A 141,844-nucleotide genomic window follows, 5' to 3' on the forward strand; every position below is an offset into this window, starting at 1 on the left:
CGGGAGGCCACGCCACCTACAAGCGGAGTCAGGCGAGGCCCTGAATGTCCAGAAGCATGAGTATTTATTGTGTATAGGTTAGTGGGCAGGGCAGTGAGTGAAATCATCTTTAAGGATAGTGATAGGGTCATGAGCAATAAAACATGGGGTCCACCCCCATTCGGTCACCTAGGCCAGGAGGTGGACAGTGAGCAGCAAGAGGCCCGTTCCCATGAAGGCAAGGGCCATGTGCAGTAAGGGGTCCACCGCCATGAGGGCACCAAGGCTTGAAGGTGGGCCATGCACAGTGAAGACGGTGCAGTGTGCAATACTTCTATCTATGGGCAAACTACTTCTAAGAAGATTTATAGGAGGATGGCTTAAGTCACATAGCAGTGACAGAGCTGTCAGAGTTACCGCCACCTTCTGGAAGCTTCCAATGGGTTCTATGAAAAGATGCTTTTCAAGCAGCACAGTAGCAAGAGCTGATAAAGTTCACAGTCACCAAGGTGGATTGCCGTTCTGAAGGCAGCCTCCCACAAGAACTGGAGCAAGGTCCTACAACTCCTCTATCAGGAGGGGTGGCTCTCACCCCAAGCCTGCCATACAGCAGGTAACTTTATGATACTGAATGCTGCCGCCTGGGCCATGGATTCTTGTCCTGGTATAACTGTTTTTCCCTTAAATCATGCTCTGCACTGTGTCTTCTCTAGGCATTCCTCCGATTATGAGCTGCTTATTCCTTAATTCATGCTCTGTACTGTGTCCACTCTAGGCATTCCTCTGATTATGAACGAAGATATAATTATAGGTATATATGTAGGGAAATATTCTTTAGGCACTCATGCTCTATTATATATAGAGGATTATATAAAGGGATTCTTCAAGCCCTATTTCTATAAATTAACATATGACTATGTAAAGGATTATTTAAAAGGAAATAGCTGAGTAGTAACACTATAAAGTGAGATATTCCTCAAGCCCTAACTGTGCCAGGGTCCTGCTTAGCTCTCATTCCTCGGTGCCTATATGGGGGGTTACCCACATGTTGATAGTAGCATTATTCATAATAGACAAAAGATGGAGAAAAGCCAAATGTCTGTCAATTGACGAATGAATAAAATGGATATATGCAAACACACATTATTATATTATTCAGCCATAAGAAGAAATAAAGCCTGATAAATGCTACCTTAAACCATCAAGAATGAACCTTTAAAACACTATGCCAAGTAAAAGAAGCAGTCATGAAAGATCATGTATTGTATGATCAATTTTCCATGAAACCCCCAAAATAGGGAAATCCAGAGACAGAAAATGAATCCGTGGTTTCCATGGATTGGGGGGAGGAGGAAGTGGAGAACGGCTCTTAGCAGATATCACAGTTCCTTTTAGGGTGATGAAAACCTTCTGGAGTTAGCAGTGATAGCTGGATAGCTTTGTCAATGTACTAAGAACCACTGAATTGCATGCAGATGAATATTATACTATGTGAATGTATTTTAATAAAGGTGTTATTTTGTTTATATATATTTATTTATTTTTATTTTTTTGAGACGGAGTCTAACCCTGTCACCCAGGTTGGAGTGCAATGGTGCAATCTCGGCTCCCCGCAACCTTCACCTCCAGGTTAAATCTATTCTCCTGCCTCAGCCTCCTGAGTAGCTGGGATTACAGGTGCCCACCATGCCCAGATAATTTTTGTATTTTTAGTAGAGATGGGGTTTCACTGTGTTGGTGTATTTCAAATTGGTGTCAGCTAATCAGGAGGCTGAGGCAGGAATTGCTTGATCCTGGGAGGCAGAGGTTGCAGTGAGCCGAGATCATGCCACTCTACTTCAGCCTGAGCAATAGAGCAAAATTCTATCTCAAAAAACAAACAAACAATCGAAAACAAAAAACGACTTTCACAGATGAGGAGTCACTGTCACCTCTTATGGATGAGTAAAGGAAGTGGTTTTTTTGAGATGGAATCTACCTCTGGTGAAGACGCTGTGAACATTGTTGAAAGGACAACAAAAGATTTAGGATGCAACATAAACTAAGTTGATAAAGGAGTGGCAGGATTTGAGAAAATTGACACCAATTTGAAATAAGTTCTACTGTGTATAAAAGGCTATCAAACAGCATCACATGCTACAGAGAAATCCTTCATAAAAGGAAGAATCAATTGATGAAGCAAACTTGTCTTATTTTAAGAAATTGCCACAACCACTCCAACCTTCAGCAACCACCATCTTAATTAGTGAGCACCCATCAACATGGAGGCGAGCCATTCCACCAACAAAACGATTATGACTCACTGAGGCTCAGATGGCTGTCATCATTTTTTTTTTTTTGATCTGTGGTTTTCTTTTTAATTATCTTAAGTCTTATGATCACACATCATTTTTAGATTTCTGTATATCTCCTCTGCTTTAGTCCTTTTAAGTTGGCAAAAGCACCATTCCCAATCACAAATACACAGCAGTTGTACAGTTTTTTTTTCTGAATGGCTGTTTAAAGACAATCCTAAATTATAACTTAGTTTGACTTAGATAGTAAAGAATCCGAGAGGGAAGTTTAATTGGCAACTATTTTAAAAGCATGTGACCTTATAGATCATCTATAAAATGTGTGATGTGTTAAATAATTTTTGATATTACACATAAACCACACAAAATGCCTTTCAATAAGTAAAAGGAACCATTTTAAATAAGGGAATTCTAATTAGATTGGCATAGTTAAGGCCAAAAATATAAACTAGCTATTGCTACCCATTTATCTTCAACCCTTGCCTTTAAGAGGCAAATGAACACAAAACACAGGTGAATCTTGCTTGGTTCTGAGACAGTAAAGGAATTCCCCCCATATTTAAATATATTCACATAACCAGTTATATAAATCTAAATATAAAACCAATCTCCAGTAAGTTTTAAGATGGCACTCACCATCTCTGCGAAAAATTTAGCATTACTAAGGAAGTCTAATCATATCTTTAGAAGGGGTAAACAGTGATAGAATTTACTAAATTGGAATTACTATTAAAATCCAAAAACTGAACATACTCATTTAACCACAAGCCAGTCTTAGTTTTAAATCAGGACTGCCCAACAAAATATTCTGTCAGTCATTCATGATGTAAATTCTCGTGTATGAGATCTATTAAAGTATGGTACACATAAAAAAGTCATGAGACATTTGTTTTGTAATAAATAAGGCAGTGGCCAATTATTACTCATTAGTAGCCTTTTTGAGATAAGCTATTAAGTCTTCCCTTTCTCTCTTCTTCTTAATGCCGACAAAGATCATTTTTGTTCCAGGGATATACTTCTTGGGATTCTCCAAATATTCCATCAGTGTATCCTCTCCCCAGATGATGCCTTTGTTCTTATTGGCTTCAGTGTAAGTGAATCCAGCGGCCTGACCTGTCTTCCGCCCAAAGAGACCATGGAGATTAGGTCCAGTCTTGTGCTTGCCTCCCTTTTCCACGGTGTGACATTGGGAACACTTCTGAATAAAAATCCTCTTGCCTTTCTCAACATCACCCATATTTAATTCTTTTTCGTCGTTACCGCAACAAGGGTTACCTCTCAGAAGTCGGACGTCCCGCTCTCTGGCTGTCATCATTTTTTAGTGATAACGTGTTATAATTAGGATACGTATATGTGTGAGACATAATGCACACTTAATACACTGCAGTATAGTACGTAATTATTATATGCACAGGGCTGCTAAAACTTTGTGTAATTTGCGTTATTGTGGTGGTTTGGAACCTACCCCACAATATCTCTGAGGTATGCCTGCATATTGATGGTGGGAATGTAAAATTGCACAGTAGCTTTGCGAAAACAGTTTGGCAGTTCTTTAAAAAAGTTCAATATAGAGTTATACCATATGACCCACCAAGACTACTCATTCGTCCCATGATAAGTTCAAGAAAACATATATATATATTTATACACGTATGTTGTATAGGGCACTTTGGGAGCCAGATGTATGGCTGAGGGCCCCACAGGGTCGTGGGGTCAGCCTTATGCTCTGCTGAGGCGCAGAATCTGAGAAATAAAGAGACAGGACACAGAAGTACAATAAAAATGCAGCTGGGCTCGGGGGGCCACACCACCTACAAGCGGAGTCAGGCGAGGCCCCGAATGTCCAGAAGCATGAATATTTATTGTGTATAGGTTAGTGGGCAGGGCAGTGAGTGAAATCATCTTTAAGGATAGTGATAGGGTCGTGAGCAATAAAACATGGGGTCCACCCCCATTAGGTCACCTAGGCCAGGAGGTGGACAGTGAGCAGCAAGAGGCCCGTTCCCATGAAGGCAAGGGCCATGTGCAGTAAGGGGTCCACCGCCATGAGGTCACTGAGGCTTGAAGGTGGGTCATGCACAGTGAAGAGGGTGCAGCGTGCAATACTTCTATCTATGGGCAAACTACTTCTAAGAAGATTTATAGGAGGATGGCTTAAGTCACATAGCAGTGACAGAGCTGTCAGAGTTACTGCTGCCTTCTGGCAGCTTCCAATGGGTTCTATAAAAAGATGCTTTTCAAGCAGCACAGTAGCAAGAGCTGATAAAGTTCACAGTCACCAAGGTGGATTGCCGTTCTGAGGGCAGCCTTCCACAAGAACTGGAGCAAGGTCCTACAACTCCTCTATCAGGAGGAGTGGCTCTCACCCCAAGCCTGCCATACAGCGAGTATCTTTAGGATACTGAATGCTGCCACCTGGGCCGTTGATTCTTGTCCTGGTATAACTGTTTTTCCCTTAAACCATGCTCTGCACTGTGTCTTCTCTAGGCATTCCTCTGATTATGAGCTGCTTATTCCTTAATTCATGCTCTGTACTGTGTCCACTCTAGGCATTCCTCTGATTATGAACGAAGATATAATTATAGGTACATATGTAGAGAAATATTCTTTAGGCACTCATACTCTATTATATATAGAGGATTATATAAAGGGATTCTTGAAGCCCTATTTCTATAAACTAATATGTGATTATGTAAAGGATTATTTAAAAGGAAATAGCTGAGTAGTAACACTATAAAGTGAGATATTCCTCAAGCCCTAACTGTGCCAGGGTTCTGCTTAGCTCTCATTCCTTGGTACCTATATGGGGGGTTACCCACATGTTGATAGCAGCATTATTCATAATAGACAAAAGATGGAGAAAAGCCAAATGTCTGTCAATTGATGAATGAACAAAATGGATATATGCAAACACATATTATTATATTATTCAGCCATAAGAAGAAATAAAGCCTGATAAATGCTATCTTAAACCATCAAGAATGAACCTTTAAAACATTATGCCAAGTAAAAGAAGCAGTCATGAAAGATCATGTATTGTATGATTAATTTTCCATGAAACCCCCAAAATAGGGAAATCCAGAGACAGAAAATGAATCCGTGGTTTCCATGGATTGGGGGGAGGAGGAAGTGGAGAACCGCTGTTAGCGGATATCACAGTTCCTTTTAGGGTGATGAAAACCTTCTGGAGTTAGCAGTGATAGCTGGATAGCTTTGTCAATGTACTAAGAACCACTGAATTGCATGCAGATGGATATTATGGTATGTGAATGTATTTTAATAAAGGTGTTATTTTATTTATATATATTTATTTTTATTTTTTTGAGACGGAGTCTCACCCTGTCACCCAGGTTGGAGTGCGATGGTGCAATCTCGGCTCACTGCAACCTTCACCTCCAGGTTAAAGCTATTCTCCTGCCTCAGCCTCCTGAGTAGCTGGATTACAGGTGTGCGCCACCATGTATTTTTAGTAGAGACAATGTTTCACCATGTTGGCCAGGCTGGTCTCTAATTCTTGGCACATGATCTGCCCGCCTTGACCTCCCAAAATGCTGGGATTACAGGCATGAGCCACCATGCCCAACCTTAATAAGGGTGTCATTTTAAAAAACAAGCTAGGAACCTACGGTGTAAAATTGAAGGAGGTTCTGATTCTCAGGGCCGCGCAAATACAGGATTGGCCCCTAGGAGTGTGGCCCTCCTGAAATTTTGTGCCTTAGGCACCTGGCTTGCCTCTCCCTAATTCAGGCCCTCAGGAGAAAGCTCTGCTTCTGGTCAATTTGCAATAGGAGGACGCGCTTCTGGGAGACTCTCCCTGGGAGCCATTTGGTCTGTTCTCTTCCTCTGAATGTCACCGTGTCAACACGAAATGCTTCAAATTGCGCCCAGCCTAGGATGTAGGCGGTGGGGGGATATCTGATGACATCACAAACTGCCGCATCAACTCCCCCAAGTCTCTGCCTCTGGACCCCTGATAGAGGATACAGGAGTGTCCTGAGCCCGTGTGACTCAGTGTCTCTTCCCATCACTTTGCGGGAATGGTGGGGCTGCTTAAACCAACCGCAGTCCAAGCAGCTGTGGCAGGGGAAGGGCTCAGGAACTAGGAGTGAAGACGCCTGCTTCTCTATCTGGACTAGCACCAGTTAGTAGTAGTGCCCAGGAGTAGTACTAGTACTAGTACCCAGGACTAGTACTAGTTAGTGGTGGGATCTGGAACACATGCTTTGGTTCTAACTGAATCCCTCAAATTCATTAGACAAGAGGAGTGGACCCATGGGGCCTTTCCACTGAACATCGAGCTTGGCTGTCACCCAACTACTTTCTTAAAGTAGGAAAGCCCAGGGTTCCAGGCTCCGTCTCCTTGCCGCAGACCCCTTGCTTTTTGGCGCGGAGGTCCCGCACACCGCAGGCTACCAACCTACTTCTCTAAGCTGTCCGTTTCGGAACCCTGTCCAAAGCGGCCGCAGCGCTGGGGGTGAGTGAGGCCGAGCGTGCGCCTTGGGCACCTGGCTGGTCTCCGGCTGGCGGAGGCAGTCTTGGACATCGCCCTGGGCGGGGCAAGTTGGGGAACCCTGGCCCTGCCCCTAGCCCTGCCCCGGCCACCTCGCGCGCCGCCCCGCTGGTTCCTGGAACTGCGTGTGATCGGCAAGTCTGCTATATAAAGCTGTCTAGTATAAAAGGCGGTGCTTGCAAAGTCCGGAGTGAAAATCCGAAGCGAGCGCAGTAGTAGGATCCGGTCCTGCGCCTCAGGGATCGGCGACCAGGTTAGGAGCGCGGCACAGAGACGGCGGCAGCGTTGGAAGAGGTGCAGGTGAGGGCATCCCCGCGAAGGGCAGGGCTAGTGGACGGGAGTGGCGAGCTTCAGGTCCCCCAGCTGCCACCGAGAGGTGGGACTCGAGGACAGGAGAGGTCGTTCAGCCAAGAGCCCCGGGGAGGCAGTGCAGTCTCGGTGGGGCCAGCAACGGTCTCTGGGGGTTCCCTCGCAGCGCGCAGCCGGTCTCTGCCTCGGCACCCCGGAGCCAGCGCAGACGCCGCGCAACCCGACGCCTCCTGGCTGCCCTTCCCGGGTGAAAGCCGCCCCCCGCAGCCCCCTCCCCACCTGCCGGCCCTATTTTCCCACTGCTCTTCTCTGCTCTGGGGTCCACGGTATGACAACGTCTGTCCTGCTTCTTATCTTTTATAGTCACCATTCTCCAGTTCCAAATCCGAGCGCTCTTATCCATAGTTCAGCGAAATGGATGGGGCCTTTCCTTCCCCGGAGCACTCCTTCAGGGCCTGAGAATCCTGGCAGCCAGGCGCAGCCCCTCGCAGAGCCTGCGGTCTGCGGGGACCGCCAGCAAGCAGATGCGGAATCACCTTCGGAAGGGTTGTACTAGGGAGGGTCGCGCCGGCGGGTCTAGGAAGCCTCCTCTAGGGAGGGAATCAGAGCCTCCCAGCCGCAGTTTGAGGGTGAGTGGAATTAATCCGTGATTGTCATGGCGCCTCCTAAGGGGGAGCAACAGTGTCTGCCAAGAGGTGACTTTGGGAGGGATTCAGGATGGCCATAGATGGAGGCTGTGACCTGAGTGAGGCTCAATCAGGGGAGGGGCAGGTGGAGAAGAAACCATTTCGACAAGGCGGCTTTGAGGGGACCCTAAGGGCCCCGGGAGATTTAGGAGGAAGGACGAGAGGATGGAGACACCGCTTACCTCTCAGGTTGCTGTGTGGCTGTGGCTGAGGGTCGCTGCGGGGAGCGGGTTGTGTTCATTGTCCAAGGCTCTCCAGTGGTTTGGTTGGCGTTTTGGGAAGCACAGGTGAGGTGTCCTGGAAGCGGTTCTAGGGAAACCAGAGGCTCACGAAGAAGCCTGGGCACTAGGCCAGGCACAGGATCTGAAGTGGAGAGAAATGTGGGCGCAGAGGACAGGCCTTGGGGGTGAGTGTGGGGAGGAGGGAGAGATGGGAAGGAGTCAGGGAGGTCTCCCAGCCTCAGCTGGATGGGTGAGGCTCATTTCCAAGGGCACTGGGAATTGCAGCCTGGGGGTGGGCAGTTCCTTTGGTTTCCGATCTGCGGCCAAGAGACCCAACCACTCATATTCACACTTTGCCTCCACTGGCTTCAGAGGTAGTGCCAGCTATTTGTTCTCTCTGGTTTTACTTTCTCACCTTGGGCAGTTTCTTGCCTTTCCATTCTGGCGTTCTGCAGGGATCAGTTCCTTCCTCCCATGCACAATCTACTCTCATGGCTTTTGCTGGGAGTAATGAGGAAAGCTCCCAAATAGGTGCTTCTGAGTTAGAACACTGAAAACAAAATGAAGCAAAAACAATGCATTTCCAATGTCCCAAGGTCACATGATGTCCAGAGGATAGTGATGGGCATTAACTTTTTGTCTTCCCTCTTAGAATGCAAGCTCCACAAATGGAACAGTGTTGTTGGTTTTTTTTTTTTTTTTTTTTTTTCTTTTCCAGAGTCGTGCTCTGTCACAGGCTGGAGTGGAGTGGCAATGATCTTGGCTCACTGCAACCTCTGCTTCCCTAGGCTCAAGCAATTCTCTCTCCTGCCTCAGCCTCTGGAGTAGCTGGGACTACAGGTGCACGCTATCATGCCTAGCTAATTTTTGTATTTTCAGTAGAGACAGGGTTTTACCATGTTGGCCAGGATGGTCTCAGTCTCTTGACCTTGTGATCTGCCCACCTTGGCCTCCCAAAGTGCTGGAATTACAAGTGTGGCCAGCTTTTTTTTTGTTTTTGATTTTTGTGCAGTGGGTCGATCTCAGCTCACTGCAACCTCCGCCTCCTGGGTTCAAGTGAGTCTCCTGCCTCAGCCTCCAAGAGTACCTGGGACTACAGGCGCATGCCACCACACACGGCTCATTTTTTGTATTTTAGTAGAAACAGGGTTTCACCATGTTGCCCAGGCTGGTCTCCAATCCCTGAACTCAGGCAATCTGCCTGCCTAGGCCTCCCCAGGTGCTGGGATTACAGGCATGAGCCACCCACTACCCACTGGAACACAGATTTCTTTAAATTTTTAATTCACAACTGAGTGTTCAGTGCCTAGAACAGGTGCTCAGTAAATATTTATTAAAAGAATGAATTCCTTTTTTAATCTCTTGTATCTATCACCAGATACTCTTGTATCTAGTACCTGCTTGACATACAGTAGATAGAAAGCTTTGCTGAATGAATAGCTCTGCCTTTTGTCTTTTTTGATATGTATACATCTTTTAAAAAATAATGAATAGACCTTATGTTTTAGATCTGTTTTAGTTTACAGCAAAACTAAGCTGAAAGAAAATATCCCTTCCCACAAACATCCTGGGCCACACAGCCTCCCCTACCACCAACATCCTGAATTACTGTGGAATATCTGTTACAACTGATGAACCAACATATGTACATGGTTATATAGATGAACCAATATGGATAAAACATGGATACGTTATAAGCCAAAGTCCACAGTTAGGTTTTGCTCTTTGTGTTGTATAGTCAAGATACATTTAACAAATGTATAATTGAGATGCAGTCTGATACTGATAATTACAGATGCCGTCTGTAATTATTAGACTGCACTACCCTAAAAATCCCTTGTGCTTCACCTATCCATCCCTCCTTCCCTGCACATCCCCGGCAACCACTTTTTTTTTTTTTTTACCATCTCTATAGTTTTTCCTTTTCCAGAATGTCACATAGTTGGAATTACACATTATGTAGTCTTCTCAGATTGACTTCTTTCACTTAGATTTATACATTTAAGATTGCTCCAGGATTTTTTTGTGGCTTCATAGCCCATTTCTTTTCAGCACTTAACATTTCATTGTATAGATGTACCACCGCTTATCTGTTCACCCATCAAATGACATCATAGATGACTTCAAGTTTTCGTAATTATGAATGAAGCTGCTATAGACAATCTTGTACAGGTGTTTGGGCATAAGTTTTCAACTCGTTTGGGTAAATACCAAGGTGTGGAGTTGCTTAATCTTAAAATAAAAAGAGCTTGGCTAAGAGAGGAACTCTCACTCGTTCCTAATGGGAATGCCTAATGTTAGAGTCACTTTGTCTTCCAAAGTGACTCTAACATTAGGCATTCCCATTAGGAACGAGTGAGAGTTCCTTTTGTTCCAGGTCCTCATCGACATTTGGTGTTGTGTTCTGGATTTTAGCCATTCTAATAAATGTATAATAGTATTTCAGTTTTTTCAAAACATTGTAATTCCTTAATGATCTATAATGTTGAACATCTTTTCATCCACATATACATATGGTGAAGTGTCTGTTCAGAGCTTTTCCCCACTTTTACTCAGGTTGCATATTTCTGTATTATTGCATTTTAAGAGTTTTTTTTTAGGGGGGGTATATTTTGGGTCACAGTCCTTTATCAGGTGTGTCTTTTGTAAATATTTTCTCCCGGTCTGTGGCTTGTGTTCTCATTCTCTTGCCATACATTTTTTGTTTGTTTGTTTGTTTGTTTTTACAGCATATAATCCTGTTGCGCTTTTTTTTTACTTTTGGGACGGAGTCTGGCTCTTATAATCCAGGCTGGAGTGCAGTGGTGCAATCTTGGCTTACTGCAGCCTCCTCCTCCCGGGTTCAAGCGATTCTCCTGCCTCAGCCTCCCCAGTAGCTGGGATCACTGATGCCCACCACCACGCCCAGCTGATTTTTGTATGTTTTAGTAGAGACGGGATTTCACTATGTTGGCCAGGCTGGTCTCGAACTCCTGACTTCAAGTGATCCGCCCGCCTCAGCTTCTCAAAGTGCTGGGATTACAGGCGTAAACCACCGCGCCCGGCCTGCTGTGCATATAATTTTATTACCTGCTTTTTAATATAACACGAATAGCAAGCAGTTCCAATTTCGCTCGAGACTTCACAATTACCATTTTAAAGGCTGCAAAATAATCATCACATTTCCTCCTCGACAGCCTCACTTTACAGAAGGGAGAGGAATGCTAACTTGCCTATGGCCCTAGCGCTGGTAACCCGCAGAGCTCCGAATCCTCCGGATAACGTCCCCGCTGTAATCCACCCAGTGCTTTCCGCCAGGCCCAGCTGCCACTCGGAGGCGCAGGTTTCGGTTTCCTCTTCACTTAGGCCGCCCAACTAGCTTGAAAACAAAGTCCGCGATCCTCCAGCCGGCAAGAGAGCTCCGGGATTCAGACCCTGGGCGCGAGGCTCCGCAAGTGGCGGGGCGGCGCTCTCGCATTCCTCCTCCCGGGCAGGGGCCTGGGCAGGGGGAGGAGGCAGCGCGAGCAGTCCACGCCCTCCTGCCAGGCGCGCTCAACGCGGACGGCGGACAGCGAACCAGCTCCCGGAGCGCTGCAAGGTCCGCGGGCCCACAGCAGGGCTCCGGAGCGCTGCCGGCCAGGCGGGTCCGAGGGAGCGCGGCGGGACTCGGTTGGACGGCGCGGCCACGGAGACGGGCGCGGTAAGCGGGCTGACGCCGCGGCGGGGGGGGGGGAGGGGTCACTCCCTAGGCCGCCGCGCTCAGTCCCAGTGACCCCCTAGTCCGGGCTCGGACGCCCTCTCCTGCACGCCCCGGCGAGGTTGCCGCGGCGACGGAGTAATCCCGAACCTTCCCGCCGCCGCTTCTTCCCTCACCCGGGCCTCTAGACGTTTAGCCGGGAAAATGAAAGTAACTCCCGGGTGTCAGCTCAGAGGCTCGCGGCGGCCACGAGCTTCCTGGAAGGAGCGGGACTGCCCGGCTCGGGGGCGGTGGGCGGAGCCCCGCCGGTGCCGGAAGTCGGGCGGTGGGCGGGGTCGCGGGCGCTCCCGGAAGTCATGGGGCTGCTCGAGGTCCTTCCCCCGCCGACGTCCATCCGCGGCTTCCGCGCCAGGGGTCTGGGCGCTGGCCGGGGGCGGCGCACCCCTACACTCAGGCCGCGGTTACGGCGTGACGGTGGGATAGGCCGTCCCACAAGCCGATAACGTCGTTGTTGTTTTGGTGGAGAGGGTGGGCTCTTACTGCCTAAATCGTTAAGAAAAAAAAATGTGGGCTCTTCCCTTACCAACCCTTTAAAAGAGCCTTTTACTGTTGCACTGGAGGCCGCAGCAGGTTCCAAAAACAAAAGCATTTCTGCGTGATCTGAGACGACTGAGGGGATAAATGTGCTAAACCTAGCAGGGTTCTTTGGTGGTCGCTGGCATGTGCTTTGGTGAAGTGCTGCAGACCCTCTTCAGCGTTGTGAAGAGGATAGGCTGCGTCCTCCTTCTCTAAGCGTTTGACAGAGCCTCACAGGGATGCAGGGTTTGGATGGGAGGAGGCCTGGCGTTGTTCACTTATTTCTCTCTTGCTTACCATTTGGCTCTTCCTTAATTAAAGCTCTTTCTTATCTGGGGCAAAGCATGAGGCTGTTCCAATCATTAATTCTTCCCTGATTTACACTTGAAGAAGCCAAGGCAGGAGGTGAACTTTGAAATGTGCAGTGACGTTCCATTACTGCCAGGAAGATGCATTCAGTAAAGAGGAAATTGTGATTAGTAATGTGGAATACTGGACCGGGCAGGGTGGCTCACGCCTGTAATCCCAGCACTTCAGGATGCCGAGGCAGGAGGATCACCTCAGGTCAGGAGTTCAAGAGCAACCTGGCCAACATGGCAAAACCCCGTCTCTAATAAAAATTAAAAAAAAAATTAGCCAGGTATGGTGTCAGGTTCCTGTGATCCCAGCTACTTCGGAGACTGAGGCAGGAGAACTGCCTGAACCCCGGAGGTGGAAGCTGCAGTGAGCTCGTATCATGCCACTACACTCCAGCCTGGGTAACAGGCTGTCTCAAAAAAAAAAAAAAAAAAAAAAAAAGGTGGAATACTGCAGCTCCTCTATTCGTAAAAAGTGAAGAGAAGGCTAGGCTTATTTAAAATGAAATTTGGAGTGTATCATTATTACTGTAAAATAGCAAAAATGGTAACTTTAATACTCATTTTCCTATATCTGCACTATTCTGAGCCCGAGATATGTTGTATTTTCAGGATTGTGAATATTAATGAGTATTAAGAAAAGTTCTTAAATAACCTCTTTCAAACTGGCAGCTTACTTTTTGGTGCTTATTAATCTATAATGTGTTAACACCCATATGATCTGGGAATTTGAAGAAAATATTTAACTTCCCACGCTTTAGTTGGATATCACACTCTAGCAAAAATGGTTGACTGTATTAACCTGTAGAGCACTGATTCTGAACCATCTGTTTCCTGTATTTTTATTTTTTGAGACAGAGTCTTGCTCCGTCACCCAGGCTGGAGTGCAGTGGCACAATCTCACCTCAATGTAACCTCCGCCTCCTGGGTTCAAGCAGTTCTTCTGCCCCAGCTTCCCAAGAAGCTGGGATTACAGGCATGCACCACCACGCCTGGCTAATTTTTGCATTTTTAGTAAAAACAGGGTTTCACCATGTTGGCCAGTCTGGTCTCAACTCTTGGCCTCAAGCAGTTTGCCCACATCAGCCTCCCAAAGTGCTAGGATTACAGGTGTGAGCCCCTGTACCATGCCTTCTTGTATTTTAAAAGTTTATTCTGTACTTTCCCCATGTTTCTGACTGTAACATATTCATTTACTATAGATGAGTAAGGCTGTAAGATTAGGTCTTTGCAAGTAGGATTTTTCCAAAGACAAATGATCTGATATCTAGAGAAGTAGCATGTATTAGTGAGCCAGTAGTGAAAGTTTGAGTGAAGGGACAAAGATTTCATTCCAGGATTTGCCGCTTTAGGTGAATCATTTAGCTCCAAATCTTAGTTTCTTTATTTGTAAATTGAAATCATGATACAATTTGCTTCAGGGGTCATGATGTGCTAATGCATGATGATACTTGTTTAAACTCTTTTTGAGTTCTTGTCTTTTGCCAGTCCTTTCTTGCTGGTCCTTAGTCTTCCTTGCTCAGAGCTTTTGTTTATCTGGGCAAATCATCAGGCTGCTGTAATCAAGGAAGTTGGAGAAATCTTCTGGTCACTTGGATAACTGAGCAAAATCAGAGTTCTATTAGTGGGAAGAAAGGGGGCAATGGCAGGTGGGCAACTAGCGTTTTGTGCCATACTTGTTATAAGAGGGCATCATAGAAAAATGGGGAAAAAGTTAATTAGAATATTTTGATATGTAGACATACCCTGCCTGAGCAGACAATTTGTGAAATTTCTTGGGATTTCACATTAATTTCAATAGAAAAAAATTCACCCTCCTAAGTCCCTGAATTAATATTTATTGATGCAAAACATTTACAAATTCCATTCAAATGGACATAATTAATTATTAGTTAACATTAGTTGATATAACAGGCCAGCATGTGTTTCTTAGTACATGGCTTTGTAATAACATGATTATGTAACATGGCCACATAAGCTACCTAAATTCAGTGCTTTTGGATATCCTTCATTCAGCTACTCACAAGGCCTTCCTAAGATATTCAGCATTTATAAAGTTGAATCTTTTATGGGGAAAAAAGAGGGGTAGATAGTAAAAACAAAATAAATCACTGGAAACCATGGAAAAGATGCATAAGATTAAGATCAGACTAAACTAGCAAACTCTAAGACTATGAGGAGAACTGATTTGGGTCAGGAGCTAAGTTCCCAAAATCCAGTGGACCCACCTGGAGGCCTTCCCAATCTCAGCTCATGAAGAAGCCCCTGCAGGTCCTAGTGGGTCTTGACAAATTTGAGGAGACATGGCTGAGACTGAAGGAGAGATACCAGAGATTTCTACTTTAGGACTCCTCATAAAGTAGAAATCTTTTACCCAAAAGAGCATTTTTCAGGGCATGTTGTAGTTCCTGCTTGTTTCTCTACTGTCTGTGAGCATTTTTAAATGTTATTAAAATTCTTACACAGCATCACTTTTGCAAACTGCTAGATGTATTTCAGAGTATTGATAGGCATAACTGATTCTCTCCTCTGTGCATGCTAAATGTGTTACCTACTTTTGCTGTTCTTTGTAATGCCACCAGAACAGCTTTGCACATAATCTTTTTTTTATTTCTATTTTTAGTTTTTTGAGACAGAGTCTTGCTCCATCATGCAGGCTGTGCAGTGGTGCAATCTCGGATCACTGCAACCTCCACCTCTTGGGTTCAAGCAATTGTCCTGTCTTAGCCTCCCAAGTAGCTTGGATTACAGGCATATGCCATCACACCTGGCTAATTTTTGCATTTTTAGTAGAGATGGGGTTTCACCTTGTTGGTCAGGCTTATCTCGAACTCCTGACCTCAGGTGATCCACTTGCTTCAGCTTCCCAAAGTGCTGGGATTACAGGTGTGAGCCACCGCGCCCAGCCTGCACATAATCTTTATCACATCTCTGATTTGATTCCTCAGAGTAAAGAAATACTGAGTAAAGGAATTATTTCATTTAAAAAAATAATTTTAATTTTACATTAATTCATGTTTATTGTGGAAAATTTGGAAAACATAGTAAAAGTGTAAAGAAGAAAGTAAAAATCACCCTACCATCAAGATACAATCCTTGTTAACATTTTGGTGTCTTTATGTCTTTTTTTTTTTCCGTACCTATATCTGTGTCTATTTACATACATACACACACACACACACATACACACACACACACAAATGTGAATATAATTTTTACAGATTTATTCTTTAAAAACAATTTTGGATGGCTATACAATTATCTTGGGAGTGTGCTGTAATTCATTTCACAGTATTTCTTATTTCTGGACAATGAAATAGTTCTCTTTTTAAAGTAGTTATTCATTTGATGATGGGCTAGCATATGTTGGGTATACAAGACAAGTTTCCTGCCTTCTTTGAACTCTGTGAGAAATAATTCTCCATTATAGTACTGTCTTAACTATGAAAAGTTCTAATGGGAAGACTTAGGATGGCTTCCTTCACAAAAGGCCAGAGACCTTCTAGCCAGGCAAGAAGTTGGAAGAATGTGGCCTAAGAGGGTGGGAAAGATGACCCTTATGGGATAGGGAAGACTTCACAGTTCTGCATGCCCCAGTGGTCTGCAGTAAATGAAAAAGGAGGCCTAAAATCAATGTTTTCTTTTATGCCTTCTGTCTCCACCTCCTCCTACCTCATTCTCACCAGGATTGGTCAGTAGGGCCCTGCTGACAGTGATCGCAGCTGAGAATGTTGGCGTTCTCATAGCCCAAGGAAACACCATTCGTGTGGATAAACACATGTGGACGGCTGGACCAACCATAGCCAGAGACATAAAGGAGGCAACAAATGTGTTTTCACAAATATATACATATATACATATATATGCATATACAAATATATATCTACATTACAGATATATGTATATATATACATGCAAATATATACAAATTTATTTAGTTTATATATATAATACATACACAAATATATACATATATATTTTTTCTCATCATCCTTTCCACTTCTGTGAGGCAGTCATTATTGTGTTGCAGATGAGGAAATTGAGGCATAAGTAAGTGTCCCAAGGCCACAGGTTGGTGAGTCACAGAGCTAGTGAGTCACAGAGCTAGAGTTCACATTCGTAGTGAACTCCCGTGCTCTTGGAGCTATGGCTCCTGTCTCTTACCTCCAGTGCGTTCCTCACCCCGCCCCTCAGTCTTCAGGCCTTCATCTAGGCAGCCCCCCCACTTCCACCCACTGTCCATGTCCCACTGATGTGTTTGTTTCCTGAAGGCACTTCCTCTCATTTGGTAATGTCTTATGTCCTAGGGAAGAAGGTCTGTGCGAGTTTCCTCTGCTGGACAGAGCTGGTTAGATCACAGTCTTAAATGAGGTGTAAAAGGCTGGTTACTCGAGTCACCTGTAGCTGGCCACTGTACAAGACCATGGGCAGCTATGGGGTTTCGAGAATCCCCTCTCCCAAGGTATTCCTTTTTTCTTTTTCTTTTTCTTTCTTTCTTTTGTTTTTTTTTTTTGAGACAGAGTTTCGCTCTTCTTACCCAGGCTGGAGTGCAGTGGTGCGATCTCGGCTCACCGCAACCTCCGCCTCCTGGGTTCAGGCAATTCTCCTGCCTCAGCCTCCTGAGTAGCTGGGATTACAGGCATGCGCCACCATGCCCAGCTAATTTTTTGTATTTTTAGTAGAGACGGGGTTTCACCATGTTAACCAGGGTGGTCTCGATCTCTTGATCTCTTGGTCTCGACCTCATGATCCACCCGCCTCGGCCTCCCAAAGTGCTGGGATTACAGGCTTGAGCCACCGCGCCCGGCCGAAGGCTACCCCTTTAACACAACACTGCTCCATGTGCTACCCCTTGATGAAAGGATCAACTAGAGAAAAAGCAGCCCGTAGCAAACAAACATATTTGTCTTGGACTGGGCCCAAGGTATTAAAAGAAAAAAAGGTCTGTGCAAATTTATAACCTTGGGACTGTCTTCAAATAGATTTAGACTTTGAATTGAGAGGATCGCTTAAACTATGAACTTTTATAAAGGAAGTGGTCACAGGCTGATGCCATCCTGAAGTTATAGGCTAAAGCAAACAACACCCTCAAGCCAGGCCAGACAGAATTCCCACAGATAGAAATTTAACATGAGCTCCCTTTCCAAAATTATAAAACACAAAAGAAAAATTCACCATGAGATCAATCCTGCAGCTACACCAAATAGCAATAGTGAGTGTACTGATGTGTACTTGGAAATACGTCAAAAAGTCAGATAGACTGATGGACAGATGAAGGGAAAAGGAGATGGAGAGTTACATGATGAAGCAAATAGTGTAAGATGATACTCATGGTGGATGTAACCTTTGCTCTTTGGTGTTTTTCATAATAAAATGTTGGAGGGCAGGGAGTTATAAATAAATAAATAAATAAATAAAGGGGTAGTCTTCATTCCAACCTGCTTTTTTTTCTTGCATTCCCTGACCTCATCTGGGCTTTAAACCTCAACTTCTGGATGGCAAGGTTGGTACTGCCATGTGTGAGCTACTGCCTGCCTCTGGCACCCTATTTATTTTCTGTCCTTAGAGTTCTTTTCCTTTTCACAGAGTTCTGGTATGCATTTGAATGGATGTTTGTATTATGTTGTCCAACATACCTATGTCCTGTATAGCTGGAGTTGTCTTAAAGTTTTCTAATGCTCCATATTGTCAGAAATGAGAAGGCTGAAGAAATAAACATTATAGTCTCCTGTGATTCTTAGAAATATGAAAAATAGCTTATCTTAGAGACTATACGTCTATTCTCAAAAATCCAAGGCACACCAAGCATGTGGTGGAATGCTACAAAAGTTTTAAAAATAATGATCTTTTCTGCCAGGTGCAATGGCTCACACCTGTAATCTCAGAACTTTGGGAGGCTGAGGTGGGAGAGTTTGAGACCAGCCTGGGCAACATAGTGAGACCCCCCCATCTCTACAAATAATTTAAAAATCAGCTGGTCATGGTTAATAATTTTTTAAAAATCCCTGGGACCTCTGGTCCCAGCTACTCAAGGAAACTGAGAGAGGAGGATTATGTGAGCCCAGGAGATCAAAGCTCCAGTGAGCTATGATTAAGCCACTGCACTTCAGCCTAGGCGACAAAGTGAGACCCTGTCTCCAAAGGAAAACAAAACAAACAAATATATATTAATGATCTTTTTGCCCTGAGGTAGTCTCTCTTTTATTTACAGGGTACAGCTCTGACAGGGGGAGAAAAGAGGTACCGCTTTGGGCGTTCTGAGCATTCAGAATGGAACCAGACATATCCTTGAATGCCATTAAGATGAAATCCAGTGACTTCCTGGAGAGGGCAGAACTGGACAGCGGAGGCTTCGGGAAGGTGTCTCTGTGTTTTCACAGAAACCAGGGACTCGTGATCATGAAAACAGTGTACACGGGGCCCAAATGTACCGAGTGAGTGGGGAGCAGGGGTGGTGGGCTAAACTCTGAGTGGGGTGGGGACGTTGGCTGCTGTGGAGCCACTGGTGGATAGGGTGAGACGGAGCCTGCCAAGGTGTCAGTGTGACAATGGTGCTTACGGTTGTTATTGTCACTTAGGGGGACTCTGAGGCTGGGTAGTGAAGGGCTCACAGCTAGTAAGTAATGGAAGAGACATGAACGAGAAAGAAACAGAGAAGGACAAAGAGATAAGTGTGGTGAGGGGGACAAAATGGGAATGGGAGGATGAGTGAAGACCTATTTATATGCTTCAAATTTTCAGTGAAGACCAGCCCTAAGTATGAAATTAAAAAGGCAGTTCATCCCTGAAAGGTTCTGGGAGACTTCCCTTTAAAGCAACCAGTGGCGTGGTTTCACTTCTTTCCCGCCTCGTCAGAGTGATTGTGAGAGAGGCCGATTTTTTTTTTTAATCAGTCTGTCCAGCAAGGTCCTTTTTCAGGTTATCTTGCTGCTGTTCATGTACGTTTCATTCATTGGTTCATTCATTCGTTCATTAACTTACATTTTTTGAGCATACATTGCCAGTCACTGGGCAGGAGAACTGTGAAGAAGCGAGAAACTGCTCTGCCTTCTAACGCTTCTGGCCTGTGCCTGGAAGAGATCAGTACACACCCAAGCATGACCCAAGCACGTGGGGTCGATGTGTTGGAGGTGTGAGCCAGGCTCTTAAGTCGCTAAATCTGCCAACCTCAGCATAGCACTCTTCCTGCCCACAGGCACAATGAGGCCCTCCTGGAGGAGGCGAAGATGATGAACAGACTGAGACACAGCCGGGTGGTGAAGCTCCTAGGCGTCATCATAGAGGAAGGGAACTACTCCCTGGTGATGGAGTACATGGAGAAGGGTAACCTGATGCACGTGCTGAAAGCCGAGGTAGAGAGTGCCCCTCCACATGGGGATCCCCAGCGCTGTGGCCCTAGCCATCTGTTATGGCTGCCTTTGTGGTGTTTGTTTGTAGCTTGCTAGTATAAAATTTGCAAATTGCTCAGTAGTTTGAATTTTCTTTTCCTTTTATTATACAGACAAGGCCCAGGCTGAACCCAAACACCTGGTCTCAAGCGTTCCTCCCACCTTAGCCTCTCAAGTAGCTGGGATCACGGGCCCGATTTCCTGAACTCAGTTTCTCCTTAAAACATCTATGCCTTGATCTGGCGCAGTGGGTCACGCCTGTAATCTCAGCACTTTGGGAGGCTGAGGCAGGAGGATCACTTGAGCCTTGGAGTGCAAGACCAGCCTGGATAACATAGTGAAACCCCATCTCTACAAAAAATAAAAGGTGCATGTGAACAGAGCGAGACCTTGTCTCCGAAAAAAAGAGAAAATCTTCCTTGCCTTTTGCTGCCCTGAGAAAGGTCTCTTCATCCTGTCGATCCTGCGGACAGTCCTCTGTACGACTCAGTCTGTGTCTTAGGAATGTGATTGGCTGTTCACCATACCTGTCCGCTGCTCTGCAATCTGCAGTTCAAAGACAGGCCCTGTCTTCATGATGCAGACATCGTCTGATGTGTAGTATATGCATGATGGGATGACAAATAAACATGGATTGATTGGTGAAAGCATATACACTATAAGTAAGAGCAGATAGAATATTCGTGGTTGCGCTTTGATACCATTCAATGAAGTTTCATTTTAAATCAAATATAGAACCTAAGTGGCAACAACACTAGATAGGATTTAAAACAAAAATAAAAATTGTTTACCAAAACCAAATCATTTGAAAACATTTTTAAAAGCTTATGTGCCTTTTAAGATGAAGGGCTTGTGCTAGTTGCTCATGAATCAATAGCTCATATGATGCAGGCAAGTAAAAGGAGGCAGATCAGTAAATGAGTGGTATGGTGTGGTAATGGTTTTTTTTCTTTTTTAAGAGAACGAGGTTTCACTGTTGCCCAGGCTGGAGTGCAGTGGCATAATCATAGTGCACTGCAGGCTTGAACTCCTGGCCTCAAATGATCCTCTCACCTCAGCCTCCTGAGTAGCTGGGACTATAGGCATGAGCCACTGCACCCAGCTGTTTGACGGTATTTTTTTTTTTTTTTTTTTTTTTTTTTTTTTTGAGAGGAGTCTCACCCTGTCACCCAGGCTGGAGTGCAACGGCGCGTCCTTGACTCATTGCAACCTCAACCTCCTCAGTTCAAGCGAGTCTCCTGCCTCAGCCTCTCGAGTAGCTGGAATTACAGTTGTCTACCACCATGCCTGGCTAATTTTTGTATTTTTAGTAGAGACAAGGTTTCACCATATTGGCCAGACTCAAACTCCTGACCTCATGATCTGACTGCCTCAATGTCCCAAAGTGCTGGGATTACAGGCATGAGCCACTGCTCCCAGCCGATGGTGTTCTGATAGACATACTCATCGTCTGCTGTGGGAGTACATAAGAGGCACCCACTCAGTCTGGGATAGACAGGAAAGGCTTCCAACCTGAAGCACTAGTAGATGTTTAGAAGCAGAGAATTAAGGAATAAGTGTTCCAGGCAGAGAATACTATGTAGAGACTGCCAAATTTGGGCAACTGTAAATTCCTGGGTTTGGCTAGAGCATAGATAGCAGAGGGCATGGGGTGGGGTGGTGGGACGTGGCTGCCTTTTTGCCAAATACTCCCACTTTTCCGCTTTCTTCTCCCACCCCACAATTGCCAAGTCAACAGACATCTCACAAAAATGCCTTTGGGAAGAAGAGGTGATACTTACACGCATGGTATTGTAGTTTGATGAGATTGCTCTCCTCCCCAGAACTCGAAAAGATCAGCTGTTTGAAGTAAACCTTTGATTGGGAAATAAGTCTTTGGTCTCCCATCCAACTACTAACCAGGCCCAGCCCTGCTTAGCTTCTGAGATGAGCAAGAAATCATTTGGGACATGAGGCATTCTGCAGGATCAGGGAAATTCAGGTGCACAGTGTTGGGACTCAGGATATCAACAGGACCTGAGAGAGAAACAGAAAGAGGAGAGAGGGACCAACTTTGCTTGCTCAGAAGTTTTTCCTAAGTTCAAAGGTATAGCAAGGAAGAAGGGAAGACACCTCTTGCTACTTTCTGTATGGTGGTGATCACACTATTTTTTTTTTTTGAGAGAGTCTCGTTCTTGTTGCCCAGGCTGGAGTGCAATGACACGATCTCGGCTCACTGCAGCCTCCGCCTCCCGGGTTCAAGCGATTCTCCTGCCTCAGCCCCGGAGTAGCTGGGATTACAGGCATGCAACCACCATGCCTAATTTTTGTATTTTTAGTAGAGACAGGGTTTCACCATGTTCCCTTGTATTCTTTTTTCTCTTAATGTTATTTTTACCCACATTTCCATGGCATTGTTCATGTTCTTACTGTAAACTTAGTATGACATCATATGAGTATCCCATTAAAAATGCTTGTTTGGATATTTATTCATCCATTCATTCAACAAACATTCCAGGTACAGTCCTAGGTTCTAAAGATACAGTCCCAGCCGGGCGTGGTGGCTCATGCCTGTAATCCCAGCACTTTGGGAGGCTGAGGTGGGTGGATCACCTGAGGTCAGGAGTTTGAGACCAGCCTGACCAATATGGTGAAACCCCATCTTGAAAAAAAAAAAAAGTATACCAAAAAGAAAAAGAAAAAAAAAGAAAGATACAGTCCTAAATAATATATATTTTTGTTCTCAAGGAGCTTAATTTTATAGTATTTTATACATTACCAAATGATTGTGGGATTTTGTTTTTACACGAACAAAATACAACATGAATACCTTTGCCCCCTCTCCCCTGGCATGAAATCTTGTTTCCCAGCAACAGCAGTGCCATGGTGCATCTACTGGAAGGAAACCTGGTAACCCTGTCCTCAGGCTCAGATCCCACCAGCCTTTCATGAAACAGTTGCTTTGGCCTTATTTGATTACCTTTGCATTTCATAGACTTAATATCACCTGTTTTAGGTGAGTACTCCGCTTTCCGTAAAAGGAAGGATAATTGTGGAAATCATTGAAGGAATGTGCTACTTACATGGAAAAGGCGTGATACACAAGGACCTGAAGCCTGAAAATATCCTTGTTGATGATGACTTCCACATTAAGGTAAACCATCATTGGTAGGCTTCCAGAAAGTAGGGTGATTTTAGTTTTGATTCGCCAATGTGAATTCACTCTTATAAATTGTAGAAGCTAAAGGAAGACATAGCTCAGCTTATGACTGGTGATGATGGTGCCGAAAGGCTCTACCAGTGTTTGGAAGGAAAGATGCAGGTTTGTTGGGATCCGGAGATAACTGTCAGGATAACTCATATCTTTTGGGGAAGAGTAGAATTGAATGGGGTAGGTAAGAAGGCCTCTTTCCTAGACTGTTTTTCTCCTCTGTTAGACTTGAGATAGAAACATTCAAAGGTTGCCTTTTTCATCCTGGAATGGGCCACTGGCACCATAATTTTCCCCAGGAAATCTCTTCACCAAGACTCCCCTCCTCTGGAAAAGCAGGCGAATGTGAAGATGTGTGCAGAAAATCCTTAGAGTTCAGATGTGGCCTAAAATTGAGATCAGCAGTGAGTTGATCATTTTGGCATCAAAAACCTCTACTTTGAAATTTTGTTTATATTTTTATTTAATTGTTTACTTCTGCCTGTATTTAGAAAAATCAGTTTCCAGCTAGGCGTGGTGGCTCATGCTTGTAATTTCAGCACTTTGGGAGGCCGAAGTGGGTGGATTACCTGAGGTCAGGAGTTTGAGACCAGCCTGGCCAACACAGTGAAACCCCGTCTCTACCAAATCTACAAAAATTAGCTGGGTGTGGTGGTGGGTACCTGTAATCCCAACTACTCGGGAGGCTGAGGCAGGAGACTCACTTGAACCTGGGAGGTGGAGGTTGCGGTGAGCCAAGGTCATGCCACTGTACTACAGCCTGGGTGACAGAGCTAAACTCCATCTCAAAAAAAAAAACTTTGACCACTTTCTTTCCATTGTAGTAAGGGGAACAAGGGAAAAGGATTTTTCTTTGGTTCATTCAAGGGCAGGACTTAGCTAGGGGGAGCGTCATATCTAATTGGCTTTCGCAGCAGGAGTCCAAGCACTAGCCTCTGAGAGGGGAAGCGGAAGGGGAAGCAGCACTGGCGGGGGTGGGGGGGCACTCAGGATCTGCTGACACACGGGCCTCTCTCCACCAGCAGGTTCTTTGTCTAACACTTTGTCCTAGTCAAGGACAGATTTTTATTCCCATGTCTTTAAAAAAAAGCCATGGGAATAAAAATTACTCATTCATAACCTATCTTGAAATTCATGACTTTCCTCTTATGTCGTGGCTTAGCATCTGTGGATTTTTGGCAATCACATGCTACAGATAATCCCCACGAGCCTGCTTGGATTCCTGGAGGCAGAAGTGGAACTAGCACCCTTGTTCTCTTCTTAATTGAATTGCTCTGTCATTTTGCCCCGCCACCTCTGTTCTTGTTCTGTGTCTGACCTTGGTATTTTTCTCTCGCTTTTTTGTCCATTTTTCTCCTCCTTCCCACCCCATCTTCTCTTAGGTTCAGGCTACGACTCAAAACAAGCAACTCTGCAGTCCTTATCCTCAGTGTGTCTTTGGGATCCCTAGACACTCGCATCCATGGGCCTCTCGACGCCATTTGGGGAAGTAGAAGGTGTAGTACTTAGCCACTGTCTGCCACATAAATGTGCAGAGAAGAAAATAATCATGTTCCCCTAACCCCCAGAAATAGTTGAAAACCATATGCAGAGTCAAGGGGGAATTAGAATAAATATGTTTGCTTGTTACTGTTCTTGCCAGAAATGTCTTCTGCTTTTCCTCTCCCACTTATTGCATAAGGAAATGTGATACCAGAATTTCATCTGAACATTTCTTGGGGGAGATTTTACAAATGGCTGACGAGACACAGTTTCTGTGAGTCTACTGCAAAGTCACTGTTCGTAACCTGCTCAGTGCAACCATTTCTGGAAAATTTACCGTATCTTACGTATATTGAATAAACCCCAAATTTAAAGTCAAATCTGATGCTTGTGGCCTTCACCAAACAGTCTCAGTGGCTCCATCTCTTTTGCAGATCGCAGACCTCGGCCTTGCTTCCTTCAAGACATGGAGCAAACTGTCTAAAGAGGAGCACAATGAGCTGAGGGAGGTGGACAGTACCTCCAAGAAGAACGGTGGCACCCTCTACTACATGGCTCCTGAGCACCTGAACGACGTCAACGCGAGGCCCACAGAGAAGTCGGATGTGTACAGCTTTGCCATAGTACTTTGGGTTATATTTGCAAATAAGGAGCCATATGAAAGTAAGGCATTAGAAGAGTGCGATTTTGATATGAACCAACACTGTTACATGAAATAATGGGCTTCGGTAAAGTCAGTGGTGGTTTATAATTGTTTGTTCTTTCAACGCCAGTCTTACCTGCTCAGCTGTGAGTTCCGTGGGAGCAAGGACCACATTTGATTTATCCACTGCTGTCTCCTCAGCATCTACAGGCACTGTACCTAGAACTAATAGGTGCCCAGTAAATTTTTGTTGAATGAATTAAGTATTCCCATATAGGAATCAGGGATCGCAGGATGAATAGGAACCTTGATAGTGTGTCATTAGCTTGAGAAGTGCTGTGAAATTCCAGGGTTCTTCCTAGAGAGGAAAGTTTGATTGTTTCTGCTTGTGAATACTTAGCCTTTCACACTATAAGGCATACACATCATACTTCCACTCCTTCACTTACTCCGTCATTCAAGAATTATATATATATTATACATAGTTACTTCTGTCTGTATTTTAAAAAATCAGTTTCCCTCATGTTTTCTCCATTGTAGTAAAGGGAACAAGGGAAAGGGATTTTTCTTTGGTTCATTCAAGGGCAGGATTTAGCTAGGGGGAGCATCGTATCTAATTGCCTTTCACAGCAGGAATCTAAGCACAAGCCTCCAAAAGGGGAATTGGAAGGGGAAGCAGCACTGAGGGGGCAGCAATCATATATCATTATTATATTATGTAGATAATATAATAATTGAATGGAGAAAGTGAATTAGTATAAGATATAAATATTATATATTATTCACTTCTTCATTCAAGAATTATTTCTTTAAATTATTTAAAGAATTGTTTTTCAAGAATTATTTCTTTTCGGTCCCAACTGTGGGCACTTTAGTAAGTCATAACCCATATAAGAGAACAGAGACACTCTTCAGTTTGTTACGTGCATAAACTAGTGGATGTTTTCCTACATACTCATCTTGGGCAATCATCAACTCTCCCAGGCTGGAGTGCAGTGGCACGATCTCAGCTCACTGCAACCTGTACCTCCCGGGTTCAAGCAATTCTCCTGCCTTAGCCTCCTGTGTAGCTAGAATTACAGGCGTGCACCACCACACCTGGCCTTTTTTTTTTGTATTTTTAGTAGAGACAGGGTTTCGCCATGTCGGCCAGGCTGGTCTTGAACTCCTGACCTCGTGATCCGCCTGCCTCAGCCTTCCAAAGTGCTGGGATTACAGGCATGTGCCACTGCGCCCAGCCGCGAATGCGTCTTAAATCTGTGTTTCTGGCTCTGGCCTCAATATCCCCTTGTCTTATGGTCAGATCCATCGCAGGTACCAGAGGAGCCTCCAAAGCAGCATCCCCCAAACACACCCATCTTGTCGACGCTGTCCTGCAGCTTGCCCTGCTTCACTCCTCTTCATATGCTCAGAAAGTGGCATCACCACCCTTTTACCAAGGTCCAGGTCCCCAATAAGGAACCTTAGAATCATCCCAGACTTAACCCTTGCCCCTCCTCTCTCACATTCTATCAGATCTCAAAACCTATGAATTCAAGATACGTATATGACTCAAGATATATCTGCAACCCATCTACCTCTCTCCATCCCCACTGGCCTCTGCTTCGTTCAAGCTCTCCTCGTTTCTGCGGCAGGCTTCTCCCACCACTCACCATTCATGTGGCAGCCAAAACGGTCGTCCTAAAAGGCGCATGTGACCCTCTTCCTCACCTATTAAAAATCCTTCCCAGACTCTTTGTGGTCTTCAGGATAAAGTTCTAATTCCTCAGTATGGAATAGAAGGCCTTCATCGTCTGGCCTTTGCTTCCCTACTGACCTCATCCCTAACCCTCCCTTCTTTGTCAATGTATAGTTACACTGAGTGAGGAATTTCTGGGATGTGTCATGATCTCTGTAACTCTAGTCTGTCAATATCCTGCTTCTCTTGTCTGGAGTCCTCCTCCCTAAGTCTCCCTTTCCCATTCTTTACCTGCTGGTTTTCCTGGACTCAACAAAGCCTTTCTAGTCAGGGTTGGGCTACCGGAACCCCTTGTACATCCTTCTTGAATAGCAGTGATCAGTCTGTGTTTTAAGTTACTCTCATTAAAATGAACTCCTAAAGGCAAGGACTGCCCCATATTTACCTTTGCATATGGAGCATGCCATTGGCCTTGCCCACATAATCCCTTCGTTCCACCAATAGGCAACTTTGTTGAGAATTTTGTTTTATCTGCAGACATTAAGATATTGTTTGGTCATCTGTATAGTAGAATATGTCAGCTCCTTGTCATAAGACCATTGCACTCTAGGGAATGAGGCAGCTGTACCACAGGCATACCAGAGGCAGAGAAAAATGAGCATTGTTCAAGTTCTGTCACCTTCCTGCCTGAGAGAGGAGCAAAACCTGAAAGAAAGTCTCAGCCTCAGCTTCTCTTTGCTTTTAGATGCTATCTGTGAGCAGCAATTGATAATGTGCATAAAATCTGGCAACAGGCCAGATGTGGATGACATCATTGAGTACTGCCCAAGGGAAATTATCAGCCTCATGAAGCTCTGCTGGGAAGCGAATCTGGAAGTTCGGCCAACATTTCCTGGTAAGATCATCTTTTCTGACTGTGTAGGTTGCAACCTGTGTGGTGATTTTCCTAGTAGGATGTTGTTAGGAACTTGGTTTCAATCTTCAGAAAACTGAGTTCCACTTTCCTTGTGGTTTTAAACGGATTTCCTAGATTTCAAACATGTTGTTCAATACTAAGAAACCATCTCTCTCAAAAGCATGAAGGCACGTAAGGCCTTCGTGTTCCCTTTTTTGTAGTTAACTTTTTAACTTGGGTTAAAATATATATAACATTAAATTTAACATTGTAACTGTTTTCAAGTGCACTGTTCAGGGGCAGTAAGAACAGTCCCATTGTTGTACACTCACTCTCCATCATCCCTCTCTCCGCCCCTAGCAACCCTCATTCTACTTTCTGTCTCTATGAATTTAACTGTAGTGAGTACCTTATATAAGTGGAACCATACAATATTTGTCCTTTCGTGTTTGGCTTATTCCACTTAGCATGTTGTCCTCGAGGTTCATCTGTGTTGTAGCATATGTCAGAATTTCTTTCCTTTTCAAGGCTGAATAGTATTCCATTGTGTGGATAGACTGCATTTGTTTATCCATTGATCCGTCTATGAGCCCGTAGGTGGCTTTCACCAGCCTTCTTGCTTCTTCACTTCTTTTAGTTCTGTCCCCTCCCTTGTTTAGCTGGCACCTTTAGAAATGTATTTTGCCAGTTAGATTGGCCCTGTCGTAGAGGGAGGATGGAAAGGACCTGGCTGTTTACTGAGCAGTATTCTATGGTGTGGATGTACCACAGTTTGTTTATTCACTCCTTGAAAGACTTGTTTCCAATTCGTAACTGTTCGGGACTAAAGCAGCTGTAAATACATGTTCTTATGTGAATATAAGCCTGAATTTCTCTGGAATAAGACCCAGGAGTGCAATAGCTAGGTTTTATGGTAGTTTCATGTACAGTTTATTTTAAAAATTTCCAAACACTTTCCTAGAGGGGCTGTGCCATTTTATATTCAGTGTCTGAGTGATACGGTTTCTTGCATCTTCACCAGCATTGGGTACTCAGGCTACTTACACGTCTATTCAGCCAACTACAAATTTGAGTATTCCCCCAACCCCCGCTACAGGTTTGGTAATTCATTAGAAAGACTCATAGAACTCAAGAAAACATGTTACTTATGTCTTTTTATTATAATGGGTACAATTCAGAAACAGCCAAAGGGAAGAGACATGTAAGGTGAGGTTTGGTAAGAGGGTGTACAGAGCTTCCATAGCCTTTCAAGACACACCATGTTCCAGTGCTTCTATGTGTTGAGCAACCTAGAAGCTCTCCAAACCTTACCATTTAAGGGGATTTATGGAAGTTCCATTACATAGGCATGATTGATCAAATCATGGTCATTGGTGCTTAAGCTTAATCTCCAGTTCCCTTCCCCTCACTGGAAGTCAAAGGTGGAGCTGGAAGTCCCAACCTGCTAATTATAGCTTAATCTTTCTGGTTGCTAGCCCCCAGTCTGAAGCTCCCTAGTTTTCTGACCCCACCCAAAAGACACTCTTAGAAGACTCCGAAGATTTTAGGTGCTACCTACCATGAACAAAACCAAACCTTCCTGATTCTCCAAGGTGTCTTCTTTCATTGTTTTCTCTCTGTTTAGAGAACTTTCCTTAACCATTCTTTTAGGATATGTCTATTGTCAATAAATTCTCTTTGTTTTCCTCCGAAAATGTCTTGGTCTTTCTTTTGTTCCTGAAGGATATTTTTGCTGGGTATAAGATTCTATGTTGACAGTGCTTTTCTTTCAGGACTTCAGAAATATTGTGCCACTTCTTTCTGACCTCCGTGGTTTCAATTAAGAGATCTTCTGTCATTCTAAATTTTTTTCCTTATAGATAAGGTGTTATTTTTCTCTTGCTGCTTTCAAGACTTTGTCTTTATTTTTCAGAGATTTAGTTATTATTTGTTTTGGTGTGGATTCCTTTGGGTTTATTCTGTTTAGGTTTTGCTCAGCTTCTTGAATCTGTAGTTTAATGCCTCATCATATTTTGGAAGCTTTCAGCCATTATTTCTGTCAGTATTTTTTAAGCCCCACTCTTTGTCTTTTCCTTCTGGAACTCTGACAACATAAAAACTATATCTTTGGTTTAAACTATAAAAACTATAGTCCCACAGGTCCTAAGGCTTTGTATTTTTTTTTTTTCAGATAATTTTCTCTCTTGTTCAGACTGAATAATTTCTATATTCTGTCTTCCAGTACACTGATTTTTCTCTCTCCTCCGTTCCACAGTTGAACCTGTCTACTGAGCTTTTTATTATATTTTGGTCATCAAAGTTTCAACTCTGAAATTTATATTCTCCCCTTTTTTGCTGAGACTTTCTATTTTTCATTTGTTTCAGGCAGGTTCATAACTATTAATTGAATCGTTTTGATCATGGCTATTTTAAAATCCTTGATGGGTAGGTAATTCTAACATTGCCATCATTCAGTGTTGGTATCTATTGATTGTCTTATTTCATTCAGTTTGGGGCCTTTCTGATTCTTAATATAATGAGCAATTTTTCTGTTGAAACTTGTACATGTTCTTACTATGTTATGAGATTCTGTATCCTCTTTAAGCCTTCTGTTTTAGCTGAACTTTTCTGACACTGCTCTGACAAGGGAAGAGTGGTGGCCACCTTAGTAGTGCTGGGTGCAGGTAGAAGTTCAGCCTCTCCACTTAGCCCCATTGATGCTCAAGGTCAGAGGCTCCTCTTCACTGCAGGTCAGGGGTGGGAATTCTGGCAAAGTGCACATAGTCCCCGCTGACAAGGGGTGAAGGCACCTCATTACCACTGGACAATGTTAGAAGTCCTGATTCTCCACTAGACCTCCTCTGACACTTCCCCAGTGGGGAGGGGAAAGGGGGTTTTGTTACTGCCATGTGGGGTAAATCCAGGCTGTCCTTGTGTTCTACTGACATCAAGGGAGTGGAGGGGCGCGTTATTAGCTGGCAGGTAGAACAGCCTGGCTTCCAGCTGGGCCTCATCTGACATTACCCTCGTGGGGGTGTTGGGTTTCCTTGTTACTGTCTAATGAGATTGGATGTCTAGGCTCTCCATTTGGCCTAGCTGCTGTGGGTCGGGGTGGAGCCACAGGGTTTGTTCTGTGGTAATTGGCTGGAACAGAGTGGTTACTGACTAAAGGCTTTCTCCTATCCAAGTACTAACCAGACCTGACCCTGCCTAGCTTCCAAGATCAGACAAGATGGGGTGCATTCAGGATGGTTTGGCTGCCCATGGACTAAAGGTTTTATCTTGGTAGGCTGCCTCTTGCTTAGTTCTCCGGCTAGAAAGAGCAGGCTTTGGTTGGAGATTTTTTTTGTCTGAGGTGTTGATGGTTCGAGGTTGCCACCTTTTCAGCCAAGTCTGAGATATATGAGGAAAAGAGAGAATCTAGTGAACTCACCATTGTGTGTTTCATCGGATCCCAGGGTTTCCTGTGGGTCTGCCTTCTTCTTTTCTCCTTCAGAGTCTCTGTATATTTGTTTTAAAAATAATACCTAGGATTTTTTTTGTTGTTCTTAGAAGAAGGAATAAGAAAAAATTATGTCCACTCCCATTGTCCTAGAAGTTTCTTTTTTCTTTTAAGGCTAACAGCTCTAACACATTTCACTAAATCCTCGCTCTGAGTATCCCATCCTTTCATAAATTCGATGCAGAAGGGACAGAAACACAGAGTTTGCTCATCCCTGTTCAGCTGGAGATGAACTCACATCAGGGAGTGGTTTGTGTTGCAGGCAGAGAAACCATAGCATGAATAAAAGGCACAAACAGCACAGGCTATTTAGGCAGTAACCCCTGGTTCCCAGGGTTAGCCTATCCCTTATTCTGTCTCCATCAGAGTCAGTGATTTGGAGCTTAAATTTTTATTTTACTGCTTTGCCCACAGATTGAGGTAGATAATTCAAAGATAATAGATGGCTAATATTTTTATTTTATGTTAGAAAATAATTATGAAATTTAAAATACTATTTTATTCTTACAGGCATTGAAGAAAAATTTAGGCCTTTTTATTTAAGTCAATTGGAAGAAAGGGTAGAAGAGGACGTGAAGAGTTTAAAGGTAGGCAATATAGCAGATGGTCAAAATACTAACATATCAAAATATAGTCAATCATGAAAACCAAAACAATGTAATTTGTTATTGAGATTTGAGGTAAGCTAGCTTGGTTAACATATAAAACAAAATGAGCAGTTGTCTGCAAATACCATCCTGTTGGCATACTGGACCCATTTCTCCTTCAAAACTCACAAAATGAGAGGAAACATGTATAGCCATATGAAACAAAAGCACAATGTTGCTGGCAAAGAGGGAAAGTACCGCAAGTGGATCAGTCATTTTGAGGACTTCTTGAAAGATAATCCACAGGTGATTCTGCTGAGACATAAAACAGAAAAGGAATATGAACCCAAGACATAACGCTGAGGAAGAAGTACTGGAGGGGCAGTCTTGGGTCAGTGTATAGAAGTAACGGCATGGTCACCTGAGACATTGACAGGAGAGTCATTTGAGAACTTCATTTATGTTCTTTAGGAAAGTTGGCTTCTCTCCCTACTTCCCCTATGCTTAGCAACAGATGGCAGTACCGTCTCCCCAAGACTGAAGCAGGGAGGTGGTATCTGGGGTGAGAAGGGTATGACAAGACCCAGTTAGGAACCAGCCAACTAAGAGGAATGGAGACCACCCTGCCCCACTGCCAACTCTGTAATCAAACTACCGTCATACATCTTCCAGCAACTTACTTCCATAATCATGAACAGGAGACTACAGCAAATAAAACAGGCAAACAGACAGAGATTTTTAAATATAATTTTTTAAAAAGATTAGAATCAGCTAAGATAAACTCAAAGACAAAAAAACATTCCCCCAAACAATCAGGAATATTTCATAATGATAAAAGACTCAATTCATCAGGAAGGTGTAACCACTTTAAATGTGGATCTACCCTCAGTAACATTGTAACCGGGTTTTCTCTTGAGCGCTGGTGAGGCACAGCTCCCCCTAGAGAATGCTGTGAGTTCTTGGCCTCCAACCTCTTAAAGAATAAGCAGTGGGGGCCACTGCAGGTGCACCGTATGCTAGTAAAAATAAATATCAGACCCGAGAAGTGTTGCAGAAAGGTGATTTTATTTAGGTAGAGAAAAGAGAAGGAAAGGAGAAGAAGAGAAGGGCTTACACGAAGAGTGTGGACGGGGATTCCAGAGGGGAAATCCCAGAGGGAGCTCCCACCGTGTGGGAGGGGATTCCAGAGAGCTGGAAATCTGGCCTAGGTGAAGGAGCAGCGGAATTTATCCTGGGAGAAAGTCCCACCTTCCCAAGTTCCTCTGGCCAATGAAATGAGTTCCTTAGAACTTCTGCTGGAGTGACTGACTTTTAGTTTCTTCCCGTGCCTGTGAAATTCAAACATAAACTGTTATATACCCCAGATGGGGAGAGCTGGGAGGGGGGGGCGTGGCGCTGGGAAATTTTTGCCCTTAAAACTACGCCCCCTCATGGACCTGAAAAGAGGACACATTCCCTCAACATGGCCTCAAAATCAACACAGCAAAAAGTGACAGAACTCAAAGAGAGACAAATCCACAACTACAGCTTAAGATTTTAATACACATCTCTCTTCAATTGCTAAAACAAGCAAACAAAACTCAGTAAGGATATAGAAGACAGGAAGAATATGACTAACACACTTGACCTAACGGAAACACATGATATGCTGTACCTAGTAACTGCAGAATACCCACCTTTAAAGGCTTTTCAAGAACATACAGAGCATTTTCAAAAACTGACCATGTGTTAGGAAATCAAACAAGTATCAAACAGTTTAAAAGGATTGTAATCATATAAAAATGTCCTCTGACTGTATTTCAATTATGTTCAAAATTAATTTTGAAAAGGTAATTGGAAAATCCTATGTGGTTAGAAGTAAAGAAAAATACTTTTAAATATCCCTTAAGTTAAAAAAAAAAAAAAAGGAAATCACACTTATTTAGAAAGTATTTTTCACTGAAGGCTAACAAAACACTACATACTAAAATTATAAAATGTACTTTGCAAAAGAGTATTAGTATAACCTTAAATAAGTAAATATTTTTATATGTTTAAGAAAATAAGAGACTGAAAATTAATTAGCTAAACATTTATCTGAAGAAGATAACAAATCTATAGAAAAAAGAAATAAATAATAAGGAAAAGAGCATAAATTAATGACACAGAAAATAATTAATAGAGGGTCAAAAAAGCCAAATATTGGTTATTTGAAAGGCCATTAAAATAGACTAATTAAGACTGATTGAGCTAGGTGTGAGGTATGTGCCTGTAATCCCAGTTACTCGGGAGACTGGGGTGAGAGGCTCATTTAAGGCCAGGACTATCTTAGGCAACATAGTGAGACCCTATCTCTAAAAAAATAAAGTAAAAAATTATTGAGACATGGTGGCATGTGCCAGTAGTCCCAGGAAGGCTGAGATGGAAGGACTGTTTGAGCCCAAGAGTTTGAGGCTGGAGTAAGCTATGATTATGCCACTGCACTCCAACCTGAGTGACAGAGTGGGAATCTACTTCTAAAAAAAAAAAAAAAAAAAAAAGACTGACAAAGGAGACAAGATTGAAATCCATGAATAAAGAGGAATCACTATAGGTCCTATAGACATCAAATGGTATTAGAATATTATGAACAACTCTTTGTTGACTATTTTAAAATTAGATAAAATGTACCAATGTCTTTTATATAAAGTATAATTTAGCAAAGCTAACTCAAATAGAGATAGAAAATTTGAATATTCCTCTATTAAAAGAATCAGGGATTCAAGAAATCTTCCTCTGGAGAAAATCCCACAACTAGATAGCTTTGTCAATGATTTCTACCAAATATTCAATGAAGACATTATGTCAATCTTACACAGCTTTCTCTAGATAATAGAGAAGAGAGAACTCTTCCAGATTCATTTTGTGTAAGCATAACCATGATTCCAAGAACTGGAAGAAGTGCAACAAAGGAAAATTACAGACCAATCTTGTTAACCATATGGATGCAAAAGTTCTAAATAAAATACTGTAAGCAAAAATGAATTTATCAAAGAACAAAAGCAAAATAGATTTATTCCAAGAATGCAAAGTTAGTTTAACTTTACGAAAATATGTCAGTATAATTTATTACATTGTTTTAGTACTTATTTTAACAAAATGTTAACAGCCTTTTTTTTTTTTTTTTTTTTTTTTGAGGCAAGGTCTTACTCTGTTGCCCAGGCTGGAGTGCAGTGGTGCGATCACAGCTTACTGCATCCTTGACCTCCCAGGATAAAGTGATCCTCTCACCTCAGCTCCCACCTAAGTAGTTGGGACCACAGGCATGCACCACCATAGCTAGCTGATTTTTGTATTTTTTATAGAGACAGGATTTTGCTATGTTCCCCAGGCTGGTCTCAAACTCCTGAGCTCAAGCCATCTGCCCTCTTGGGATTATAAGGCGTGAGCCACTTTGCCCAGCCCACCTTTTTTTGAGATAATATGCAAGACCAAGCTACTTACCACCCCCATTAGATAACACACAGTAAGATAATATTATGTGTCTATACATTGGCAAACATGGCAAAGCTTTTCTTTTTTTTTTTTTTTTTTTTTGAAACAGAGTTTCGCTCTTGTTACCCAGGCTGGAGTGCAATGGCGCGATCTCGGCTCACTGCAACCTCCGCCTCCTGGGTTCAGGCAATTCTCCTGCCTCAGCCTCCTGAGTAGCTGGGATTACAGGCATGCGCCACCATGCCCAGCTAATTTTTGTATTTTTAGTAGAGACAGGGTTTCACCACGTTGACCAGGATGGTCTCGATCTCTTGACTTCGTGATCCACCCGCCTCGGCCTCCCAAAGTGCTGGGATAACAGGCTTGAGCCACCGCGCCCGGCCGGCAAAGCTTTTCTAAACAACATGAAATGAATCTAAATAAACAGTGAAATATGTTTATGGATGAAAGACTTGACATACTAACAGCTGTCTATTTTCCCCAATGTCATTTATAAAAGGAGTGCAATCCTAATTAAAAGCACAACAAAATCCTTTATGGAATTCAACAAGCTGACTCTTAAGTTTGTGTGAAAGAAAAAAATGTACAAAGATAGCCAAGAAAATTCTGAAGAAGGAGATCAGAACAGCATAGTACTATAGCAAGGATAATCAAATATATTAATAGAAAAGGTGAGTCTTTGCAGTTGGGTTTCCAGAAGCAGTCACTGAGCTGGAGATTGGGGTGCAAGGAAGGCGTGGGAAGCAAGAATGAGCAGAGGAAAAAGTCAAAGGGCAACAAAGCCTGACCAAGAGCTCTGGCAGTGGGAAGCACTGAGCACAGCCTCTCTGGCTTGTCCCATACCAGACTGAAATGCACAAGACTTTTCTCCCCTCGCCTCACTCAGTCACTGACCATAGCTGCTCAGAAGGGGAGTACTGGGGCAAAGAAGTTCACAGCTGCAGGCTGATTGCTCACTCAACTCCTTGCAGCAGGGCAGTAAATCCCTTCTTGAGAGGGAATCTGAGAGGCCCATCACTGTCTACCACAGAGTCCAAAATCAATCCATGTATGTTTCTTTTATTTTTTATTTTTTTCATTTATTTTTTATTTTTATTTTTTTAAAGACAGGGTTTCACCATGTTGGCCAGGCTGGTCTTGAACTCCTGACCTCAGGTGATCCACCTGCTTCGGGCTCCCAAAGTGCTGAGATTACAGGTGTGAGCCACCACGCCTGGCTGTTTCTTAAGCTGCACATAAAATTCACAAGGTATAAAGAAAAGGATTATTGTATATGACCTCCTAAAAATGGAAAGGTAGTTGGAAAGGAGAAATTGTGTTTAGCAAAGGATTAATATCCAGAATATTTAATAGAGTACCCACAAATAAAAAACAAAAATAACTCAAAAGAAAAATAATAGACAAAAAACATAGACAACTCAAAAAAGAAAGTGAACAACACACTTCAGAAAAGATATTTGGCCTTGCCAACAGAGAAAAGCAAAATGAGTCTGTTACAACTTTTCATCCATTAGATGGAACTTTTTGAAAGATTGGTAATACAATGTTTTGGTGAAAATTCAGAATAACAAGCAGTCTTCTGAAGTATTGGTAAGAATGTAAACTGGTGAAGTTTATTAGAAGGCAAAGCACCCAACAAATTCTACAAGCCCCTAAGTTTGCTGCAATTTACTCTCAGTAATGTATACCACTCACATGTGCACTCAAAGATGTAGCTTCAGTTCTTTGTACCTTAGTTTATAAGAGTGAAAAACTGGAAAAAACCCAAATGTCCATAAGTAAATGCCCTAAATTATGATTCATCTAAACTACAGAATACTGTATAGCCATTTAAAAGAAAGAGGTGGAAACTAACATGTAATAATATAGAAAGATTTCAAGATTAAATGTTAGTGAAAAAATAAGAAACAATATATACAGTGTGATCTTTTTAATGTTTATATGTATATAAACATATATAATGTATATAAACATGTTATATATAAAAAACAAGTATATATAACATTTATATAATATATATAATATAAAGTTTATATAATATAAAGTATATATAACATGTTATATAATATACACATATAAATATATATATGTTTATATATGTTATATTGTAATACATATAAACAATGTTGGCCAGGTGCAGTGGCTCTTGCTTGTAATCCCAGCACTATGGGAGGCCGAGGTAGGCAGATCACTTGAGGTCGGGAGTTGGAGACCAGCTGGCTAACATGGCAAAACCCTGTCTCTATTAATAATACAAAAAAAATTAATCAGGTGTGGTGGTGCACATGCATAATTCCCAGCTACTCAGGAGGCCGAAGCATGAAAATTGTTTAAACCCAGGAGATGGAGGTTGCGGTGAGCCAAGATTATGCCACTACACTCCACCCTGGGCAACAGAGTGAAACTGTGTCTCAAAAAAGAAATTATATATATATATATATATATACACACACACACACACACACACATGCATATATATATACATATTTGTGTGTGTCTGTGTGTGTGTATTTCTAGAATATGTATGCAAATTCCTAGAGAGAGAATAAGAGTGTGATATGCATCACACTCTGGATAAGGCTTACCTCTAGGGAATGGAAGAGTAGGGGCTGAGGGAATGTTCGGGTATTACTCTGTGATTCTGAATTGTTTGAAACTTTGTGGTTTTTTTGTTTGTTTGTTTGCTTTTTTGAGACAGAGTCTCACTCTGCACTCAGGCTGGAGTGCAGTGGCACAGTCTCTGCTCACTACAACCTCCACCTCCCAGGTTCAAGTGATTCTCATGCCTCAGCCTCCCGAGTAGCTGAGATTACAGGCGTGCACCACCATGCCCAGCTGATTTTTTTTGTATTTTTAGTAGAGGCAGGGTTTTGCCATGTTGGCCAGTTTGGTCTCAAACTCCTGACCTCAAGTGATCTGCCTGCCTCAGCCTCCCAGACTGCTGCGATTACAGGCGTGAGCCACCGTGTCCAGCCTGTTTAAATCTTTCAAAAGGAGTTTGTACTTACATATTCATGTAATAAAAGAAACTATAAAAAGAAAATCAATTTTATAAAAATAATATAACAAAAATAATTTTCATATTAGGCCAGGTGTGGTGGCTCATGCCTATAATCTTAGCACTTTGGGAGGTTGAAGTGGGTGGATTTCTTGAGGCCAGGAGTTCAAAACCAGCAACATGGCAAAAACCCATCTCTACAAAAAAATACAAAAATCAGCCAAGTGTGGTGCCACATGCCTGTAGTTCCAGCTACACAGGAGGCTGAGGTAGGAGGCTCTCTTGAGCCTGGGAGGTCGAGGTTGCAGTGAGCCATGATCTCACTACTGCAGTCTAGCCTGGATGACAGAGTGAGACCCTGTCTCAAGAAAACAAACAAACAAACATATATATATATATATATATATATATATATATATATATATATATATAAATTAAAAACAATAAACACACAGCTGGGTGTGGTAGCTCAAGCCTGTAATCCCAGCTCTTTGGGAGGACAAACTGGGAGGATTGCTTGAGCCCAAGAGTTGAAGGCTTCAGTGAGCTATGATTGTGCCACTGCACTCCAGCCTTGGCAACAGAGGGAGATTTGATCTCTAAAAACAAACATATAAAGAGACAAAAACAATATATAGAATGCTGCAAAGTGTGAACATAATACCCTCTGTCATTCACCCCTAGATCATGCATGTATTCATTTAACTAATATTTTTTGACTGCCTATTTATATTGCAAGCATTCTGTTAAGAGCAAAATACAAATAAAACTAGGAAAAAACTTGAAGGAAAAATGCCAACGTGTTGTTTTATCTTTGGGTGAAGAGAAAAGCTATGGATAGGGTTTAAGAATTTATAATTTTCTATATTTTCTATAATGAAGATTATTGCTTCTAAAAGGAAAAAGTTTTTTATTGTAGGAAAATAAACATAACATAAAATTCCCTATTGTAACCATTTTTTTTTTTTTTTTTTTGAGACGGAGTTTCACTCTTGTTACCCAGGCTGGAGTGCAATCTTGGCTCGCCACAACCTCCACCTCCTGGGTTCAGGCAATTCTCCTGCCTCAGCCTCCTGAGTAGCTGGGATTACAGGCACGTGCCACCACGCCCAGCTAATTTTTTGTATTTTTAGTAGAGACGGGGTTTCACCGTGTTGACCAGGATGGTCTCGATCTCTTGACCTCATGATCCACCCACCTCGGCCTCCCAAAGTGCTGGGATTACAAGCTTGAGCCACCGCGCCTGGCCTATTGTAACCATTTTTAAGTGAACAATCCAGTGGCATGAAGTACATTCATAATGTTGTGTGGCCATTACCACTGTCTATATCTAGAAGTTTTTTGTCATCCCAAACTGAAACCCTGTATCCATTAAGCAGTAACTCCCCATTCCTCCCTCTCCCAGCCCCTAGTCATCTGTATTTTGTTTTCTGTCTCTGAATTTGCCTATTCTAGGTAGCCCCTAGCAACAGAATCACACAATATATTTCCTTTGGAGTCTGGCATTTTTCACTTAGCATAACGTGAAAGGTTCATCTGTTTCATAGCATGTGTCAGAATTTCATTCCCTTTTGTGGCTGAATACGATTTCATTGTATGGATGTACAGGTTGAACATCCCAAAACCAAAAATCCAAAATTCAAAATGCTTCAAAAATCTGAAACGTTTTGAGTGCCAGCATGATGCCACAAGTGGAAAATTCCACACCTGACACCTTTGCTTTCTAATATAGTTTAGTATCCTCAAACTTTGTTTTATGCACAAAATAATGTGCATACTAAAATATGGTATGAAGTGATCTTCAGGCTATGTATATAAGTTGTATATGAAACACAAATAAACTTCATGTTTAGACTTAGATCCCGTTCCCATGATTTGTCATTATGTACATGCAAATATTCCAAAACTGGAAACAATCCAAAATCCAAAACACTTCTGATCCCAAGCATTTAATATAAGGGATACTAAACTTGTACCATATTTTGTTTATTCATTCATTTGTTGGTGGATGCTTGGGTTGTTTCTACCTTTTGGCTATTGTGAGTAGGGTACAAGGATGTGTTTGAGTTCCTGCCTCTTCAGTTCTTTGGGGTATATACCTAAGAGTGGAATTGCTAGATCATATGGTAATTCTATGTATAACTTTTTTTTGGAGACAAGAGTCTAACTTTGTCGCCCAGACTAAAGTACAGTGGCACCATCTTGGATCACTGCAACCTCTGCCTCCCAAGTTCAAGCAGTTCGCCTGCCTCAGCCTCCCCAGTAGCTGGGATTACAGGCACACACCACCATTCCTGGCTAGTTTTTGTATTTTTAGTAGAGACGAGGTTTCACCATGTTGGCCAGGCTGTTCTCAAACTCCTGACCTCATGTGATCTGCCCACCTTGGCCTCTCAAGGTGTTTTCTCTCTATTCTGTGGGTTATCTTTTTTACTCTCTTCATAGTATCCTTTGATGCACAGAAGCTTTTAATTTTGATGTATTGTTTTTACTTTTGTTTGCATTTTTGTGTCATAAGCAAGAAATCACTGCTAAGTCTAATGTCATGAAGCTTTTCCCCTGTGTTTTTTTCTAAGAATTTTTGTGGCACTAGCCCTTAAATTAAGTCTTTGATCCATTTTGAGTTAATTTTTCATATGGTATGAAATAAGGGTCCGACGTCATTGTTATATACGTGTATATTCAGTTTTCCCCATTGAATGGTCTTGGCAACCTTGTCAAAATCAATTGGTTTATGGGAGGGTTTATTTCCAGCTTTCCATTTTGCTCCATTGGCACATGTGCCTGTCTTTATGCCAGTACTACACTGTGTTGAATACTGTAGCTTCGTAGTAAGTTTTGAAATCAGGAAGTATGAGTCCTCCAACCCTTGTTCTTTTTAAAGATCATTTAGGCTATTTGGGAAAAACATTAATTTTAAAAAATTACCACTTGTAACATCTATGTGAAATTTCTACCTTCTGAAAATATTAATTCTTCTCATAATTTTCTGGGACTCAGTATTTTCTGCTGTTCACTAAAGTGTGTATTTATGCTCTTAATTATAGAAAGAGTATTCAAATGAAAATGCAGTTGTGAAAAGAATGCAGTCTCTTCAACTTGATTGTGTGGCATTACCTCCTAGCAGGTCAAATTCAGGTAAATTACACTATGGTCAAAACCTATTTATTTATTTATTTGTTTGCTTATTCATTCACTCCACTCTAAAATACTATTCAAGACCATAAGGGAAACAGAAGAAACTATAAAAGTGAACACCTGTCTTAAAGGAATTTATAACAATATTCGAGAGTCTTAAGTTACGTATATTTGAAATATGAAGTAACAGTGTGCTCAGCAGAGTCATAGAGTGTTCTGAGCAAAAGAGGCTTAATATATCTGATGGGGAGAAGTGACGGTTCGGGGAGAAGGAAGGGGACATACATGAGAGCAAAGACCCTAGGGAGGTCGGAATGATTTAGAGCCAGAACACAAGCAGAGAGGCTGGCCTCAGGTCAAGTAGGGATACTTTTTTCACTGTAACAAAAGGGCTGGCATGAGTGTAGGTACTGAAGCTGCTTCGTTATGTGATCTGTGGCTAATTACTTAACCTCTTCTGAACTTCATCCATCAAATCATAATAATTGCTCCTCCTCTCGTAGGGCTCTTCGAGAATGAAAATTCATGGGAAGTACTTAGGACAGAGCTGCTATAGATCTTTCTTTCTTTCTTTTTGATTTAGAGTCTCACTGTCACCCAGGCTGGAGTGCAGTGGCATGATCTTGGCCCACTGCAACCTCTGCCTTTCAGGTTCAAGTGATTATCCTGCCTCAGCCTCCCAAGCATCTGGGATTACAGATGTGCACCACCATGCCCAGCTAATTTTTGTGTTTTCAGTAGAGACGGGGTTTGACCATGTTGGCCAGGCTGGTCTCGAAGTCCTGACCTCAGGTAATCCACCCGCCTCGGCCTCCCAAAGTGCTGGGATTACAGGCCTGAGCCACCGCGCCCGGCCGCAGATCTTATTTTCCACCTGAATTGCTCTAAAGAGACAACTACCTGCTCTGTTCTAAGCCAAGTCCCTTTTTTCCTTGGTCATCCCTGCAACAGCTGCTTTTCTCTTGCTTGGTATAATTTTCCTAGTTCTCTCGCTGCCAGCAAGGAGCTGCTATTATTATTTGTAATGCTTGCGGGCAAAGGACCATCTCCTAAATGCTTTGGACTGGTCTCCTACCTGTTTTCTCTGTGTTACTCTGAAGTACAGATTCACGATGGCACTCAGATTTTATTTTACTTTTTAATGTTTCATGAAACTCATTCCAATGTTGACTATTTCTTCTCAGCCACAGAGCAGCCTGGTTCACTGCACAGTTCCCAGGGATTTGGGGTTGGTCCTGTGGAGGAGTCCTGGTTTGCTCCCTCCCTGGAGCACCAGCAGGAAGAGAATGTGCCCAGCCTGCAGAATAAGCTTCAGGAGGAAACCAACTACCATCTTTATGGCAGCCGCATGGACAGGCAGACGAAACAGCAGCCCAGACAGAATGTGGCTTACAACAGAGAGGAGGAAAGGAGACGAAGGGTCTCCCATGACCCTTTTGCACATCAAAGACCTCGTGAAAATTTTCAGAATACAGAGGGAAAAGGCATTGCTTCTTCTGGTGCAACCAGTCCTGGTAATGCAGTGTACCAGCCCTCAGGGCTCGCTAGCCAAGTTCAAGTACCATATCAGAACAATGCATTATATGGCTTAAGTGGCTTTGGAACAAGACCACTGGATCGAGGAACAGCAGGTCCCAGAGTTTGGTATGGGCCAATTCCAAGTCATCTGCCTAGTCAGTATAAAAGCCCAGTGCCTGAGACCAACTTTCTAGGAAACACACCCACCATGCCCTTCAGCTCCTTGCCACCACCAGGTAAATGGGTCTTTGATAGTCACAGTCTTGTCTTTTTTTTTTTTTTTTTTTTTTTTTTTTCTGAAAATAAAGCAACAAGCAGCTCTGTTGTAGATTGTGGGTTATGATGGGGACAGAGAGCATCAGCCGCCAGACACAACTTGCCACTGTGGAATAGTCTCCGCCAGACCACTTGGTCTGGGAATATTTCATATGGGGCTAGGATTCATCACAGATGCCCACAAGCATTGGGTTACAGGTCCTTGGGACTGCTAGGCATCTTTGACTCTAACCTAGATTGCATATTAGTCCTATTTCACCCAATCTCTGATAAACGGGAAGATACCTGCTTATTTGCTTTTACCTTGCTTGCTGGTTTGAAGGTAGGAAATAAGTCTTGGATATTTTTATTTCTTACCTTATATAGGCCAAAGACTACCATTAGTGATGAAAAATTTTCTTTTAACTCCCATATCTCTATGAGGTGAAGTAAAAGGTAGGTGATAGTAGTTATTGGCAATCTAGAATGGAAGTGATTTAATGTAATATCCAGCATTTTTATCAAATAATACTCACCAACATCACCTTAACTACCTGAACGGCAACTATCAATAATACCCATATGTGTTCTAGAGAGCTTTAAATCAACTCAGGTAGAGGAAGCTTTGAGAACCACAGAGCTTAGTTACATTTTCTTTCAAAAGGCCAAATTCTCCAAAAAAACTATGCAAACATCCTTGATTTTTCCCAAAGGTTTTATTATAAAATCTGTAGAATGCAAAATATTGGATTAGACATTAAGCAGCATCTAAGTCATGTATAATCATATGAGCGAAATGTCCTTTTGTTTCTTTCATGTCTGGGGATAAAGTTTTTCATTATATCATTTTATCCATTCCTGATTAAGTCAATGAAAATTTTGGCTGGGGCCATGGTTGGCCCGGCATGGCGGCTCATGCCTATAATCCCAGCACTTTGGGAGGCCGAGGTGGGTGGATCACTTAAGGCCAGGAGTTCGAGACCAGCCTGGCCAACATGGTGAAACCCCATCTCTACTAAGTAATACAAAAATTAGCTGGGTGTGGTGGCACATACCTTTAGCCCCAGCTACTCAAGAGGCTGAGGCAGGAGAATCACTTGAACCTTGGAGACAGAGGTTGCAGTGAGCCAAGATCATGCCACTGTACTCCAGCCTGGGCAATGGAGTGAGATTGTGTCTCCGGAAAAAAAAAAAATCCAAAGCAATTCCCACTTTGTGCCATGCAGTTCTCCAGGCACTGGCACTACAACAGTCAACAGCCAACCTGGGTCCCTTCCCTCATATAGTTTAAATCCTAGTGGACAAAAGGCAAACCCTAAACCAATATTTAATATGTCATTTTTTTATCTTGTTTCTATGTGATCAACCCAAATACAGTAGTTTAGTGTCAGAAATACCTTTCTGTTTTCACTCTCGCTCTGGCTCCTGGTTCTGCCAATGACGGATGTATAGGGATCCAGCTCCTTCAGGATTCTGGGATGCTTTCAGTGGGGAAGGGGTACTTGGATCTACAATAAATAATAGAATTTTCTGTGTTTCTGCTCCCAAAGATGATTCTGCCAAGTACTGAGCTAGTAAATGAACACACTGAGTTTCTCCCTGCAAATTTAAATCATTCTACTGCTTGCTTTTGTTATCATCAAAAAGTCCTAACTCTGGGCCAGGCGCAGTGGCTCGCACCTGTAATTCCAGAACTTTGGGAGGCCAAGGCAGACAGGTCACCTGAGGTCAGGAGTTCAAGACCAGCCTGGCCAACATGGTGAAACCCGTCTCTACCGAAAATATGAAAATTAGCTGGGTGTGGTGGTACACACCTGTAATCCCAGCTACTAGGGAGGCTGAGGCAGGAGAATCACTTGAACCCAGGAGGTGGAGGTTGTAGTGAGCTGAGATTGTGCTACTGCACTCCAGCCTGGGTGACAAGAGTGAAACTCGGTCTCAAAAAAAAAATGTCCTGGCCAGGCGTGGTGGCTCAAGCCTGTAATCCCAGCACTTTGGGAGGCCGAGGTGGGTGGATCACAAGGTCAAGAGATCGCAACCATCCTGGTCAACATGGTGAAACCCTGTCTCTACTAAAAATACAAAAAATTAGCTGGGCATGGTGGCGTGTGCCTGTAATCCCAGCTACTCAGGAGGCTGAGGCAGGAGAATTGCCTAAACCCAGGAGGTGGAGGTTGCGGTGAGCTGAGATCGTGCCATTGCACTCCAGCCTGGGTAACAAAAGTGAAACTCCGCCTCAAAAAAAAAAAAAGTCTTAACTCTGTACCAAATGTGGGATTTCTAATTTGCCATCCCATAGAAGGAAGGTGTGTGTATACAGTAAAAACAAAAGGAAAATAAATGTCTTCCTTTCAGTGAAAGAGCTCCTAGATCCACTCCTTTTTATTCACTGTGCTGCTTAGAGTGAGGTTAGAAAAGGAAAGCTCACTGGGCTAAGAGTCAGGAGACCCAGCTCTAGTCCTGCTTGTGCCAGTCACTATCTGGGTGACTTTGGGAAAGTCGTTTTCCTCTCCAGAGTTCATTCTTCTCAATTATAAATGAAAATGTTACAACTGAAAATTTATATATTGTAAGCTCTAGTATGTTTCTAATATTGCATTCGTTTCTCCATTTCATAACTTTCATGGTTTTTCCAGTGGCCGGATTTGGGCAGAAAGCACTGACTCAGGAACACAAGTTTCCCAGTAGAGGGGTGCAGGATAAACCTCCCTGCATGTCTGTGGTGAGCGCAGACTGTGACGGACAAACACAGTGTCAGTCTAAGCTGGAGGTGGTGGGCTAGGAGGATTAAACAGGGTAAGGCGGCTTGGCACTGTGCCTGACAGTGCACAGAATAAGTGCTCAGTAAATGGTAGCTGCTGTTATTAGCACTGTTATTATCATAGTTAATATCTTAGCCTTAGTGTTAGTCATTTGTGACCTTAATATCTATACATCTGTATCTTTTAATGATCTGTGTGTACTATCTTTGTGATTATTTTCTTAATGCTTTTTCTTGAAGTCAATTCATTTTTGTTAAAATACATTTATTTAAAGAAAAATATATTAGAAAATGATGTTCACTATAAATAAAAGGTAACTGTACAAAGTAAGTACAATGTTAAAAAAAAAAAAAAGGAAGGCACCTCAGAGATCACAGGGGTTCCTTGCTAGGATTCCAAGGACCCCAGTTTCAGCAGCTTCACACCCAGAATTGCACACAGATGCCATGCATGTGCACATGCTACATTTCTTACACCTTTCAGTAGAGAGGGTCCCTAGTTTCCTTGGCTTCCTCAGAGAAAATGCAACAAATGCGCATGGCATCTGGTCCAGAGGGCAGCCTACCTTAGGGCCAGCTGTGCTGACAGAGGTACCTAGAGCTGAATTTCATTTCCCTCCCTCCTCAGAATTGTCTTCTCGACCACCTTCTCTCTCCTGCAAAGATATGCTAAGTGTTCTTTAGAGACAGTATCAACACTTGACAAATTCAGCTCGGCATGAATGCCATTGAGCCCATGCCCCATACCAAGTCCCAGGCTAGCGAGCATAAGGAATCCAAAAACAGGTGGATATGGTTGCTACCTCTCGGGACTCACATCCTAGTGGAGAAGTCAAACCGACCTAGCGTGAATACAGAGCAGCCCAGGGCAGTGTCCTGAGTCTAGGATTACAGTGCAGGCTCATGGAAGGAGGTGGAATCTGTGCTGGGCCTATGTCGGAAACTCACAAGTAGGGAGAAACACGTGGGGAAGTCAACAGTCCAGCAGAGGCAAGAGCATCATGTCAGTAGATGAGTGGGAAATCTGGTGGGACTGGAGTCTGGCGTGGAGGGAGACAGGAAACAGTGAGAGGAAGATCAGAGAGAAAGGGTAGAGCAGAGCTGTGGCTAGCTCTGAAGACGGAACCTGAGAGGTGTGAGGTGAAGGAGGAGGACCCTTCACAGATGTTGTCGAGTTGTGGGATCCTGTTGGGAAGTGTGGCTGAGCTTTGCTGTGTTGTCACCTGTTTTCTGACGTGGCGTTAGCCACATGTTTTTAATGGTAAAATTCAAAAACATAAAATTGACCATTTTAACCATTTTTACAGTGGCATTACTTACATTCACATTGTTATGCAACCATCACCACCATCCATCTACATAACTGTTTTAATCTTGCAAAACTAAAATTCTGTATCCATTAAACACCAACTCCGCAGTTCCCCTCCCAGCCTCTGACAACCACCATTCTACTTGCTGTTTCTGTGACTCTGACTATTCTAGGTACCTCATGTGGTGGAATCAGGCATTTGTAGCATGTGATGTGATTCCCTTCCTTTTCAAGGCTGACTATTCTATTGTTTGGCTAGACCACAGTTGGGTTATCCACTTATCTGCTTATGGATGCTTGGCTTACTCCCACCTTTTGGCTATTGTGAATAACGCTGCTATGAACACATTGACAGAAATATTTCTTCAAAAACCTGTTTTAGTTCTTTTGGGTATATACCCAGAAATGGAATTGCTGGATCATATGGTAATTCTAGCTTTAATTTTTTTGAAGAACTCAATACTATTTTTTCTTCTTTAGATGGTGTCTTGCTCTGTTGCCCAGGCTGGAGTGCTGTGGCACGATTTCAGCTCATTGCAGCCTCCACCTCCCGGGTTCAAGTGATTCTTCTGACTCAGCCTCCCAAGTAGCTGGGATTACAGGCACCCGCCACCATGCCCGGCTAATTTTTATATTTTTTTTAGAGATAGGGTTTCACCATGTTGGCCAGGCTGGTCTCAAACTCCTGACCTCAAGTGATCCACCTGCCTTGGCCTCCCAAAGTTCTGGGATTACAGGCGTGAGCCACTGCACCTGTCCAGTGATACTCTTTATAGCAGGGCCTGCACCATTTCACATCCCCACCAGCAGTGTGCAAGGGCTCCGTTTTTCCACGTCTTTGTCTATATGTGTTAATTCTTTTTTTTTTTTTTTTTAGTTGTAGACATCCTAATGGGTTCAAGGTGGTTAAGCCACATTTTAAAGAAGAAAAGTTTAAAGGGTGGCATAGAGTAATTAACCCAATGTTTGGAGTAAAGCCATGCTTTTTTGCAGTGCTTGATTTTTTTCTCTTGCTTTCGATCTAGAAGTACTTAACCTGTGTGTTTCTCTCTATTCAGAAGAATCTATAAAATGTACCATATTCAACAGTAGGGGTATTCAGATTGGAGCCTACAATTATATGGAGGTTGGTGGAATGAGTTCATCACTATCAGACAGCACAAATGTGAACTTTAAAGAAGAGCCAGCTTCTAAGTACCAAGATATCTTTGGTAAGATACCCTTGAAGGACCCAATGTCTAGCAACCTTGAACTTTCTTACTTGTGAGAAGGATGTAGTAGAATCTTAAAATTTTTCTGATAATTCTTCCTGAAAGTTTTCTCATGTTACTTCTGCAAAATATCTTTGTGATTTCCATATAATTTATTTGTGATTTATTTATTTTTACTGTGGAGATAATAGTATTTAATTCATGGCTTTGTTGTGAAAATTAAATGAGTTGATATGTATAAAAAGCTTAGAACGCTCCGTGACACATAGTAAGTTCTATAAAAAGTGTTAAACTTTCATCATTATCATCAGTATTACTGCTCAGACCTTGAAGAAATAGCTGTGTCAGGCCCTCATCAAAGGAGATCCTGTAAAAGAGAGAAGACTATGCCCTCTGCAGCACTTCTGCAATAAAATCAAGAGGGCTGTCTCTTATAGGGTTCTACTGTGCGGACCCATAATGCTAATCTCGAAGTATAGTCTGGAAAAAGCAGTCATGAGGCCAAAACAGCTTGATTAAGAACCCAGCTTTCTAATTAACCACCAGATTGGCTTTTTTTTGTTTTGTTTTTTCTTGTAGAGGAACCGATAGTAAATGTTAGGCATTGCTGGCTTTGAGGTCTCTCTTGGAACTACTCAACTCTGTTACTGTAGTACAAAAGCAACCATAGACAATACGTACATGAATGAACATTGCTGTGTCCCAATAAAACTTTATTTACAAATGCTGGCAATTGGCCCACAGGCTGTAGTTGGCCAACCCCTGGTCTAACCCATTTGAAGAACAGCTTTTAAAATACCTGGAACAGAGGTTCTTAACTTTTGATTAGTCAGGGGCACCCTTGAGATTGTAATGAAATCTAGGATCTGTCCCATAAAGAAATACTGACAAAATTTGGCAAATATTTTGGGAAGTTTTTGGACTGCTGACAATCTAGTGGTGGCGACACAGGCCACATTATGGAGGGCTGAGGAAAGAAGGGAGGTTGAAAGGAAGAATGAGATGTTTTCTCCCTTACATTCGGTTTAATGAGGTAGAGTGGGGATTAGGGAATATGTTTGTTGTGGTTGTTTTACATTTTTATTTGTTTCCGTTTATTATTTTTATGAAGGGCCAAGAGAAGAACTAGTAGGAGAGAGGTTATGGCTATCGGAGAAGAGGCAATGGCAGTGGGGGGGGGGGGTGTTGGGGGTGGGGAGAAGGGTCCAAAAACGGACCTTTCATCGTGTGCAAGACAAGGAAGACATTGTAACTGAATGGGTTCACACCTGCTGGACAGTTTCCTTGATTAAGAGGAAAGTGAACTGTTGGGCAGGGGTGATGGTTAGGAGTTGAGAGGCTTTAACTCTGGCCAGATGTAAGTGGAAAATGTCCAAAAGGAACAAAAATGGTAATTTTTCCCTTTACATCCAGGAAGGTCTAATACAAACAGGGTCACCGGCTAAGACTGAAAAGAACACCCAGCCTTGTAGCCACACAGGGGTTTTGTTCACAGAGCTATCAGCTGTGGCTCAGAGATATGTCTGCTAGGAGGAAGGAATGCCTTATTCTTTTTTGTTTTGCTTTTGAGACAGCATCCTGCTCTGTGGCCCAGGCTGGAGTACAGTGGCACAATCATGGCTCACTGCAGCCTTGAACCCCTGGCTCAAGTGATCCTCCTGTCTCAGCCTCCTGAGACTACAGGCATGTGCCACCATGCCCAGTTTTTTTTGTAGAGACAGGGTCTTGCTATGTTGCCAAAGCTGGTCTAGAATCCTGAGTTTAAGTGATCCTCCTGCCTTGGCCTCCCAAAGTGTTGGGATTATAGGCATAACCCACTACACCAGGCCAGGAATGCCCTATTCTAACTCACACAAAGACTCCATGTGGGCCAGCAGGCATGTAAAATGTCCACCAAGGCGTTAACAGCTATATAATTAAGAGGTTATCTTTTTCACTGTCTCCTGCTACTCTTCACTTCACTTGGGTTTTTTGTTTTTTGTTTTGTTTTGTTTTGTTTTGTTTTTAGCAATTCAGGAAGTTGGAATGTTTGAATGGGTTTTAGCTTGATACCTTCTTCTCTTTCCCATTTGGCAGATAATACCACTAGTCTGACTGATAAACACCTGGACCCAATCAGGGAAAATCTGGGAAAACAGTGGAAAAACTGTGCCCGTAAACTGGGCTTCACACAATCTCAGATTGATGAAATTGACCATGACTATGAGCGAGATGGACTAAAAGAAAAGGTTTACCAGATGCTTCAAAAGTGGCTGATGAGGGAAGGCGTTAAGGGGGCCACAGTGGGGAAGCTGGCCCAGGCACTCCACCGGTGTTCCAGGATCGACCTTCTGAACCGCTTGGTCTACGTCAGCCAGAACTAACCCTGGACGGGCTATGGCAGCTCAAGCGACTCCTTACTTAGTGAATTGCTGGAGACCCCAAGAATGTGGGGCGTGACCAACTCAGTATCCCTCTGGAGGCTATATGAGTAAACAGCAAACTGTCCTCATGAAACCAGGATGTCAGCGGCCAGAAGGAAAGTTGAGGGCAGTTGCGCCCCTGGTCCCGTGCTCCTTGAGGCTATCTGTGCTCCTTGAGGTTATCTACCTAAATATCTGTAACCTGTGGAAGAAAGGAAGCAGTACCTGTAATAAATCAAGTTCACCGCCTCCTCCCTATTCACCGTACTTAAACACAAAGGGCTGTAAAAGCTCAGGGCTTTTGTTCACTAGAAGCAAAGAGCCCCCGACCCCTTCTTTCAAATAGAACCTTTTGTCTTTGTCTTCAATTCCTAAGTTGGCTGCCTCAGAGCATTCAGAATTGTCCTCACTGATAGGGGTTCTGTGTCCACAGAAATATTGTTTCCTATATTTCATAGCTGGAGAATGGGGAAAGAAATCGGGAGCAAAAGGGTCTCACTCTGTTGCCCAGACTGGTCCCAAACTCCTGGACTCAAGTGATCCTCCCACCTCAGCCTCCCAAAGTGCCATGAGCCATCGTGCCCAGCCAACACTCCGCTGTGAGGAAAGTGAAGCAGGAAGACCTCTTAAGGGCACAGCACCAATCAAAACATGACTCCTAATTGGGTTTGGAAAGGAAGAGAAGAGATGTCTGAGGAAGATCCTTTTCTTTCAGCTTATGCTGTTTCCTAGAGTTTTGTTGAGACAAGAAGAAAAACTCAGAGAACATAAAATCAGCTTTTAAAATTTTGTGCTGTGGTCTTCACAAAGGTTCCTGTTACAACAAAGTACAGTAGAACTCACTCCAAGCCCTGCTCAAAGAGATTTGTTTGTTTCACAACTACAGCTCATTGCCAAATTACAGGATCTGTTAATTACAGGGTCTGATACAGTATCAAATACTGTATCAGTCACTATAGGCTCTGAGAATCACATGCAGTCTTCAATCCATTAAATTATCGATTTTAAAAAAAATTAATTGAATTTATAGTCAGTTAATTTTTAAATTAACTGAACAGATTTAAAGAGGTACTAAGGAGGGGGAAAAATCATGGGGAGGGAAACATCAGAATTTCCCAGGCAGTTATTGCAAGAAATTGCTACCAACTGTGACAACAACAAAAATTCTTGATTGACTTTTAAAGTTTTTTCCTGGCATTCTGGTACTTTCACTCAGCCTGGGTGCCCTGGAGAGGGAACAGGGAATGTTGACCTCTACCCCTGGATGATACCAGAACCTCAGGGCTGATACTGCTGAGTGGCTTCCTCAGTTTACTCCTGCGTACTGTGAAAGTATTTTCCTATTTTTTCTGTGTGCCAGCGTAAAAAAGGACAGCTTCTGGGTCTGGTAATGGTGCCTCTAGTACCCAGCCTTTCAAAGCTCACCTGGAACCTGGGGGTGGATGAAAGAATGAGAAGACTGAAGCTGAGTGGGCTGCCCAGCGTCTCTGCTGGCATTTTGCTAAACAGAGAGGGAAGGCTGTGTGCTTAGCTCTCCCCAGAGGGAGGGCGAGAAGGGTGTCGTGATGGTCAGTCTAGCTGTCAGAACCGATTCTGGTGTCTTGGGCTGATAACAGTGTTGTGGATTCTGATTCTGAATCCCCTTGAGTCCAGCAGACACATACATACCCCTGAGATGGGGCTGCACAACAGGCTGTCTCAGCCTTGGCACGCTCGGTGTCTCGGGCTGGGTAATTCTCTGTTGTGGAGACTGTCCCGTGCCTTGTAGGATGTTTGGCAGCATCCCTTCGCCTACCTACTAGATGCCAGGGGCACTCTTCTCCCCCTCCTCCCTCCCCGAGTTGTGACAGAAATGTCTGTAAACGTCAAATGGTCCTTGGAAAGGAGAAGATTGCCCCGGTTGAGAAGAGCATGCTCTAAAGTAATGAGCCTCAGCTCTGCTGTCTGCACCTGTCCAGCCACTACTTGGCTCCCACGCAGCCTTGGATCCTGCAGCCCAAAAGGAAGAAGGGAGGGGAGGGGCCGGGCTTTGCCGGAGCGTCCTGGGTGATTTCTGTGTGTTCCTTGTACCATCTTCCTAATGGTGTTCTCAAATCTCTTAAATTCCAAAGAGGTTGAATAATCAATGTTAGGCAAAAGAGCAAGACATTTTTTAACACACTGTTTAAAATAAAATTTTATGCCTTAACTATAGGCTATTGATGTGATGTGTGTGTGTCACTGGGACAGATGGGGATTCTCCATGGTGCCTCTGCTGCTGAGCCTCCGTTTCCTGAGCATATTCCCCTTTTACCCTCCTGCTGCCAGCAGGAGATGGGATCTGATGGTGAGAACACCTGCCTGCCGGTGCATTCCGGCCCTCAGGATGAGAGGCCTGCAGCACTGCTGTCCTTGCACCTGGCTCTGGGGCCTTCCCTTCATCCTCACTCTCTCAACACCATGCCGAGAAGAAGAAAGTCTGCCTATGAGGAGTTATGTACAAGGCCCAAGCTTCACAAGAACACTGCTGTTAATGCGTAGAGCCAGGCTAGGTGTGGTGGTTCACGCCTGTAATCCCAGCACTTTGGGAGGTCAAGGTGGCAGACCACCTGAGGTCAGGAGTTCGAGACCAGCCGGGCCAACATGGTGAAACCCCATCTCTACTAAAAATACAAAAATTTAGCCAGGTGTGATGGGGTGTGCCTGTAATCCCAGCTATTGGGAGGCTGAGGCAGGAGAATTGCTTGAACCTGGGAGGCGGAGGTTGAAGTGAGCCAAGATCCCACCATTACACTCCAGCATAAGCAACAAGGGTGAAACTCCATCTCAAAAAAAAAAAAAAAAAAAAAAAAAAAAAAAATGGGCAGAGCCAAGTGAGCAGGACAACACAGACCAGCAAAGGAAAACTGAGACTGTCCACACTTGATTTGGAAAAGATACTCACGCCCTAGGTTATTGCTGGTTAATTGAGACTTACTTCTAGCTCCCACAGTCCTGCTTGCCAGATCTTCCACTTGTTGCTACAGTCATAATGTTCGCTTTGGGTCTGTCACGTGAACTTAGGGCTTCAGGAATAAGAATGGAAGTTCTTCCTCACAAAATGTTTTAGACAGTGTTTTGATGTACATTTTAATGTGTGGTACTTAGAAAAAGGGTTTTCTAATTATAATAATGGCATAAATAGAAACAGGAGTGTAAATGTTCAAGATTTTAGAAGCAGTGATTTCAGAGAAATCACTGAAGGTTAATGCTACCAAAGTGAATTTTATAATTTGTAATCAACCAAATATACGGCCAGGTGTGGTGGCTCATGCCTATAATCCCAGCACTTTGGAAAGCCAAGGTGGGAGGATCACTTGAGGCCATGAGTTCGGGACCAGCGTAGACAACATAGCAAGACCCTATCTCACACACACACACAAAAAAAATAGCCAGGTGTGGTGGTGTGTGCCTGTAGTCCTAGCTTCTTGGGAGGCTAAGTTTGAGGCTGTGGTGAACTGTGATCACACCCATGGATGACAGAGTGAGGCCCTGTCTCAATAATCATATCATCACCATCGTCATCCAATTATAGGGTCCTGATATTGAGAGCTCAAAACTCCCCCCTGCCATTTTTCAACTGTGTTACCTAGGGCTTGCTTCCTAACCTTTCACCATCATCATCCAAGTATAGAGTCCTGAAACTGAGCAGCTCAAAATTACTTTTCCGCTGTATTACCTAAGGCTTGCTTCCTAATCTTTCTTAGCCTCAGTTGCGTCATCTATAAATGGGGAGTGCAATAGCACAGAAGGCTGATGTGAAGATTAAAGAAATATGATGCAACATAAGGTGCCTGGCACAGAAATGGTAGTTTTTAAACTACACCATCTTCCTATTTAGAAAGAACTGGTTCTCAGGTATGTTACTTAAAAATAGTGACACCAATAACCTAAAAACTCAGTGCTACCATTTCTGCTCAGCACTAGAGTAACTGGTGTTGAAATTGTACAGATGGCTATTTTTATCATTTCTGAGATGAATTCCCAATCAACACAGCAGAAAAAAGGAAATACCTCACCAAAGATTTCTGAAAGTCAAATGATATAAAACGTAAACATTATATATGTCTGTTTCCTTTTATGCCAGAATTAATGTGACAGATTTATGCTGAAAGTGGAATATAAAAACTTTTGCATAATCTGTATTTAGGCCAAAACCACCTTTGCTACTTAAGAACTTCCAATGGGCCAGTGAGGACGCTGCAGGTGGCAGAAATGTCCATGGGTGTAACACCTACAAGCACGGTACTCACAGGACTGACTGTTACACCAAAAAGGTCTCTTGGAGGAAAAGTAATGCAGCATGCAAAGAAGCTGTTGTCCAATTATTCAAGCCAAGCCTACAGCAGTAGCCGCAGATCTGTCGGTTATTTCCGGTTAAGGCAGAACGTTAGACTTAAAGCAATAGTTACTTTTTTCTCCACTTAGATAATGTCAATAACCTTTATAAAGCTGGAATTATATAGTCGAAGAAAAAACAATTGTGGTAAAACATACATAAAACTTACCGCTTAAGCCAGCTTTAGGTGTATAGTTCAGTGGCATTAAGTACAGTCACAGTGTTATGCAGCCATCTTCAACATCCAGCTCCAGGACTTTTTCATTCTCCCCAGACTGAAACTCTGTCCCCATGAAACACCAGCTTCCGATTCCCCCTTCCACCAGCCCCCAACAAAACCCATTCTATTTTTTGTCTCTGTAAGTTTGACTCCTCTAGGTACCTTATTATGTAAGTGGAATCACACAGTATTTGTCATTTTGTGACTGGCTTACCTCCCTCAGCAGTGTGCTCCTCCAGGTTCATCCATGTAGTAGCATGTGACAAATTTCGTTCCTTGTTCAGGCTAAAAAATGTTCCATTGTATGCACAGACATTTTGCTTATCCCTGTATATGTTTTGGACACTTAGACTGCTTCCACCCCTTTGGCTAGTGTCAATAGTGCTGCTGTCGACATGAGTATAAAAACATTTCTTCTTGCTGGGCGTGGTGGCTCTCGTCTGTAATCCTAGCATTCTGGGAGGCCAAGGAGGGCGGATCACCTGAGGTCGGGAGTTCGAGACCAGCCTGACCCACATGGAGAAACCCCTTCTCTACTAAAAATACAAAATTCGCTGGGCATGGTGGCATATACCTGTAATCCCAGCTACTCGGGAGGCTGAGGGAAGGGAATTGCTTGAACCTGGGAGGCAGAGGTTGTGGTGAGACAAGATCACGCCACTGTACTCCAGCCTGGGCAATAAGAGCAAAACTCCGTCTCAAAAAAAAAAAAAAAATTCTTCTTGTACACCCTGTCTTAAATTCTTTTGGGGTATATACCCAGGAATGGAAAAGCTGGATTTTTTTGTTTTTGTTCTTTTTGTTTTTTTTAACCAACATGAACCAGACAGGAAAAAGTTGGATTTTTTTGAGGAACCGCAGTACTGTTCATCACAGTGGCTGCACCATTTTCCATTCCCAACAGCACTATACAAGAGTTTCAATTTCTCTACATCTTCACCAACACTAATTTCTGGGGGTTTTGCTAGTAGCCATCCTAATGGGTGTGAAGTGGTATAAAGAAAATAGATCTCTGCTTTCTTAACTTAGTAAGAAAATAAAATAAAATAAATTTTAAAAAGAAAAGAAAATAGATCCCATCATCTCTGAAAAGCAAATGCACTTCCACTTTTAGCAGCCGGTCTACAGCCGGAGCCCCCCCAGCCCTGCGGCGCCCCGCCTGGACGCCCACCCAGCGAGGGCGCTATGGCTGGCGGCCTCGCCTCCTGGAAAGGCCATGGTCGATGCAGCGACTGGCGGAGGCGGGGTAGCGCCGACTGGGACACCCATCCCGGGACCCAGTGCCAGCATCGAGAAGGGAGCGTCTGCGTGAGTGCCTGCCCTTCCAAGATTGCGGAGTTTCGGTCCCCTAGGGGCCAGCATCGGCGGGGCGGAGCTTCGGGACGGGGCGGGCCGAGGATGGAGCGACAGGGTGGGCGGGGCGGCGGAAGCCGGGGGCGTGGCGTCGGGGCGGGGAGGATGCAGGGAGAGGCAGGTCATCGAGGAGGGGGCGTGGCTCCTGGGAGGAGCTGGCCGGCGACCGCGCTTGGTTTCAGTGCATGCGCCCTCCTGGCAGCGATGACATCTTTGACTATGGTGTCTGTGCTGGGCCGCCCGGGCGTGCTGCGGCTGCGGCTGCTGCTCTCGGCGCTGAAGCCCGGTATCCTCGTCTCACAGGCCGGACCCGCGGCCACGTTCGGGTAATGGCGGCCACCACACCCTGGGTATCCTCAGCATCGGCGCGCTCGAAGGTCGGCGGGAGGGGCGCGCGCCGGCCGTAGGTGTTCCAGGTGCGCGGGTAGGGGGTGTAGGCGCGGCCTGGCATCCCTGTCGCCCTTTGTGCCGCGAGACCCCGATCTTGGGGGCCAGCAGCGCTTGGTGCGCGAACCCCTCGGTCGTGCATGCGCCTCGGTCAGCCTCAGTTCAAGGAGCCGTGGAGGGTTTGGGCCGTGGAGTGCAAACCCTTCAGTGTGCAGACCAGAGAGACCCAGGGAGATTTATTTGCATAGCATAGACTCGTCCGTGACGGAGCACAGATTAGAATCCCAGGGCCCTTATTAGTCCATTGCTCCATCCATACTCCACACTGTAAGGCATGAGGACAATAATCTTGTCTTCCTCTTATGTCAAAAATTAACGTGAGAATGTCTGTGCCCAGTAGCTTTCCAGTACCGCCGAGGCTTTAATCGCGGGTACAGAGAGCCCTAAGTCTTCTCTTTGCTTGCTGATCTCGAACCTTAATGTGCAAAAGAATCACGTTGGGAACTGAAAATTCAGAGTCCTGGGCCTCACTCTCAGGATCTGGTCTACACGCGGAGATGCCCAGAAATCTGCTTTATTCTCTTTTGTCCTTCCACCTCTCCCCCCATTTCAGGTAAAACAATAACAAAAAACTGGACTAATTTCTGACAAGAGATGCTGTACAGAAATGTGGATAGAGCAGCATGAAGCTTGTTTTACTTTATTCAGTACATATATCTTTACACACATGCAAACACACATGTACAGTGAATGTACACAGTGCTTGTGCGCAGTGGACTGTTGTTGGGCCACATCCATTAATGACTAGGGGGAAAGTCAATACTAGATAGGTACATAGCGTTTAGAACTTTAGTTGCTCTAACGTAGAAACATCTAGTTTGAAAACTTGATTTACAAGGAGAAAAGAGGGCAAATCTGACCAGCTTTAAAAATTTCATATTGCAGGCCGGGCGCGGTGGCTCACGCCTATAATCCCAGCACTTTGGGAGGCCGAGACGGATGTATCACGAGGTCAAGAGATCGAGACCATCCTGGTCAACATAGTGAAACCCCGTCTCTACTAAAAATACAAAAATTAACTGGGCATGGTGGCTCACTTCTGTAGTCCCAGCTACTCAGGAGGCTGAGGCAGGGGAATTGCTTGAACCCAGGAGACAGAGGTTGCGGTGAGCCGAGGTCGCGCCATTGCACTCCAGCCTGGGTAACAAGAGTGAAACTCCGTCTCAAAAAAAAAAAAAAAATCATATTGCAATTGACTAGCTCCTTTTTATTAGAATTATTATAAGATGGTCAGGGCTATTTTGATAGATGAAAAACATGTCAATAGCTACAGCTGTATAAATTAACAGTGAAAAATGATCATTTTGTGAGAAGTAGTGAAAGTTCCTCTTCAAAGTTTCCTTTCTTGTTAAAGAATAATAAATGTTAGAAATAATAGTCTCTTGTAAAGGCTAACTTTCTTCAAAGCTTTCTCCCTTTTTGCTATAGCTCTTTGTTAGGCCCTATCCTATGTAGCTGTTAAACATGTTCACAGGCACATAGTACATTCACATAGTACAATTCTATGTCCTTGTACTTTAACCAAGATATCTGTGCTGGACGTGCTCACAGGCGTGTTCCAGCTCGCAGCCTATGCCCCTTCCTTACTTGGACTTCTTTCTTTTTGTTCTCCATTGCTGGCTTGCTCTATTGCCCAAGTTGGAGTGCAGTGGGGCAATCTCAGCTCACTGCAACCTCCGCCTCACAGGTTTTAAGTGTTTTTTGTTCCTCAGCCTTCTGAGTAGCTGGGATTACAGGCACCTGCCACCATGCCTGGCTAATTTTTGTATTTTTAGTAGAGACAGGGTTTCACCGTGTTGGCCAAACTGGTCTTGAACTCCTGACTTCAAGTATCCACCCGCCTTGACCTCCCAAAGTGCTGGGATCACAGTCATGAACCACGGTGCTTGGCCTACCGATATAGTTTTGATAGGTTATTTAATGATTCAGGAAGGCCCCGTCCAACTAGTTACATTGCAGATTATTCTTCCTAAAATATCTCTGAAAAAAACACATTCCTCTGGATTTTGTACTACCGTTTTATAAATGCAGCTGCAAATTGATATGACATAATCTGGAAAAACAAGCAGTGAATTTGGTTAATCCTGAAACGAGGCTGTAGCTCAATGTCAGTAGGTAAAAGCATTCCTGTAAAAACTGCTTCAGAACAGCCAGTGCCCAATCTACAGTTGACTTGGTGTTCCAAAAACTTGTTTGTAAATCTCTTATTTGGAACTTTCACCCTTATTTCATAATCTGTAAGGTGATTTATTCCTGGGTCAAGCTTAAAAAAAAAAAAAAAAAAGCCTTTTCTATCTGAAATTGTATGTTATGTGTAGTTATAAATGTTAATGATTCACATAACCTAACAATCTGCCTAAAAAATATTTTCTAAGTTCAACCTTGGGATGCCCTGCCAGAGAATCAGAGACTGCCCTGCTGACGCCTGCCACCACGCTGTGTCTGGCAGTCAGAGTGTGGCCCCAGTGCCTGAGCCCTCTTAGGACCCTGTTCAGCCATGAGGTTAGAGAGGAACCATGGCCTCTGGAGTTCCAGTGGCTGTGTGGCCACTTCCTAGCTATGTGAATGTTGGCAGATTGCTCAACCTCTCTGAGCCTCCTTGCAGGGTTTTTGTGAGGATTTGAAACAATGAATGTAAAAGCCTGGGGATATAATAAATATGAAGTAATTAGTAGGCACAATGGGAATATTTATATAATAGTACAATATATAAGAGATGTAAAAATAAGTCACCAAGATTCATGTAAAGTCAAGCCCTGAAGGTAGCAAATACTTTATTGTAGCTAATGGCTACTTTGCAAAACATACACGAAAGAAATAGCTGAATATATAATATTGTATTGACACTTTCAAAGAAAGAGTATGCCTTACTAAGTAGCCCCCTTTTTTTTAACTTTCAGGTTCAGGAGACCATTTGCAGGTTTGTTATATAGGTAAATACATAGTAACTAGTTAGTTACTATGCTTCCTGGGCCTGGGGCAGTGGGGAGAGGAGGCTGTCTGCTTTGTCCTTCTGTGTGTCCATATGTACTCAGTGTTTAGCTCCCACTTAGAACATGCAATATTTGGTTTTCTGTTCCTGTATTAGTTCCCTTAGGATAATGGCCTCCAGCTTCATCTTTGTTCCTGCAAAGGATATTATCTCACTATTGTGTATACTTGTATGGTATTTTATGGTGTATATAAACCACGTTTTCTTTTAAGACAGAGTCTCACTCTGTCACCAGGCTGGAGTGCAGTGGCACGATCTTGGCTCACTGCAACCTCCGCCTCCCAGGTTCAAGCGATTCTCCTGACTCAGCCTCCTGAGTAGCTGGGACTACAGGTGTGTGCCACCACGCCCAGCTAATTTTTTGTATCTTTAGTAGAGACAAGGTTTCACCATATTGGCAATGGTCTTTATCTCTTGACCTCATGATCCGCCTGCCTTGGCTTCCCAAAGTGTTGGGATTACAGGCGTGAGCCACCACGCGTGGCCTGAACCCTATGTTTTTATCCAGTGTGCCATCGTTGGGCATTTAGGTCGATTCCATGTTTGCTATTGTGAATACTCACCATTTGTATCTCTAAGCAAAGTGCTGAGGAGCTGAGGCTTTGGGGTCAGACACACAGATGTTTGTCTTGGCTTTGCCCATCACTGGCAGTGTGACAAGCAGATTACCTGATCTCAAGCTCCTCAGTGGTAGAATTAGGTGAAGTATGATGTGCGCCTCAGAGCAAAATAAATGGGATAGGTCAAACTCTTACAGAGTGGGTGACAGATAGTAACAAAGGTTAGATTTAGTTAAATTATTTGCCCAGCTATTATATTCTGGCCCCCACCACACATAGTAAAGCCTCCTTCAAGAGGAGCAGCTCTACCCCATCAATACCATTGTATTATTCATAACCTCCCTCCCTTTCCCAAAGTTGCCTGTTCAGTCTCCCAGGAAAAGGGACTCCAGGATAAATATAAGGTAGGAAGGCATGCTTCAAAGGGAAGACAGGATTTTTTTTTTTTTTCCTCCAAGAAATTAACTCAGTACAGTCATTCTCATCCTTGGTTGCCTATTGGAATCTCCTTGGGTAATTTTTTAAATGCAGATGCATGGCTCCCACCCAAGATTTTCATGAAGTGCAGCCTGGGCATCAGAGATTTATAAGTTTGCCAGGTTATTCACATTTAACTTTGATCCCTACTGATGTAGAAGGCAGGAAATGCTCTTGTAGAAGGGGTTGTGTGGGCAGCCATGGAGAGCTGTGAGGGTGCAATGAACTTAGTCCCTTCCACCAGCACCCGGGGCTCCTCTGTGCCCTGGCTTCTCTTCCTAGTGCTCTGAATACTCACAGTCCACGCTGTCAGCAGATTATTCATCTGTCTTTTCCTGCTGACCTCCAAGCTAGGTGAAGGCATACCTTTAGCACTTAGCATGAAGCAGTTCAGGAAATAGATGAATGCAAAGCCCAGTACAGTTCAGGTGTCTCTGAAAGCAGATACTAGGGCTCTACCCCAGAGGGCTGGGCTAATATGACATGGCAGCACCTCTGCTGTGATGGATCTATAGTATGTTGATGACAAAGCTCTAAGGATGTTCTCTTTCTCCTCAGCCTAGCTGCAAAGCCCGACACCATCTGGCCTCAGCCTTAGCTCACTCTCTGCCTTCAAACTCCTGCAAGGCTGAACAGTGGCTTGTCCCCACCACTGTACCTTTTTCCTGGGCCTGTGATCATGCTGTTTCTTCTTCCAGGAATGCCTTCCCACCACATTCTTTTTTCAGAATTTTACTCATATTTGGAAGTCCATCTTAAATGATACTTTTTTTCTCTTTTCAGATACCTCTACCCACCCCAATATGATCTGTTTCTCTCCTCTAAAGCCACCTTCTAGGTTTTCTACCTTTGTAAATCCTTCCCTGACATTGGGTTCCCAGTATGCTGAACTCCAAACTACCCGGTTTTGTTTCTGTATATTTTTTTAGGCAACCAAAAGAATATGAAATAGTGAAAAATATTTAAAAAGAAATTTGGGCCGGGCGTGCTGGCTCATGCCTATAATCTCAGCACTTTGGGAGGCCAAGGCAGGTGAATCACCTGAGGTTGGGAGTTCAAGACCAGCCTGACCAACATGGAGAAACCCCATGTCTACTAAGAATACAAAATTAGCGGGGCATGGTGGTGCATGCCTGCAATCCCAGCTGCTTGGGAGGCTGAGGCAGGAGAATTGCTTGAACCCGGGAGGTGGAGATTGCAGTGAGCCGAGATGGTGCCATGGCACTCCAGCCTGGGCATCAAGAGTGAAAATCCATCTCAAAAAAAAAAAAATTTTGGAATAGGAAATCAAAATGTAGATGTCTCAGAGTGCAGAGAGAAGTGAGAGGTGTTTTGCAGAAGAGACTTGGGAATGATGATGGAAGCTGAAGGAGAGAAGCCTGAGTGAGCCAGTGCCCTGGACCAGCTTAGAGAGCACAAGGCAGCAGCACCCAGTCCTGAAAACTGACTGGCTTTGGATGGTGAGAAAGACAGGAGGGGGCTTCTCAGTGTACCTGAAGCCTCACAGTACAAAAGGCTTTTACAAGCATGTCTCAGCACTTAAGAGAAGGGAGCCTGTAACAGATGTCTAGGAAAAGAGAAATAAAGGGAAGCCATGTACTGTGCACACAGTTACTACCAAGCTGGGGAAATGCTGCCCATCTGTATTTAGGGAGTTGCCTCATTTAATGCAGTAGACACAGGAAATACTATTTTGAGCTTTTATTTCATCCAGGGGCCTCAAGCTCTTCTTGTCCTCAGTCATAACTCGGCTTTCCTGGCAGGTTGCAGAGCAAATCCTCTTGTGTCTTTATCGTTTCTCCCACTAGATTGTGAGCAGAGCAGCAGCACCAATAAGCAAAGACTGAAAAGAGTCTTTATGAGTGGAGTACATGTATTTGCTTCTTGATCCTAAGCTATCATAACTGTAAAAATGAATTCCTCAGAGGAACAGGGCAGTCATCATAATAAGCAAATGGCAGGGTCAGTATTGCCATTGCTTAGTGGCTTCACTGATGCCTTTTTAATCATACTTCTGTAATAAGGAGCTTATAGTTAGGTCAGGCCTTATTACTACCCAATTCTGTCTTTTACTTTTCCAGAAATTGTGTTAAGATGCAATGTACCTGTATTCAACACATTTGTTTCCACATTTGTTTCTTACTTGAGGTTGGCAAGTAATATGAAATCAAAGGAGAAAACAGGATCTCATTTTTTCAAAAGGGCTATGTTTCAGTTATCATTTTGACCAAGGGCAGAGGTAGGGGTAGGGAGTATGTAAAAGAAAAAGGGCCAGGCGCAGTGGCTTATGCTTGTAATCCCAGCACTTGGGGAGGCCAAGGCAGGCGGATCACCAGAGGTCAGGAGTTTGAGATCAGCCTGGCCAACATGGCGAAACCCCATCTACTAAAAATACAAAAATTAGCCGAGCGTGGTGGCGGATGCCTATAATCCCAGCTACTCGAGAGGCTGAGGCAGGATAATTGCTTGAACCCGGGAGGCGGAGGTTGTAGTGAGCCGAGATCACACCACTCAACTCCAGCCTGGGCGATAAGAGCGAGACTCCATGTCAAAAAAAAAAAAAAGAAAGAAAGAAAAGAAAAAGGAGGTGGTGGTTGATTTCATTGTGTCAGTACTCTACCTGGAGAAGAGGAGTGCCTCCTTCTGGCATCTGCCCTGGCATGCCATCATGTCCCTCCAGTGCTTCACTCAGTCATGGATCTGATAAGCTGTGGGCAGGCTGGTGGAGCCTGGTCCAGGTATGGGGGCCGTCTATGTGCCCGATTGGTGTATATTCCAGGACAGTCTGTTAGGAGTTTCCAGAAGAGCAGCTGAGGAGAGATTAATCAGAACACCTGTACAGCACACCTAATTCAGGCAGGACAGACACCGGCATTATGTCTGTCCTGAGGCCTTGTCCTGTGCTAAGCATGGTCCAGTTAGAAGCAGGATCCTAGGAGGTCTTAGGCCAAGGCAGGTCAGTGGCTGGAAGGAGGGCTCTTGACATGGAGGCTTATGGACATGGCTACTTAGCAGTCAACACAGAAATGTTTTAACATCTTAAAAACCAGTAGACCTTGTCAGTGCGGATGGACACTCTTGACTGTGGGCCTCCTGCAGCAAGCCAGACAACACAGGATACCCTAGAGCTAAAGGACAACCCAGAGACCCTGGACCAGCCTTCTCTTTGGGAATGTCACTAAGGCTGCTGAATGTCTGGGTAGCTCCTCTGGGCCTGCTGGGGTGCAGACAAGTGACTCCAGGGTCTTTGCCCCTGATATCCACCCTCACTGCACTGCACTGAGCCCCGTGCCAGCCTGCACTTGAGTGGCCTTGGCTTCCAGCTCACCAGCATGTGCCATGAAACCTCTGTGGCCATTAATTCAGCAAGCCTCACAGGGCTTTCGTAGGGTTACTCCCAGGTTGGGCACGATAGCATATTCAAGCATAAGGGCACAGTTCAGATGGGCAGTCTACTAAAGAAATTTCAAATTCATGTCACTGTTCAGAATTGGAAAAATCAGAATAACCCAAGGAGCCTGAGAAGAGTACTGGAGCCGACTCATTCATGTCCAAAGACAGTTTTGTCATATTAAATTCATATTGTTAAATGATTTTTTTGGGGGTGGATTTAAAAAATTTTTTGAAATTTTATTTTATTTATTTATATTTTCAGATGGAGTTTTGCTCTTGTTGCCCAGGCTGGAATGTGATGGCGCGATCTTAGCTCACCACAACTTCCACCTCCCGGGTTCAAGCGATTCTCCTGCCTCAGCCTTCTGAGTAGCTGAGATCACAGGCGTGTACCACCATGTCCAGCTATTTTTGTATTTTTAATAGAGATAGGGTTTCACCATGTGGTCAGGCTGGTTTCAAACTCCCGACCCCAGGTCATCCGCCCTCCTCAGCCTCCCAAAGTGCTGGAATTACAGGCATGAGCCACCATGCCTGGCTCAAATTTTTTTTTTTTTTTTTGGAGACGGAGTTTCGCTCTTGTTACCCAGGCTGGAGTGCAATGGCGCGATCTCGGCTCACCGCAACCTCCGCCTCCTGGATTCAAGCAATTCTCCTGCCTCAGCCTCCTGAGTAGCTGGGATTACAGGCACACACCACCATGCCCAGCTAATTTTTTGTATTTTTAGTAGAGACGGGGTTTCACCTTGTTGACCAGGATGGTCTCGATCTCTCGACCTCGTGATCCACCCGCCTCGGCCTCCCAAAGTGCTGGGATTACAGGCTTGAGCCACCGCGCCCGGCCAAATTTTTTTTTTAATTGACATAATTGTACCTACTTATGGGATATAAAGTTTTGTTTCTATACATGTATACTATAGTGATCAGATCAGTGTAATTAGCATAGCCATCGTCTCAAACATTTATCATTTCTTTGTGTTGGGGCATTCAGTATCTTCCCTCTAGCCATTTGAAACTATTACTGTTAGCTGTAGTCATCCCACAGCAGCATGGAACACTAGCAGTTATTCTTCCTGTCTAACTATAATTTTGAATCACCTAAGAAATGTTCCCCTGTCTCCCCCTCCCACTGTGGGGATGCTTTTTTTCTCTTCTAGCACCTCGATAACCTCCGCCAAAGTGGCTGTGAATGGCGTTCATCTGCATTATCAGCAGACTGGAGAGGGAGATCACGCAGTCCTGCTACTTCCTGGGATGTTGGGTCTGGATGTTTTTTAATGGAACGCTTTTGCATGCTGTAAAATCTATGATGTACTCACAATACTAGATGACAAATATTGATTATTAATTTTAGTACTTCTATGAAATGTTTTAGTATTTGCTACAATCAAACTTAAATGACTTAGAAAAGTATGTAACTTTCTACTACCATTCAGAATTGGATTTTTTATTCCTTTAGTAAAGTACCCAGTTTTTCCCATGCAAGTACGCTATGAAATCACAGTGGCCCATAATTTGGGAGGGTGACTGGGATCAAGGAAAGGGGTGTGGAAAGAAGGCGTAGATAAAGGAAGATGGTGAGTGGGCAATCGGTCATCCTAGTTTGCCTGGCATTGGGAGATTTTCCAGGATGTGGGAATTTCAGTGCTAAAACTAGGGTGAATTGATCACTTGTTGTGGTTGATTATATATTCAGTTAAAATGCAAGATAAGAAAGTTTAGCCTGGCACGGTGGCACGTGCCTGTAATCCCAGCTACTAGAGAGGCTGAGGCTGGAGGATCACTTGAGCCCAGGAGTTCTGGGCTGTAGTGCACTATGCCGATCGGGTGTCTGTACTAAGTTCGGCATCAATACGGTGACCTCCTGGGAGCAGGGGACCACCAGGTTGCCTAAGGAGGGGTGAACTGGCCTAGGTCGGAAACGGAGCAGGTCACAACTCCTGTGCTGATCAGTAGTGGGATCACGCCTGTGAATAGCCAGTGCACTCCAGCCTGGGCAACATAGCAAGACCCCGTCTCTTAAAAAATAAAAAATAAAAAAAAATTTTTATAAAAAAATAAAAAAGAGACCAGGCGTGGTGGCTCATACCTGTAATCCAAGCACTTTGGAGGCCAAGGCGGGCAGATTACCTTGGGAGGGAGTTCAAGACCAGCCTGACCAACATGGTGAAACCCCGTCTTTAACAAAAAAAAAAGGAAAGAAAGAAACTTAGTTTAAATCTTTGTAGAAATCAGAGTTAGATTGGCATATTACCCTCTCTCAATGTATGGGCCACAATAAAGCCTAGTGGATCCCAATCCCAGAACTGTACTGTAGTTCAGATGTAGAAAGTTCAAGGGAAAAATTTCCAGTGATTCTAGGACATTCCAAATCTGGTTTTAAGGGTGTTAGTATTGTTGCTTTATTTTTGATTGAGTTAAATAATCGTAATATTTAGACTCAGTATTCATGGAGGATTGTTTCCAGGAAGGCCTCAGATCCCAAAATCTGAGGATCCTCAAGTCCCTTATATAAAATAGCGCAGTATTTGCATGTAAGCTACACATGTCCTCCGTTATAGTCTACATCATCTCTAGATTACTTACCGTATCTACTACAATGTAGACGCTATGTAAATAATTGTTATCTCATATTGTTTAGGGAATAATGACAAGGAAAAAAGTCTGTATGGGTTCAGTACAGACCCAACCATCTATTTTTTTCCCCAAATATTTTGTCCTGAGGTTGGTTGAATCCACAGATGTAGAACCCACAGATAGGAAGGCTGATGGCACGCACTTGTTTGTGATTTGCTTCTTTCTGTAAGTGAAGTGCTAAAAAGGTTCCGCTTGACTGAGCCTCAGCTGGTCATGACACCGTTATAGCTAGTGAGGCACGTTGTCTAAATGGTGTTTAGTACCTTTGTTTTCCTTAAGCTGATGAACGAGGACATTGACTTTCATGACTGATGTGGAGCTAAAGTTATCTGTAAAAACATGTCCCATCTTAGCTTTTCATTATTTCAGTATTGCAGTCATTGTTCAGGTATAAAAAAACTTAACAATTGCTTTTTTTTTTTTTTTGAGAGGGAGTCTCACTCCATTGCCCAGGCTGGTGTGTAGTGGCACAATCTTGGCTCACTGCAACCTCCATCTCCCAGGTTCAAGCGATTCTTCTTCCTCAGCCTCCCAAGTAGCTGAGATTACAGGTGTGCACCACCAGGCCCAGCTAATTTTGTATTTTTAGTAGAGACAAGGTTTCAACATGTTGCCCAGGCTGGTCTCGAACTCCTGACCTCGGGTGATCCACCTGCCTCAGCTTCCCAAAGTGCTGGGATTACAGGCATGAGCCACTGCACCTGTCCTCAATTTACTTTTTGTTTATGTAAAATATTAGCATGATTCCAACATAAAAAATAGTGGTCTAGTGGAGATACGCTCTTCCGTCCCGTCCTCAGTACCCGGTTCCCCTCCCCACAGGCTTCTCAGGTGTCCCATGCTGATAACTATGTTCATACATTCCTGAAACATTTTTTAAAGTTTTATATTCTTGGCACTGGTCTTCAAATGTATACATGTGGGCCAGGGAGCAAATGCCTTTTTGTTTCTGAAATTGGTAGTTTAGACTGTTCTTTTTCCAATCTTCTCACCTCCTGCCCCTCCTTCAGGGTATTTCCCTCAAGGGAACCCCTCCAGGTCAGAGGCAGAAGAGAAGCCTCATGGGTCATAGCAGCAGATGTTGGCTGGAGATCCATTCATTTGGTTTTGGCTTGAATTTTCTGAATGATTTGCTTGATCTTGAGAAAGATATATCTTGCCAGGAAGAATGACAGGCCTTGACAATGTTAAATGATCCTGCACCACCTTGAAAGACATTCTCTAATATAGTTTGTCAGGCAAAGTGTTTAGTAGTCATTTGTGGCCTCAGGTAGAAGTCCTCAGAAATCAGCAGACTTCACTGATAAAATGCTGACTTGCCCCTGGACTGGGCTCTGTGAGAATGGCCGTCTGCGCTGTGTACAGTGGGAGTGAACACGCCACACCGACAGTGACCACATGGTGCGCTGTGGAGTAGCCGTCGAGCTCCCTGCAGGCCCACTGGTAGTTCAGCTTGTTAGCCTAGGCTGTTTCATACTGTTCTGATTCATCAAACTGATTTGGTTTCTTTCCTCCCTGCCCCTTCTGCATTTCACTGTTTGTTTAGTTTTTCTGGTTTTTAATTATAACTACAAAATAAAATCTTCAGGCTATTCACCTTAGCTTAGTAAAAAAATAATAATAAATAATCTGAAATTTTAGAATTCTATTTTGAATAACTTGGACCAAATCTCATAAATTTGTTTGCAGCTATTATAGAGATCCTGCTCATGTGTAAGTCATTGTTTTAAGAAGAAAAGATAACCCAGAAGCATATTATATCTGTAAATTAATTTTTTTTTTTTTTTGGAGATGGAGTCTCGCTCTGTCACCAGGCTAGAGTACAGTGGCACAATCTCGGCTCACTGCAAACTCCGCCTCCTGGGTTCAAGTGATTCTCCTGCATCAGCCTCCTGAGTAGCTGGAACTGCAAGCGTGCGCCACCATGCCCAGTTAATTTTTGCATTTTTAGTAGAGACGGGAGTTTCACCATATTGGCCAGGATGGTCTCCATCTTTTGACCTCATGATCCGCCCACCTCAGCCTCCCAAAGTGTTGGGATTACAGGCGTGAGCCACCGCACCCAGCCAGTTAATTTCTATACAGTTTCATTAATTATTTTCTTTAGAAAAGGAGGATTAAGCCAAAGAGGTTTTAAAAGTGCTGAAATAATACAGAACCAAAGACAGACTCAGGGCCTCTGTCCTTCTCAAAATAGCCACCAGGGGGAGGTTGGAGGCAGGCCTGAACTCCACCAGGAAAGGAAGCCGGCCTTTCTTTGAGTAGATGGATGACGTCATTGCAAGGCTGCTTTCCTGATGACATTCTTACCGCTTTTGAGTGAAACTAGCTACTTTGTTTTAAGATTGTTATTGCTTCTATTTTCACTGTAATGTGTTTGATAGGTGAAAGCGTTCATCTGAGGGTAACCAAGTGACTGTTTTTAGGAAGTGGAGAGACTGATTTTGGACCTCAGCTCAAGAACCTCAATAAGAAGCTCTTTACAGTGGTCGCCTGGGATCCTCGAGGCTATGGACATTCCAAGCCTCCAGATCGCGATTTCCCAGTAGACTTTTTTGAAAGGGATGCAAAAGATGCTGTTGATTTGATGAAGGTGGGTCTCTTAGGGAAGGGCTAGGGGAGGGAGGGTGGCTGCGCCTATCTTCATTTATTTTGTTTAATTTTTGTTATTTCTTTCTACAAAATAATGCCATGTGATTGTATGGAAGACTCAAAGAGTTCAAATAGGTATAAAGAAGAAAATGGAAATAGCCCACAGTCCAGCTGTCTGGAGACAATGAAGTCTTGGAGGCTGTGCTTTCTGGCCAGTCTTCTTACCTCAAAAATGCAGTTTCATACTGATGGCATCCTATGACACCTGAAGTTTTTCCAACTTGCTACTGTTATTGAATAATTTTTCAAGGAAATACTTTCATGTCAATAAATACGCATTTGTATCAGTTGTATAATAGGCACATATTATTCTGTTGTATGGATGTACTGTCTCTTATTTCACCAATTTTCTAATAGTAGACAATTAATTTTTAAGTTGCCTTTTTCTGCTGTCATAAATAGCAGGCAGTGAAGATTCTGTTGCTCATGGCCATTTTCATTTTTATTTTTTTTCCCCTATAAACAGTATTATTGTGGACATCCTGCACTGAGCTCCTGACGCACATATAGGAGAGTTTCATACAAATTTGGGAGACAATTTGCTAGGTGATAGAAATTCCAGATGTTCATTTTACAGGATAGTACCACAGTAGTTACACCAATTTATGTTCCCAGCAGCAAATATCTTAGACTGATATTAATTCTTTACCTTTAATTTCCCAATCATTCTATTCTTCCTTCTTGGCAGCCTCTCTAAGATGTAATCTTTGTCCATTTTCCCTGCCAAACACATGTCCAGACCTTGGCTGATTGACCCGTGGACTCACATAACCTCCCCATGGTCCTGTTCTCTGACAGCCCGCCTCTTGCCAGTTCTTCTCACAGTTGCTTTACCAGATGCGCTGCTTCACTTCATCCAGCAGAGTTCAGGGTTCCCTCTCTGATCTGTGGAACTGTTCTCAAGTCCTTGCTCAGGCATGCATATACACACATGCACATGCACACACACACGCTGTATTTGTCATATCTAAGTAGTTGGTCTCTACTGATTCTAGTTCCTTGAGATTTTTATCCAACCAGACGACATAGTTCCTTCATAATTCAAACCCATACCATATACTCAGGTTTTTGTGACAGTTTCCACTAGAACTAATTAAGAGAAAACATCATCAAATGATGGACTCTGGACTTTTCTTTCCTGACTAATTGATACTCCAGGCCTGTACCTGTATTGATTCTGATCATTAATGACTCAATTTATTTTAACAGAGAGGAGCAGTAACCTGTGCTGTGCATTTTGTCGTATGATCACAGGCGCTGAAGTTTAAGAAGGTTTCTCTGCTGGGGTGGAGTGATGGGGGCATAACCGCACTCATTGCTGCTGCAAAATATCCATCTTACATCCACAAGATGGTGATCTGGGGCGCCAACGCCTACGTCACTGATGAAGACAGCATGATTTACGAGGGTAGGTTCTGCAAACGGGAGATGCTGGGACAGCAGCTCCTTCCCCTCTCCGTGTCTCATCTCCTATTGTGATATATGTTGACAAGTCGTACATATCTCATCTGCTTCTAGTTCTCAACTCTCAGGTAGGAAGAATAAGAGTTATCAGAAAAGTAATGCAATTTAACCAGACTGAGTTTTAAAGCTTTCTATTTCCAGGGGTGAAACTTCCATGGCTTAGGAAAAGGCTGAGTAAAATCAGTATTTCCATTTACTGCTATTGATAATGAACTTCAAGGAAGAAGGGGGTGGTGTGAACTCTTTCAGGAGCGCAGCCCTCTCCTCTCTGACATCTTTCTACTTCCCCTCCTGGCTGCTCCTTCTTTCTCATCCCCCATTCTCTCCTAACTTGTGTCAAGATGGCTCTGGCCGGCCAGTCCGCTGGAGACAGTGCCTTCATGTAACCAAGCCTCCCCTTGCACCCCCAACACTCCTCCTCCTGGCTCCTTGGTCATGCTACAGCATTTGAGAACATGCTCATGATATATGTAGCACCGATCACACCCCACTTCTTGAAGCTTTCTTTGTCTGGAAGTTCTCGCCACTGTGTTCTCCCAATTTTGCATCCTCTCTCGGGCTGTTTGCTGGCTGACACGTGTCTGCTCCCGTATGTGGGTCACAGTGTTGGGGTCCTCCAGGCGTCACCCTTGGTGCTCTGCTTCCCCTCTTGCCCTCACACCTGAGTAGCTTCACTCAACTCCCCACTCCACTAAACTCACAAACCCCACATATTTGACTGTTGTTTGTTTGTTTGTTTGTTTTTGTTTTAAGAGGCAAGTTCTCACTGGGCATGGTGGCTTACACCTGTAATCCCAGCACTTTGGGAGGCCAAGGCAGGAGGATCACTTGAGCCCAGGAGTTCAAGACCAGCCTTGGCAACATAACAAGATCCCGTGTCTACAAAAAAATGCAAAAATTAGCCAAGCATGGTGGCATGTGCCTGTAGTCCTAGCCACTTGGGAAGCTGAGGTGGGATGATCACCTGAGCCAGGGAGGTTGAAGCTACAGTGATCTGTGATTGCACCACTGCACTGTAGCCTGCGTGACAGAGGCGAGACCCTGTCCCAATTAAAAAAAAAAAAAAAAAAAAAAGAAAAGAAAAAGACAAGTTCTCGCTGTGTTGCATTATTCAACTTTTTATTCAATTTTCTTATCCGGTTGTCTCACCAGATACTTTAAATTCAATCTGTCTAATACTGAATTCACGATCTTCCCTCTAGGCCTGCCCCTTCTGCTAAATTTCTTATCTTTACAAATAATACTCATTCGAATTATACGATTTCTTCCACAAAATAATATTTTCATTACTATTTATTGAGTGCCTGCCATAAGCTAAAGTCCTTAATGACATAATACCCCATAAGGTCTCTGATACTCGGCCTGCTTCTCAGATGAAAAACCGGGGCTCACAGAAATAAGGAATCCTTCCAGACCGCATCCCCCACACTGCACTCTGCAGCCCACTCTGCTCCTCTGCCGGGCTCTGGGCGGACCCATCTCGCCCTCCCCTTCTCTCCCTCCCACCAGACTCCCGCCAGCCTCGTTGGTCCCACCTGGGCTGATTCCTTGCCTTTCCAACCCGTCCAGGTCCTTATCTCGTATCAGTAGGCCTTCCGTGCTGCTCTAATAGCAATTCAGCAAGATGTGAATCTCATGGCATCTTACTTTAAGCCTTTCAGGATGCCCCACAATTTTCCTGATAAAATTCGGGCTCCTCTGCTTTGCTCATGGAGTGAGTGCCCCCAGCCTCTGCCTCTCCAGGTCCCCTCCTCCCACTTTCGCCTCCCAGCCACCAGTGTCCAGCCATCCAAGACCACCTGGCCTCCTGCAGCAGGTGGCGGGCTCCTGCCTCCTTGCCAGGGCCCTTCCTGCTCCCTCACTTGCTTGCCGACTTCTCTTCTCCCAGAATAGCCCAAGCACTTCATCCTCTAGGAAGCCCTCACTGCCACCACCCCCTCTCCATTGCCGTGTGAGCACACAAGCCACTTGGCTACAGATGGACAGCTGGTTCTTGTACCTGTCTCCTGGGGTATAGGAGTGACAGTATCTTGCTAGGGTCTAAGTCCATCAGTGACACTACTGAGTGTTGTAGGCAGATATACCACATTACAAGTGACAAATCATTTTCCAGCAAAATAAATTTACACTTCCAGCAGCAATAGATGAGATTCCTTAACTTTTACCTCTTCATCAAAAGCTTGAAATTCTCAGACTTCTTTTTTTTCCTGAGACGGAGTCTCACTCTTGCCCAGGCTGGAGTGCAGTGGCGCAGTCTCGGCTCACTGCAACCTCTGCCTCCAGGGTTCAAGCAATTCTCTGCCTCAGCCTCCCAAGTAGCTGGGATTATAGGCTCCCACCATCACGCCCAGCTAATTTTTTGTGTTTTTAGTAGAGACGGGGTTTCACCATGTTGGCCAGGCTGGTCTTGAACTCCTGACCTCAGGCAGTTCTGCCCATCATGGCCTTCCAAAGTGCTGGGAATACAGGCATGAGCCACCGCACCCGGCCCCAATTCTCAGACTTTTTAATTTACTAACCAGTCAAAAGGGTGTAAGATGTTATCTTATTGGGGTCTTATTTGCATTTCCTATTACTAATAAGGTTGAAAATCTGTGTTTATTCACCGTTTGAGTTTCTTCTGTATTCTATCCGTATATTTTTATTGGCTAAAAGTTTTTGATTATATAATAATTGATACATACAATACAGTATGTCTAGGTATACAATATGAAGTGTAACAACAAATGTCCCTCCCCCACTCTCCACCCAACTCAGCACCAGAATGGTTTCAATGTTATCACAGCGTTACCGATGTATAGTTTTTTTAAAAAAATACTCTAATTGATAACCCCTTTTAGGGCAGCTGTGTTGCAAACACCTTTTCACAGTGGGTGCCTTGCGTTTTTCTTCAGGGACAGAACTACTTAATGTAAGGAAATGCCACAATGTTTTATTTTTCTTTCCTTTTCCTCTTTTTCTTTCTTTTTTTCTTTCTTTGAGACAGAGTCTCACACTGTTGCCGTGGCTGGAGTGCAGTGGCACTGTCCCAGCTCACTGCAACCTGCTCAACATCAAACTATCCTTCTGCCTCAGCCTCCCAAGCAGCTGGCACTACAGGCGCATGCCACCACGCCTGGCTAATTTTTGTTTGTTTGTTTTTGAGACAGAGTCTCACTCTTGTTGTCCAGGATGGAGTGCAATGGCGTGATCTCGGCTCACTGCAACCTCCACCTCTCGGGTTCAAGCGATTCTCTGCCTCAGCCTCCTAAGTAGCTAGGGTTACAGGGATGCGCCACTTTGCCAGGCTAATTTTGTATTTTTAGTAGAGACCGAGTTTTTCCATGTTGGTCAGGCTGATCTCAAACTCCTGACCTCAGGTGATCCACCCGCCTTGGCCTCCCGAAGTGCTGGGATTACAGGCGTGAGCGACCGCGCCAGGCCAATTTTTGTATTTTTTGTAGAGATGAGGTTCCACCACATCACCCAGGCTGGTCTCAAACTGCTGGACTCAAGTGGTCCACCCACCTCAGCCTCCCAGAGTGTTGGGATTACCTGTGTGAACCACCATGCCCGGCCTCACAATGTTTTGTTTTCTCATTGGCTTGGCTGGTTTCGTTTGATGTTAGATCTAACAACACGTTTGCCCATTTGTTTACGCACCTGTTCTTTCTTCTCAGATGTTCCTTCTGAAAGCATTTCTCTTCTCTTCTTCCTGAAGTTATTTTTAGAAGTTCTTTAAGGGCAGCCTGTTAATGGTCAACTCAATTTTTACCAAAAGTGCCTTTCTTTCACCCACCTTTTTTGAAAGTCTGTGTAGCTGAGTGTGGAAGTGTTAAGTGGGAAATTATCATCTCTCCCATTCTGCAGTCTCTGCCTTCCATCGCTGCTGTTGAGAAGCTTCCTGTCCATCTGCATGGTTCCTGCTTTGGAGTAATGTGTCTTAACTCTCTGGCTGTTTTTCAGATTTCTTACCTTTGATATATTGCTGTTTTAATATATTCTGTCCAAGTGCAGATTTCATTTTATTTATCCTACCAGGAATACATTGCAGTTTTGTTTGTGGATTCTTTGATTCATTCTGAAAACCACTCCCACCCATTATTTCTTCAAATACGCATCTTTCATTCTCCATATTCTCTTCTTCTGAGGCAAGTGGACCCGTCTTTTGAGCTTCCTTGTCTCCATCTTCTTGTTTCTCTGCATGGTGTTCTGCATAATTTAAGAGTTCTCCAGGAGGCTGAGGCAGGAGAATTGCCTGAACCCAGGAGGGGAGGTTGCAGTGAGCCAAGACCGCGCCATTGCACTCAAGCCTGGGTAACAAGAGCAAAACTCCGTCTCAAAAAAAAAAAAAAAAAAAAAAGAGTTATCTTCCAGTTTTCCGATTTTTTCATTAACTTTTTAAAGATGCTTTTGGTTTTGCGACCTTTGATTAGGAGCTAATATTTGCTTACTCTTAATCTGAAAACAAACAAAAGAGTGAGCATAAATCTAGAGTGCTCTCCTTCAGAGAAGATTTGCATTTGCTGCTCTCGGTAACCAGAGGATCATACCAGGTTGGGGCCATTTTTAGCTCAGCTTGATTCAGGAATCTCAGGTTGGGCCCCCCCCACCCGCCTGCCCGAGACACTGTGTATCCACCCAGAGCAGGCCTGCCTTTGGAGCTGACTTACTCCCTTTGATGTATTTTCAGGGTTCACTTTCTCATGTGCAGACACACTCACACCCTGGTTTCCATTAACCACGGCAACTTCAGCAATGCTGCAGAATTCTGTTTTGTGAAAGATCTAGTTCTTCTCCTGCAAGAAGATTTTCAGAGGGTATGGTCTGTCATACAGCCAGAAGTAGAAGCATCTGCAGGGTTTTTTACTAGCCATCTTCACGCTGTCCTGCTTGCTTCTCTCTCCCTTACTCCCCGCCCCCAAACTTCTCCTCCTCCCCACCTCTTCACTTTCAGACTGTCTCCACGTACCCCACTTAAGTCTTTTCACTGTTGTGCAGAGCAGTTCATCCTCTTCAGCCTTTATCTTCGACTCACTTGGGGCCTACATTTAAGCCAATCAGCAGAAGCAAAGGCAGGTACCAGGTGCTGTCCTGTAATGGAATCCTCCCTGCTCAGAAGGCAGTTGTGATTGTCAATAGCAGTTTTTCCTCCGTTTGGTGATGCCAGGCACCTGACGCTGTCTGGGTCCCTGTAGAGATTGTTGTTCATGTAAGTTCATGCCGTTAGTGTTATGTTTCTTACGTGTGAATCATGTAGCTCTCAGTAAGCAATATATAATATGACCAAGAGCATGAGAATCTTTACTTATCACAGTGTATTGAAGTATGGAAACGATTGAGCTAAGGAAATGCATTTGTTGTTTCATGTTAATGGTTGTTTTTAGCTATCTTCCCTACTAGTGAATCATCTGCAATATACTTTGAAATTGGTACTTAGCCTTTTTTTTTTTTTTTAAAAGATGGGGTTTCACCATGTTGGTCAGGCTGGTCTTGAACTCCCGACCTCAAGTGATCTGCCCGCCTTGGCCTCCAAAGTGTTTGGATTACAGGCATGAGCCACCACGCCCAGCAATACTTAGCTTTTTCCACACTTATTTCTTCGGCAGCAGAAATTAGAATGAATAATGTGCGTGCATTTCTCAACGTCCATACAAATACAATGCAGAAAAAAAACTCCTTTTTTGCAAATATTGTCACTCTTATTCAGGTAACCTGATAGGGTCATATTTTCTTTTATCTTGTATCTTTAAAGGAAAGCAGTAAGTGCAGCTCTAATTTCATTCACTTGGTAAGCATTGATTTGTGGCCTACTTTGTGGGAGGCACTGGTGTAGGCTCTGGAGTACAGAGGAGAGCAAAGCAAAGTCCCTTACGCTGCACACAGGTCCTAGTGGGAGGCACACACTCAGCCATGGGCCCAGAAGACCTACAAAGCAGCAACAAGGCTAAGCCAAGCAGAGGGAGGGAGGGAGGCATTCCAGGCAGGTGGGACAAGCACATGGGCTCACAGGTGGCTTATACTCGGAATACTTAAAGACAATACTTTAGCATGAGACTAAACCTTTCTTTGTCTACACTTCTATTTTCCAGGCATCCGAGATGTTTCTAAATGGAGTGAGAGAACAAGAAAGCCTCTAGAAGCCCTCTATGGGTATGACTACTTTGCCAGAACCTGTGAAAAGTGGGTGGATGGCATAAGCCAGTTTAAACATCTCCCAGATGGTAGGTTACTGGGCTTCAAGGATTCTCTGCCTGTTGTAGAGGGTGCTCGAGTTCCTCCCTGGTGTTCAGAATTGCTCAGTGATTCATGAATCCCTCCCATCATCGCACACGCTCATGTGTGAACAGAGAATACTAGTTCTTGTATACCGTGCCAGTTCTTGTGCAATCAGTCTGCCTTAATGTAGAGATAGGACTGTGTGTCCAAAGGTTCACATTGTTGAGTCTTTAATAGCAGACTGTCCTTTTTTCCTTCTAATCCTTGGTGTGTGTGTGATGACAAAATAATTATCCAAAAGCCTTGAACAGTTTCTATTTTCTAATTCCAGAATGAGTAATTAGAAAATAAATAGGCCACAATATGGACAATGTTTTTTCCTTTTTACATATTTAGATGTGTCACCCCACAAGGACATTGTTATCTTCAACCTCAATGGAATTAATATGAGGAAGAAAATATTCAGGATTTTTTCCTATCTTCAGAACTAAGTTATATGACCTTAACTATGAACAAATGTCTCCTATTCCTTATCTGAAAAATTAACAAGATTTCCTGTTAAAGTAAGGATTGATTGACATCTTTAAGAGAAATTCTGAACTGTAGTTTATTTTTATGCAGCTATTGATGTTTATAATCTCATTTTTCCTTTTTTTAATTGCTGAGAAAATAGAGTAGCTAAGATCTAATCTTGTAGTGCATTGTTACAAAATGGTTGTGATTGAAGGACCAATTTGATCTATTAGGTAATCGTTTCCTGCATGAGTCATCTGCCAAAACTTTCACAATGAAAAGGACGTTTGGAAATGTTACTCTTCTGGTTTGAGTTGAAAACAGCAAATATATGTTTTACAATGTTCCTGTTCAGATGCAGTATCTGCCCATAGAAACAGGCCCTGGAAATCTCTGCTCTTAAAATTTTTAAAACGCTCTTGTTACCCAGGCTGGAGTGCAATGGCGCGATCTCGGCTCACCGCAACCTCCGCCTCCCGGGTTCAGGCAATTCTCCTGCCTCAGCCTCCTGAGTAGCTGGGATTACAGGCACGCGCCACCATGCCCAGCTAACTTTTTGTATTTTTAGTAGAGATGGGGTTTCACCATGTTGACCAGGATGGTCTCGGTCTCTTGACCTCATGATCCACCCACCTCGGCTTCCCAAAGTGCTGGGATTACAGGCTTGAGCAACCACGCCCGGCCAGGAGCCCTTTTTACTTAGCTGTCTTCTCAGGTTTATGGATGTTTAGGATAGCATAGGGATTCATTGCACAGCGCTGGAGTCCGATGGGCCTGAGTGTGAATTCTGGCCGTGCCCCTGGGTTGCTGTTAGAATGGATCTGGCCAGGTAATGCAGCTTCTTGAAGCTTTAGTTTCCTGTCTGGGACCTCGAAAAGCTGTTGTAGGGGTTAAATGAGATATTATCTGTTCAGTTTCGGCGCAGGATCAGACAGTAAGTGCCTAATGAAAGGTTAGTATTACTATTATTATAAAAGAACTTAATGGAAAAACATTTTCATATGCTGAATGAGTTAAAACATGTAACTACTGTGTTTAACAGATATGAAATTGTTTAAACACTTCCTGACACAAAGTGAGCTCTCAGGAACATTGGCTTTCATCATCACATGATGATGAATTGGCAGGGGTGTGTCATCTCGGGACAGGCGAGGGAAGCGTCATGACTCCCCCCTGAGGAAGAGGGAAAGGCCTGGCGCCTGTGCAGGGCAGGGCAGGGCGCACCACACTGTGGGGGCATCTCCCAACCTTCTCAGAGCTACAGTGTTTTCCTCTGGACACACACAGATAAGAAAGGGAGAAGGAAAGAGCTAGCTTAGGGATGCCAGGAACCTTAGCTACAACTCTCTTTTTAGCCCCACAACAGCCAAGGGAACCGTGATTGTTCCTGTTTGAGGCTAACGCTCCCAGTGGTTAAGGAGCCACCACAGTCTTGCAGAGGCAGGAAACTGCAGTATGGGAACTAGAGGGACTAGAGGAAAGCTGTTGTAAATGGAAGTCAGTCCTTACAGGCTCTCCAAAGTTTGTTAGTCAGGAGTCTCATAGAGGCGCCAGCGATCAGGAGAAGCTGCTTTCCCATGTGTAAGTTGTATAATAAGTTCATTGTGAGGTTCATATGCTTTGAGGGCTGGCCGGGGCCCCCATGCTCATCAGAAATGTGATCTCCAGGGAAAAGCTCTACAGGTGTCAAGCACCCACCACCGTTTTCACGTTGGGAACCACCACTATAGAATATCGTGGGTGGGGGGGGGATGTTTAATTGATTTTCCTACTATTTTATGTGAATTTACATCAGGCTGTTTGTTTGCTAGTAGAACTCAGAAACAGGCAAACAAACAAGAAAGTGAGAAACAGAAAAGGAACCCCAAAGAAAGAGCTGAAAGAAACCCAAGCATGGTCAAATCCAAACCACGGTTTTCACAGATAGGGAAACTGAGAGCTAAAGAGGGCCAGGGCTCGCCACGTTTCCCTTCCTCTGACCGTGCAGAATGGTTGCTCTAAAGCAGATTTCTTGTGCTGTGTGTCCTTCAGGTAACATCTGCCGGCACCTGCTGCCCCAGGTCCAGTGCCCCACCTTGATTGTGCATGGTGAGAAGGATCCTCTGGTCCCGAGGTTTCATGCTGACTTCATTCATGAGCACGTGAAAGGCTCACGGTAAGCCCAGTCACCACCTTCACACTCCCACCCCAGAGCCTCGGAGTCAGTGAGCGAAGCTACTGGAAGGAAAAGAGGCAAGAGGAGTTGGAGTTTTTAGAGTACACACCACTACTTTTTGCCAGTGACAGTCAGTAGCACTGCTTTATTTAGGGGTACCAGGGAGGATGGAACCCCTGAACTGTGGGTAACTGATAGCCAGAAGGAAAGGCACATTCAGATAGATGGCTCTTACTTTTATGAGTGGCAGATATGCTCATAGGTGCTAAGCCCTGTCACTTGGTGATAGTTTAGGTTTATTGCCATCAATATTAACTGGAACAGTTTTACACAATTTGCGAATTTTCAGTTTAGTTTCTTATCATTATAAAAGCGCTGACCACCCAATTTTTAAAAATCTGTTAAACCAAAAAAAGAAAATAAATTGCCATGGCTTGCTGGCCATTTAAACACTATCATTATCAGCATTTTTATACACAGAGATAATCATATTCTATATTCAACTCTGAATCCTGCTTTTTTCCCTGCTTAATATTGTAAACTTTTCACTCATAAGCTATTTTAGCCTTAAAGATGGACACATTGTAATGAGAAGCCTATTATTTATTCAGAATTACAAAATACCAACATATTCCAAGCCATGCGGGTGGCTCTCTTGATTAAGGAGCAGCTACAAATCCCTTGTTCTTTTCATCCAGATTTCCACCAGCCAGCCTTGGACATCAGAGAACCTTACAAGATATGTCCCTTGAAATTCTGTTACTCAATCCCATCAATTTTTGTATGAAATAGAAATTTCTATTTTAAATAATTCGGCTGACAGAGGAGCTAACTTTTTTGGCATTTTTATCAAAACAGACATGCCAACTTGAATAAATTCATTGTCTCCTTTACATAAAGGGATGCATATCCTGGAGGTGAAAATCAGGGTTAACTGGGAGAGTAGGGGTCTGTTTGTTTGTTTGTTTGTTTGTTTGTTTGTTTGTTTGAGACAGAGACTTACTCTGTCACCCAGGCTGGAGTTCAGTGGCTTGATCTTGGCTCACTGCAACCTCCACCTCCTGGGTTCAAGCGATTCTCCTATTTTAGCCTCCCGAGTAGCTGGGATTACAGGTATGTGCCACCATGCCCAGCTAATTTTTATATTTTTAGCAGAGACTGGGTTTCACCGTGTTGGCCAGGCTGGTCTCAAACTCCTGACATCAGGTGATCCACCAACTTGTCCTCCCAAAGTGCTGGGTTTACAGATGTGGACCGGTAATTTGGTTTTTTAGATAGATATATTAGAAAATAAGTATCCAAGTCTGGGTGTGGTGGCTCAGACTTATAATCCCAGAACTTTGGGAGGCTGAGTCAGTGGATCACCTGAGGTCAAGAGCCTGGCCAACATGGTGAAACCCTGTCTCTACTAAAAATATAAAAACTAGCCAGATGTTGTGGTGGGTGCTTGTAATCCTAGCTACTCTAAGGCTGAGGCAGGAGAATCACTTGAGCCTGGGAGGCGGAGGTTGTAGTAAGCCAAGATCACGGCACTGCACTAACAGCCTGGGTGACAGAGTGTGACTCTGTCTCAAACAAAAAAAACAAAAAATAAATGTCTAAATAAGCCTTGACCCCTTCAGAGCATATATATTAATTTCATATGCCTCTGAATTACTCAGGACGTCTTTGAAATTTTATGGGATTTTTTTTGAAATTGGATTTATTAGCAACCTTAGAAAATCCTTCCCTCCCTCCAGAAGCCAATTTCTGATACCTGCTGACACCAGCACTGCTCAGCATGGTTAATGGTAGTGTTCCCTGTCCCTAAAGCCCCCAGGCCAGCGGAGAAAGCAGGCACAGAAACAGCTCCACTGCTTCGTTATCGCTCTGCTCTATGATATATTTAACAACAGATTTCTCAGAGAATTTTTAAATGGGGGAAAAAATGTTTCTTTTCTATAATAAAATACAATTACCATAAACCTTTATAATCCTATATCCATAATGGATAAAATACAATTACCATAAACCTTTATAATCCTATATCCTTAGTGGATAATGCTATATTCATTTAGCATTTTTTTTAAGTTAAAAGGCATCTCTTATTCCACACATTTCCTCCTATACCAGTTCAACCATGAATCAGAAATATATATTGGCCTGTATAACAAATAATTCATTTGGTGAGAACATAGTGTCAGTGAAGAGCAGAGGTAGGAGTTAGGTAGGATTATATTGTGGGTGGATGGAAAGGTTTAATGGAGGAGTTTTTAAGTTGATTTAGTAGGGGCTGGGTGCCGTGGCTTACGCCTATAATCCCAGCACTTTGGGAGGCTGAGGTGGGCGGATCACTTGAGGTCAGGAGTTCGAGACCAGCCTGGCCAACATGACAAAACCCCATCTCTACTAAAAATACAAAAATTCGCCGGGTATGGTGGCAGGTGCCTGTAATCCCAGCTACTGGCGAAGCGAAGTCAGGAGAATTGCTTAAATCCAGGATGCAGAGGTTGCAGTAAGCCAAGATCACGCTGCCACTGCACTCCATCCTGGGTGACAGAGCGAGAATCTGTCTCAGAAAAGAAAGAGAGAGAGAAAGAGAGAGAGAGAGAGAGAGAGAGAAGGGAGGGAGGAAGGAAGGAAAGGAAGGAAGGAAGGAAGGAAGGAATGAATGAAAAATTGATTTAGTAGGCAATAGTAGGTATTTTCAAACTAGACTTGTAAAATTATAATACTAAGTTATGGTCATGGTACAAAATTCAAATAGTATACTTTCTTATTAATCCTTGCAAAAGATTTTTTATACTATCTTTTTTTGTGTGTTTTTAATTGTATATGTTTACAGTATACAAAGTGATTATATAGCACTTACTATTTTAAAAGGTATTTTATATACAATATCTTAATTATAGTTTATGACAAACATGAAAAATATCCATTTTACAGATGAGAAATCACAGCTGAGAGATGTTAAGCCATCTTTCAAGGTTGCGTAGCTAGTAAATAACAAATCTTAGATTTGCTTTTCTCCTAATATGGTGCTTTTCCACCATAGTACAGCTGCCACTTATGTCTTAATATGTATGATGGTAACATGCCTAGAATAAGATACCAGGTGACCTGGTTAATTGTCTTCCAGCTTCAGAAATGACAGGTTTTTGCACGGTGACACACATAGTAAATGCAGTGTGTGTGCTTAAAGAGCCAGGTTCAGTTAAAGTCAGTCTGCAGGAAAGTTTAATTTAGGAATTCTGTTCCAGGCCCATCTCCTAGCAACAGAGTACATCAGTATAGGAGAAAAACACCCTTAATGTGCAGATATGAATTGTTTTAGTAGACTGTTTTGTGGAAGATCACTTTCTTAGAGCAATATTCTTTGGAAGAACTAGGTTGAGTATAAGTGTTATTAGCAATGCCTGTCCAAAAATGGCTTGTATTTTCTACTTATTACCTTCCTCTGCTGTAAGAGCCTTTTATGTTGGGCATGAGCCTACCTAGAATGTGGTTGGTTTATTCTGGTCCCCACAAAAGGAAGGCAGATTCCTTGAGTACCAAAACCCAACTGTGTTGTGTGCACCAGGCCATCTGACAGCAGGGAAGCAACTCGGTGTAGCAAGCTTCCAGTGAACTGGGTATTTCATTCACTACCTTGCTGGGTACTTTTGTGTTTTTGAGATAGGGTCTCACCCTGTCACCCAGGCTGGGGTGCAGTGGCAGGATCATAGCTCACTGTAGCCTCAAATTCCTAGGTTCAAACCACCCTCCCCCCTCCCAAAGTCCTGGGATTACAGGTATAAGGCACGATGCCTGGCTGCCAGGTACACTTTTAATTAAGCTTGAAGGAACAGACTGGCTCATGCCTATAATCCAAGCGCTTTGGAAGGCCGAGGTGGGCAGATCACCTGAGGTCAGGAGTTGGAGACCAGCCTGGCCAACATGGTGAAACCGCGTCTCTACTAGAAGCACAAAAATTAGCCAGACGTGGTGGTGGGCACCTGTAATCCCAGCTACTCAAGAGGCTGAGGCAGGAGAATCACTTGAACCTGGGAGGCAGAGGTCGCAGTGAGCCGAGATCACACCACCGCACTGCAGCCTGGGCAACAGGAGTGAACTGTCTCAAAAACAAAACAAAACAAACAAAACACTTAAAGGCGCAGACTTTCCCTTCCCAGATTTTTACCAGGATGTACAGATTATGTGTAAAGCCAACACCACACTGCCTTTCATGCCTCGGAAGGAGGCGAACAAAGGGTGGAGCTGCTCACCAGGTCTGCTTCCAGCTTATGTTAATTTGCCTCTTTCTGTCTTCTCTGTAGTAGAAGAAAAATAAGAATCTCTTGGAAGCAAAGAGGCTTCTGAGATCATTCAAGCTCAGTGGTTTTAAAGTGTGTTTTTAGTCAGTTGAAGCTTTTCTTCTAACAAACTCTTTTTTTTTTTTTTTTTTTTGAGACGGAGTTTCATTCTTGTTACCCAGGCTAGAGTGCAATGGCGCGATATCGGCTCACCGCAACCTCCACCTCCTGGGTTCAGGCAATTCTCCTGCCTCAGCCTCCTGAGTAGCTGGGATTACAGGCACGCACCACCATGCCCAGCTAATTTTTTGTATTTTTAGTAGAGACGGGGTTTCAACATGTTGACAGGATGGTCGCGATCTCTTGACAGTGTGATCCACCCGCCTCGGCCTCCCAAAGTGCTGGGATTACAAGCTTGAGCCGCCGCGCCCAGCCCTCTAACAAACTCTTATGCAGAAGTCTAAGAAAACACAAAATGAGAGCTGCTCAGACGACAACTGTGATGGGGTGCTGGCTTTGCCTTTCTGCCTCCCGTGTCCAAATTTCCTCATAGAAGGATGGCAGTCTTAATGGATTCAGACCTACTCACATGACTTCATTTCAAAGTAATTACCTCTTTAAACACTCTGTCCAAAGGAGGTCCCACTCTGAGATGCTGGGGGTCAGGAGCTAAGCATATCAATATGAGGGGTACAATTCAGCGCATCGCAGTGCTTCTGAGGAGGTACTCAGATACCAGGAAACAGAGGCCCGGTTCTGGGTTTCATCAGACTCAGCTGCAAATGATGAGCCCCTCACCTCTCGCCTGCAGTCCCTTTTCACCCCTCCCTCAGCCCCTGCCCTTGCCTGTCTGGGTGTGTGCTCATGCCTTAGGCCAGGACTCAGGCGGCTCCTGAGTGAGGCTTTCTCACCTCCCTGTGCCTCCAGTTGCTCGCTCACCTATCTGAGGCCATGTGGCTCCTCATACATACCTTTATTTATTTATTTATTTAGAGACAGGTCTTGCACTGTCATCCAGGCTAGAGTGCAGTGATGTGATCATGGCTCATTGTAGCCTTGAACTCCTGGATTCAAGTGATCCTCCCACCTCAGCCTCCCAGGTAACTCAGATATAGGCATGTACCACCATGCCCAGCTAATTGTGTGTGTGTGTGTTTTGTAGACATAGGGCCTTGCCATATTGTCCAGGCTGGTCTCGAACTCCTGGGATCAAGTGATCCTCCTGCCTTGGCCTCCCAAAGTGCTGGGATTACAAGTGTGAGCCACTGCACCCAGCCTCCTTATTCATACCTCTAACAGCTGCTAACGTGAATGGAATTCTTCCCCAGTTGAACACTCCAATGCCTATCTATCCCTGGACATGGCCTAGAGCATCTGAACATGCTCAATGCATGTTGAGAGAGAGAGAGAGAGAGAGAGAGAGAGAGAGAGGTGCACAGATGGCCATGTCTCTGTGGATGGGCTGGGGTCACCTTTGCAGGACCAGCTGCATGTTCTAAGCCCAGGCCAGAGGGCCAGACCAGCTGGGAAAGTCCGTGTGGCACAGAGTTGGCACCTTAGGTTCGTGTCAACTAAAGGGGAGAGCAGTAGGGTGAAGAGCACTAGCAGGGGACTCAGACAAACCTGAGTTTGAGTGCTGGTTTGGTCACCATGTGCTGCATGTAATATTTCTGTACCACTGTTTCCTCTTGTGTGAAATGGGCATGACAATACCTATCATCTCAAAATATTTTTTGAGGAATGAATGAGGAGGTATTTGTACATTTGGACTTAAATTTAAGACTCAATACACCCAGCCTGGCAACATGCTGAAACCTCATCTCTACAAAAAGCAAGAAATTAGCCAGGTAGCCAGGTGCGGTGGCTCATGCTTATCATCCCAGCACTTTGGGAGGCCGAAGCAGGCGGATCATGAGGCCGGGAGTTTGAGACCATCCTGACCAACACAGTGAAACCCCGTCTCTACTAAAAATATAAAAATTACCTGGGCGTGATGGTGGGCACCTATAATCCCAGCTACTTGGGAGACTGAGGCAAGAGAATTGCTTGAACCCAAGACGCAGAGATGGCAGTGAGCTGAGATCGTCCCACTGCACTCCAGCATGGGCGACAGAGCTAGACTCCATCTCAAAAAAGAAAACAAAACAAAACAAAAATTACCCAGGGATGGTGGTACACATCTATAGCCCCAGCTACTCAGGAGGCTGAGGTAGGAGAATCACCTGAGCCCAGGAGGTTGAGGCTGCAGTGAGCTGCGATCATGCCACTGCACTCCAGCCTGGGCATAGGAATGAGACCCTGTCTCAAAAAAAAAAACAACAAACAAAAAAACCTCAACAGACCGTAGCTGCCATTTCTGAGGATGGAATGCTGGTGTGGATACAGGTAGACAGAGCCCCCAGAGAACATTAGGGCATAGCTTGAAATTAGGTCAGGCATTGCTCTCTGTCCTAACTTTCAGCACCATTATTGTCACTGTTATTTTTAAAAATTTTTAAGAGAGGGTCTCTCTCCTCTCTTGCCCAGGCTGGAGTGCAGTAGCCCAGTCATAGCTCCCGGCAGCCTCGACCTCCTTGCCTCAAAGGATCCTCCTGCCTCAGCCTCCCGAATAGCTAAGACAGCACTATTATTAGTGTAGGTATAGGGGCATAGTAGTGTTCTCCAAAGAAATAGAACCAACAAGATGTATATGTGTGTATGTATATATAGGTAGAAAGAGGTGCATTAGATGGAATTGGTTCATGGAGTTGTGGAAGCTGACAAGTCCCAAGGTCTGGAGGGTGAGTTGGTCAGCTGGAGACCCAAGAGAGCCAAAGATGTGGTTCCAGTCTAAGTCTGAAGGCCTGACAGCCAGGGGAGGCAATGGTGTGGCTCTAGTTTGGAGGCCAGGAGACTTGAGGCCCAGGAAGAGCCAATGTTTCAGCATGAGTCCAAAGGTAGGAAAAAGCCAACATCCCAGATTGAGGGCCAGCAGGCAGGAGGAATTCCCTGTTCTCAGCCTTCTTATTCTACTCAGGCTTTAAGCAGATTGGATGAGACCCACCACACTGGGAAGGGCCTCTGCTTTACCCAGTCAGTGGATTCAAATGCTAACGCATCCAGAAATGCCCTCGTGAACACACTCAGAAATAATGTTGGACCAAATATCTAGGTACCCTGTAGCCCAGTCAAGTTGACACAAGGTACACCGTCACAGGATGAAGGGCTGATGGGTGCCATCTCTGTAGAAGTCTGGGCTTTGTGTTGGGTTCACCAGAGGGTGTGTGACAGGCTGGCAGCAAGGGGTCAGGCCTGGGATGTCTGTGTAGTGGGCCAGCTGCTGTCCTCTGTCTGGACCACGGAAGGGAGGAAGGGCCTCTTTCAGACCCAGACAGCTTCCTTGGCTGTCTAGGTCTGGCCACCAGTAGTAAGATGGCCCCAGTCCTGCCAGGCAGGCCAGTGTGGGCCTCACCACTAGCTGGAGTGAAATGAATTGGCTTAGGTGGAAAAGATTCACACCAGTGACAGTGGTTCATTTTCAGCTCCATAGGAAAGTGAAGCCAGGTTCTGATGGGGAGGCAGACGCTACAGGCAGGCAGGCAGGGCTGCCGCCTCCGCTCTGGACTGCGTCCCACCTGGAGGCAGTGGTTTGCCCTCTCCTCTGCTGCTGCCCCAGGTGACAGTTCCCCATCACTGGCATCCCAGCCCTCCTCTTCCCAGGTGCTGCTTTCAGCTCCTCCCAGCTGCTGCTCAGGTGAAAGGGAAAACTGTCAGTTCCAGACACTGCTTGTGGGCTCATAGCAGGATTTACTGTACACAGATTTAGCCAGTGCTTACCAAGTTGAGGCCTTTGTACTAATATTTCCAACACAGTGGGGTCTGAACCTTTCCAGACAAATCTTACATGCAACGTTTAATTAAAACCTGTCTTAAGAGAAGCCTCCAGTTGGAGGCGTTGGGTTAGCCAACAAATGCAGACTCACTGTGCTCCCGAGTCAGTCATTAATATGTGGTACAGATTAACACCTTCAGGAATTCTGCACATTGTGAAGTGCAATACAAATATACGAATAAAATAACCGCAGACATTTATTAAGCTTACCACGTGCCCACAGACCCGTGCTGCATATGTTGAATCTATCTCGCTGCATCCTCAGAATGATTGATTCTATGAGGTGGATTCCATTACTGTCCCCATTCTCCAGATGAGGAATTGTGACTCAGGGAGATGGATGTAGCCGGTCAGTATGGACTGTGCTGGTTGGACAAGACATGTCCTGGCCCCATAATGGCTTTTTCATCCCATGATGGCACCTCAGTTGAATCCAGCTGTCACAGGAAGAAAGCTTTCCTGCAGTCCAGGGCCCAACTAGGTCCCCACAGTCCCAGCAGGTTTGGAAAGACTGTCCTCCACACGCCACTTAAAAGCACCAGCCCAGCAGCCTGAGGGCCCACCAGCACCCCACTTCAAGCCACCACACTGCCCGGAAAGCAGCCTCCAGGACAGTTTTGCATCGATTGCTTGTGCCTAATGCTTGAGACATGGTTGCATTCGAGAAAAGGAGCCTTTTAGTGACATGCTGCCCCCACCATCCCCAAATGCCTGGTTGGCCCTAACCAGAGGAGAGCCTGTCCAGCCAGGGCAGCACCCAGCTTTGTCAGCAGCAAGAAGCTTGTGGTTTGCCCACCGTTTCCTTTTTGTTTGTTTTGAGACAGAGCCTTGCTTTATCGCCCAGGCTGGAGTGCAGTGGCAGGATCTCAGCTCACTGCAACCTCTGCCTACCGGATTCAAGTGATTCTCCCACCTCATCCTCCTCAGTAGCTGGAATTACCGGCACGCACCACCATGCCCGGCTAATTTCTGTATTTTTAGTAGAGAGGGAGTTTCACTGTGTTGACCAGGCTGGTCTCAACCCTCCTGGCCTCAAGTGATCTGCCTGCCTCCACCTCCCTAAGTGTTAGGATTATAGGTATGAGCCACTGCACCTGGCCTGGTACCTTCTTCTTAGATGGGGCATTCTAGAAGAAGCAGAATGAAAAAGGAAAAGATTTAGTTTCTGAATAAAAAGGGGCCATTGGCAACCAGGTTTAGATGGCGTCATCAGGAATGCCTGGAAAAGTGACGTACCATGTTGTGCCCAGTTTCACACTGGAAGAGATCCTGCACAAAGAACCCGCAGCCTACTTCGGGTTCCAGTTAAAACAAAAGTACATCCGAGCACTCTACAGATTACAGACTTACTGACAACTTTGTGGATTCATAGATGAAGGTTTGTCACATTGGTCCAAGGTGAAGACATACCACAACACATTACTTGTGGCCTTGTTACTCTCTGTTAACTCCCTGAGTTACAGGTGAAAGTTCAGTTCAGCCAAAGATGAAAAGGGTTCCAGTGAGGCAGGAAAGGTAGCATTGTGAGGCTGGCATTTCATCTACGCTGTCTTGACCTAGAAGAGCTGTATCAACAGAGGTAAAGTGACCGATAAATTTACCCTGGGACGAGACGGCTTCTAGTTTTCGAAAGATCTGGAATCATGGCTCTTTCTAAATCATGCCAGGTGCTATAAGGAACCTGCGCTGGCAGAGGAACTTGTGTTCATCCTCTGAGGCCTCCTCATTTCCAACTGAGCCATGTGCTTAGCAGTGGGGGGTTTCCACTCATTTTTCTGGAGAATGTTATTGTTCAGAAACCACTCTCCACAGAGCATGGGATTAGATCCTTTTGTTACTTGGGTGGGAATCTGGGTCAGCTACAGAGCTCCTGTCTTGCCTTGACAGCTAATACTCATGCCTGTCTATTGTGGTCCTGTTCCCAAAGAGGAACGCACAATAGATTTTTCAGTGCAGTGAAACCTGTGTCACACTTGGAGGAGGAAGAGGTGCTAAGGAGCTTGAAATGACCCTCTAAAGATACCAAGAACAGTTGTCTTCAGAGTCTCTTCTGTCTATCCATCTGTCCATTTATCCATCCAGCATTCAGAGCAGGTTTCCCATATTTTAATGAAGGGAAGCTAATTTTTATTTCCCTGAGATCTAAAGATTACTTTAGGAAGAGTGCAGACAGTGCCGAAAGGTTAAAAAGAAAGGATTTACAGCGAGGGCCTCCTTCCTTATGGGAAACCAGCAAATCATAGCCAGATGGGCTATCTACAGAGGAGGGCCTCACGTGTGGCAGGCTGAGGATTCCCTGCCTCCCTCCAGGTTTGTGCAGATTAAGGGATGCAGTTTAGCCTAGACGTAACCTGTGACCTCTCAGCATCCTTGGCAATTGGTTCGTTTCTGTTTTCTGAAAACAAAGGCCTTGAGTGTCCCTGCAAGTCCTATTGTGTAGGCAACTGGGATCCTATCTTTGGGGTGGGTGCAACTCATCCTTCTTTTCTGGATAGTGTTAAAATTGAATTTAGAATGTTCTGGTTGTTAGTTATAGCCTTAATTTTCCAAGGCCCTCGGAAAGGTCCCAACAATATATCTTCCTTTCAAGTTGATTCTCTTGGTACCCCATTCCCAACCCCAGTGTGGTAGCTGAGTTGAAAGAGTCCCAATATCTTCCGAGGACAGCTCCCTGCCCCCACAGAACCTCGCGCCTACTAAGGTTCTGAGCTGTCAGCCCCCCAGTAATGAAAATCAAAAATTCAGGCAACGTGGTATACGCATTCTGCCCCAATATTGTCCTTTTAATGTCTAGTTGTCATTGTAGACAAGGCGGCTTGAACTTAAGCTTTCATCCTAGAAACTTTAACACTTTCAGTGTTTGTATATTTTTGTAGCTAATAAGTAAAATATAGAACAAAGAGAAGGCTGCCGTTATTCAAGAAGCTGTAAACCTGTCCCATTTGATCACAATGCTATTGAAAGGAAGAAGCCTTACGAGGACAGTTCGTTTGCCACAACACTGAGCCGTGACAGCTGCGGCAACGGCTCCTGGAGCACAGAGCGGCTGGTGTGGGCTCACCATCCTCACAGCCATGTGTCTGGCGGCTTGTATTCAGATGTATTAGTTCAGTAATCCAAAAATGGAAGGGTGATTTGGAACCTGGAGCAGCAGGCTGGGGGCGGCTGTGAATTCTACTTTGCACTTGCCCACTACATGGACACCCACTCACCGGCCCCAGCGCCGTGCATTCTGGACACTTATTTTTATCATCTTACCAACCTTCTTTCTTAAAATCAACTTCATTAAAATGGATCTTTCTAGAGTAACCACCAAATCACCTCCCCCATTCTCAGGCTGTTTTCCAGTCAAACCATTTGTTACTTGATTCAATTCCAACTATAATGTGTGTCTGTTACTGTTAAGTCATTGCCTTATAGTCAACCTCCAGGGTAGTCATAAACTCCAAGAGCTTCATGTTTGTCTATATTCTTAGGTTGATAGGTTACATTTTCTCCTGGATAGTGGTCATGGGGGGAAATGTGGGAATTTTTCACTTTAGATGTTCATGAATGTTGGGGAGAGTGAGGGGTTTGTTCTTAAATGGTGTCTGTCCTATTGATTCAAAGCCTTTTTCTCCCCCTTTTTTAGGCTGCATTTGATGCCAGAAGGCAAACACAACCTGCATTTGCGTTTTGCAGATGAATTCAACAAATTAGCAGAAGACTTCCTACAATAAGAATGCACACTTGAGTCTTGGTGGTTCCTCAGTGTGGGGTGTGATCGTGTTGCTCCCCGTTACCATGATGCCTTTGAAACTCTCCACCTGAGCTTTCTACCCCTCCCTTCAGTCTTATCCTGACCAAATGAGAATAATGACATGTTGAAAACAGCCTCTGGCTTCGGGCGGTGGCTCACGGCTACCATCTCAGCACTCTGGGAGGCTGGGGTGGGAGGAGCATTGCTTGAGTCCAGGAGTTCAAGACCAGCTTGTACCACATAGGGAGACGCTGGCTCTACAAAAAAAAATTTTTTTTTTTAATTAGCCAGGCAAAGTGGGACACACCTGTGGTCCCAGCTGCTCAGGAAGCTGAGGTGGAAGGATCACTTGAACCCACTTCAAAGCTACAATGAGCTGTGATTGCATCACTGCACTACAGCCTGGGCAACAGAGTAAAAAAAAAAAAAAAAAAAAAAAAAAAGGAATAAAGCCTCTGACTTCAATAGCTATGAAAATTAAGTCTGGTTTTCTAACATGAAGTTGTGACAAGTTATACCATTGTCTTAAAAGGTAGATTCCTGACATAATTTACTTTCAAATAAATTTTAGGTGGAACATTTGTAGTGTTAATGTTGGAGATTTTAAGAAATCTTGAATTTATACTGTACCTTTAATCTGAGACATTCAAGCCTCACTCGTGTTTTTGTGTTTCTCTACCACAGTCAAAGAAAAGTAGGGAAAATCCATGCCTGAGTTCTTCAATTGTAAGATCACAGGATGTCCGAGAACAGCAGCCAGTAGGGCAGGTTTGCCCTGTCCTCACATCCCTCTTTACTCCTGGTTCACTTTTGAGAGATTAATACTTTGGACCAGTAAAGGTGAACAAAATGTATATTTTCATTGCTCTGTACTAAAAGGGCAGGAATGTTATTAATTAAAACAGTAAACCAGAAATCCTACATTGCTATTAAAATTAAACATTAAGTACCACAATAAAAACAGTAACAAGTTAAACCTTGAAACATTATGCTTAAGCATTTAGAGAAAGAATGAAAATTATGTGAAGTGAGAACAGAGACCATTAGGTTTTATACACATGCTTTTTTATTAGTATAGATACCTTCACAGACAATTCTGTAATTTTTAGAGGAATTCCACATTATTACATCAACTGTGTGAATTTCTAACAGAGGCAAAACTGAGCACCATAGTTTACAAGTAGAAAGACCATGCTTGAGGACAACAGATGTTCACTAAGGATGCACGATTGATTTGAGAAGTTTTTAAGCCTCGTCCTCGCCCTCCTCCTCCTCGAACTCCCCTTGTTCGTCGGCCGTGGCGTCCTGGTACTGCTGGTACTCAGACACCAGGTCGTTCATGTTGCTCTCGGCCTCGGTGAACTCCATCTCGTCCATGCCCTCGCCCGTGTACCAGTGCAGGAAGGCCTTGCGCCGGAACATGGCGGTGAACTGCTCCGAGATGCGCTTGAACAGCTCCTGGATGGCGGTGCTGTTGCCGATGAAGGTGGCCGACATCTTCAGGCCGCGGGGCGGGATGTCGCACACGGCCGTCTTCACGTTGTTGGGGATCCACTCCACGAAGTAGCTGCTGTTCTTGTTCTGCACATTGAGCATCTGCTCGTCCACCTCCTTCATGGACATGCGGCCCCGGAAGATGGCAGCCACCGTCAGGTAGCGGCCGTGGCGCGGGTCGCAGGCGGCCATCATGTTCTTGGAGTCGAACATCTGCTGGGTGAGCTCGGGCACCGTGAGCGCGCGGTACTGCTGGCTGCCCCGGCTGGTCAGGGGCGCGAAGCCCGGCATGAAGAAGTGCAGGCGTGGGAAGGGCACCATGTTCACCGCCAGCTTGCGCAGGTCTGCGTTCAGCTGGCCGGGGAAGCGCAGGCAGGTGGTGACCCCGCTCATGGTGGCCGACACCAGGTGGTTGAGGTCCCCGTAGGTGGGGGTGGTCAGCTTCAGGGTGCGGAAGCAGATGTCGTACAGGGCCTCATTATCAATGGAGTAGGTTTCATCTGTGTTTTCCACCAGCTGGTGGACGGAGAGGGTGGCGTTATAGGGCTCCACCACCGTGTCTGACACCTTGGGTGAGGGCATGACGCTGAAGGTGTTCATGATGCGGTCTGGGTACTCCTCCCGGATCTTGCTGATGAGCAGGGTGCCCATCCCGGACCCCGTACCGCCCCCCAGAGAGTGGGTCAGCTGAAAGCCCTGGAGACAGTCACAGCTCTCTGACTCCTTCCTCACCACGTCCAGGACCGAGTCGACCAGCTCGGCTCCCTCTGTGTAGTGGCCCTTGGCCCAGTTATTCCCAGCTCCGCTCTGGCCTGCCAGAGGGAAAGTGACCATTAGACACTAAGATATAAGGAATTTCAAAATCTGTCATTTTGACTATGAAGAAGGTAGGACTGGTCTTACACTGGCAGATTGTTCTCTTTTGAAAACTCTTCTATTACCTGAAGAAATATTCTTCTATGTCTGTGACCCTCAAAAACATGAGATCATAATAAAGAAGCAAGTTTAGCTCATCTGAGGCTATTGATTGAGGAAGAGGATAAGGTTAGAAAACTTAGTCGGTTCAGAAATACATTTTTTTTTTTTTTTTTTTTTTTTTTGAGATGGAGCCTCACCCTGTTGCCCAGGCTGACGTGCAATGGCGCAATGTCAAATGACCTCCACCTCCTGGGTTCAAGCAGTTCTCCTGCCTCAGTCTCCTGAGTAGCTGAGATTACAGGTGCATACCATCACACCTGGCTAATTTTTTGTATCTCTAGTAGAGACAGGGTTTCACCATGTTGGCCAGGCTGGTCTTGAACTCCTGACCTGATCTGCCTGCCTTGGCCTCCCACCAAAGTGGTGAGATTACAAGTGTGAACCACCTTGCCCGGCCACAGTTCTGAAACACATACATTTGAAACAGGCATTCTCTTTATATTCAAGGACAATTAAACAGGCAAGGCGAAGGCAGTGTGACCAGGAGAGAAGGTGGCCTCAGCATCTGTCTAAGCTCCGGTCATAACCTGTGCTTGGGGCCCCTGGCTCTTTGAAGTCCTTTGAAGTTGCCTATAGCCTATGAAACCTGGCTTGAAGCTTTTCCTTGCTCTTTCTTCTTCCAGTCTGAGGCTGCTCTGTAATGGGAGGGCTGCAGCAGCCCTCTGCAGGCTGGTGTTGATCTCGGAGCCATGACCGCCCGTGGACTGGGTGGAACTAGGCCAGGACTCAGGGCTGCCCGTGGGCACAGTGTCACCTTGGCACTGAACACTAAGAACTGTGCTTTGCAGGGCTGTGAGGAAGAAGGTGTGGCATTTGGCCAGTTCCCAGTGATCGTGACTACATACCGAACACGAAGTTGTCTGGCCTGAAGATCTGGCCGAAGGGTCCAGACCTGACGGAGTCCATGGTGCCAGGCTCCAGATCCACCAGGATGGCCCGAGGTACGTATTTGTTACCTGCGGGGAACAGGAACTGACTCAGACCTGTACTTGGGGAGGGACTCACAGCAGAGTTCATTAGAGACAACTCCAGCATCTCAGACAAAAGGAGAACAGGAGGTTCTCTGCTTTTAAGAAAAAGGAGGTCTTGAGTGTGCTTAGCCGTGGCAAACAGGCAGGAGTCTCAGGGCACCATGAAGTGTGTTTTTCCAGCAGCTGGCATTTGAAATGAATATGCAAGAAGCATGCCTTTGTCATGTGCATGTTCCTAGGACGTTTCATCTCCCACAGCATGGGAAGCAAGGATTCCTGTTAGGAAGAAGGAATCTTCTTGCTAACACATCCCGCTACTCACCAGCAGCCTCATTGTAGTACACGTTGATTCTCTCCAGCTGCAAATCACTGTCTCCATGGTAACTGCCTGTGGGGTCGATCCCATGCTCATCGCTGATGACCTCCCAAAACTGGAATGAAAAAAAAAACACACCATAGCCCAGCATCCTGAATGTCACTAAGGATGGCCTTGTCCTCCTCCCATGTCCTTGGAACAGGGGCTTTTGTGATCAGTTAGTAAGTGCTAGACAGAGAGCAAAGAGCTGCACCTTCTATTTCCTGCAGCAGCCGCTGCTGAGGGGCTTGAAAATCCGCAGAGCATCGGCCATATTAGGGCGATAGACTGAAAGGCTGGGAGGGGCCCTGGAGGAGGAGGGGGCACAGCAGATGTCCTTCTAGAGAGAGGGTCAGGAGGGTAGAGAGGTGGGAAAGGGGTACAGGGAGGCTCTGTCACCCCAGGCAGGGCTGAATGCCATTGCATCGGGGATGACTGATGGGTCTTGGCAGGACTGAGGACAGGGCGACCCACACTGTGGCTGCCTCCAGGAATCAAGCTCTCTTGGCACAGATCCCAGGCACCCCTGCAAGAGCGCAGGTTTAAGCCACCGATCTGCATGCTGGCACTGACCACAGGAGAGACTGGGCGGGGAAGGGCAGCAGGAGCCTGGGAGGGCGCCTGGGCGGCAGTGGAAGGAGCTGGCCATGGTGAGGGCGCTGGTTCCATTGTGAATTTGCGAAAGGGAGGGGGCGGGGAGGCAGGGTGGGCAACATGGCGGTTCTCAAAGAGACCACGTCCTTGTACAGGCACCCGCCCCCACCCATGCAGCAGGCCGGCTGCTGCCTCCCACACAGCGGTCGGTTATTGCAGCCCCCACCCAGCACAGTCACCTGCCACCTCAGGGACTGGCAGCAAGACTATCGCGTTAAGTCTTCATGTCTAGACAGTGCCGGAGCAAGGGAATTTATCTAACACCCTCGCCTGTGTGACCCAAAGGGAAGCTTCTGTTACACCTGTCAGTCCAGTGACACTGCATGTTTTCATTCAAACCGCTGAGAAAAATGTACAAATTAAATTTCTCATGAAGCTAGCAGAATAAATATGACCATAACCTCGCCCCAAGTTTCTGAGACTAATACACCCAGAGGAATGCCAACTGCGTCCCGCAGAAGGGCTGTGTCCCAGGGAAATCCAAACGGCGCCGACTAAAGACACACAGCTGCGGGGCCGCGGGCATCCTGGCGGGTCGTGCAGCCTCCCCCGCCTTGCCCGCCCGCCTCTCCGCAGAATGTACTGTACCACACCGCCAGCCCCGGGCCGCCGAGGCTTCCCACCCTCGCCCCCGCCCCCGCCCCAGCCCGCACCAGCCCGCACCCTCCGTCCCCAGCCCGGGCCCTTCCCGGCGGCGCGCCCACCTTGGCGCCGATCTGGTTGCCGCACTGGCCCGCCTGGATGTGCACGATCTCGCGCATGGTGCCGGCTGCGGAGCGGGTGGCGCTGGCCCTCGGAGCGGTGCGCGGCGTGGACCGGCGGGCTCGGCTGCGCAGAGACCTGCCGCCGCCCCCCAGCTCCACCTTTTATAACCGGGGACCCGCCCTACCAGGTGACGTCATGATAGGCGGGGCTGCGCCCGCGCGAGCGGCGCGGCTGGGACTGCGGCACCGCGAGGGGGAGCCAGGGCGCGGTGCGAGATGCGGGGGCGCTCGACCGGTTGCGCCTGCCGCTAGGTCCCGAGTGGGCGCCCGGCCTTGCTGTCTGGCGGCCAGTGTGGTGCCCGGGCCTCAGGCCCAGCCGCAACCCGCTGCCCGATCTGCGGGCGCCGGCCGCCCCCTGGCGCTGGGTTCGCTCACGCCGCAATCCCCACCCCACCTCGCCCACTCTGGACCCTAGAAGAGGGGCTAGCGACGGGAGGGGCTGCCTCGGAACAGGGTCCTAGCCTCCCAGGGCCGGGAAGAGGCGTCCAGTACCATTTGAAGTGGGGAGCTGGGAATTGAAGACCCATCTACAGAGGAGTCTGCAGCGGGTGGCAAAGGTTTCCCGCATCCTAGGCAGAAGCTTGGACTCTGCTCCCGCTCCATCCTAGCTGGGACGCCGGTGCGGGGTGGCGGGGACAGCGTGGAGAGGAGTGGGGAGCTCCGGGGAGCCGACGGGCAGCTGCTTGAAAGGAATGCCAGGATGGCGGGGTGGGCGGCCTTTCGCCCCTACAGGGAAGAAAGATGGCTTTGTGGGGGGGCGAGGCGGGGGCCAGAAAAGTGCTGGATTTGTCACGTGTCCTGGGCTCCTGCGCCCTTGTAAAGGCCTTTTAAATGTGGAAAATTCTGTGTGTGTGTGTGTGTGTGTGTGTGTCAGAGAGGAGAGACGGGAGGAATGTATCTGCCACGTTGATGTGTTAGCCTATGGCCCTGCCCCTTACACCCCTTAGATCACCTGATCCTCACAGAAGCTTTCAGAGCTGGGCTATCCAGTTCCGTAGAACTCAGGCACTCGTGGTTGCTGAGCATTGCAACGTAGGTTGTGTGAACTGAAATATGCTGTTAAGTGTGAGGTATACACTGAATGTTATGGGCTCAGTAAGTTAAAATAATGTGAAATATTTATTTATTTATTTATTTATTTTTGGAGACGGAGTCTCACTCTGTCACCCAGCCTGGAGTGTAGTGGCTTGGTCGGCTCACTTTAACCTCTGCCTCCCGGGTTCAAGAGAGTCTCCCTCCTCAGCCTCCCAAGTACTTGGGACTACAGGCCCATGCCACTGCATGCCACCACATCCGGCTAATTTTTGTATTTTTAGTAGAGACAGGGTTTCACTATGTTGGTCAGGCTGGTCTCGAACTCCTGACCTCATGATCCACCTGCCTTGGCCTCCCAAAGTGCTGGGATTACAGGCATGAGCCACTGCACCTGGCCTTCATTACTGATTCTTAACTATTGATGGCCTATCAAAATAATAGTATTTTGGATACATTGTGTTAAATTACTTGTTTTGAAATTAGAAAATGCATAATTACATACATGGTTTCCATTTGCTGCTGACTTATGCATATTTTTGTTGACCACCACTGGTTGGGGGTAAGCATTATTAATATCCCAATTTCATAGCTCGAAATCGAGGCTGAAAGACCTGACCAGCCACAAAGCTACTAAGGGAAGGAATCTCAAGTCTTTGTACAAGGAGAAAGCCCAGGTGAGTTTTAAAGGCTTGGGTGGGCTGTGGTAAGGACCAGCATTAATTATTCACAAAGACAGCCCTGCACAGTGGGCCAGATAACAAGAGCCTGGGGACTGCCTTTGGTGCCCAGCACATTCCAGCTATATAATCATGATAATTACAGGTGCCCTGGAGCTGGCTTTGTGGGTAGGAAATGAGAAGCCATATATGAAAATACATTGAGTTTATGGAGCAAAAAAGCCTCAGTAAAACCCAAGGTGATGCCGTCATTCTTAATGTGCACCCCACTTGCCACCTCAATAGCTGGTCTGTATTGGAGGTGGAAGCTAAAGCCAGACTTGTGAGTAGCCTCTTAGGCCAAGTCAGGTCTTTTTTTTTTTTTTTTTTGGAGACGGAATCTTGCTGTGTCGCCAGTCTGGAGTGCAGTGGTGGGATCTTGACTCAGTGCAACCTCTGCCTCCCGGGTTCAAGCGATTCTCCTGCCTCAGCCTCCCGAGTAGCTAGAACTACAGGCGCCCACCATCACACCAGACTAATTTTTGTATTATTAGTAGAGACGGGATTTCACCGTTTCAGCCAGGATGGGCTCGATCTCTGAACCTTGTGATTCTCCCGCTGGGATTACAGGCATGGGCCACCTCGCCCGGCCCAAGTCAGGTCTTAAACACCCCAGCTTTGGGAAGCACCCAGCATCCTCCTAGAGCATACGAAGGCAGGTGACTGGTGCCTGTTCTCCGGTTGGGGAAGGATTTTCTAGAATTTCCCCTCCTCTCTCCCCTTTCCCTGCTGCTGGGCAGCCACTGGGACAGCCTGTCCCTCAGATGCTATTCCCAGGTACCCAAGGCTTGGCCTCCACCTTCACCCCACCCCAACTCCACATCTTGGCTCTTCACCACCAGCCAGAGCCTTCCAGAACCTCTTCAGAGAATGGCCCTCCTTGGGGTACTTTCACGTATTACACAGTTCACAAAGATTTTTTTTTTTTTTTTTTTTTTTTTTGAGACGAAGTTTCGCTCTTGTTGCTCAACTCACCACAACCTCTGCCTCCTGAGTTCAAGTGATTCTCATGCCTCAGCCTCCCAAGTAACTGGGATTACAGGCGCCCGCCACCACTCCCGGCTAATTTTGTATTTTTAGTCAAAATGGGGTTTCTCCATGTTGGTCAGGCTGGTCTCAGCTCCCAGCCTCAGGTGATCTGCCCCTCTCTGCCTCCCAAAGTGCTGGAATTACAGGCATGAGCCACTGTGCCCAGCCCTACTTCCGCAAAGATTTTCTGGAGAAAATTGCTTCTTGGCCTTTGTGTTTTAATTCAACGTGAAATCTGAGGCCAAATAAGAGCAGAGGATGAGACCTGAAAGCACAGTACTGGGGACACAGGGACCCCTAGTAAGTGGTGTGTTCCGGCCTATGGAGCATGTGCTGTCTGCTGTTCCTAGCTCAGTCCTCCAGCAAGTCACCACACGGCTCTGAGCCTCTCTCACCGCATCTAAAGAATGGAAATGGGATTTTCTTACATTGGGAAAGTGAGAGGCACTGTCTGAACTGGACGTTAGCGAGCGCACAGCAAATCCATGGCCGTGCTCACAGGCGCAAGCCAGGCACCTGACTCTCTGCTCTGGATGGCTGGCAGTGAATGTTCTGCCCAAATCCGCCTTCTCCTGCCTAGCAGCTCATGCCCAGCCTACTTCTCTGGCGCCCTCGTCCCTTGGCGCCGCTTGTGATGTCTGTTAGTATATAATCAGAGAAACTCATACGCGTAGTTTCAAATAATGCCTGCCCTGCCTAAGATGACTCATCTGAGGCTGAGTTCCTGCTCTCCCCTCCCTCGCCTTGTACAGCACTGATGCAGATAATAACAGGAGGAAATGGAGCCTGCTAATTCTCCCCTTCCCTAGAATAGGCTTTTGAGAGACAGTCTCTCCCCTTTCATCTGTTTTTCAGTGTCTGAAGAGGAGCAGCTCCGGATGGATGGGGAAAGGGAGGGGGAACAATCTCCTCCCGCCTCAAGTCACTTCCTGCCTTAGACATGATGCCACTAGCAGTGTCTGAGCCACCCCCTCCCTGAAGGCATCATGATGGGTGGGGGGTGGGGTGGAGGGCAAGTGTAATGACAAAATTCAGACTAGAGAGTGTGTTCCCCGTAGGAGGCTGAGCCATGTTGTCTTTTACCAAAGGACATAAGCGCTTACCCTTCTGCCTGCCCTTCCTGCCTCCTGCTTCAGACGGCCCAACAAGACAAGTCCTGGCAAGAATGGTCTAGTGAAAAGTACCCTGTGAATACATGATGTTATGATGATATCGTTACTATTTATGGATGCCATCTCTAAAGGTGACAATTATGATCTAGTTGAAATAGATTAAGTTGGTCCAAGTAAGAGAGTCCTGGAATTTTGAAAACACCAGTTTCCTCTGCAGAATGATGAAAACCCAAGGACCATCCCAGCAATACAACTGTCTAAATTTGTAGGGAACAGTCTTGCATCCTGTTTATTTGTGCCCTCAGAGCAGGCCCAGGAAACTAGCCACACCCTCCGCTCCAACTTCTTTCCCATGAAACTCATCCAGTGCAGCCCCTGACTGCTATTTGTTAAACAAAAGCATCTCTTTATGAAGATGGAAGAATTTTGTTCAAAGCATTTAAGGGGATGTAACCTTTTCAAAAGGTTACCTAAAATAAAAGTCTGAACTCTAATTCATCTCTTTTTTTTTTGCATCAGATGACTATAATAATACAGAATAAATATATATAAGTTTTGTTTTTGTTTTTGTTTTTTTAAAAGATGGGATTTCACCATGATGGCCAGGCTGGTCTTGAACTCCTGACCTCGGGTGATCCACCCACCTCGGCCTCCCAAAGTGCTAGGATTACAGGCATGAGCCACCGTGCCCGGCCTTATATAGAAGTTTTAAAGTCACTTTCTGGAATGGGCCATGCCCCAGAATGTGACATTCATATTATAAATGTCAATCTGGGGCCTTTCAAAACTGAAGATGTCATTCTTTTTTATTTGTTTATTTATTTTTTAGAAACGGAGTCTCTCGCACTCAGGCTGGAGTGCAGTGGCATGATCTTGGCTCACTGCAACCTCTGCCTCCCAGGGCTCAAGCGATCCTCCTGCCTCAGCCTCCCGAGTAGCTGGGACTGCAGGCACTCACCACCACACCGGGTTAATTTTTGTATTTTTGGTAGAGACAGGGTTTTGCCATGTTGGTCAGGCTGGTATCAAAGATGTCATCCTTGATATCTAATTCTCATTAAGCTATACCCCCCCAAATTTAAAAATATGCATATAATATACACAGTGATTATAGATACATATATACATATTTTCTGACTAGAAAAATAAAGTACTAAAGAGCACAAGTATATCTTTCCACTGTTCTCAAGATTTTTTTTAATGTTTGATGTATTATATTCCTTTTTGCTTTTCCTATTCATGGGTTGTTGAGGTGTTTTTGTTCCTTTATAACATTTTTTTTTTTTTTTTTTTTTTTTTTTTTTTGCCTTCAACATTAAGAATGAAGAAATAGGGGCCGGGCGCGGTGGCTCAAGCCTGTAATCCCAACACTTTGGGAGGCCGAGGCGGGTGGATCACAAGGTCAAGAGATCGAGACCATCCTGGTCAATATGGTGAAACTCCATCTCTACTAAAAATACAAAAAATTAGCTGGGCATGGTGGCGCGTGCCTGTAATCCCAGCTACTCAGGAGGCTGAGGCAGGAGAATTGCCTGAACCCAGGAGGCGGAGGTTCCGGTTAGTCGAGATCGCGCCATTGCACGCCAGCCTGGGAAACAAGAGTGGAACTCCGTCTCAAAAAAAAAAAAAAAAAAAAAGAATGAAGCAATACTGTATCTTCTTATGCCATTAGACATAATCTCAGAAACTCTCAAAAATGTGTCACCTACTCCCAACCATCATTCTCCTCATAATCTGAGGTGTCCAGACCATACTGTATCTGAGCAATCTCGCCTCTGCTTCCAATGACCAAGGCGTTTAGTGGCCTGGAAGGAACGCCCTCCTGCCGCGTTCCCTGACACGGTTGAGGCGCACAGGGCCTAGAGGCCATGGACTGAGTTTGGATCCTCACTCTGTCACTTCTTAGGTGCGTGACCTCGGCAAGTTATTTAACCTCTCTGCCTCAGTTGCCTTATCTGTAAAGTGATAGTAAGAATAGTACCCGCTTCCTGGGGTTGTGATAAAGACTGAATGAATTAATACGTGAAAGCACTTACAATACCACCTGCTCCTTAGTGTTACATAAATATTAGCTATTATAACTGGTTAATCCCTTCCTCCCCTCTCCCTCCCTCTCTCTCTCCCTGGAGCTCTTCTCCATGAATCAGGACTCAACTCCAGAGCCACTTTCTCGGCGAGGCTCCCACAGGGCGACACTGCGGGCTCCTCTGGCCGCGCGCTCTTCTGTACACTCCTCCGCACCGCACTCCTCGCCCCTAATCCCGAGGCAGGCGCTGCAGAGTGAGCGAGCGCGGGATCGCTAAGCGCGAGCCGAGGCGCCGTCGGAACGCTCATGCTCCCACCCAGACCCCGAGCTTCTGCAGGTCCTGGGCCGCTCGGCACTTTGCAGGGGAGGGGGCGCTGGGCGGCGCCGGGAGGCGCGAGGCACCGGGAGAGCCGGCTCCGTGGCTTCCTACGGCCTCGCCGCTGGCCACCTAGTTCTGCACCCAGGCCCCTTCACCCTTCGCCGGGTCTGGGCTGCCAGGGACTCGGGGTGGGGCCGCCGCTGCCTCCCTCTTCCTTCAGGAGCGCCAGGGCGCGCGATCCGCTCCGTTTCACGCTCAAGGCAAACGGCGGTTCGGGAAAGGCTGAGCCTCGCTCCAGTCTATCCCGAGACAGTGCGACCGGGAGGCGCGGGGCGGGGCCTGCTGCGGGTGGGAGGGGCGCTGGGGACCCGCATCCGCCGCGCAGAGGGAGGGCGGGGCTGCGCCCCCTGGCGGCCCTGACCGTCCGGGCCTGAGACCCGGGTTCCGCCCCGAGCCCGCCACCGCCCTTCCCTGCCCTCCCGGGTCGGCGCGGCCTGAGCCTACGTCTCAAGAATGGTCTTTGCAGCGGGAACTACAACCAACCCCACAAACTCATGAAATACTAGGTGGGAAATGCGCTCAAAATAGGATGTGCCTTTTATTTTTTTGTAGCTATAAGTGAATATTGAGGTACTTTTTTTTTTCCTTTAAGATAAGAGTCTTGCTCTGTCGCCCAGGCTGGAGTGCGGTGGCGCGATTTGGGCTCACTCAGCCTCCTCCTTCCGAGTTCAAGCGATTCTCCTTCCTCAGCCTCCCTGGTACGTAGGACTACAGGCACATGCCACCACACCTGGCTAATTTTTGTATTTAGCCATGTTTCACCATGTTGGCCAGGCTCGTCTCGAACTCCTGACCTCAGGTGATCCTCCTGCCTTGGCCTCCGAAAGTGCTAAGATTATAGGTGTGAACCACCGCACCCGGCCGAGGTACTTTTTTTTTTCTTTTTAAGACAGAATCTCGCTCTGTCGCCCAGGCTGGAGTGCAGTGGTGCGATCTCTGCAACCTCCACCCCCACACCCCCAGGGTTCAAGCGATTCTCTTGCCTCAGCCTCCTGAGCAGCTGGAATTACAGGTGCCTCCCACCAGGCTGAGCTAATTTTTTTTTTTTTTTGTATTTTTAGTAGAGACGGGGTTTCACCACCTTGGCCAGGCTGGTGTCAAACTCCTGACCTCATGATCTACCCAACTGCACCTCCCGAAGTGCTGAGATTACAGGTGTCAGCCACTGCACCCCACTGAGGCACATTTTTAAAAAGTGTTTATTGGTCTTAGGGCATTAAAGTTATAGGAAAACTCCTGGGGCCTTCCCTACCTGTGCAGCCAGGGATTAGAGAAACCCCAAATGCTTCCTTATTCTTACGGTTCCCTCCTTTGTTTCCCAACCAACTCCCAGAAATACTTCATTTGACTGCTTAGAAAAACTGCCACTCGTTTACAATCAGCTATTATTTATGCCTAACAGCCGTGTAATACAAAAATAACAATAGGCAACATTTTAATGGGGAGGGGCTACTTTTGTTAAATTTACTTTTTGATGCCACCACATTTTGTTGCTAGTGTTAATGAAACGCCTCCAATGGCTGGCTACTAAGGTAGCTGTAGCACTGCCAGTGTATCTATTCTGTGTCTCTTTTTGATTAGAAGGAACATTTCTTACTTCCACAACCTGATGTTTGCTGGAACCATCAGTTTTACCATTAGGCACCACAAGCACAGTACTCATTAGTTTTCTAGACCTAAAATGTTTGAGGTCAGGGTTGGGGCATGGGGGCATCGGGGTAGTGATGACTCCAAAATAAGAAAATTGCAATAGGAAAATGAATGTTTATGTAAATGTCTACAGAATATATCAAATCAATTAGTCAAATACAACTCGACTATTATATCATAACATATTAAGGTCTTTTAGGCTGACTGCTGGTTTCAATGGAGCCGTGTTAACCTCTGTGACTTGCACGGACACTCAGTGTGGGTTCCTGGAAAATATAAAGTAACTGGAAGACCATGAAAAGAGGAAGAGGCCAGGCATGGTGGCTCACATCTGTAATGCTAGCACTTTGAGAGGCCGGGGTGGGTGGATCACCTGAGGTCAGGAGTTCAAGACCAGCCTGGCCATCATGGTGAAATCCCATCTTAAAAAATAAAATAAAATAAAAAAGAGAAAGAAATGATCAACCCCTAAGGCACCTACTTAACTTTGAGACATTCTCTATTGTTCCTTATTCCTGCCCTAATTGATAAGGCTGTTGGACTTTGTAACCAACCTTGGTCAACCTCGTGACTTCACACCCTACGACTCCCTCCCCATGCCATTTCAGGGCACACCCCACGCCCAGGAGCCTCTCTATGTTCAGTTACCTAAAGGTCTCTGAACCCAGTCCTTTTGGGTTAGGTTTTTATGGAGGCTTCGTTATGTAGGCCTGATTGATTAAATCATTAGCCACTAGTGATCAACTTAACCTTCAGGCCCTCTCCTCTCCAGGGAGGGAGCTGAAAGTCCCAACCCTCCAATCATGCCTTGGCGTTTCCAGTGACCAGCCCCATCCGGAAGCTACGTAGGTGCCGCCAGCCACCAGCTGACTCATTAGCAAAAGACATAACTTTGATGATTTTAAGGATTTTAGGAATTGTATGCCAAAAAACGAGGTTGAACATAGATTTCACAATATCACACTGACCTTGGAGAAATGCAGCTGAAAACAGCATAGGCTGAGACCATCACGGTGGGGAAAGCCCAGGCTAAGGATGGGAAGAGAGTGAGGACAGAGGCTGAGCAGCTCTGGGCCTGAGTCAACAAACCAACCACTAAAAATGACCAGAGATTGGCCGGGTGTGGTGGCTCACCCTGTAATCCAAGCACTTTAGATGCCAAGGTGGGCGGATCACCTGAGGTCGGGAGTTCAAGACCAGCCTGACCAACATGGCGAAACCCCGTCTTTAAAAAAAAAAAAAGGGCCCGTGGACGCCGCCGAAGAAGCATCGTTAAAGTCTCTCTTCTCCCTGCGATCATGTCTAAGTCAGAGTCTCCTAAAGAGCCGGAGCAGCTGAGGAAGCTCTTCATTGGAGGGTTGAGCTTTGAAACAACCGATGAGAGCCTGAGGAGCCATTTTGAGCAATGGGGAACGCTCACAGACTGTGTGGTAATGAGAGATCCAAACACCAAGCGCTCCAGGGGCTTTGGGTTCGTCACGTATGCAACTGTGGAGGAGGTGGATGCAGCCATGAATGCAAGGCCACACAAAGTGGATGGAAGAGTTGTGGAACCAAAGAGAGCTGTCTCAAGAGAAGATTCTCAAAGACCAGGTGCCCACTTAACTGTGAAAAAAATATTCGTTGGTGGCATTAAAGAAGACACTGAAGAACATCACCTAAGAGATTATTTTGAACAGTATGGAAAAATCGAAGTGATTGAAATCATGACTGACAGAGGCAGTGGCAAGAAAAGGGGCTTTGCCTTTGTAACCTTTGATGACCATGACTCCGTGGATAAGATTGTCATTCAGAAATACCATACTGTGAATGGACACAACTGTGAAGTTAGGAAAGCTCTGTCAAAGCAAGAGATGGCTAGTGCTTCATCCAGCCAAAGAGGTCGAAGTGGTTCTGGAAACTTTGGTGGTGGTCGTGGAGGTGGTTTCGGTGGGAATGACAACTTTGGTCGTGGAGGAAACTTCAGTGGTCGTGGTGGCTTTGGTGGCAGCCGTGGTGGTGGTGGATATGGTGGCAGTGGGGATGGCTATAACGGATTTGGTAATGATGGAGGCAATTTTGGAGGTGGTGGAAGCTACAATGATTTTGGCAGTTACAACAATCAGTCTTCAAATTTTGGACCCATGAAGGGAGGAAACTTCAGAGGCAGAAGCTCTGGCCCCTATGGTGGTGGCGGCCAATACTTTGCCAAACCACGAAACCAAGGTGGCTATGGCGGTTCCAGTAGCAGCAGTAGCTATGGCAGTGGCAGAAGATTTTAATGAGGAAACAAAGCTTAGCAGGAGAGGAGAGCCAGAGAAGTGACAGGGAAGCTACAGGTTACAACAGATTTGTGAACTCAGCCAAGCACAGTGGTGGCAGGGCCTAGCTGTGCCAAAGAAGACATGATTTAGACAAATACTCATGTGTATGGGCAAAAAACTCGAGGACTGTATTTGTGACTAATTGTATAACAGGTTATTTTAGTTTCTGTTCTGTGGAAAGTGTAAAGCATTCCAACAAAGGGTTTTAATGTAGATTTTTTTCTTTTTCTTTATCTTTTTTTCTTTTCTTTTTTTTTTGCATCCATGCTGTTGATTGCTAAATGTAATAGTCTGATCGTGACGCTGAATAAATGTCTTTTTAAAAAAAAAAAAAAAAAAAAAACCAGAGATTAATGCTAGACTCAGAATCTGTGGCACAATCTCAGATCTGGCTGAAACGCCTTGATGGGGAAGCCCCACAAAGAAGCTGGGATGCATATGTCAGAGGTGGGTTAAAAGAAGGCCTCTGCCCTGCAGGGCTGAATCAGAAAAACCTAGGTTGCTGCTACTCTGAGGCCAGCCTCAGACAGAAATTTCCATTGTAGCTACCTGCAGTTGCAAATTTAGCTTACTGATCCAGAGGTAGTCCTCAGTGACATTGTAAGGGTGGTTACAACTCCTTTTAGTTCAATGAAAGGAAAATAAAAATCTCAGGGCCCCAGACTCATTAAGTCAAAGGGAAAAGTCTAGCTTGGGAACTGAGTCATGCAAAGACTGTCTTCCTTTTGTTCCTAAGTAGACAGCTACAATAGAAGGCCACAGACCTCCTCAGGGGGCCTACCGCACAATTTGCCCACGAGGAAATTCCTTGCAGGTCCCTAGATCTTTAGCCTAAAACAGTTCTGTTGAATTTCATCCTAGCAATGTAAATTCACAGCTTATCTTCACCGGTGGAAGACAAAGACAGTACTAGACCCTCCCTCCACTCACTAGAGACAAATGCATGTTTGACTGTTTTCCGTACCCTGTGATTACTTAATCTAATGTAAAACCGCAGCTTCACTGAGACAAATGCATAATTGACTGGCCTTCTACCTCCTTCTTTCACATGTAAACTGTGCATTCAGTGAAAGCTGATCAGTCTCAAAAGCATGCAACTGCTCTCCTTTTATCTACCTTCTCCAATTTCTCTTTCCTCTTTTGCCCACTGCCACTCTTTACCCTTTAAATATTGAAGTCTCCAAACTCTTTTTGGAAAAAGCGCAGATCACAGATGTCCCCATGGTTTTTAACCCACCGAGTGTGTCTTCAACCTTGGCAAAATAAACCTCTAAAATGATTGAGACTCACCTTGATCATTTTCTTTGATTTAGAGTTCTTTTATGCCTCTCACTATCCTCCCACCATTTTGGACAAACAGGTTCCACTCCCTTAAATTCTGCACTCTAAGGACATAATTTTTTTTTTTTTTTAAGACAGTGCCCTGCTCTGTTATCCAGGAAGGAGTATGGTGGCATGATCATGGATTACTACAACTTTGAACTCCTGGGCTCAAGTAATCCTCCTGCCTCAGGCTCCCAAGTACCTGGGATTATAGATGCAAGCCACCATACCTGGCCCATATTTTCATTTTTAGTTGTTGTAGAGATGGGATCTCACTATGTTGCCCAGGCTGGTCTCAAACTCCTGAACTCAAGTGATCCTCCTGCCTCAGTCTCCCAAAGTGCTGAGATTACAGGTGTGAGCCACTGCACACAGCCTCAAGGAAATAATTTAATACCAATCAATTGAGGCCTTTTTCTGATGAAAAGCTCTTCCAAGAATGTTTGCATGGAGCCACAGGCGTTTCCTGGTTGTAAAGAACCTAAAAATTGTATATTTAAAAATCTAAAGATATTCCAAGATTCTCTTTGCAGAATCTCTGACAGGAAGTTATATAGCCTATCCTTCAACACCTCCCTTGACAAAGTGCTCCTATAGAACCAGTTACATGCACAGGTACGTGACAAGTAATTTACATGTGCATTTCATTTAATCCTCATAATAGCCTTCTGAAGTGGCTACCACGATCACCATTTTTTGAATAAAGAAGTTATGGCTCAGAGAGATTAAAATACTTGCACAAGGCTATACAACTAGAAAGCACAAAAATCACTTCATTTTGGAACAGGTTCATCTTGTTCCAGAGGCTATGCTGTTTCCACTCTGGGGTAGGCAGGACTCTAAGATGGCCCAAAACTTACCTGGCTCATGGTATATACCCTGTTGGCAAAAAGAGTCAAACTCTAAAATATTTGAAGTGGTTTCTTCTGAGCCAAATACGAGTGACTAATGGCCATGATACTGTCCTCAGGAGGTCTTGAGAACATGTACCCAAGGTGGTCAGGGTGCAGTTTGCTTTAATACGTTTTAGGAACACACAAGGCATCAATCAATACATACACCAAGGTGGTTCATGCCTGTAATGGCAGCACTTTAGGAGGCTGAGGCACCTGGATCACGAGGTCAGGAATTCAAGACCAGCTTGATCAACATGGTGAAACCCTGTCTCTACTAAAAATACAAAAAAATTAGCTGAGCATGGTGGCGTGCATCTATAATCCCAGCTAATCAGGAGACTGAGGCAGGACTTGCTTGATCCCAGGAGACAGAGGTTGCAGTGAACTGAGATCATACCACTACACTCTAGCCTGTGTGACAGAGTGAGACTCCATCTCAAAAGAAAAGAAAAGGAAAAAGAAAAGAAAAGAAGAAAATTAAAAAAAAAGAAAAGAAATACATTGGTTTGGTCTAGAAGGGAAGGACCACAGGAGGGAGGGAGGTTTCCAAGTCAGAGGTAGATTCAAAGATTTTCTGATTGGCAATTGGTTGAAAGAGTTATCAATAGAAAGAAATGTCTGGGTTATGATAACGGCTTGTGGAGACCAAGGCTTTATCATGTAGATGAAGTCTTCAGGTAGCATGCTTCAGAGAAGAGATTATAAATGTTTCCCATGAGACTTTAGTAGTCTGTTCTATCTGTAATTTCAAAAGGGAGGAGGGAATGCTGAGGCATGTCCAGTTCCCACTTCCCATCATGGCCTGAATGACTTTTTCAGGTTAACTTTGGAATGCCCTTGGCTGAGAGGAGAGTTCCATTCAGATGGTTGGGGGACCTTAGAATTTTATTTTTGTTTTACAACACTCATCTTTTCTCAGTTGTTCAATCAAGCATAAATCTAGGTACTGCTGTGACAGGATTTTGCGGATGCAGTTAAATTTCCAAGTCAGTTGACCTTAAGATAGAGAGATGATCTCATTGGTCTCCCCTAATCACATGAGACCTTTTTTTTTTTTTTTTTTTTTTGAGGTGGAGTTTCACTCTTGTTACCCAGGCTGGAGTGCAATGGCACGATCTCGGCTCACCGCAACCTCCGCCTCCTGGGTTCAGGCAATTCTCCTGCCTCAGCCTCCTGAGTAGCTGGGATTACAGGCACATGCCACCATGCCCAGCTAATTTTTTGTATTTTTAGTAGAGACAGGGTTTCACCATGTTGACCAGGATGGTCTCGATCTCCTGACCTCGTGATCCACCCGCCTCAGCCTCCCAAAGTGCTGGGATTACAGTCTTGAGCCACCGTGCCCGGCCACATGAGACCTTTTGAAGCAGAGGATTTCTCCACCCATTGAAAGAAGAGGATATTAGAGTTTGGAAGCAGTAGAGACTCTCTCTGGATGACCTTGAAGGATCAGCTCTCCTGCTATGGAGAAGGCCGTGTGGCAGGGAACAGAAGGCAGCCCCCAGGAGCAGGAATTAGCCTCTTGTCAAAGGCCAGCAAGCAAACAGGAAACTTCGCCAGGCATGGTGGCTCATGTCTGTAATCCCAGCACTTTAGGAGGCTGAGGCAGATGGATCACCTGAGTTTGGGAGTTCAAGACCAGCCTGACCAACATGGAGAAACCCCTGTCTCTACTAAAAATACAAAATTAGCCAGGCATGGTGGCACATGCCTGTAATCCCAGCTACTCAGGAGGCTGAACCCAGAAGGTAGAGGTTGAAGTGAGCCAAGATCACACCATTGCACTCCAGCTTGGGCAACAAGAGCAAAACTCCATCTCAAAAAAAAAAAAAAAAGGAAAGAAAACAGGCCCTTGGCCTGTGACCATGAGGACCGGAACCCTAGGCGAGCACGTGGGCAAGCATGGGAGAGGCCCCCACGCTTCTGATGACAGTGCAGTCCTTGGCCCTGCCAGACTCTCCACCAACAGAAACTGTAAGGTGATCGTGGGGTTTTAAGCTGCTGACTTTGTGATAACCTGTTGCAATAGCAAACTAGTACACGATTTCTTCTTTGATGAGTGACTTAGGGCAGGTGCTCCAAAGCACACCCTGAGGCGAGGATCTGAGTGGAAGTTGATGAGGGCAGTGTCTGTCCTGGGAAGCAGTGGAAGGGCTCTGGGGAACAGAGCCAGGAAAGGGAAGGAAGCCAAGCGGCTGCCTCAGAACAGGTTACTACTGCAGGCGGCAAGGGCTCAACCCAGGGTCATCGGTCAGAGACCAGGCAGAGCTTCACTCCAAGGGGAGCTGGGCGATTCGCCTCCAGTCTGTCAGTGAATGTCACCTCCTTCCAAAGGGGCTTACCTTGCTGCACAAATGAACCCTGGGGTGGGTCACAGTTTTTTTCAGTAAGAGGCCATCAGCAGGTCTGAGAAAAACAAGGGCCAAAGGCACATGGTGGGTCCAACAGTGTCTGCTACAAAGACATTTGATAGGAAAGTCCTTGTATCTACTGACAGTGGCCTTCAGCCATTGGTCCTGCTGTGTCCCCTTAGCTGACACATCTGTCTTCTGCCGCTGCCATTAGATTCCTGTCATTGTCATGCTGGAGCAGTGCTCTCCTCACTAGCTAAGCATTTTCAGTTCCTCTCTGGACCCACCATGAAGCAATATTTTAAATCCTTTGTAATCTAGAGAGGCACTGGATGCAGAACTGAATGCAAAGGCCAAAGATGCTCTCCTTCATTTAGTTGATCTTGTTTGAAAGCTGGTATGATGCAGGTCTGATTACATCACCGCTGAAGAGCCTCATCACACTGGTGACTCACAGGAAGCTATCCTGGTTCTTTGTGCAGCTGCTGAAAAACATGTCACTTTCCCTACCCCTCTCCTCTTAGTGTATGAATGCTATAGGCAAAGGCCGACGGCACGGACGTGTCATCTAGTGTACGGATGCTATAGGCAAAGGCCGAGGGAATGGGCGTGTCATGTAGTGTATTAATGCTATAGGCAAGGGCCTAGGTAAGGGCACATCTTCTGCTGGGAGAGCTTGGGCACCGTGAGCGCATGGTACTGCTGGCTGCCCTGGCTGGTCAGGGGCGCGAAGCCCGGCATGAAGAGTGCAGGCGCGGGAAGGGCACCATGTTCACCTCCAGCTTGCGCAGGTCTGTGTTCAGCTGGCCGGGGAAGCGCAGACAGGTGGTGACCCCGCTCATGGTGGCCGACACCAGGTGGTTGAGGTCCCCGTAGGTGGGGGTGGTCAGTTTCACGGTGCGGAAGCAGATGTCGTACAGGGCCTCATCATTGGAATAGGTTTTGTCTGTGTTTTCCACCAGCTGGTGGACGGAGAGGGTGGCGTTATAGGGCTCCACCACCGTGTCTGACACCTTGGGTGAGGGCATGACGCTGAAGGTGTTCATGATGTGGTCTGGGTACTCCTCCTGGATCTTGCTGATGAACAGGGTGCCCATCCCGGACTCCATGCCGCCCCCCAGAGAGTGGGTCAGCTGGAAGCCCTGGAGACAGTCACAGCTCTCTGACTCCTTCCTCACCACGTCCAGGACCGAGTCGACCAGCTCGGCTCCCTCTGTATAGCGGCCCTTGGCCCAGTTATTCCCGGCTCCACTCTGGCCTGCCAGAGGGAAAGTGACCATTAGACACTAAAACATAATGAATTTCAAAATCTGTCATTTTGGCTATGGAGGAGAAGGTAGGACTGGTCTTACACTGGCAGATTCTTCTCTTTTGAATACTCTACTATTACCTGAAGAAATATTTTTCATTCTATTACTGGGTATATATCCAAAGGATTATAAATCGTTCTACTATAAGGACACATGCACACGAATGTTCATTGCAGCACTGTTTACAATAGCAAAGACCTGGAACCAACCCAAATGCCCATCTATGATAGGGAACATGTGGCATTTATACACCATGGAATATTATGCAGCCATCAAAAACAATGAGTTCGTGTCCTTTGTAGGGACATGGATGAACCTGGAAACCATCATTCTCAGCAAACTGACACAAGAGCAGAAAATCAAACGCTGCATGTTCTCACTCATAGGCAGGTGTTGAACAGTGAGAACACATGGACACGGGGAGGGGAGCATCACACACTGGGGTCTGTTGGGGGGAATAGGGGAGGGGCAGTGGAGGGTGGGGAGTTGTGGAGAGATAGCATGGGGAGAAATGCCAGATATAGGTGAAGGGGAGGAAGGCAGCAAATCACACTGCCACGTGTGTACCTATGCAACAGTCTTACATGTTCTTCACATGTACCCCAAAACCTAAAATACAATTAAAAAAAACAACTCTGTCTAAAAAAAGTTTATTATAATTAAGCTTTATAATTATAATTTTATGATAAAATGTTTATTATAATTAAGCTATATAAGCATAATAAAATTAAAACAAAAACATAAACTTAATTATAATGAAATGTTTTAAAATTACAAAAAAAAAGAAATACTTTTTTCTTTTTCTTTTTCTTTTTTTTTTTTTTTTTTTTTTGAGATGGAGTTCTGCTCTGTCACTGAGGCTGGAGTGCAGTGGCACAATCTCGGCTCACTGCAACCTCCGCCTCCCAGGTTTAGGTGATTCTGCTGCCTCAACCACCATAGTAGCTGGGATTACGGGCACCTGCCACTACACCTAGCTAATTTTTTTTTTTTTTTTTGAGTTTAAATGCATTTTATTTTTAGAGAACCTACATGACATGTTTTTCTTAAAAACAATGCCTCCACTCCAAATAAATCACGATCAAAATAAATGAAGATCTCAAGATGACATCAGTCCCATTTGTCTTAAGTCCTGGTGTGTGGATGACAAGCAGAAGCCAGTTACGATGATAGGTGATAGATCCAAAGTAATTGCCAAATTTGTTAACATTTTTCCATTTCTAAACCATCCTTAAAGAAAATCATATATGGGGTCACACCATCTTCATGGTAGTCCAATAGAGCAACCATGCCATCTGGATTCATGTTTTCACCAATAAAGAACTGGTAGTTTTTGAAATTAGCAAGGATGTGCTTGATTTGTTCTGCAGCCCCTGTCATAAAAGGTTTTACTCTTTCTGGTCTCTGTTCTTCAAGTTTGCCTTTGATTGATTTCATGTAATCTTTGATATACTTCTTGTAGGCTTCTTTTGTGAAACTTGTTTCCTGCAGGTGATGGTTCATGACAATATCGACACCAGTGATTACTGTGCTTTCGGTACCTTCGCCCTCGGGGCCTTCAGCGGAGGCATTTCCACCAATGAGCGAGTCATCAATGTTACCTTCTGTCCTACTGACCATCTTCCCCTCCACCTCTAGGCACAGCCCGTCCGCGATCTCCCGGATCTTGTAGATGTCAGAGAACATCTCATCGTGGCTGATGAGATCCCGGTAGATAATCGTGATGGCGGCTGACGGGAGAGGACGGCGGCGCTAGCTTAGCAGGAGCCCGAAGCTCGGAGCGAGCGCTGTGCAGCCGGAGCGGCGCTAGGGGGGAGGGGGGAGCGGGCGGAAAAGCGCTAATTTTTATATCGTTAGTAGGCCAGGCTGGTCCCACACTTCTGATCTCAGGTGATCCGCCCATCTCGGCCTCCCGAAGTGCTGGGATTACAGGCCTGAGCTACCATACCTGGCCAGAAATAATTTTTTTTCTTTTCTTTTTTTTTTTTTTTTGAGACGGAGTTTCGCTCATGTTACCCAGGCTGGAGTGCAATGGCGCGATCTCGGCTCACCGCAACCTCCGCCTCCTGGGTTCAGGCAATTCTCCTGCCTCAGCCTCCTGAGTAGCTGGGATTACAGGCACGCACCACCATGCCCAGCTAATTTTTAGTATTTTTTTTTAGTGGAGACGGGGTTTCACCATGTTGACCAGGATGGTCTCGATCTCTTGACCTCGTGATCCACCCGCCTCGGCCTCCCAAAGTACTGGGATTACAGGCTTGAGCCACCGCGCCCGGCCCTCAGAAATAATTTTCTACATCAGTGACCCTCAGAAACATTGGGGATCTTAATAAAGTAAGAAGCAAGTTTAGCTCATCTGAGGCTATTGATTGAGGAAGAGGATAGAATTAGAAAACTTAATTGGTTTTGAAATACGTACATTTTATTTTATTTTATTTTATTTTATTTTTTGAGACAAAGTCTCGTTCTTTCCCCCAGACTGGCGTGATCTCAACTCACTGCAACCTCTGCCTCCCAGATTCAAACGATTCTCCTGCCTCAGCCTCCCGAGTAGCTGGGACTACAGGCGGGTGCCACCACGCCCAGCTAATTTTTTGTATTTTTAGTAGAGATGGAGTCTTACCGTGTTAGCCAGGATTATCTTGATCTCCTGGCCTCCTCTCTTGATCCACCCACCTTGGCCTCCCAAAGTGCTGGGATTACAAGCATGAGCCACCGTGCTGGCTGAAATACACACACTTTAAACAGGCATTCTCTTTATACTCCAGTACAATTAAACAGGCAAGGTGAAGGCAGTGTGACCAGGAGAGAAGGTGGCCTCAGCATCTGTCTAAGCTCCGGTCATAACCTGTGCTTTGGGCCCCTGGCTCTTTGAAGTCCTTTGAAGTTGCCTATAGCCTATGAAACCTGGCTTGAAGCTTTTCCTTGCTCTTTCTTCTTCCAGTCTGAGGCTGCTCTGTAATGGGAGGGCTGCAGCAGCCCTCTGCAGGCTGTTGTTGATCTCGGAGCCATGACCACCCGTGGACTGGGTGGAACTAGGCCAGGACTCAGGGCTGCCCGTGGGCACAGTGTCACCTTGGCACTGAACACTAAGAACTGTGCAGGGCTGTGAGGAAGAAGGTGTGGCATCTGGCCAGTTCCCAGTGATCGTGACACATACCGAACACGAAGTTGTCGGGCCTGAAGATCTGGCCGAAGGGTCCAGACCTGACGGAGTCCATGGTGCCAGGCTCCAGATCCACCAGGATGGCCCGAGGTACGTATTTGTTACCTGCGGGGAACAGGAACTGACTCAGACCTGTACGTGGGGAGGGACTCACAGCAGAGTTCATTAGAGACAACTCCAGCATCTGAGACAAAAGGAGAACAGGAGGTTCTCTGCTTTTAAGAAAAAGGAGGTCTTGAGTGTGCTTAGCCGTGGCAAACAGGCAGGAGTCTCAGGGCACCATTAAGTGTGTTTTTCCAGCAGCTGGCATTTGAAATGAATATGCAAGAAGCATGCCTTTGTCATGTGCATGTTCCTAGGACGTTTCATCTCCCACAGCATGGGAAGCAAGGATTCCTGTTAGGAAGAAGGAATCTTCTTGCTAACACATCCCGCTACTCACCAGCAGCCTCATTGTAGTACACGTTGATTCTCTCCAGCTGCAAATCACTGTCTCCATGGTAACTGCCTGTGGGGTTGATCCCATGCTCATCGCTGATGACCTCCTAAAACTGGAATGAAAAAAAAAACACACCATAGCCCAGCATCCTGAATGTCACTAAGGATGGCCTTGTCCTCCTCCCATGTCCTTGGAATAGGGGCTTTTGTGATCAGTTAGTAAGTGCTAGACAGAGAGCAAAGAGCTGCACCCCCTATTTCCTGCAGCAGCCGCTGCTGAGGGGCTTGAAAATCCGCAGAGCATCGGCCATATTAGGGCGATAGACTGAAAGGCTGGGAGGGGCCCTGGAGGAGGAGGGGGCACAGCAGATGTCCTTCTAGAGAGAGGCTCAGGAGGGTAAGAGGTAGGAAAGGGGTACAGGGAGGCTCTGTCACCCCAGGCAGGGCTGAATGCCATTGCATCAGGGATGATTGATGGGTCGTGGCAGGACTGAGAATAGGGGGACCCATACTGTGACTGCCTCCAGGAATCAAGCTCTCTTGGCACAGATCCCAGGTACCCCTGCAACAGCACAGATTTAAGCCACTGATCTACATGCTGGCACTGACCACAAGAGAGACTGGGTGGGGAAGGGCAGCAGGAGCCTTGGAGGGCATCTAGGCAGTAGTGGCAGGAGCTGGCCATCATGAGGGTGCTTGCTCCATTGTGAATTTGTGGCAAGGAGGGAGGAGGCAGGGAGGCTGGGTGGGCAACATGGTGGTTCTCAAAGAGACCATGCCCTTGTGCAGGCACCCGCCCCCACCCATGCAGCAAGCCGGCTGCTGCCTCCCACAGTTGGTAATTATAGTCCCCACCCAGCAAATCACCTGCCACCTCAGATGACCCTGTGGTCAAATAAAAATACAAATCCATGCCGGGAGTGCTGGCACCTGACTGGACTTGCGACTCTTCGGGAGGGCGAGGTGGGAGAGTTGCTTGAGCCCAGGAGTTCAAATCTAGCCTGGGCGACACAGTAAGACCCTGTCCCTTTTTTTTTTTTTGAGACCGAGTTTCACTCTTGTTACCCAGGCTGCAGTGCAATGGCGCGATGTCGGCTCACCGCAACCTCCGCCTCCTGTGTTCAGGCAATTCTCCTGCCTCAGCCTCCCGAGTAGCTGGGATTACAGGCACGCGCCACCATGCCCAGCTAATTTTTTGTATTTTTAGTAGAGGCGGGGTTTCACCATGTTGACCGGGATGGTCTCGATCTCTTGACCTCGTGATCCACCCGCCTTGGCCTCCCAAAGTACTGGGATTACAGGCTTGAGCCACGGCGCCCAGCCGACCCTGTCTCTTAAGAAAAAAGGAAATCCGCCGGGCACGGTGGCTCATGCCTGTAATCCCAGCACTTTGGGAGGCCGAGGTGGGTGGATCACGAGGTCAAAAGATCGAGACCATCCCGGTCAACATGGTGAAACCCCGTCTCTACTAAAAATACAAAAAAGTACCTGGGCATGGTGGCATGTGCCTGTAATACGAGCTACTCAGGAGGCTGAGGCAGGAGAATTGCCTGAACACAGAAGGCGGAGGTTGCGGTGAGCCGAGATCGTGCCATTGCACTCCAGCTTGGATAACAAGAGCTAAACTCCGTCTCAAAAAAAAAAAGGAAATCCAGACTTAGATAAAAAGAAACTAATCAAAAAGCCTGTTACCATAGAGCAAACGCTCTGGTTTTATTAACCTGCATGCATCCAAAATCAACTAGACAAATCTTTTCTTTCGTAGGCTTGGGTAAGCAGAACTTGCAGAAACTTTGCTATGGAGGAGGGCAAGTGGATGGGTAGACACAGGGCAAAATCAGGTCTCTTCACCAAGAGATAGTTTTCTCTATAGTCAGCAGATTGTGCAGCTGAGCTGTTCAAGAAGACAGCGCATCTGAGTGCTTGCATGAAAGGTAACATTTAAGGACTTACAGGTAAAAATCCAATTAAAGTTTGGTCAAGCCAAAGTCGTTGATAAAAACTTGGCAACTGTGAGCCCATAGTTATTCTTTCCTTGTTTCAGACAATGACTGACAAAATCTGTCTGTCTTTCAGTGCTGTTAGGGATGGAGTAACCTTCACTGCAAGGTTGAGGCTGGTTCAATTAGGTCTTAGGGGTGGGCTGGCCTTCATGTTCTCGATGGCCCGGAAGAGCTAGCTGTGCCATCTGCTGACTATGTTCTAGAATGACAGGTATTAGAGAGTCTCAGAGATCAGCATTTAAGAGAGGCATGCCTAGCATGTTTAAATGAATCATTATTAACCCTTTTCCCGTTTAGAAAAAAAAAGTGCAGCTGGCTGGTACCGCTCATTTAATTTTGCATAAACACATTCTTTGAGGCCAAAGCAAATTTGACTTATTTTCAATGTGGAGATAAAATATAAAAACTGTTCTTGAAGTTATTTCTAAACAGACCTGCGTCATCTAATTTGGAAAAATTGGATTCATCAAATGATTCTTTTGCCAACAGCTATTTAACGATGTTAACATCATGCATAGGAATGCTACATTTTCTAGGATCTGACATTTTCAGGGACCAAGAATTACTATATTGTGCAAATGCAAATATCACTACTAAAAACAATGCTGTAAATAGAATGATGTCTTTTGTTTCCAATGTCAATATGCTAGATAAATGCAAAAGTAATAAAGCGGCCGGGCGTGGTGGCTCACGCCTGTAATCCTAACACTCTGAGAGGCCGAGGCGGGCGGATCACCTGAGGTCAGGAGTTGAAGACCAGACTGACCAACATGATGAAACCCCATCTTTTTTTTTTTTTTTTTGAGATGGAGTTTCGCTCTTGTTACCCAGGCTGGAGTGCAATGGCGCGATCTCGGCTCACCGCAACCTCCGCCTCCTGGGTTCAGGCAATTCTCCTGCCTCAACCTCCTGAGTAGCTGGAATTGCAGGCACGCGCCACCATGCCCAGCCAATTTTTTGTATTTTTAGTAGAGACGGGATTTCACCATGTTGACCAGGATGGTCTTGATCTCTTGACCTCGTGATCCACCCACCTCGGCCTCCCAAAGTGCTGGGATTACAGGCTTGAGCCACCGCGCCCGGCCCGAAACCCCATCTTTTAAATTAAAAAAAAAAAAAAAAGGAATAAAGCAAGAACTTTCTTGGCAAAGTTATCTTTGGGTAAATGCTGCAGCCGCAAGGGCGAGTGTTCTCAGGTCAAATGGGAAAAGGTTAAAGGTTAAACTAGAGAATAACCAAGATCTGAGGTTTGAAGGAAGCTCACCTAAAAGGCCTTCAGATGTTGGGGCTGCAGTGTCCTTAAATGGAAATATAAGGACAACAGTGGCAATTCAATGCATTTCCTGGTTTGCAGTCTGAATATTTTTGGTGATGGCATAGATATCAGAGAGGTTTATGGAAACATACGCACCTCAGTCACTTCTGATTGCACAATCCCAAGTGCTCTTTGGGAAGCGAAGATCATGTCCTATGCCAGCCGATTGTCGTGGGCCACTCACTGGAGTTCTTTTGTTTGTTTGTTTGTTTGTTTGTTTTTGAGTCAGGGTCTCGCTCTCTCTGCCAGGCTGGGGTGCAGTGACACAATATTGGATCACTGCAACCTCTGTCTCTGGGGCTCAAGCAATTCTCCTGCCTCAGCCTCTCGAGTACCTGGGATTACAGGCATGTGCCACCATGCCCAGCTAATTTTTGCATTTTTTGTAGAGATGGACTTTCACCATGTTGGCCAGGCTGGTCTCTAAATCCTGACCTCAGTTAATCTGCCCACCTTGGCCTCCCAAAGTGCTGAGATTACAGACAGGAGCCACCACAGCCAGCCTGAGGCACCTGAACCTTTTGGGAAAGAACAAGCTGAACCTTTGCATTTGGACCCATCTTGGTCTCCACCTCATGTGTCTCCTCCCTTGGCTGATTTTAAGTTGTATTCTATTCCCTGTAGTAAACCGTTAACTGTGAGGACAACAGCATTCAGTGAGTTCTGTGAGTCCTTCTAGCTAATTGTTGAAGCTGAGGGTGGTTTGGGGAACCCTCCAAACTTGTACTTGATGTCAGAAAAGAGGACAGTCTTCATGTGGACACGGTGCCCTCTAAAGCTTCATAAATTGCCCTAACTTACTTGGAAAATTAAGGGAATACTTACATATTGAGTGCTGAAAACCCCAGGCTTCCACTCAGCTCTTACAATGCTGGCAGTTGGGAATAAGGAGCAGGACGTTGGCTTATTCTACTCTGGGGAATATGATCAACTTAAGAAATACCTAACGATAATGACTATATTAGTGAGTGTTTGCTCTGTAACAAACCACCCCAAAATTTGGTGGATTAAGATGAAGGCTTTGTTAATCACAGCCTTGCAGTTTGGCTGAGCAGTTTCTCTGCTCTGGGTCAGTTCATTTGGCCCTTCGTGTTCTAGGAGAGCCTCCCTGTCTTGTCCAGTGGTTGGCTTGGTGTCAGCTGGAACAGCAGCCATGTGTCTTCCATCGTCCATCAGGAGAATCTAGGCTTTTGTGGTGGCAGAAGGATCCCCCAGCTGCTAACGTCCCATCTGACAAAGCAAATTGTGTGGTCAAACCGAGGTTGAAGAGATAGAGAAACAGGCTCCAGCTCTTGACTGACAGAGTGGGAAAGTCACCTTTCAAAGGTGTGGGCATCACTCAGGATTCTCTAGAAACAGAACTAACAGAGACTGACATCCATAGGGCAGGCCAGCAAGAGGAAACTACAACAAGATTTCTTTTTCTTCTTTTCTTTCTTTCTTTTTTTTTTTTTTTTTTTTTTGAGATGGAGCCTCACTTTGTTGCCCAGGCTGGAGTGCACTGGTGTGATCTCTGTTCACTGCAACCTCTGCTTCCTGGGTTCAAGCAGTTTTCCTGTTTCAGTCTCCCAAGTAGCTGGGATTATAGGTGTGTGCCATCTTGCCCGGCTAAGTTTTGTAATTTTTTTAGTAGAGATGGGGCTTCGCCATGTTGGCCAGGCTGGTCTCGAACTCCTAACCTCAAGTGGATCCACCTGCCTAGGCCTTCCAAAGTGTTGGGATTACAGGCGTGAGCCACCGAGCCTGGCCTGGCCAGATTTCTCCATTACAGACTTCTCTGGGAAACTGAAGGTTTTTCTCCTAAGTTGTTGAACTGATTGGATGAGGTTCATCTACATGATGGAAAATGATCTGTTGTATTTAAAGTCAACCAATTGTAAATGTCAATCATGTCTATGAAATACCTTCATGTAGACTATTGTTCAATCAAACAGCTGGGCACCACAGCTTTGCCAAGTTGACATGTCAAATGTAACCATGACAGAATGTTATTCAGGAATGGGAGGAACAGGCAGCTGCTGTTCAATCTACACACTGGCACTGATGGTTCCCCAAGGAAACAACCAGACAGATGACAGATCACCCATAACCATCCAGTGAATCGCAAAACCAAAAAGCTCTACCCATGGGCTCAGAAATTTCAATTAGCTTCCTAGACCTCTCTCTTAGAAATGAGTAGACAACCAAAGATTACCAGACACCTGCAGGAAGCCTCTGTCAGGCAAGATAGAAACCCAAACAAGCAAACAAGGGTTAAAACGGAAACAGAGGAAATGATGTACGGGGAAGAAAACATCTTTGAAAACCTCATGAATCTCCTCACATAAGAGATGATAGAGAATCGATGAAATAAGAATAGGAAGATTTAGGGGCCATTTGTGGTGGCTCATGCCTGTAATCTCAGCACTTTGGGAGGCTGAGGCAGGCAGATCACGAGGTCAAGAGATCAAGACCATCCTGGCCAACATGGTGAAACCCTGTCTCTACTAAAAATACAAAAATTACCTGGGTGTGGTGGCACACGCCTCTAATCCCAGCTACTCGGGAGGCTGAGGCAGGAGAATCCCTTGAAACTGGAAGGCGGAGGTTGCAGCGAGCCGAGATCGTGCGACTGCACTTCAGCCTGGTGACAGAGCAAGACTCCATCTAAAAAAAAAAAAAAAAAAAGAATAGGAAGATATAAAAAATAAAATTTGGAGAATAAAGAAAAGTTCTTGGGGACTATATAAAAAACGCAAGTGAACACATGAAGACGTTGGAAAATAGGTCAAGTGAGTCTCTTCGAAAATGCAGTAAGAAGAGAAGGGCGTGAAAAACGGGAAAGAACTGGTAAGAAAATGAAGACTGGGCTGGAGGTCCAACATCGGAGAGAGAGGAATTCTGCAGAGAATAATTTTTCTTTCTTTCCTTTCTTTTTTTTGAGATGGAGTTTCAGCTCTTGTTGCCTAAGCTCGTGTTCAATGGTACGATCTTGGCTCACCGCAACCTCCTCCTGGGTTCCAGTGATTCTTCTGAGCCTCAGCCTCCTGAGTAGCTGGGATTACAGGTGGCTGGCACTATGCCTGGCTAATTTTTTTTGTATTTTTAGTAGAGATGGGGTTTTACAATTTTGGCCAGGCTAGTCTTGAACTCCTGACCTCAGGTGATCCACCTGCCTTGGCCTCCCAAAGTGCTAGGATTACAGGTGTGAGCCACTTTGCCTGGCTGAGAATAATTTTTGAAAATGAGAAACATGGGCCAGGCGCGGTGGCTCACGCCTGTAATCCCAGCACTTTGGGAGGCCTAGATGGGTGGATCACGAGGCCAAGAGATCGAAACCATCCTGGTCAACATGGTGAAACCCCATCTCTACCAAAAATACAAAAAATTAGCTGGGCATGGTGGCGCGTGCCTGTAGTCCCAGCTACCTGGGAGGCTGAGGCGGGAGAATTGCTTGAACCCAGGAGACAGAGGTTGCGGTGAGCCGAGATCGCGCCATTGCACTCCAGCCTGGGTAACAAGAGCAAAACTCCGTCTCAAAAAAAAAGAGAAACATGTTCATATATCAAGAAAAATGTGAATCAAGGACCAGAGACAAAAAAAAAAAAAAAAAAAAGAAAAGAAAAGAAAAATTATAGAAGAACATGAGTTTCCAGATACAATTCTATGTGATGAAGTCCATCATCACCTTCTTATAACCTGAACACATGATGCAGTTACTTTGAAATGAATTGTCGCAGGTTGGTTCCTGGGGAAACAGCCTCAGAAGGAGATTTGCATGTGAAGCATGTTGGAGAAAGAAGAATGCAGGACTGGGGAAACCAGGAGTCAGAAGGTGCATTTCCAGGAACCGTCTTGGTCTGTCCCAGTGGCTCTCGAGCTCAGACGACTCTAAGAGACACCCCAAACTGAGGCAAGGGAATTAAATCTTTGTAAGGCCCCCGATGCCCAGCACTTGCTCTAAGTCGTTTCTAAGGAGGAGCTGTGACTGCAAGTAGGCTGCTCACTTTAGCTGAAGACAACTCTGAGAGAGGAGCTTTCTGAGGACTGCAGTGGCCCCAACTCCCAGCAGCAGGGAGAATTTGAAGGGGGAGTCTGTGGTCCATGTAACATCTGCTTTGTTAATTAAACTGGAAGCTTCTAGTTTTGATGTCTTTGAAGTCTTTAATGCTCCCTTGGTCAACACCCTCTAGCTATACTGCTGACCCTCACCATGTCACCTTGCAGACAGTGTGTGCTTGGGGCTGCCCATGCCATGCAGTAAGCTGGTTGCTGGGTTGGGGCACTAAGCCCCAGTTGAGGTGCTGAGGCTGGCAGTGGCCACAGTTACCCAGCGCTGCCTGGTGGGGGAGTGTGAAGTCTGTCCAGTTTGGGGGTAGGAGGGTGACATTAAAAGGACTATTGTTGCTGCACACATCGGTCGCATGGATTTCATCAGCGATAATGCAGGCATTTTGCTATTTCTAGATCTGACTCCCACACCCAACTCTCATTTGGGTCTCAACTCCAGCAGAGAAAAAGAGGTGCTTGTGATGAGATCCCTCGACCCTTACTGTGTGGCTGTGCCTATTCAAAGAGCATCCAAACTATTACATTTAAAAATTTGCATATTTACCACAGTGATGAATTAGAAGTATTTGCATCTTAACTGACTTTTCAATTTACAAAAGATTGATCATCTAGCACCACATAAGGAACTTTCTTGTTAAGCTTTAAATGTAATTCCAGTTACACAAATTCAATTAACTTCTCATTCATTGCCAAAGCTGCATCTATATCATATCTATATCCTGTTTATTCAGTGGTGCCTGTAAGTGCAGCAAGCTTGCAAGATGGGTAGAAGAGAAGGGAAAAACATCCACACTGAACGCCTTCTGGATTCTGCAACCAGCTATGGTGCTTCTCTCCTTCTCTCCTCTCTCTCTCTCTTTCTCTCTCTCTCTGTTTCTCTCTCTCTCTCTCTATCTTTCTCTCTCTCTCACACACACACACGCACACACACACACACACAGGTAGGTGTTATCTCCTCCTTACATGTGAGGTAGCTGGTTCAGAGGAGTTAATTAAATGGCCTGGCATCACACAATGCCAGCAAAAAAATCAGCAATCGCATCCCCTGCTGCCTGACAGCACATTTTCTGAAGTTTCACATCCAAGCTGTTTCCTAGGTAACCACCATACAGCCTCCAGGACCGTCTGCATAAATAGGGAGGAAGGGGGAATACAGCCAGCACCTCTCACTTCCTGCATCTTCAATAGCTCAGGCCTTTGTCAGGGCGTTAATGTGGCGAAAACAGAAAGCCCCAAAGCTTGTCCATGGGATTCTAGTTCAAATGAGATATTTCCACTCACTGAACGGCCTGATTCATTGAGAATCTTGCCTGTCAGAGCACTAAGCCTGTTTCTATTTTTATTCACTCCCCTGCCTTTTCCTTTTCTCCCAGCCTTTTTGTTCTTACAGCTAGGAGTGAGTACTCCTCCTTGTTCACATGAGCCCGTGACCCTCGAGAAATGCCAAGATCTGGGCAACCCACCCCCTCCCCTGATAGGCAAAGCGCTCTGCAGAGTTTTTGTCAGTCCCCCGCCCTGGAACCAGCCAGGACAGGGCTGGTCTGGGTCACACGGCCTATCCATCCTGGTGTGGCTTCTTTGCTTATTGTGCTGTCTCTGAAGACGGGCACAGAGACTTAAATAACTTGCTTTCTTTTCCCTGCTGCAAGAGACAGGTCTAGACTGAAGGACAAGGTAAGTGAGAGAAATTAAGGTCATGGCAGCCCACTCCCTTACCGCCTTTGATGATTTGATCTCCATCCAACCAAAGCATTTCCTCTATACTTTACTGAGAAGCTGAAAGGCACTTTGCTTTTATGAGCAGCTCTCTTCTGAAATGAATATTAATGACATTCAAGCTCATGGGTGTTGCTGAAAGTCATTTTTCTTAGCAATATTACGTGCGAGGAACAGGTTGGAAATATCTGTGGCCAGTCACATTATGTATGGTTGTATTACTCCGTTCTGGCATTGCTGTAAATACTTACCTGAAATTGGGTAATTTATGAAGACAAGAGGTTTAATTGACTCACAGTTGCACAGGCTGTACATGAAGCATGGCTGAGGATGCCTCAGGAAACTTACAATCATGGCTGAAAGCAAAGGGGAAACAGGCATGTCTCACACGGCCAGAAAAGGAGGAAGAGAGCAAAGCAAGAGGTGCTACATGCTTTCAAACAACCAGATCTCATGAGAACTCACTCGCTAACACAAGAGCAGCCCGGGGGGACATCCATCCCCATGATCCAGTCCCCTCCCACTAGGTCCCTCCTCCAACACTGAGGATTGCAATGCAACAGGAGATTTGGGCAGAGACACAAATCCAAGCCATACCAATGGTTAACATCTCCATTTGCTGTTTCAAATATCCATGGTCAGCTGCAGTGTGGCATAGGTCGCCATGAAGAGGCAGCAGACTAGCTGTGGTGCTGCCCGCAGGGATGAGGAATGGCAAAGACACAGATATTCACTGGGAACGCAGTGCGTCCAGGGGTTTGAGCTGGTGGGTGAGGGCGGCAGGCTGTCTCTGGACTTGATGGTGCAACAAGTCACGCTGTTAGTTCTGGATGGGGCAGGCACGGGGCTCAGTGCCCAAGCAGCAGGGTGGGGCCGACACAATCCCAGGATGCTGTAGCTAGTGGCTGGATATGAGGTGGCCCTATTGAATACCAGCGATACATTTTTCGGGTGTGGTGCTGCCACTACGGTTACCTCAGAGAATGTCATTGTCCCCAGGAGGTGCGTGATGAAACATTTAGGGTTAAGCGTCGTGATGTCTGCAATCTACTTTGAAATAACACAGCAAAAAAAAGTGTACATGCAGATGTGGCAAAATGGGCAAAATGTTAAAAACTATTGAAGGCAGAGAAAGGGTATGCAGAGACTGACCGTGCTATTCCTCCAACGGGTAGGTTTTAAGGCTTTTTAAAAATAATATTTTGCAGTTTTTTAAAACAAGTTAATGGGCCAGGCATGGTGACTCACGCCTGTAATCCCAGCACTTTGGGAGCCCGAGGCAGGCAGATCAGCTGAGGTCAGGGATTCAAGACCAGCCTGGCCAACATGGTGAAACCCCGTCTCTACTAAAAATACAAAAATTAGCTGGGTGTGGTGGTGCATGCCTATAGCCCCAGCTACCTGGGAGACTGAGGCAGAAGAATCGCTTGAACGCAGGAGGCGAAGGTTGTAGTGAGCCAAGATCACGCCACTGCACTCCAGCCTGGGCTGGAGCCACAGAGTGACACTTTGTCTCAAAAAAAAAAAAAAAAAAAAGCAGAAAAAATAAAACAACAGCAAAGCGTTAATGATTGGTTCTAGGCTTGAAACATGAAGCAGTTTTCCAGTTTTCCTCACAACTGGCCTAGAGTTCAAAACTAGAATAAGTGGTATAGCTAGTTACTACTTTGCTGACTTTCTCATCCTAAATGTAGTGCAGTCCAGACAGAATGGAATATGGTAAAACGGCTACCTTTACATCCAACCAGTTCAGCAGATATTTCATAAAACAGGCTTGTGAATGCTATTTTTATCTTGTATTTTCTTGTTCTCACATTTTCAGTGCTTAATTATTTTTCTCATTCAAAGGAATGCTTTATCTGACAATCCATCCTGTGGCCGGAAGTGGAAGCATGTGCCATCCAAAGATTATACCACAAAAATGGACAGCAAGTCTTCTAGATCCTGCACGCGCCTGCTTTTGTAGCCCTGATAAAATAACACAATCAACCAAAACACATATGTGCTACTTGATCATAATTAGTATGAAAAAAGTAGCATGAAAACACACATTCTGTGTGTTGATGCTTGTGAAAATATATTTTGAATACATAACTTAAATAAGTAAAGACATAAACATTACGCGATATTGTTTATTTCTCTTCAAGACTATAAGTCCCTTAAGGGCAGGAACAGTGTCTTATTTATAGTTGCACCCCTGGTGCCTAGCCCCATAAATATTTGTTGAATAAATGAATGCATAAATAAATTTGAAAATAGAAACATGATGATGGTTGAATTCCACACCAGCAGCCAAGGATCACACAAATCCACAATAGTGTTGCTTTTATTTTTATTTTTATTTTTTTGAGACGGAGTTTCCCTCTTGTTACCCAGGCTGCAGTGCAATGGCGCGATCTCGGCTCACCACAACCTCCGCCTCCTGGGTTCAGGCAATTGTCCTGCCTCAGCCTCCTAAGTAGCTGGGATTACAGGCACGTGCCACCATGCCCAGCTAATTTTTTGTATTTTTAGTAGAGACGGGGTTTCACCATGTTGACCGGGATGGTCTCGATCTCTTGACGGTGTGATCCACCCGCCTCGGCCTCCCAAAGTGCTGGGATTACAGGCTTGAGCCACCACGCCCCGGCCAATAGTGTTGTTTTTAAACTATAATATTTGTAGACTAAATATAGTCTACTGATGTCCAATGCTCAGGGAGGAGATCCTTAGTTAATGATACCGCCTTGTAAATATGTAAAATATCTATACAGTTGAATGAGGATTAGGTGTTGATATAAAAAAATGAAACTAACAGTTGTGTTGGAGTAGTGGGGTTTGGTGTAGCTTTCTTTACCCTGTGCACATTTATAAATTCCTTTCATTTATAAATTTGGTTTAAACCATTATGGTTTTTAATGAAAGGAATTTATAAATGTGTATTACCTCTGCAGGCAAGCAAACTGAGGCTATCTTAATAAGTAAAAGAAATAGCATAACATGGAGAATTACTGCCTCTGTTCACGTGGAGTCTAGATTCAAGGAAGTATGTGCTGATTTTATCTCACCTTGGGGAGTAGAAGAGAAACGCTGGAAGTGACAAGATCCAGGATGCTACTGCACCTAGTTCCTTGGCCTTGTTTCCAGAAACCAGCCAATCAGGTGAGTAGGAGGCTCAGACAGGCAGATGCACATATGAAAATGGAGTGTAACTCCCTGATAGACCGCGTTACCATACTGGAAGGGAGGAGGGTCAACTGAAATTAAGGACTGTGTCTCCCAAGTGGCCTATTCAGTGCTTGACAATCTGTAAACTACTCACTTCGCAGGTGAAAGTGGCGGCACCGTGTCTGCACACACAGGTGGGTCTGCAGATTCTGTAGTACTGTATCCTAGACTGCAAACATCAGTCACACTGGGTTCAAAGTCACCATGGTGGATTTTAAAATGAATGCCCTCCATAATATAAGTGCTGCTCATCCTCACTGATAGTTAAGAAATATAAATTAAAAGATGAGATATTATTTTTCATTGGATTGGCAAAATGTTTCAGTTGGATGATATCTATTGTTGAAGAATATGAATTTTTAGTACACCAATAGGTGTATGAAAAATTTTAAAGCTTTCCTAAAATTGACCTTAATTTGTAACTCAAGAGGTGTCTTCCGTTTGTCAGCAACAACTTCGACTTAATCAATGTTGGTTAGTCTTTATGAATCTAGGAGACCCTTAGCCAACTTCTCTGTCTATCTGAGGTTGATGTGAAGTTAGAGAATCTGTGTGTGATGACAGAGCAATGGTAGGGGAGCAATGGCCCATGGAGTGGAAAATATTTATTTATTTATTTTATTTTTATTTTTATTTTTTTGAGACGGAGTCTCATTCTGTCACCAGGCTGCAGTGCAGTGGTGCAATCTTGGCTCACTGCAACCTCCACCTCCCGGGTTCAAGCAATTCTTCTGCCTCAGCCTCACGGGTAGCTGGGACTACAGGCACATGCCACCACACCCAGCTAATTTTTCTATTTTTAGTAGAGACAGGGTTTCACCATGTTGGCCAGGTAGGTCTTGATCTCTTGACCTTGTGGTCCGCCTGCCTTCGCTTCCCAAAGTGCTGGGATTGCAGGTGTGAGCCAATGCACCTGGCTGGAAAATATTGATTATTGCATTTCCTCTTCACTGCCATCAATCTCTGCTGGCCCCTGATGAGATTCCCACATTCTCCTAGAGCCTTCCAGAATAAACTCCATGCTGACATATCCTGCTCTCTCCCACTGTCTAGTTAATGAAGTATCTATCTTTGGTTCTCCCAGCCTTCTCTCAGCTACCTCTGTGCTCTTCCATGTGAAAACATGGAAAACTCTTCAAATCTCTCCCACCATGTCCTGGGACTCAGTGAGACTCCAGGAGGCTGTCCTGGGACCTTTGAGCCTAAACATGTGTCTTTTTTTTTTTTTTTTTCTTTTTTTGAGACGGATTCTCACTCTGTTGCCCAGGTTGGAGTGCAGTGGCACCATCTTAGCTCGCTGCAACCTCCACCTCCCGGGTTCAAGTGATTCTCCTGCCTCAGCCTCCTGAGTAGCTGGGATTACAGGCATGCAGAACCATACCTGGCTAAATTTTTTTGTATTTTTAGTAGATACGGGGTTTCACCATGTTGGTCAGGCTGGTCTCAAACTCCTGACCTTGTAATCCTCCCTCCTTGGCCCCCCAAAGTGCTGGGATTACAGGCGTGAGCCACAGAGCCCGGGTGTGTCTTGCTCTTTCTACTCTACCACTGGCATATCAAATTGGTGGGTGTCAATGTGGTTGGGGTTACCATTTCCCAGGGTCCAAGATAGAAACCAGTATGCAGATTCCTGGCTTTTGAAGCCAGAATTTTATCTTAGTTTATCAGCTATGATGCTTTTGGCTGCAAGTAACAGAAAGGCCAACTGAAAGTGACTTTACTAATAAGGGACTTGTCATCTCATACAACAAAAACATTATGGTGGTAATTGTCAAAACATGGCCTAGTGATGCCTGGAAGTCCCTGAAACCCTTTCAAGGCACTACATGGTGAAAATCATTCATTCCATGTGCAAGTTACCGATGGACTTTAATGTAACAGAGCAGAAGTCAGTATTTATTTACAAAAATCTTGATTACCAAACGGTTTGGGAGTAAAGTTTCACTGGCACACAGCTACACTCATTTGTTCGTGCGTTTTCTGTGGCTGCTTTTGTCTGGCAGAGTCCAGCAGCTGTGATAGAGACTGTATGGCCCATGGAGTGGAAAATATTTATTTATTTATTTTATTTTTATTTTTATTCTTTTGAGACGGAGTCTCATTCTGTCACCAGCCTGCAGTGCAGTGGTGCAATCTTGGCTCACTGCAACCTCCACCTCCCGGGTTCAAGCAATTCTTCTGCCTCAGCCTCATGGGTAGCTGGGACTACGGGCGCATGCCACCACACCCAGCTAATTTTTCTATTTTCAGTAGAGACAGGGTTTCACCATGTTGGCCAGGTAGGTCTTGATCTCTTGACCTTGTGGTCCGCCTGCCTTCGCTTCCCAAAGTGCTGGGATTACAGGTGTGAGCCAACGCACCTGGCTGGAAAATATTTATTATCTGGCCCTTTCCAGAAAAAAATCTGATCTTTGCCATAGAGTATAAAACATTTTTGGAGATAATTTTAGACTCCACATTGCAAATTACCTTTAAGGAACTACCACTTGTTACATTCTTAGTGTGGTATCAATGAAGAGTATTACGATGACCTGGAAAGACATAAAAATTCTGCTTAATTTCCTACTACATATCTGGGTGAAGCTAGATTTTTTAAAAAAATATACTTCATCCAAATCAACATACTATAACAGATCAAATACAAGAACAGACATGAGGCTGGGCCTGGTGGCTCAGATCTGTAATTCTGGTACTTTGGAAGACTTAGGTAGGTGCTTGAGGTCAGGAGTTTGAGACCAACCGGTCTTGTCTCTATCTTGACAAAGGAAAAAATAAAAATAAACAAGAGCAGACATGAGAATCCAGTTGTGTTGTGTTAAGCCAGACATAAAAGGGACTTGCAAAAATGCCAAACAATGCCGCTTGTCACTAAGTTATTTCTTGTTTTGGAAGATATATTTTTTCACAAAAATATATTTGTTATTTTATGATTGGTTGATTTTAATGGATTAATAAATATATATTTAAAATTTCTCTCAGTTTCAATTAATAACATAATACATATTGATAGAGATAAACCACATAAACAAAAGCTCTTGGGGTCCTCAATAATTTCGAGAATGTAAAGGGGGCCAGGTGCAGTGGCTCACGCCTGTAATTCCAGCATGTTGGAAGGCTAAGGTGGGTGGATCACCTGAGGTTGGGAGTTCGAGACCAGCCTGACCAACATGGAGAAACCCTGTCTCTACTAAAAATAGAAAAATTAGCTGGGTGTGGTGGTGCATGACTGTAGTCCCAGATACTCTGGAGGTTGAGGCAGGAAAATCACTTGAACCCAGGAGGCGGAGGTTGTGGTGAGCCAAGATAGCGCCATTGCACTATCTTGGCTCACCACAGGCAACGAGACTAGGCAACGAGAGCAAAACTCTGTCTCAAAAAACAAACAAACAAACAAAAAAACTGTAAAGGGACCCCGAGGCCAAGCAGTTTGGAATTACTGGTTTAGATCTCGGGCAGCTTCAGGCTGGTTACCACATCAACTCCCTGACATTCTCACAGACCCAGTTACTTTCTATCTGTTTACCCTGCCATTCTCAGCATATTGACTTGTTCACTTACATAGCAACCCTCCTCCTGTCCCACATGGTACCAAATGGACACACGGAAATGACAGAGAGAAAAAAACCACCTCAACAGTTCCTGGCATCATAAGTTCCCAAAGGCAGAAAAGGCACTATTTCTTTTTGTCCTTTTTCTCCAAAAAGTGATTTTTCTTTCCTTTTTTTTTTTTTTTTTTTTCAAGACAGAGTTTTGCTCTTGTTGCCCAGGCTGGAGTGTAATGGCGCCATCTTGGCTCACTGCAACCCCCGCCTCCTGGGTTCAAGCAATTCTGCTTGGGCCTCCTGAGTAACTGGGATTACAGGTGCTCGCCACCATGCCTGGCTAATTATTACATTTTTAGTAGACACGGGGTTTCACCATGTTGGTCAGGCTGGTCTCAAACTCCTGACCTCAGGTGATCCACCTGCCTCGGCCTCCCAAAGTGCTGGGATTATAGGTGTGAGCCAGTGTGCCCGGCCCTAGTGATTTTTCAAAAGCAAAGAAAACCTCTTCCAGAATCCAGTGTGTTATTTATTTTTACAACAACCCCAAACAAGGCCTCATTAAGAAGGGTGTATAGGAGTTACTGATACTGGCTGGGTGTGGTGGCTCACACCTGTAATCCTAGCACTTTGGGAGGCTGAGGTAGGTGGATTGCTTGAGCTCAGGACTTGGAGACCAGCCTGGGCAACATGGTGAAACCCTGTCTCTACAAAAAATACAAAAATTAATCAGGCATGCTGGTGCACGCCTATAGTCGCAGCTACTTGGGAGGCTGGTGTGGGGGAATTGCTTGAGCCTGGAAGGTCGAGGCTACAGTGAGTTGCAATTGCACCACTGCACGCCAACCTGGGTGAGAGAGCAAGACCCTGTCAAAGAAGAAGAAGGAGAAGAAAAGGAGAAGGAGAAGGAGAAGGCGAAGGAGAAGAAGGAGGAAGAAGGAAGAAGAAGGAGAAGGAGGATACCAGATTGACTATAAATGACTAGAGAACTGGACAAAATAAATGAAACAACTGGCTTTGATCTTTGGAAAACAGAAACAAAATGACTGTAATCTCTGAAGAAGGGAAACAATGAGGTGAGCCCTACGATCCCTCCAGCTTTCTGCCTGAGGAACTTTCTAAACCAAGTGCAGAGAAAAGAAATCCAAGCAGAGCACAGCCGTCTTGTGGAGCTGAGGAGACAGAAACAGGTGTTTGAAGGCTGAGAGGGGTTGAATTTTTAGAGATATGCAAATAAACAGCTCCATAAACATGCACAGTACCCTTGAAGATTTTGGCTGAATGCGAGGTTCTGATGTCCAAGTGAGAGTCTACAAGGCTGTGCAAAGAACAACTACCAGGGAAAGAGCAACTCCTAGGTAATTGTAGCTTGCACAGTGCTGCAGACCATTTGAGCTCTGGCAGTTACGTGGAGCTATCCTAATAAACACCCAGGACATTCGTTAGAAACTCCAGGAAGGTCAGCCCTTAGGAATGTAAGTGAAGTGGCGCCAGCATAAAGATTACTGTTGATCCACTCTAACAGAGCTTCAAAATGAGCCGTAGAGGGATCATACTGATAAAGCTATGCATTAGGTAAATTAACTGCCTGCAAGAACAAAGTTTGATGCTCATTAAAAGAAGACAACAAAATTCAGATGTGCAACGATGAAACATTTAAAATGTCCACCATGTAATCAAAAGATGCTAGACATGCCAAAAGTAGGAAAATCTGACCCACAATCAGGAGAAAAATCAAGTCAACAGAAAAATACCCAGAAATCATGGGGGAAATGTAATTATCAGACAATAATTTTTTTTCTTTTCTCTTTCTTTCTTTTTTTTTTTTTTGAGACAGAGTCTTGCTCTGTGGCCAAGGCTGGAGTGCAATGGTGCGATCTCAGCTCACTGCAACCTCCGCCTCCTGGGTTCAAACGATTCTTTTGCCTCAGCCTCCTGAGTAGCTGGGATTACAGGCATGCACCACCACAGCCAGCTAATTTTTGTATTTTTAGTGCAGATGGTGTTTCACCACATTGGCCAGAATGGTCTCAATCTCTTGACCTCATGATCCACCCACTTCAGCCTCCCAAAGGGCTGGAATTACAGGCATGAGCCACTGTGCCTGGCCAGGAATTTTTAAACAGCTAACGTAAATATACTAAAGAATTCAAAGTAAAACTTAAACACAATGAAAAGATAAATGGTAGATATAAAAATAATTAATATTATGGTATGTGAATTATATTGCAACTAAAAATAAAAAAGATGAAAATTCTAGAGCTATGACTGGGTGCGGTGGCTCACACCTGTAATCTCAGCACTTTGGGAGGCCAAGGTGGGTGAATCACCTGAGGTTAGGAATTTGAGATCAGCCTGGCCAACATGGGGAAGCCCCGTCTCTACTAAAAATACAAAAATTATGGCCGGGCATGGTGGCTCAAGCCTGTAATCCCAGCACTTTGGGAGGCCGAGGCGGGTGGATCACAAGGTCAAGAGATCGAGACCATCCTGGCCAACATGGTGAAACCCCGTCTCTACTAAGAATACAAAAATTAGCTGGGCATGGTGGCATGTGCCTGTAGTCCCAGCTACTCGGGAGGCTGAGGCAGGAGAATTGCTTGAACCTAGGAGGCAGAGGTTGCAGTGAACTGAGATTGTGCCACTGCACTCCAGCCTAGTGCCTGGCGACAGAGTGAGACTCTGTCTCCAAAAAAAAAAAAAAAAAAAATTAGCCAGGCGTGGTAGTGCACGCCTGTAATCCCACTTACTCTGGAGGCTGAGGCAAAGGAATCACTTGAGCTCATGAGGCAGAGGTTGTAGTGAGCCGAGATTGCGCCACTGCATTCCAGCCTGGATAACAGAGTGAGTGAGACTCTGTTTCAAAAAAAAGAAGAAGGAGAAAATTCTAGAGTGGAAAACGCAATATCTGAAATGAAAATTTTACTGGGTGGTCCTGACAGAGTACTGGACACTGGAGAAAAACAAGTGAATTTAAAGACATGGCAATGTAAGTGATCAAATTGAAAGACAGAACGAAGAAAGAGACTTTAAAAATGAACATACTGGCTGGGCATGATGGCTCACACCTGTAATTCTAGCACTTTGAGAGGCTAAGGTGGGCAGATCATCTGAGGTCAGGAGTTCAATACCAGGCTGGCCAACATGGTGAAACCCCGTCTCTAAAAAAAAAGAAGAAGAAGAAGAAGAAAAAATGAACGTACCTTCGGTTCTCTAATTAGAATCCCAGGAGAGAGGCAGAAAATTTATGAAAAAAAATGATGGTTAAAATTTTTTCCAGTTTTGATGATAAATATTAATTCATAGGTCCAAAAATCTCAACAAAGCAAGATAAACAGAAAAACAGGAAAAACAAAACAAAACAAAACAAAAAAAACTACAGCAAGGCAACATAGTCATATTGATGAAAACCAGCAGTAAATTCTTCAGAGAAGCCCAGAAAAGGACACACTGCAGATGGGGGAAGGTTGCTAATGTCTGCTGAATTCTTTTTTTGTTTGTTTGTTTTTGAGACAGAGTTTCCCTCTTGTTACCCAGGCTGGAGTGCAATGGCGCGATCTCGGCTCACCGCAACCTCCGCCTCCTGGGTTCAGGCAATTCTCCTGCCTCAGCCTCCTGAGTAGCTGGGATTACAGGCACGCGCCACCATGCCCAGCTAATTTTTTGTATTTTTAGTAGAGACGGGGTTTCACCATGTTGACCAGGATGGTCTTGATCTCTTGACCTCGTGATCCACCTGCCTCGGCCTCCCAAAGTGCTGGGATTACAGGTGTGAGCCACCGTACCCGGCATGTCTGCTGAATTCTTATCACAGGCCCGGCAAACAAGGGGGCAATGAAATGACATCTAGATATGCTGGTCTCAAGCCACCTCAAAGTCTCAGTCCAGTCACAACTGTCTTCAAAAATCAAGGGAAAATAGGCCTTTGCAGACAATCACGACTTCCTTTATTACCAGCAGATGTGACTACAGGAAATGTTTAAGGAAGTTCTTCAGGCTAAAGAAAAATGAAACCAGGGCCAGGCGCGGTGGCTCATGCCTGTAATCCCAGCACTTTGGGAGGCTGAGGTGGGCAGATCATGGGATCAAGAGATAGAGACCATCCTGGCTACACGGTGAAACCCTGTCTCTACTAAAAATACAAAAAAATTAACTGAGGTGGTGGCACGTGCCTGTAGTCCCAGCCACTCGGGAGGCTGAGACAGGAGAATCACTCAAATCCAGGAGGCAGAAGTTGTAGTGAGCCGAGATCGAGTAACTGCTCTCCAGCCTGGCGTCAGAGTGAGACTCCGTCTAAATAAATAAATAAATAAATAAAAATAACAGTAAAACTCAGATCTACACAAAATAATGATCACTGGAAATGGTAAATATGTGGGTAGATTTCAAAGTGAGCGTGAGGAGAAAAGCGAGGAAAATATACATCTTCACGCACACACACACCCTCCAAATATGATCTAGATTAAATGTGAGGAGCCTCGCTGACACCTCAGCAACTCCAGACTTGCCACGGTGGCTGGTGGTGCTAACACAACTTCCAAGGCTGGCGTCGAGGCTGGCAAGCCCTGCAGGGACTCTGCCACTACCAAAGATGCAGTCGTACTTCCTGGGCCCTGGGGTCTCCAGGTAATGTCTGGACTCCAGGCTGCTCTGTCCTCTCCACAGCCTGCCTGACAACGGCTTGACCTTGACTTTGGCTCTTATTTCAATCAGATTTGGGGGTCCACAAAGCCATTCCTGCACTGTGTCCTAAGTTACAGACCAGCCCAGAGGCTTTTGCTTCTGTAGATCACGAGGTCAAGAGATCGAGACCGTTCTGCCCAACATGGTGAAACCCTGTCTCTACTAAAAATACAAAAATTAGCTGGGTGTGGTGGTGCGTACCTCTAGTCCCAGCCACTTAGGAGGCTGAGGCAGGAGAGTTGCTTGAACCCAGGAGGCAGAGGTTGCAGCGAGCCGAGATCGCACCACTACACTCCAGCCTGGCGAATGAGCTAGACTCCGTCTCAAAAAAAGAAAAAAACATTTTAGCCATCAGTTTTTCATAAATTTTCTGACGTATGGAGGAACGAGAGAGGCACCAGCCAGTCTTCCCATGCTCCCAGTGTTTAGGCCCCGTGGAGATTACGACACTTCAATTCTTAGGATAATGTCTGCTACGTACACTATAAGCTTCGGACTACTGGGTTTCACTTTTTTCCTTCACTTGGCCACCGTGGGAGTCTTAAGAAAATGTGTTATGTTGATGAAGCATACGCTGACTGTGCTAGCCCAGTGCAGCCACCGCAATGATCCACACATGACCTAGAAAGCTGACTGAACCGGTTAACCTCCCTGATTCCAGGTCCTGGCCCTTCCGTCTATTCTTTTCATCATCACCAGATTTTCCTTTGCAAGCCATCACTTTATGTTGTAGACTGAATGTTGGATTCTCCTGAAATACATACGTTGAAATCCTAAACCCCAAGGTGATAGTCTAAGAGATAAGACCTTTGGAAGGTGATTGGATCATGGGGGTGGATGGGATTAGTGTCCTTACAAAACGGAAACCCGGAACTCTCTTGCTGTCTTTCCGCCACGTGAGGACACAAGGAGAAGGTGGCCATCCGCTACCCACAAGAGGGTCCTCACCAGGACCCGACCATGATGGCACCCTGGTCTCAGACTTCCAGCCTCCAGAAACTTAAGAGGTGAATTTTTGTTGTTTAAAAGTCACTCGGCCTGTGGTACTTTGTTAGAGCAGCCTGAATGGACTAAAATGCTCTAATACCATTTTAGCACCCTGTTCACAGTCAGAACCATCTTCTAATGTCCCATTGCCTTTATCCAGATAGAGTGACTGCCAACGTGTTTGTAATGGGGGCCAAGGGTCAGGGGAACAAGGGAAAGAGCTCAGGAACCAGCTGACAGGCCAGTGGGTGTGGCAGATGTCAAATGTTCCTGGAGATGCCGAAGGACACACGCCTCTCCCCTGTTGCCAGTGGGATTAAAAGATCCTTCTTCCTTTCAGGCGTTTGAATTACAAAAGCAATGCAATACCAAAACAGCAAAAGTAGGTTTGATCGGCTCCCTTCCCTGCCTCTCCCGACACCACAACACACTACACATATTTCTTCTTGATTATGACCCTGGACAGATGGTTTCATGGAAGTTTACAAGTCTGCACTTCAAAGTCGGTGACTTCAAGCCTTCATTATGTTACAATTTTGCTGGATCCATTTTACAACCTAGAAGAACGTCTTTGGGTCAGGCATGGTGGCTCAGACCTGTAATCCCAACACTTTGGGAAGGCAAGGTGGGAGGATTGCTTGAGCCCAGGAATTCAAGACCAGCCTGGGAAACACCGTGAGACCTTGTCTCTACAAATTTATTTATTTTTTAATTAGCTAGGTGTGGTGGTGCATGCCCGTAGTCCCAGCTACTTGTGAAGCTGAGACAGGAGGATCACTTCAGCCCAGGAGATTGAGGCTGCAGTGAGCTGTGATTACACCATGACACTCCAGCCTGGATGACAGAGTGAGACCCTCACTCTTAAATAAAATTTAAAAAAGAAAAATATCTTTGTTTAGAGTTGCTCTGTGTGTGTGTGTGTGTGTGTGTGTGTGCGTGTGTGTGTGTGTGATTTGTAACAGAGGTTGGGATTTCAAGAGAAGAACAAGAAAGTCAGATATTTTCCCAAACTCTTCTCTCATAAAAAGAAAAAAGATTTGGCTGGGCCTGGTGGCTCACACCTGTAATCCCAGCAGTTTGGGAGGCTGAGGCGGGTGGATCACCTGAGGTCAGGAGTTCAAGACCAGCCTGGCTAACTTGGTGAAACCCCATCTCTACTAAAAATACAAAAATTCGCCAGGTGTGGTGGCACATGCCTATAATGCCAGCTACTCCGGAGGCTGAGGCAGGAGAATCACTTGAACCCGGGAGGCAGAAGTTGCAGCGAGCTGAGATCATGCCATGCACTCCAGTCTGGGAGACAGAGCTAGACCCTGAGCCAGATTTTTAGCAATTCGATGACACGAAAGTGAAATGGTTACAACAGCTGCCAAATTAGGAAAGATTAGCCCTTCCAAACACTAGGTGAAGCAAGATGGAACTCGTTTTAGAAGCTGCAAGGAGTTTGGATTCCCCTTTCATCTCATTATATCCACAGTTGAGAGAATTTTAGGGTGGAAGTGGACCTGAAGTCCCAGCCCACTGCATGTCTAAGGGTACCATGGTTCTCGGGGGACATTGGAGACCTGCCCTCCTGTCCTTCTTCTCTTGCTTCCTTGGTATTCTCCTCCCCTATTCCTGATGGGCTGTTATTGATTCTGTCTCCACAGCTGAGCTGTAAAACGCTGCATACCACAGATGACGCACATTTGCCCTGGAATCTTTTCCATCCCTCAGCAGTCTGTGACCCAGCCCTTTGCCAGCTGCTCGGGAGCCAACACTAATGACTGGGCCATGAGCATCTCAGACGAGAAAACCTGCAGGCAAGAAGGAATTCTTACCAGGCGGCATAGCACTCAGACCGAACTGCAGCTCAGTAATGATTGGCTGAGGGGGAAATGACTGGGACATTTCTCCATGTGTGGGAAACTGAACATTTTGTGGAGAAAGGAACTGACAGAATTTCTATGTGGAATTGTCAGAACCAAGGGGGTTCAAGAAATCCACCTGGGTTCCGAGACGACTCCCTGAAGGGCGTGGTGGGAAGCTTTATCTTCAAAAGGATGAGTGACTGATGAGGTGGCAGGGGCAGGATCAGAAGAGTGAGGTACAGAGAGCGAGCGAGCAAGAGAGAGAGAGAGAGAGAGAGAAAGCAAGAGAACGAGAGTGAGAGAGAGAGAAAGAGCAGGGGCCCAAGCTTGGGGGCTGGTCAGCAGAAAGCAGGGAAAGTTTTCGGGTACTGGGTAGGGCTGGAGGTAGGATGACTGTCGATCAGGGTAGAAGTCTGCTTTCAGAGGGCATTAAGCACCGTAGTAGGACATTTGCACTTTATACTTCAGGGAAATGAGAGTTTAAGGAGGGAAATAACAGGATCAGGCTTTTCTTTCTGGTAATCATTCTGGCTGCAGTACAAAGCATAGACTGGAATCTCTCTTCATAGTTCAGTATCACATGGTAGGTGCTCAGTAAATATCTGTTGAAAGAATGGTCAGTGAAGGAAAAAAAAATCCCTTTTAATAGGCTTAATGGACTTGCAGCAAAGTGTCGCCTATGAAACTCTCCAGACAGGTGGGGTGGGGAATTTGGCACAGATGCTGCTGCCCTACTGCAGCTTTGTTTCATTCTGTTTTTAATTTACCCATGCTGCAAGGGAAAGGATGACTTCTGGGATCTCCGGAGCTAGAATGAGTCAAAGGTCTGCTGACAACATTCTAGAGCTCTGCTCCTCACAGCACGGTCAGGCAGCAGAGGCATCAACTGGGAACTTGTTGGAAATGTAGAATTTCTGGCCCCACCCTAGATCAGTGAAGTCAGAATCTGCATTTAATAAGATCCCCAGGTGATGAGTAGGCATTTGAGGGTTAGAGGAGCTGAGTGTAGACTCGGAAGCTCCGCCCTGCTGATGAATCATCAGGAGAACCCAGGATAAGTAAGAAGAATTGGGAGGGCCGGGTATGGTGGTTTACTCCGGAAATCCCAGCACTTTGGGAGGCTAAGGCAAGCAGATCACCTGAGGTCAGGAGTTCGAGACCAGCCTGGCCAACATGGTGAAACCCTATCTCTACTAAAAATACAAAAATTAGCTGAGCATGATGGCACGCACCTGTAATCTCAGCT

The 141,844-nt window shown here is 45.2% G+C and overlaps 6 protein-coding genes and 1 pseudogene across 16 annotated transcripts; 3 read left to right on the forward strand and 4 right to left on the reverse strand.

Annotated features, from left to right (window-relative positions):
- Positions 1-2,305: 2,305 nt before the first annotated feature.
- On the reverse strand, positions 2,306-3,603 carry LOC101033270 (cytochrome c). The gene has a single exon (XM_003927716.4). It carries the CDS (start codon positions 3,586-3,588, stop codon positions 3,193-3,195), a length of 396 nt encoding a protein of 131 aa, XP_003927765.3. The 5' UTR covers positions 3,589-3,603; the 3' UTR covers positions 2,306-3,192.
- Positions 3,604-6,939: 3,336 nt separating this feature from the next.
- RIPK1 (receptor interacting serine/threonine kinase 1) lies at positions 6,940-52,010 on the forward strand. Of its 7 annotated transcripts, XM_074398388.1 has the most exons (13): positions 6,941-7,083; positions 7,456-7,721; positions 11,176-11,678; positions 18,819-19,041; positions 19,803-19,959; positions 22,991-23,128; positions 25,102-25,330; positions 27,734-27,883; positions 31,875-31,951; positions 41,450-41,540; positions 42,725-43,294; positions 48,442-48,594; positions 50,671-52,010. In XM_074398388.1, the coding sequence occupies exons 4-13, from the start codon at positions 18,878-18,880 to the stop codon at positions 50,955-50,957; spliced, it is 2,016 nt and encodes a 671-aa protein (XP_074254489.1). In that variant the 5' UTR covers positions 6,941-7,083; positions 7,456-7,721; positions 11,176-11,678; positions 18,819-18,877; the 3' UTR covers positions 50,958-52,010. The 7 variants fall into 7 exon arrangements, with proteins under 7 accessions (XP_010336394.2, XP_074254489.1, XP_039318640.1 ...); XM_039462706.2 differs by lacking the exon at positions 7,456-7,721; XM_074398390.1 differs by lacking the exons at positions 6,941-7,083; positions 7,456-7,721 and adding an exon at positions 16,915-17,069 and having other exon boundaries at positions 10,380-11,678.
- A 5,040-nt stretch (positions 52,011-57,050) lies between these two features.
- Positions 57,051-92,877, forward strand: BPHL (biphenyl hydrolase like). Of its 5 annotated transcripts, XM_039462677.2 has the most exons (9): positions 57,196-57,276; positions 57,804-57,926; positions 60,274-60,306; positions 65,953-66,056; positions 69,859-70,025; positions 71,339-71,492; positions 77,620-77,751; positions 80,291-80,414; positions 92,188-92,877. In XM_039462677.2, exons 2-9 carry the CDS (start codon positions 57,871-57,873, stop codon positions 92,273-92,275), a joined length of 858 nt encoding a protein of 285 aa, XP_039318611.1. In that variant the 5' UTR covers positions 57,196-57,276; positions 57,804-57,870; the 3' UTR covers positions 92,276-92,877. The 5 variants fall into 5 exon arrangements, with proteins under 5 accessions (XP_010336392.3, XP_003927440.1, XP_010336393.2 ...); XM_010338090.3 differs by lacking the exon at positions 57,804-57,926 and having other exon boundaries at positions 57,051-57,252; positions 60,274-60,293; XM_010338091.3 differs by lacking the exon at positions 57,804-57,926 and having other exon boundaries at positions 57,135-57,252.
- Positions 92,878-93,343: 466 nt separating this feature from the next.
- On the reverse strand, positions 93,344-97,600 carry TUBB2A (tubulin beta 2A class IIa). The gene is made up of 4 exons (XM_039462675.2): positions 97,452-97,600; positions 96,061-96,169; positions 95,613-95,723; positions 93,344-94,601 (listed from the first exon to the last, which is right to left on the reverse strand). Exons 1-4 carry the CDS (start codon positions 97,506-97,508, stop codon positions 93,541-93,543), a joined length of 1,338 nt encoding a protein of 445 aa, XP_039318609.1. The 5' UTR covers positions 97,509-97,600; the 3' UTR covers positions 93,344-93,540.
- A 9,108-nt stretch (positions 97,601-106,708) lies between these two features.
- Positions 106,709-108,073, forward strand: LOC101046194 (heterogeneous nuclear ribonucleoprotein A1). Its single transcript, XM_010338087.3, has one exon. It carries the CDS (start codon positions 106,757-106,759, stop codon positions 107,717-107,719), a length of 963 nt encoding a protein of 320 aa, XP_010336389.1. The 5' UTR covers positions 106,709-106,756; the 3' UTR covers positions 107,720-108,073.
- Positions 108,074-112,961: 4,888 nt separating this feature from the next.
- On the reverse strand, positions 112,962-117,479 carry LOC120361124 (tubulin beta-2A chain-like; annotated as a pseudogene).
- Positions 114,785-115,471, reverse strand: LOC120361148 (translationally-controlled tumor protein-like). Its single transcript, XM_039462678.2, has one exon. The coding sequence runs from the start codon at positions 115,325-115,327 to the stop codon at positions 114,845-114,847; it is 483 nt and encodes a 160-aa protein (XP_039318612.1). The 5' UTR covers positions 115,328-115,471; the 3' UTR covers positions 114,785-114,844.
- Positions 117,480-141,844: the final 24,365 nt, after the last annotated feature.

Source organism: Saimiri boliviensis, chromosome 4 (genome assembly GCF_048565385.1).
Source record: "Saimiri boliviensis isolate mSaiBol1 chromosome 4, mSaiBol1.pri, whole genome shotgun sequence".
NCBI classification, from domain to species: Eukaryota; Metazoa; Chordata; class Mammalia; order Primates; family Cebidae; genus Saimiri; species Saimiri boliviensis.

Bases quoted from the DNA above. Each gene is read 5' to 3' on its own strand.
- RIPK1 (XM_010338092.3), top strand. From the start codon at position 18,878: ATGGAACCAGACATATCCTTGAATGCCATTAAGATGAAATCCAGTGAC. The intron at 19,960-22,990 runs GTAGAGAGTGCC...CACCTGTTTTAG, and splicing joins TGCACGTGCTGAAAGCCGAG to GTGAGTACTCCGCTTTCCGT. The intron at 25,331-27,733 runs GTAAGGCATTAG...CTTTGCTTTTAG, and splicing joins AAATAAGGAGCCATATGAAA to ATGCTATCTGTGAGCAGCAA.
- LOC101046194 (XM_010338087.3), top strand. From the start codon at position 106,757: ATGTCTAAGTCAGAGTCTCCTAAAGAGCCGGAGCAGCTGAGGAAGCTC.
- LOC120361148 (XM_039462678.2), bottom strand. From the start codon at position 115,327: ATGTTCTCTGACATCTACAAGATCCGGGAGATCGCGGACGGGCTGTGC.
- TUBB2A (XM_039462675.2), bottom strand. From the start codon at position 97,508: ATGCGCGAGATCGTGCACATCCAGGCGGGCCAGTGCGGCAACCAGATC. The intron at 95,724-96,060 runs GTGAGTAGCGGG...TGTTCCCCGCAG, and splicing joins GTACTACAATGAGGCTGCTG to GTAACAAATACGTACCTCGG. The intron at 94,602-95,612 runs GTATGTAGTCAC...TCCCTCTGGCAG, and splicing joins GCCAGACAACTTCGTGTTCG to GCCAGAGCGGAGCTGGGAAT.
- LOC101033270 (XM_003927716.4), bottom strand. From the start codon at position 3,588: ATGATGACAGCCAGAGAGCGGGACGTCCGACTTCTGAGAGGTAACCCT.
- BPHL (XM_010338089.3), top strand. From the start codon at position 57,793: ATGTGCAAAAGAATCACGTTGGGAACTGAAAATTCAGAGTCCTGGGCC. The intron at 60,307-65,952 runs GTAAATACATAG...TTTCTCTTCTAG, and splicing joins TTTGCAGGTTTGTTATATAG to CACCTCGATAACCTCCGCCA. The intron at 77,752-80,290 runs GTAGGTTACTGG...TGTGTCCTTCAG, and splicing joins GTTTAAACATCTCCCAGATG to GTAACATCTGCCGGCACCTG.